Source organism: Brachionichthys hirsutus, chromosome 19 (assembly GCF_040956055.1).
Source record: "Brachionichthys hirsutus isolate HB-005 chromosome 19, CSIRO-AGI_Bhir_v1, whole genome shotgun sequence".
NCBI classification, from domain to species: Eukaryota; Metazoa; Chordata; class Actinopteri; order Lophiiformes; family Brachionichthyidae; genus Brachionichthys; species Brachionichthys hirsutus.
In genome coordinates, this window is record NC_090915.1 from 8,130,270 (window position 1) to 8,260,840 (window position 130,571).

Below are 130,571 nucleotides of genomic sequence, written 5' to 3' on the forward strand. Positions count from 1 at the left end.
CTTCGGTCGGGAGGAAATGCGGTGCGGCCGTGAATGCGGTGCGGCCCCCACCCTGCGGTGAAGAACCGCCTCTGAAGGGTCCGCCTCACCGCGACCGGTCATTCAGCCCCCCCCCCGACGATGATTCTGATCAATAGCAAAATCGAATAGATTGATCGTAAAAACCATACCTTTGATGATCCAGAAGAGATCCTGGATTCTGAAGTAATAATGACATTAATGTGAATAAAGTTGCCAAAAGGTTTGTTTTCATGGTTAAGGAACCTAAAAATAGAGATAAAATAAATAAGACCATTATTATTAGTGTAAATCACAAATATTGGGGGGGGGGCTGAGGTGCTTGGTGGAGGTCTGCACTCTTCTAGTAGTGAAATTTTAAAACAATAATTTTAGTTGTCAAGTCGCAAAACAAATTTCATCATCAGGGAAGATTAGAACGAACCGCTGCCCGTTGGTGAAATGACCAAGCAGGTATTTAAATACAGCTCCAGCGTACTTTATTTTTATTTTCACTCCTGGTACAGTATAAGATATACTGACCCCAGCCTGAGACTGTAAATGAATGATACAAGTCAAGATAAGGAAATAGAACGAGCTTTGACCTGCACCTGAAGTAAAACTTCAGGTGCAGGTCGGCTCAGCTCGGCTCAGCTCGGCTCAGCTCGGCTCAGCTCGGCTCAGATAAGAACACGCCCGGCCCGTAACGCCACCATTCTGTGTCCTTTGTTGGGTAAACGGAATAAGTTATGCAAGCAGAGAGCACTGGGGGGGGGGGGGGGGGGTTCTAAGTAAAACTGAAATGGAAATTACCAAATTACCAAATACCCTTTCTTGCCAAGACTTTTTAAAAGTGGTACGAGATGGCCCGACCTGACCGACTTTCTGTTCCTCGCTAAGATTGCGACATTTTTTTGCGTCAATGTGTCATTGTCACAAAATGAACATTTTATAGGAAGTATTTATTTGTTCCCATTATGGAATCAGAGGCAACACTACAAATAGGAACAAACTTACGAAGCGTGTAATATTCAGTGTATTTTATACGAGACAGCGTTCCCGTAGATCAGAGAGTACGACCGTCACCGTGGAAACGTAACAGAATTTATGACTGCACAATCGATGTAGGCGATAACGCGGCTAATGTACGTACACATTATAACTGTTTTCCATTTGAGTAGATGGAATAACATCATTCTCATTTAATCCAGATCATACCCACCAATCAAATCTCACAATGAAAATGGGAAGAAAACATCCGTTTGAAAGAGCAGCGCCTCCAGTTACAAGCTGAGATCAAATGTATCTTCCTGTGACAAAGTAAATCAGGCTCAACCCCCCCCCCCCCCCCCCCCCCCCCCTCTCCTTGGTGTGAAGAAACCGTCTCCCAACTGTATTTTTACGCATTACTTCCGGTCTTTTTGTTCAGTCGTCAAGTTCCAACCCAAAGTGGCTGTAGAGATCTCGAGTGGTGGCCCCCCTCAGTGCAGCTGCAAGACAGAGCAGAGTGTGGGGTTCAGGGCCCCCCCCCACCCCCAGCAGCAGATTACAGCATCGACTCCCTCTAGTGATCGTGACACAACCTTGCATTGAGGAACTCATTGGTGATACAAAGAACTCTAAATATGTGAAAATAAGAACATTTTAAAGTCAAATGAAAAAAAAATATTTGAGAGATATGACAATGACCTTAAACCCCACTGGCAGACAAAGGGGACAGACAAAGGGGACAGTTGTCTCTGGGGGGGTACTGTAGGACATCTCCTGTTTCATTCAACAGCCTGCCCACCCATCTCCTCCCTCTCAGAATAACAGCATACAACACGGCTCAGTGTTTAAGTGTAAATGCGTGTGTGTGTGTGTGTGTGTGTGTGTGTGTGTGATTGAGAGAATGTGAGAAAGAAAGCGCGCAAAGGGGGGCAGGGAGGATGTTAGAACGTGTTTGTGTTTGACGGCTTGTGAATGTGGACTGTGCAGATGTGCCTGTATGACAGGCAGAGACAATATGCGTGTGTGTGTGTGTGTGCGTGCGTGTGTGTTTGTGAATGACTGTCATTGTGTCAAAGGCAAACACCACCTCTCATTATCGTCCCGGTTCCCCATTGTGCTGCACAGGGATTTAAAGAGATAGGAAGCCTTCAAACAATAGAAAATGAGAGTGACACGATGACATTCTCTTTAGCTCCGCGCACAAACCCAGACGTGCAGATGTAGGTGAAAAGTCACTGAGCATAACGCGACTCGGCTGTGACTCACCAAAAACCGGCCCCAGCGGCGTGACACGTTTGAACCTCGCCACACGTCCTCAGCCTCAGTTACAAACGCCCATAAACAGACCTCCACGCACCAGGTCCTCATAATGCTGGACTCTATGCAGTGATATCACTAGAGCTGAAGGTTGGTCTGAGAATAAAGTTCTTCCTGATATTGAAAGTGCCGCTGACGTTTATTTTTAACTCTTCGAGTGCCAGCCATTATCAGTTTTCGCTCATTTTGCCCGATTTTCCAAGCCCCACGGAATAATACTTTACGACGACTATGGACACACCAAACCCGCCAAATGAAAGATTAAAGTTGCTTCTTTGATCAGGGGGGATAAAAAAGTGTGTTCCTACCATCTTTCGTTCCGGAGTTATTGTCAGGGTTGGGAGTGAATGTTTGGATTGTAAAAAAACGTCTTTAAAAGTCCATGCCAGATGGAATCTGATCGCAGTGTTGATCAATAGAAACCAGAATATAACTTTTAGTGACTTGTTTATTCAAGTTGAGGTGGGAATATTAGTCTCATCTAACTGGACTCAACCATTACCGGTTCATTGTTCTGTTACGTTTCGTCTACATGTAATCAGTGGCGCGCAAATACCGTCCAAAGTCAAATAAAGTCCATCAGAGAGAGACAGAAGAGTTTCTGCTGCACTCTGTTGGCTGAATGTAGAACAAGTTGAACATCCGACCATCTCAATCAATGCATATCTTTTATTGGGACACTAAATTCCCAATAAAAAGTCTAAAGGCACTCTCCCCAGCACATTTAAAGCTTTGAGACAAAGTGCACACAGATTGAGCAAGAGATGAACCTGTAGCCATACATTTAAAAACCAGCCCATCTACATTCATCCTTCATTTTGATCACACCCTTGTAGAGAAACGCAGTATGTATGACTCACGCAGCCTGTCCGGGGCTCACGCCACATAGCGAGGCACAGACAGTCATTCAACGCATTCTGCTTTGTTGTCATCTTGCAGCGCCATCTTTCTTTCTCCAAAGAGAAGATCCTGCAAAAAGTTCTAAGCAGCTCCGCAGCCACAACTAGCCTCAATCCGTCTTGGACACAAAAAAGTCCATTGCTAATATTGTAAGACGGAATTGCACCACCATCAGACATGATTTATCATTCATGCTGTAAACATACTGTTGGTGTTTCAGTGGTCTAATAATAACCGATTTCCCACACCTCAGGAGAAATGTGACTCATTTGCATCGCCCGCATGCGACCGTCCACCAGAATTAGCACTTCTTAAGCTTAAAATAAATCAATGAGTGACTAACTTAAATCAAACCTAGAAGCAAAACTCTACCCATGAACTCAAATTGACGTCAACATTTAATGAAACATTAGAATGTAAAAGGTTACTTAGGCCTTATAAATTCTATAAGCCTGTAAGTCTAATCTAGATCCATGTGTGAGCATTTCTCTTACCAAGGCGACCCAAGAGTGACTGTCCAGTGTCTTTGAGGTCGTTGTATTCATGTAGCATATCGATATGAAGCTCCAGCTCCTCGACTCTGTATCCCCTGAGCGAAACACAAACACACCTGTGCAAAATGCTACATGTAAAGGATCATTCTCACGCACAGATGTAAGCATCTCAGAAAGACATGAGGCACGAAGGTCGACACACACAGCTGAACTCACTCAGCTTCAAGCTGTGCTATCTCTGCGTCCAGCCGCTCTCGTCTCCTCTCCAGCTCTGCAGCCTCCTCCTCCGGGCTAACTTTAGCACTCTGGAGTACTTGAAGCTGTGTGATACAGAACAGACAACCATGATGCTGATACTACATGGGTGTGTGTGTGTGTGTGTGTGTGTGTGTGTGTGTGTGTGTGTGTGTGTGTGTGTGTGTGTGTGTGCTTACAGGAGATTTGAAGTTGGAGTGCACCTTCTTAGAGAATGGAGTTCTAGACAGATGGGGAGGATTCACAGTTAACCAAAGTATTTAGTTTTGTATAATTTATATACATTATAAAGATGTCGTTTGGTTTTCGTTAACTTTTGACTAACCAATGACAAAACGCATGTCTGTGCGTAGAGGCAGCAATAATAGCAAGAGTGTAAAACCTACAACGAGATTTATGTAATCTACTGTGCATATTACGCAACTATCCCTTGTAAACATCATCAAAACAAAAGATTAATTAGTGGACGACCAATATTTCTCGTATTTTCCTTTCCATGGTAAATTTTTTTAACCGATTTTCCATTTGAAATACAGCACATGCAATCAAAATGACAGTTTATACACGTATATATCCGGTAGCTATTTTAGCGATTAAGCTAACTGCGTTACCTTTTCATGTCTCTCTTCTTCGCGTCCTTCCCCTCCGGTGTCCTGCTGATTTGTTCAAACACGGATGATGAGGCTGGACAGCTGTTTACACCGCTGTGGATCCCAGCAGATTGTTTTATGCTCATCCTCCCTCGAATGATGTGACTTAAACCAGCAACAGCACGAACAGACAGAAATTCTTAATTCGCGGGTGAAGGTAAACAGACTCTTCTTCTTCTTCTTCTATAAATGTCTGCAGGGAATTCAGTCGAAGAATACCGCCACCTGTTGTACCGGCATATGAATGACAGGGATTGACATATGATAGATAGATAGATGAGTTTACAGTTGGTTGTGTCACTTTATTGTTAAATAATTAAATCAACATTGCTGTAATATTTTTACATAGCAGTGGAACTTGTTGGATCAATCTCGGAACCAATGTCAGCAAGGAAAGCCTACTTTTATTATTGACCATGAATAACCTGGAGGGGGCGGTATTGATCCATTTATTGACGACATACTTTTCACACCATCATATACGTGTACATACAATAAATAATACAATAAAAAAAATATCAACAGAACACAACAGTAATGTTCTCATCACGGTATCAGTACTTCATTTGTACCTGTCTCCTAACAGATCAAATTATTAATTGTATTTTTGAGTCATCAAATGAGTTAAAATCACAACAATTCCTCACTGCTGGCCCCTGTTCCACTTTCTCTAGCTCTCTTCTCTGAAGGAGCCAGGCTTCCTGCTCTCAGTTCCCAGAGAGTTCCCGGCTGCTGGCAGGAGAATGCTGGGAATATCCGGAGAGGAAAGGGAAGTGACATCACAGCGGTGACCTTCCGTACCAGGCCATGTTACCTGGTGCTGGCTCAGGGATGCCAAACTAACGCAGACATACGTATACTGTACACAGAATTCCTGACACTACTGAAGATGAGCGTTCGCCCAGTGCCTTGGGCTGAAATAATGACCTACTGTACATGAGAATAAGGATTTGTGAGCTGCAAAGCAGCAAGGTTTAAAAAAGAATAAAGGGATAGGCATGAGAGATGTGGCAATTCAATCATCTACTGTCTACTAGTTAATTCTTTAGAAGCAAAGCCTGTAAAACATACAAACGTTTTTGTTTTTTTGTGCATAAACACAGACACACTAAGACACACACATACGTCAAATTAAATTACACACTGAAAGATGTGTCTCTGTAGAGTTGAATGGTAAGCGGTAGACACGGAAGTCAGTATGAGAGAGAAGGAAGTAAATGAAGCACGGAGAGGTAAAGACAAGAAAAAGGAGGTGCAGACGTCATTTAATGCAAAATCAGGACGGGAGGGGGGGAACTGGAGAGGGAGAGTGTGTGTGGTGGAGATGTCATTATGAAGGATGACAAAAGAAGAAGGGATTCTCTGGTCAGCTGCTGCTGCTGTCTATTGTCCTGCTGACAGGGGACACACACACAGATTACGCTCTCTTTCATTGTGCATTGGACATCACTTTCTTTCCCTCCCCAAGTTCAACTCTGATTATATGGCTGACCAACTGGCACCCCCGATATTTAAAGACCCTGTGAACCCCCCCCCCACCCCCATACGAAACCCCAGCTGTGTCACCCGAGCATGAAAATGCTTTTCTGAAAAGTAAGTCTGAGATCCAACAGATGTTTTCTCTAAAAGGAACTGATCCAGAAACGTGGTTCATATGTGGAAAGAGAGCTCTTAGAAGTAAGTTCAGTCAGGTAAGCTTGTGCCAAACACTATAAAGGGAAAAAATGCTTTTCATAATACATATATATAAACTTTATTACAGGCTATAGATATTCTTAACAGACACCAATACCAATGTTTCCATAGATATGATTGATATGTGACCGAGCTGCACCTGGGGTTTGTGAGCATCAATATAACACAGTTTCGGGACTCATCAAGTCGGGACATGAACTTAAACATCAGGTTCTTCAATCGGGCCTGTCGAGTGCTTAGTCCTGAGTCACAAAAGAGCTTTCTAGCACTGCTACTGCGTTTTGCTCCCTGCATGGTTGCATAAAAGACATAAAAGACGCAGCCAGATCAATGCCTTATGGTCTCCAAATCAATGACCAACAATCATGAACCGCCAACAAGTGTCGCCGCCTTGTCCCCACAGCCAGACCATTGTGAGACCAACGCAGGTTCATGTAGACACTATGGTGTGAGAGGTTTTCCTTCATGTAGAGCTGGTTAAAAATTTGGTTCAACCAAATTTGAATGACATTTATTTTGACTCAAACCCCTTCCCTCTGAATTTCAACCGTCCTGCAGTTTTTGCTTAATCCTGCTGCCAAACCAAACGGCCAAATTATTCTGACACACAGTATTTCAGGGGTTGGCGTCTGTGAGCTTGTGCAAAGTTATTCCACAATGCTGAATGTGATTCTGGAATAACTTGCTTCCATTGAGACACGATAAGCATTGTGGGAGTTTGAGTATTTGCAAAGCTATCATCCGTCACTTAATAAAAGTAAAGCTTAATAGACACCTCAGTTTGATTTGCATCTGATGTTTTCTTCTCCCATCTTCACACCAAACGCGCCGCAACGTCTCATCATGTGTCTCCTCCAGGCCTCAACTCCAATTCCAAAGAATCCCCACAGCTGTATGTGTGTGTGTGTGTGTGTGTGTGTGTGTGTGTGTGTGTGTGGTGGTAGGACAATAGCCAGTAAGGGGGGCTTGCTGAATGGGACCATTGAGTCTGCTCAGCCAAACAGAAAAGCATCTTCCATCTCACTTCAAAACCCAGTTTCACTCCGTACAACTAGGTTTTTATTCTCCTTAATTACGTTCTCTATCTCTCTCTGACACACACACACACACAAACAAACACATGCACACACACACAGTAAAGGTATGATTACATTAATCACAAAAATAACACAGGCAGTGTTAGATTACACCGCTCACAACAGCTGATCCTTATATAATATCCAGAACTGATGTGTGTGTGTGTTTATAAAAATCAAAAACATATCATTGTCTCGCCCAGAGGCCTGGGCGCTTGTGGGTTCTGCGCAGGATCTTAGTTGTCCCTGACGGCACTCTTCTGGGCGGAGATGCAGGACATTGTTCCTGATATCACCCAGCTTGGGGGTAACTGCCCCTCCTGCCCCGATCACTACTGGTGTGACCAGGTGTGTGTGGTCCATACGGAACTGCCCTACACTCTGTGAACATCATCAATCCAGTCATTGTGGCCCGAGTTGGACAACACAGGCCTAATTTCATCTTCATGGACCACAATGCTCCACCTCATCCGGGATGCGACGCCTCAGTCGATGATAAGTCGACTTGTGAAAGATTTTCTTTTTTGAAGTTCAATTCAGCAATTTTTGTATGTTTTTTTTAATATTATTAATAAATAATCCTTTTTTATTTTAATCAGTGCTGGGATCGATCCCGCGACTCGGATTTTGGATTCAGCAGAAAATAAATGAATGAACAAATGTATAGAAAATGTCATGTACAAAGTCATTTGCCTTATTGATGTTGGCCACAAAGTCATTTTCCTACAGGATTTGAGTTAGATTTTTTTTTTTTTTTACCTGATTCCAGTCAGTGTTGAGGCTGGTCAATTATAATAATATCTAATTACATGTTATGCTTTATTTTGTTCTCATTTTTGTGAGTTCTGCGAGTTGAAAATTATATTGTAGATGCAGTTCTGTGCATTTTTATATCCAGTGAAGTTCCTTTTATAATGTGGCGGGTCGAGTGAAAATATTCCAGTTCTTATCCAATGAATGCGGCTTCTGTCAAAAACAAAAAACACCGCAAGAAAGCAACAATGCAACAAGTGCATAAGGAGGTTAATTTCCAAAGCCATTTAACGACTATTGTCTTTGCTCTAATAGAAAACAGCCTTAATGCCTTTGACACTATACATGCATTACCGGCCTATTCACTGAAAGCTCTTTAACAAGAGGAATTATCGTAAGCAGCCTGTCAAGGGCAAAGACAAAGGCAGCGAGGCGAGCCTTGACAGGGATGAAGCGCCGTCAGAGTGCGGTATCACCAACAGTTTTTGTTACCATTCGGCTGGGCCATTTAAACTCGTTAGCCTAGATAAAGCCCTGCAGGCAGCCTGCTCCTTGTGCGTCCGGCACACTAAATCATTGTGTGGGAGGATAATCCGCACAGGGCCGTCGCTACACCCTATCCTGCACCGCAGAGTGGCAGGTACAGACGGACGGGTTGGTTGATCACCCCATCCAAATCAATAATCGACCATTTTCTGCTCTACATTTGTTATCAGTATACAGAAACACAACACAGCCTCCCTGGTGCTCCTCTTCCCACTGTGTGTTGGAATGACTGAAAGTTTAACATGGAGGAACAAAGGGTGCAGGAGTTGTAGTGCTGGAACTGGAACTGGAATGGGGGGGGGGGGGGGGTCGGTGAGGCTCCAGATGGACGTCCCACCCCTTGCATCCCTTCTGTATCCCCATGCAAACAGACAGATGTCAAATGGGACGTTCCTCCCCGGCGGGGCGCAGGGTCACACTGCACAGGGGTAAATAGCAGAACAGGAGGGACAGAGAAATGCCTTGCTGCTACCCCCCCCCCGTCACCATCCCCCTCACACACACACACACACACTCACAAAAACACGTCGGAAAAAAAGCTGCTGGCACAAACATGCCAACACACATTCATGAGGAATATAAATAAATGGAATGTAACCTTTTACAATTTCATTAATCACTGTGATTTAAAAATAGAAGTAGCTGCTGTATTATATATACCCATGAGAATTCTGAGGACATCAAGTTCAATGGCACCATCTTTTTATTGATTTTTTTCTTTTGGACAATCATTTGTATCTTTATGTGGCATTAGCCCATTTATTATTGATTGAAGTCTAATGCAATTATTTTAGAGTCTGTCAGGTCAAAAATGCAGACAATGTCATAGGTTCACCTCTTCTGGGTCACTCCAAGAGAAATTTCAACTTGAAAAAACACAAGCGAGAGTTTCTCTAAAGTTAAGTCTGTTTTTGAGCCTCATGAAAACCCAGGGGGGGAAAACGCTGTGATTAAACTACGAAACAAACTGCATCCCGCATGCAGAATGAATGAAAAATAAATAAAGCCGGCAACTATAACTTTAATTATTATTAGTATCTGCTGCAATTCTGTTGCACGCATTATTTTAAATAAATGTAGCTCATCAATTGATGGCATAAGAATATAATAATGATCGGTGTGTTTGTGTGGGTAGAGAATGGATCCTATGTGTCAACCACACATATCACTGTGTGTGGAGGCATGGGCTGCGATCCTAAACAGGGCAGGGGACGCACGCACACACACACACACACACACACAGTTCTCTGTGCTGAACCCTGAATGGTTATGCCTGTAGGGTAGGAGTAAGGATACTTTACATACTGCACTTACAGCTCCCTTTACCACCAGGATATAAAATACATTTGAATGAAAAAGAGTAGAACAGAGGGGTGGAAGGAGGGGCGAGAGGAGGGGAGGAGTGCTGGGCGACTCCTTTTGTGTAACAGGAGGTCTGTTGCTGCTCTGGCATGACTATGGAGATGGAGGAGCAGGGTCTCTCTCCCTGCACTCCCTCCCTCTGTTCCTTTACTATAGGTTGGCTGCTGCATCTCCCCTCCCTCCCTATTAGCATAGCAGCTGCCTGATACGGGGCATAGGGTGGGGAATGGCCAGGTTGCTCTGTGCATATGTGTGAGAGGGTGCTTGTCCAAGGGAGGGATGTTAGGGGTAGGATGGATGGATGGAGGGGGGGGGGTCCAGTCAATGGCGGTCCGTCTGGCCGGTGAATAGCGGCTAAAGCAGGCCCCCGCAATCTAGACAAAGGAGCTGGGAGGGAGGGAATGAGGTCCGGGGTGTGCAAAGGAGATATAGGGAGGAGGGAGGGTGGAATAATGAGGCAGTGAATGGACCGCCTTGTCACTACCGCCATGGAAAGAAGCACAGAATGAACTGGAAGAATGAAAGAAAAGTTCAAAAAGGAGCGCAGAGCAAGGAAAAGACCGGCCTGACCACCTGTCTCTCGCTCTCCTCTCTCACTTTATTTCTTTTACTCCCCTTCTTACTCACAGGCAGACCTCAGGGAGGGGCTTTTCACTTGATTGTTTTTAGCGACAGACATGTTTTTTGTCTTTTGGAAGAAAAAGAATTTGTTGTATCAGCAGGATTTAAAGCTCATTGTCACCCAGCAGCAGCGGCAGCGGCGACTCTGTGCTGATTTCACCCACGGCTCTTAAGTCCTGTTACTGTGGTTGAACTGATCCTAAGCTCCACCCTGAGACCAAGGCCACGGATAGAGTAACCACCGTCGTGCAACCCCGTGAAAGATTTCACACGATGAATCTGTGGAAAGTGTGCTGACGGCTTCGGAAATGAGGCGCAGGGTACATCTGTTGACTCTTTTACAGCTGTGTCTTGTAGTTTGGTTGATTTATGCCTCTTTTACATCCATAAAACCACAAACAAACACTGACAGTCATTTCACCTGAAGATGATGTCATCAGTGCTGCTGAGAAGAGAGCATTGTGGGAGGCACAGGAAAATGCCTTGCGTCACTACCCCGTCCTGTAGCTGCCATTTGCGGTTGCAGCGGCTGCCGTTTAGCAAAGTTCATATATGCGGCGTGGACTCATTTTACGATGGAATGAACTTTGAACTTTTACATTCGTGGAACAGTCAATCATTTTTATATATTATGTATAATTTTGACTTTGGAGTTGTACGATGACTCGATAAACCAGAGAGAAGATCAGAGTGATGTTGTTGTGTTTCCATGAAAAACTGTTCCAATAAAGAGGCAACTTGTCAAAATGAAACAACAGTAAGTAATTACCTGAGTCTGTGCGTAACTTCTGCCCTTCACACAGTTTTGGGTTCAGACAACACAACCTTCTGGATTCGAAAAAGCTGTTTGCCATTTGTTCACCAATAAACTGCACACTAGCAAAGTTCAAGATGAGCGGAAGAACACAGTTTTCCACATTCTGGATAAATAGAATGTGGAATAACACAAATAGTCAAGGACATTTTCATTCATATGTATTATGGAAAAGGACACAATGGGACCGGAATTTAACATGACTTTGACTCTGGAATGTGTGCTGATTCCTTTTAGGATGATGTCATATTTTAAGAAGGAATCCAGCTGCATTAAGTGACTTGTTAGCCATCGTTGTAATAGTTATGAAAAATATCCGAGGGGTCCATAAAGAAAACATCGATATCCAGCTCCAGGGTTCGACACAGCACCTGCTGCATCGAGTCGAGACAGGGTTAGATGCTCTCAGAAGCTGCTCCGAGTTCCTCCATGTCTTGAACTTTGCTCATATATTTTCAAATCCAATGTGTAAAAGCTGCTTTCAATACATTATCGGTCAGACAGCAGCCGTGTCATTACCAAAGCTCGGATTACATCAGAGTTAAAAGCTGAATGGAAGCTGTTACAAAAGGAGAAATTCAAAACCAATGAAATTGCATTTTGTTTATTTCACAAGAAGTCTGGTTAATCTCATGTTTAACGGACAGAGTGTAACCCTCCAAACGAGGGCTGTGAGCAGGGAGATGAATATTTGATGAGCCGATGAACAATGGCCAATTTGAATCACATGCACTTGATTGCAGCTGCTGAAATTTCATCCCTTCAGATATATTTTACTCAATTTATTGATAAAATATATCAAAGACAACAGATTCAGTAACACAAGAATGAAGGAAGTTAAACTTTAGGCCGTCAATCAACAAGTTTTCAGGACCTGATGAGATCCTTCCTAAAATTATTCTGATTGGATTGTTTACCAAAAATTCTTCCCTAAAATACCCTGAGTTGTCTTCCACACTAAAATAGGTTGGCGCATGCACCGGCCAGACTGAGATGAGCGAGGAGAGCCAAGGCACATGAAGGACCTTCATGTGTGGGGGGGGGGGGGGGGGGGGGGGGGCGAGCAGCCAGCAACATCCCTAGGAGGCCAGCCAGCTCAGTGGGCGAACAATAGGGAGCGCAGCTCAACAAAAACATCCTGAGAAGTGAGAGACGGGGCGGGAGAGAGGAAAGGATCAGCGGACGGCATGTCAGATAGCCTGTTCGGTCCACCGCGGTATGAAAGCACGCAGCCACTGGCGGCCTCATGAGCTCACTGTCCTGGAGTTTGGCAAAACAAATCGTTTGGCTTGGTGGGTGCACGGCGTTCAAGGTGAGTTCATGAATGGTTCAGCTGGAGCCAAGAAAACCAGGTTCAGAGCAAGAAATCATGGGCAGATGAAAAATAGTCGTTTCTTTCATCGGAACTCCTAAAACGCAACTGGTATCTAATTGACGTTTTTGGTTAACTGCAGGATCTAGTGAACGAACAGACCTGACATGGTGGTAACCGGGTCAACTCAGAACTAGAAAAGCACTCAGAGTCCAGACCTCTGCCAAGCAGCTCATTCCTCTCCTAAGTGGAGCTACACCGTCCACATGGTGATCTGGATCATCACCAAAAGGTTCTAAATGGTATCTTTATACACCAACCATGAAAAGTAAAAGTGATACAGATGTGATGTGTATTTATAACTGATTTTTTAATCCATAAATGTAGTTTTCAATGTTAAAATGTAATACTTTCATTTCATATAATCATTCTGGATCCGATCCGGATAACATTTGGTGGTCAGATAGAGGTGCCCACCCTACACGACTGTGAGAAATTCCATAATCAACAGACATATTGAGGGAAAAAATGTGAAGCTCCATTGACTGCAATCTTAATGGAAATCTCAAAGTGATCCAGAATCGATGATCTCTTCTGGACCATCACCAACGTTTAATCATCTGTTGCTGGTAACATCCCCAACATTTCCTAAAGATTTCATCACGATCCATCTGTATCCTTTTGAGGATTGCTAACAGTCAGACAAACAAGCCGACGCCGGTGTCACCGCAGGAAGTTGTGAGGACGAAATATTTCACAAGAAAAACCAAAGAAATATGACACAAATATGCAAACAACTTTCGCGAAAAAGAACTTTGAATGGTCTTCACAAGCAGCTATGAAGCTCATGGGAAGGCGTTTGTGAAAAGAATGAAAAAGAAAACGCAGGCTGTTAGCAGAGAGCTAAGTTGTGGTGCAAGGATTGGGCCTCGGCTGCGAGAAGGACAGCACAAGAGGAGTGTGAGTTGGAAAGTCTTTGAGCGTGTGGGGGTAACATTAAACCAGCTCTCCCACAACACACACAGGGGAGGGGTCCCTTCTTTAAACTGAACCTACCCACAATGCAGTGGGCTCTTTTATACCGACAGTGAAAGGATGAGGCCAGATGAATGACAAAAGGAGAGAATGAGGATCTGGGCTGGGCTCGGGCTGGAAGACCGGGGAGGGGGCGGAGAGGAGGGTTGGAGTGCATTTCCCAAACCTGAAGGGTGGGAGGAGAAGCCGGAGGGCGAGCTCTGGAGGAGAGGAGAAAGAAATGTATGCATACACAGAGGATTTGAGTTTAATGATTTCTTTACTCGCTTGTACACAAACGTACAAAAATAATACAGCACTCATTTCCACATGACGTCACGTCATCATCACAGTGTTACAAATGTTCAACAATAAAAGAATACGACACGATGGAACATCTGCATCACTCATGAAAATCCGGTTTCCTCTTGCTTGAAATGAAGCAAGATCAGAAACACAACTTGGTCCAAAAAGTCAGCACTTTTTTCTTAAAAAAAAAAAAAGTCTTCTCACTCGTGTACACCAAATCCGGCAGCCGGCTCCTTACGTCATAAATGTTATGACCCCGGAAAGCCAAACAACCACACAATCGTGCAATTATTTTTTTTTCATGTTACAATGATCTTACCATCAAATGTATTATTTCCCCTTTCAAATAAACAGGAAGACAGCACTTCAGAAAAGAAAGTGCTCCACAATATCATCAGCTTCGATATATATATATATATCCTTATGTATACTGTATATACATACACCCAATCACAGAGATACACACATCTTTGTTTATAAAAAAACCATAATGGTTTTCCCCCCCTACAAAGTAATGCATACATTAGGACATTATCACCTGGAGCGTATATTTATACAATAGTATTTTGTTTTGTTTGTATTTTTTTTCTATTCAGAAAAAAAAAATCAAATGTCGACATAAAAGCCAACTTCAACAAGTCATCAGTGCAATATTCAAACAAACAAACAAACAAACAAACAGAATCAAGAAAATAAACCATCAAGTTTAAGACAAGCGATGCAAATGTCATTTGTTGCCTGATACCAATCTATACCTTGATGTCGTGGAGTTATCGCTTCAGCTACTTTGTGGTCGTTCCGGGTCAGTCTGGATGACTGTTAACAACGCAGCGACGCAAGGGAGGAAGAGGAGGGTGGCATGAGAAGCACACAATTTCCCACACAATCACACGCATCGATTAAAACACACACTGCACTGAGCCGGTGCTGCTGTGAAGCTTCGATACAACTGTTGGCAATTTGAGCAGTAGGTTTTTAAAAAAAAAATACATATCATCATTAACAGAAGAAGAAAAAAAAAAAAAGCAGCATTGATACAAATGTTAGGGTGCCGTGACTTTCAAAATATGCAGCAGACAAATTTATGAAACCAAATTCTTTTTTTTTTTTTTTTTTGCGGCATCCTGCAGCAGTCATGTGTTCCTCGTCCAACAGTAATCGGGTCCTGCTCAGTAGTCGTAACTATTCCAAAGCCTTGGCTCCTGCCGTTATTCCGTACAAACACCGGCGGCGCGTTTCTGTGCAATAAAACTCTGCATTTAGAAGTCATGCAATACAATTCCATTTTGTAAGAAAGATAGAGAAATAAGCAACAGACCATACAGGCTGGATAGGACAGACAAACAGAGAGAGACTCCATTGCAGAGAAGGCTAAAAAAAAGAGAGAGAAAAAAAAAGACGCTTTGCTTGTCAGAATTTGTTTGGTTGTGTTGTAGAGCAAATTGACCCGAATTAGGATGCAGGAATGTGATCCATTGCATCTCCTGTATTGAAGTCCGTCATGTCTGGAAGGCTACATAGCAAATTATAAATAATATACTGCCACGTGGATGATCACAGACAAGTAGAGTGGTGAGAGAGAGAGCTGAACAACACGAGAATACTTTATAGTCGAGGTAGCTGGCAAAAGGCAACCAAGTAAAGTCACGTTGATGGGAAGGGAGAGGGTCCCTCGGGCACACCGGAGGGGGTTCTGCAGGTTGTGATGATGATGATGATGATGGTATGAGGTGGATAGGCAGTGGCAGGTCTACCTTCACATGGGACAGTTTATACTATACGATTCTGAAGCAGCTTGAGTCTAGCCCTTACCCTAACCCCCATACAGAACCACAACATGTCCAAAGAAAAAAAAAAAAAAGATCTTCTTAATGTACCTTCATAAATAAAATAAAATAAAAATAAACCTGCTTTCACAGTGATAGCTAGAATGTTAACAAAATACTGAATGTAGATTATAAAGTGAATTCCAAATGCCATTTTTTTTTTTATACAAAGCGAAAGCAGCGGGGTTTTTCTTTTTTTTCATAACACAGCAAACATTGCCAAAGTGTTCGCGCTGGCAGCATGGCACGATCTGCAGAGCGCATTCAGCGACTGCCTCTTCTCTTCTTATCAGAAACAGAAACAAAGTAAAGCTATTGTGTACAGTACTTCACAACAAGGATGGAGACGATTGTTGTTTCATAATTATTACACACCTGAAGCGTGCCGGACAGCCATAATGCCACTCTTTGAGTAAAAAAATAACCATGAATGAAAGAAAATCAGCCTCTCGTAGCCAACAGAGGGCAACCCTTCTTCTCTTTTTCACGCGTCTTCCCTTTCAGATATTCCAGCATGCAGCCATACAACATCAAGTGCCATACAAAATAACTTAAAATGGGTTTTTACAAGTGAACAATGAGGAGCAACAGGACAATCTGATGCTCCCCGACAAAGAAACTATTCGACTGTACTGAGGTGGGAGAGGGAAAAACTGGGCCATGTGCACTCTGGAGACCAAACGCACACATGTGACACGCACAGCCACTGCTTCCTTCTACAGTGGACGACACGATCTGGGTTACACATTCAAGAGGAAAGCTTTAGTACCAACAAACTCTTTTAGATTTGTGTCGTGCTCTACTCGCGAGTGCACAGAGGGCCCCGTTTGGTTTACAATGAGGGAAATGTGCAGGCCTATGTTCCTTTTATTTTCAATATATTTTGGCACAACTATGAAGATAATGGCAGTTTTTGTCTTTCTGGATTCCCCCCACGTGTTACAGTTTAATGTTCGTTTCCCATTCGATGACGTTCCATTTTTATTTGTATATATATTTTTTTGTTTACCTGACAGCAGAAACAGATCACCGGGCCCCAGAGGAGTACTTGGCCTTGGTGATGAGGTATAGCACAATGTCTTGGTGGCCCCCGAACGCGGCAATGTGTAAAGCGTTCCACCCTTCCCTGTTGGCCAGCCGAATATCTGCACCAAACTTCACCAGCAGCTTTACCAGCTCCAGGTTTCCGTCGATGATGGACTGGTGCAGGGCCGTTTGTCCTTCTGGCCCGAACGAGTTGACATTGAACTCGCAGTTTGTCATGTTCTGCAGCAAGGAGTGCAGCTCCTTGGTGTTTCCCTTCTTCACCGCCTCCTGGAAAACCCTCTGCGGCGCGGAGCAAGTCGACACATCCGCCTGGCTCATGGTTGCAGGGCGCTGGAGGGTGGGGAACCAGTAATCCTGGCTGGGCTCTAAAGCTAAGGTTCTCTGGTCTGGTGATAATGCCACAGTGAGACTGGAGTATAACCAGTTAAGAAGGCACTTTTTTAAAAAGTACTGAAACAGAAAAGGAGCACTATATATATATATATATATATCCAAAAAGGACAAGAGGGGGGTAAAAAAAAAAAAAAGCGCTTACATTTGTGGCCTCCTACAATCCCTAAATCATAAAAAGGGTGCTGTTATGGGATCCTGGGTGTCTGGATGCGGGTTTCCTTCGTAGCAGCTGCAGCCGAGAGAGACAACTCCGACTTCACCTGGGTGAAATGGATGTTTGCGCACTGCGTCCAAACGGCGGTCCCCGCCGCGCGTCCTGCCCCGCGTCCTGCTTATATGCCGCTCCTCATGAGGCCGGGGTGTCTGGGAAAGAAGAAAATACAAGAGAAGTCCGCATGAATCCCGATTCTCCAGCAACGGACTGCGAGAGGAGCCACATTCCGCCACATCCAAGTCAAAGTGGAGACCTCGTGCGCCCGTTTACGCATTGGAGCGCGGTCTTGGGTTTTGCCTTTAAACATGCATGGAAGCGTCATCCACTGTGGATTTGTGACTTACCTGTGACAAACGGACGGATCCGCAGCGACGAAACCGACACAAGTCCTCCGTGGCCCGGTGTGCGTCTCCCGCGGGGTCCGTGCGAGTCTCTGCCTTGCGCTGCGCTCTGAGGTAACATTTTACGCGTCCTTTATTTGCATGACAATGCCATCCCAAAGAATGAACTGTGCAGGAATGGGCGGAAACCCGGGGAGGTTATAGGCTGCCGGCTCGACTGGAGGGAGGGGTCGGGCTCCGGTAGGAAGGGGGGGGGGGGGGTTAAGGCGAAGCCAAGTGCCGCTGCAGAAACGCCATTCAAGCCGGTGCGCTCTGGGTCCGGGATGTAAAGGATCGTCTACTAAAGCGGCATCACCATCAAGCGTCTCCGCATGACAATGTAAATGGTGAATAAGCAGCGTTAGAGGTCTTTATTGTCATGCAGAGTTACTAAATAATGACTTTAGGCGCGCTGTTAAATGTGGATTTGACTCCGAGGTTCCCAAAAGCAGTTCTGTTCCATGTCGAGTCAATCTCACCGACATAAAACAATAAATACATTCCAAAGACGACTCGCGGATGATGCAAGAAATGAGTCAAAACGGAGTTTATAACGCGTCTTTTGAGGTATAAAAAATAAATAAAAAATACTGGACGTGTAAAACCTCAAGGGAACTCCGAACCAAATGGCAAGGGCAGTAAAACGCAAAGCCCAAACGGCCGTACCTGCGCCACATAAAACACCTCACGGGGAGATCATAGGAGGTCGTTTGAATCATAAAGTGCGGATTTGTTCCTGCCGGTTTGAAATGGCTCCACCGTGGGACTTCGCCCAACAAAGGCCGTGCGCGACTTCCTTTTTGCAAGTGAAAAGAGGTGACGCGGTGCGCGGATTGACACGCCGCTCAGTTTACCCCGCCGCCACCACCGTGGGAATTGGGTGCCTGCGCGCACGCGCGTGTGTGTGTGCGCGCGCGCGCGCGTGCGTGTGAAACAGAGACAGAGACTGGCAGAAACAGTTTGACAGAAAGAGCGCATGTGGAGACAGATGGATGGATTCAAGCACACATATGCGCAAACCTCACCGGGCTGTTGCAACGTTTGGTGCAAGCAGGCTGACTTCATCTCGTCTGCGTAACACTTGAGAAAACGTCCTCCACCCTGGTGGCTGGGTGGCTTTCGCGCTGTTCTCCTTTTCCCACACTCTGGACTGGACATTTGGCACACTGTCTGCTGCGTAAAAAGTGTGTCTGACTCAGCGAGGGAGAGACAGCAACCGGTCACAAACAGCTGAAAGAGCCGGGATATAGAGTTACAACACGTTATCACGCAAATCATTTGCATAAAACAACATTACAGGCCGATGCGTATCCGTTACACATTTGTGTTTCACAAAGTAAACATGGTGCCATCCTTGCATTTTTAGAATGTCCAATTATTACACGAAGATCTGTTATGAATGAACCTGTTTACGCGTGGATTGATCCGACCAGGTCCTTTTTGACCACTCCTAATATGGGTAGGAGTATAATATACTCCTATGTTCTTGACACTTCTAGAAGTTTGATTGATTGATTGATTTTTCTAACGGTGCTTTACGCATGCGCACACTGGTGCGATGAGGTCATTCATAACATCTAAACCATACAGGCACCAAATATAAGCATGGTTAACTGATTCTTTAAACTATGTTCAAAGGTATCCTACTTTAGGTTGACATGTAATCTGCAATACTTTAGATTATTGGAAACAGATTTGCTGCACAAAAAATGGGATTAATCTGCTTTGGACACTTTTTGGGTGCTCCCAGTGTGTTGATGTTTATCGTCCCTCTTGGCCTACAGCTGCAAATGATTCAAAGGCTGCAGCTCTAAGCGATAAACCGATCAGACCTTTTTGCTTAAGCTGCAGCGAAATTTGTAATAAATAAAAAAGTAAAAGTACAACTGTAATGGTACTTTCTTTTTTTTTTGGTATTTTTTCATTTTATTTTTCCAAATGTGTTTTTCTTTTTCTTATGGGGTTAGTGAATGGTGCAGAACATCTCTAGAAAATCAGAAACATCTGTCCGCTATCAGAGCTTTGGCTACAGTGCGTCTGGACACTTGGAAAACATTTGCAGAGACTGCAGGAGCCAAGTTTCACTGTCTGGATGAAATGAGCTTCTCCAAACTGCAGCGCCATTACTTGGTAATGCTGGCAACAATTGTGTTGGAAACATTCAACATCAAGTACAACTATGAGAATGTTGTGCATCATATCAGAACACAGAATAAATGTATAAATGCATATTCTTCAGGAGATGAAAAAGCAGTATCGAATACTTCACAACCTCTTAATTTACTCCAAAAAGCCGAATTATTAACAGTTGTGAAAGCGAATATTTTGTTTGCTGTGACGCGTTTCATCCGTGCGTAAAAGCGCATAAAATTCACCCAAGATCAGATCCAAAAACCTTTTTTACATCAGGATTTGTGCTGTTAAATTTCCTGACAGAAAATATTCACACAAAGAGTATGGTTCTTTTCTTGTGTGTTAATAAGCAATACGCAATATTTTTCTTCTTCCCGTTGACAAAGAGTCGGGCAAAACTAGGCAGATCCGTGAGCTGAGTCTTGTTTTGGCCCCTGCAACCAGAGGCCCCCGTCCTGGCACACAACTGTAGAGGAAAACGCACATGGAGTGTGATAGAAGTCGGAAAATGAATGTAAAAATGGCAAACGATGCAGAGAGAGAGAGAGCAAGAGAGCGAGAGAGAGAGAGAGATGACGTTTTACCAGGAGGGATGGCCTTCTGAATCCAATTCATTCCGGGCACCACGTGTCCTCCGAGCGTGGGAAAGAGGCGAGCTTTTCTTCCCAGCAAAGAAAGAGCAAGGATCAAATAACACGGTGCTGCAGCAGAAAGCTCCGCGCTCCACGCAGAGGAAGGGGCTTCGACCACCCGGACACGGACGGGACGAGACACACAGAGGGGCTTAGGGTGTTGGCTTCATTCACAGCAAATGAAAATACTTCAGAGTGTATTAGTGTTACTGTAGTTCTTATATTGACTGGTTTAAATAAAGCGCGCGGCATTATGCCAATATCATTTGTATTCCAGGATGTACACCTGAGAGGAAACGCGTCGTCATATTTAAACGTTATTAATAGACATTGTTTTCCATTTTTGTTAAATTTCCCAGGAGGAAAGACACATTTTCAAAGTAAAAAAACTTTAATGCTTTCAATTCGGTGGTGGGATAGAGACCCCCACCCTACACGACTGTGTCAAATTCCATAGGCATTGCTCAATAATCAACAGAGATATTGAGGAACACATTTTTGAAGCTTGATTGACGGCAACGCTATTGAAAACTTCAAAGTGATCCATAATCCAGGATCTCTTCTACCAAAATTGGTAACATTCTCAACCTTCCCTGAAAATCGAATCAAGATAAACTACTTTTTGAGTTATGTTGATAACAGTCAAACCAATGGCAGAAATTGCACAAGCCCAGCAAAGAGTTCTCTAACAACAATCCTTTACTGTCCATGTTGTATTTTCAGGTGTTCTTCTTTAAGGTAGCGACTAACTGTTGCTAGTTGCTTTCAAATCCCACGGAGGTGTTTGCAGGAACATGTTATCCACACGTTACACCCCTGTCCCGTCATCTCACACGTTCTCACGCAGACACTTGTGTAATAGCTTCGTTACAACCTCTGTTGCTGGTTCAAAGGCAGAAACCCAATGCTGTCTTTGTACTTTCAACACAGAATGGAAACCCATAGAGTTAGAAACGTTCCCACTTTGAACAGGCTGCGTAAAATGGGCTAAAGAAATGTGTTTATAGTATGACTTGAGAAATTGCTGTGGATTTTGGATGCATTTGATTTGATTGAAGTGCACATCTGAAATGAAATGAAATGCTTTTTTTTTTTTTTATGGGTATGGTTTCTTAGCTTTTATGAGTGTAAAACTCAGCCTTCCATTGTATTCCCAATAAAACACACTTATTCAGAAACACAAGAACATCATAAATGCAGAGTTTTCCAGAATGTAATTTTCTCCAATCGCACAAATCCAATATGTGATTGATGAGTAATTATAAAGGTGGAATATGTTTTTGGGTTGGTCTACGAGCTGTTTGCTCTTCAGCGTCTGGATAGAGAAGCCCCACAATGCTGGCGCTACACCTGACAGTCATCAGTGAAACTTTGATGACATCATAAGTCTGTCCCCTCCCACTCCTTAGATGTCCCCTGGTCGCTCCTCAAAATGAGAAACACAAGTGTTAAGAACCCCCATCTACCAAAAAAGGCACACATGTAGCATGTGTTGGACATATTCACCTAGTTTCATGAAAAATAGGTGAAATACAACATTTACATCATGCCCTGTACAAAAAAAAAGCGGAGAGTACAGACATCTGCCGAGCAGCTCATTCCCCTAATAACTGGATCTACACCGTCCACATGGTGATCTGGATTATCATCAAAAGGTTCTAGATTGTTCTTGGTATCTTTATGCACCAACCATGAAGAGAAAAAGTGAATCGGAGTCGATGATTTTTGAATCCGTAAATGTAGTTTTAATGTTAAAATGTATTATTTTTTCCTAACGTCATTCTGGATCAGATCCAGATGAAATTCGGTGGTGAGATAGAGCCCCCCCACCCTACATTACTGAGTCAAATTCCATAATCATTGGTCAATAATCAACTGAGATATTGAGGAACAAATCTTTAAGCTCCATTGACTGATTGATCCATAATCCAGGATCTCTTTTGGATCATCACCAAAATTAAATAATCTGTTTCTGGTAACATTCCCAACATTTCCTGAAAATTTAATCCAGATCTGTCCAGAACCTTGAGTTATCTTCCTAAAAGACAGACAGACAGACAGACAGACGCCGGTGATTACATCACCTCCGGCTCACCTCACCTCGGCGGAGGTAATAATGCTTCCTCCATGATACTTTGTAATTTGACTGACCTCTCTGTTTAAGCATCATGATCATAAAGATGGACAGATGGATGACCAGAGTGATGACCAGATGTCCCCATGATAAAATGTGGGAGCAGTAATAATTAGGACTTCTCACAGATTAAAATAAAGAACATTATTTATTAACACATTCAGATTACAGCTGAATTATTGAATGCTACACAAATGTAGACGGAACAAATTAAACTCCTAAAACATCAATGACTGTCATTATTTGACTACAGCTTTAAACCAAAATAAAAGCCTTCAAAACATTTGAAACCAAATGAGGAATAAAATTAACACTGATGCATCTACTAACTTCATGCACTTTACAGTTTGATAGTTCGGGTGTTTTTGAAAACCCACAAGTCAAAAGAGAGTGAGAGTTGGATCATGGGAATTGATGTTTGTTAAACAATCAACATTGCCAATGAAGAAAAATAATATATATCTTTTTTTTCTTCACAATATATTTCATTGCAAATTAAAAATCTTCTCACTCAATCTCTGACTCTTTTAAGGACCAAAACAGAAACATCATCACCTTAAACACAATTACAGATTTCTCGGTTTGTAGTTTGTACTATATCAGAACCGTTTGACATAGTACAAGTACCCGACTCAACAAAATATATAACAAAGGCACGTTTAAAAGACAAAACGCTACAGCTTTTATCCTTAAGGGTTAAATAAACAGTATTAATTCTTCAGCAGTCACTGGTGCTGAGCCTCCGTAATGGGTGCAGTTGATTCAGTGTCTGTTATGTGTAAGACCTCGTGAAACATTGAAAGGACACGGGTGAAGTGAGAGCCTTCCCAGAACACCTTGCCACATCTGGTGCAGACGTAGAAGAACGTTATCTTCGTCAGGAGGCCAGGGGGAACTGTGTGAAGCTGTATGGGTGCCCCCCCGGGAAAGGTCAGGGTGTCGGGGTCCAGACCTGAAAGGGGGGCCCATTGACACTGTAGGGCATACCTGGGAAGGTCAGAGGTCACACTATGGGTCATCTCCTCATCCTGTTGTGTGTGGTCAGAGTTGTCCCAATCCTGCAAAAAACCTGCAAACCAAAAGCTAAAATGTATTAATTTTATTCTTTAACAGTTGAAATGTTCAGGACAAAAGGTTCGAAATTGTTCTTGGCATCTTCATAGACCAACCATGAAAAGCAAAAGTGAATCGGAGATGAAGAGTATTTTTAACTGATTTTTTAATCCGAAAACGGGGTTATCAATATGAAAATTAAATATTATTCCATAAACATCGGTCAATAATCAACCAAGATATTGAGGAACACATTTCGAAGCTCCATCGACTGCAATGTAAACTCCGCCTCATCATGGTGGAGGTAATAATGCTTCCTCCATGATATTTTGTAGTTTGACTGACCTTTCTGTTCAAGCATCGTGGCCATCTCTTTTTTAGGCACCACCGTATACTCATTGCTGTTGCATGCCTAGACAAACAAAACAAAACAAAAATTTGTCAGTCATTAATAGAGTGAAGTGATGGATTATCTGTGCTGTTCTCTCTGAGATGGCAGAGGGGAATCTACACCAGAGTTCTGTATAAAGCGGAGACAGAAAGGCAGAATGGACATGTAACTTTCGGATTATGTTTTTGTTTTTTTTTGCTCGCAGAATGCTGGGTTTCTATTTAAAACGATGCATCATTGTGCCGCTGCGTTGGCGTCATGAGGTTGATCTGAACATTTTTGTCTTGGAAATGTGGTTCCCGTGTCTAATTTGCACTGGCTGTTTGCTTGCTTGTGTTGTAAGAACAAATGACACAGTCTTACGTTATGACAGGGAAAGAACAAAAGCATTCATTCCCCCCCCCCCTTTACTATTTGGGGGACACACCCTTAAAAGTCTGCCCACATGAGGTTCGTGTCAGAGCTGTGAACAAAGTCACACAGTGCAAAAGAGGGTGCTGGCAGCGTAACCACAAAGCCAGCGGCGACAGCGAAAGTCTGATGCGTGTGAGAAGTAGCGAGAACTGTAACCAAAAGGACACATCATGAAAAAAAAGAACTTATACAATGACACGGTTTGTTATATTTTCTCCCAGTTTTTGTTTCTCTTTTAAAAGCTTCGTTTGATCCTGCGGACACAAATCTGCTTCCATTTTTTCTTGTGCATTTCCACAATCTGAAAAGCAGGTTTGAGTGACATACCGACAAGAGTACAGTGGTATTTATGTGCTTAATTGTTAGCATACGTTAGCCACACCACCTTAACTACTAGTGAGCAGAGTTCACCTTGGAAGCCAAACAGGCAGTCTAACTAGTCCTTGGATGGGAGACGACCTGAGAAGCCCAGGTGCTGTGAGCTTTGGGTAGCACTGTTGCCTCACAGCAACAAGGTCACAGGTTCAAATCCAAATTGGGGCCTTTCTTTGAGGAGTTTGCATGTTCTCCCCGTGTCTTCGTGGGTTCTTTCTAGGTTCTCCGGCTTCCTCCCACCACGAAAAACATGCAAATTAGGTGGATTTGGTTATATTAAATTGCCCATATGTGTGAATGTGTGTGTGAATGATTGTCTGTCTGTGTGTGGTCCTGCGATGAACTGTCAGCTTGTCCAGGGTGTACCCCGCCTCTTGCCCTTAGACTGATAGGGATAGGCTCCAGCACGACCCGGTAAAGGACTAAGGGGTTAAGAAGATGAATGAATGAATGAAAAGTTGAAAAGAGTCTGGTCCATCCAAAAACCAGAATCATGGAACTTTAAAAATTGTGGTGTCGAAATCAAACCAATGACAAATGAACGTGAAGAACACGAAGAGCAAATACTCTATCACCATCTCATGTCCGTATCGCCCTGCCCTCCATGGTTAAGGTCTCCGAGGTGGGTCATTAGTGACCTCTTGTTCACCGGCCCCTAACACCCACACACTCATCTGAAAGCCATCTCAACAGCAAGTCAGTCCTAAAAGACTTGTCAACACACCTGAGCTCCACCCAGCAAACAACATTCCACTTAGAGGCGGGCTGTAAATATAACCACACTTGCAGACCTCACAAAGCAAAGTTTGCTTCAAGTCAGGAAAAGTTGAATGAATCCTGAACATCAGCAAAAAAGCACGCCCTCGCCTCTGCCTGTGCTTTCTCCTGCGGTCAAAACAGGAGAAAGCGGCTCGACAGTGGAGGTGTGGGAATTGCAGAGGTGTCATCTCTCGCATTGCCTGTGGGAATTAGGCTCCTCTCCGTCTCGGTTCACTCTTTTCTCCTCTCTATATTGTGCATTAACCACATGCATACAAGAGCACACAGTGCACAGACATAGCTCACACGTACGAGTGTGGCGGCAGCCAGGAAAACAGACATAGGTATTTGCTCAGCTCAAAGTTTCCCAGAGTCGAACAAGCCAGAACCTGCTCTGAACACCAAAAGCTAAACCTCGGGCTGACAAACACACCGGCTCACACATGCAACCTGGATGGAAATGATTTGTAATGAATCAAAAGACAGATAGATGCAGAGGTCCTACAGAGATCTATCAGAAAAATTAGCCTGCTTTAAAACGCTGAAAATATAACAAATGGAGTGTAAAGCAAGAGTTTTAGACATTTGTTCCACGTTTGTTCTGGTTTTGAGGGAGCCTTGGGTATTCTTACACTCCGTGTGGCCATGCCAAAGAAAGAATGCGCCTCGCTGTGACAACAAAGGCCATCTAAAGTGCGCTACTGTGTTTCAAAGGATGGAAGGTGGCGGAAAAAAAGAGGACAGAACGGGGATTGTGGATATGAGGTAGGAAAGAGAGGGAGGGGAAACGGGGAATGAGGCGGGTGGGAGAGTTTTCCTTAATGTTCTCAATCTCACACATACGCTGCATCCACTCGATAGGCAGCTCCCATGGGAAAATCCTGAACCAATCTCAAAAGGCGGTGCTTTTAGGGTCGTTGTAGGTCACATGACCAGAGCAGCCAATTGAGGACTAGCGATTTGATTCAAATTGCGATATGTCAGGTATGGGGCAGTGTGGGAAAAGCAGCGATGGGCAAGATGAGAGCAAAAATTACAGCTTGAATAAAAAAAAAGTGTTTTCCTTTTCAATGTGAGTTTCAAAGTTAAGGTTAAATATATATAATATCACTGTCAAAAGCTGCTGTGATCTAAAACACACACAGTCTAAGAAAATAATTTATTTTTATGTAGATTATAATACTCAATAGCTCCCAAAACGAGTCATAGTTTAACATAATCCCACATTTGGAATATTGAATCAATTTTCTGTTGGGCAATCCATGCAACTCTGTTGCCATTGTGAAAAGGCACTGATCTGTTTAAGCAAGATGGCAAACTGAACGAGGGAAAACCAACATAATCTGGCCAAGAAATGATGAGCAAGGGCTACGGCCATCAATTAGTCATCATTTCCTCTGCTTTCACACACCGTCCTAAATTCATCCCAGATGATTTGGGTAACCTCCAACAGTGATGGACAGCGATATGATAGAATCGCGTAGGATTTGTGCTGGTGGACGGGAATTGATGGACTTCATTTTGCTCTGGGCAGACTGGAGGCGATAGGAGCGCTACTTAGGACTGGCCCACAAAGAAAACGGACTTCGCTTTCAGAGTTAATCATTAAATGAAGTTATCTTTGAGTGGAAAATGAAGCCTGAAAACTGGCCCGCAGTGTGGAATGAAAGACCGGCCATCAAAGGGGTCCCAAAATTCTCTTCACTTTCAAAACACTTACTTCAGCATGATAAGGCGATCACGTTATCAACTGGAATCCATCTGTGTTTTTTAATCAAAGTCAAACACAAACAAATTCCAAATGAAAAACAAATTAGGGTTAAGCAGAGTTGAGATTAGGCAATAACTACATCCCCACAAACAGTTTGCAGCATTTTTTATGGATGTTTTCATGAATGCTAAGGTGGGGCATGGATCTGGCCACCTAATCAGAAATGTGCCAGACTTTTTAAAACAATCATGATTTCATGGATATAATTCCTGTACGTTTTAAGCAATGAGCTTCAGCTCATCACATTTTGTCAGTTATTCAAGCAAGCTGGTAGATTTTATTTTATTAATTCTTTTGTATATACAGTATCTAAACACCTGGAGAGGGGTCACTCTTCTGTTGCAGCAGAAACACCAGCGGCGACCTACTAAATGTACTTTCCCACAGTATCCTGAGGGTATCTGGCCAGCGTCTCCGCCTGACAGTCTGAGGTAATTACCAGCTCTGTTAACTAACCAGTACCACCTGACAGCGACCTGAACTTGGACCACAGCAGAGCCTGTCTGGGCTTGACATCACACACCTTCCTCTGACTCACACATGCACACCCATATACACTTGCACATACTTACTGAGCATGCATAAGCGTTAAGAACTCACATGCAGCTTTAACATGCAACCCGAACCCGTCCCCGACTCACATTTTCACTTTCACGGGTGCCACAAATTACAGTGGTCACTTTGTCTCCTTCCCGACTCTCCCGGAAATAATAATGATCCATTTGGATTGCACGAAATACGATGGCGAAAAGCCTGCTGCTCATTTTATTTTGTTCAGACATATCGAGTATGAAAACAACACGCTAAAAAATGGCTCAAACGTGATAAAAGTTGGAGGTTTTAGTAGAATTACCACAGTGGAAATGCCCCCTACGGGGTGACGGAGTGTAAACCTGCCCCGCCAGCATCCATTTCTCATGAAACCAATTCTCTCAATTGGTTTGTATTTTTTACAGGGTACTTGATGTTTTTAAAAAGCGTTTAGCCCAGTAAAGAAATCTATTCATGCGTTAATGATGAATAAATCAACTTAGGCCCAATACACTGCACACGGCACACATTTGATTCTGACTGCTCATCACGCAAGTTCTCCCATTCCATCAATGCATCCATTCAACATGATGATACATCAAACTGTTACTGCACCCACACGCTGCAAACTGACATTACACCCACTCAGTGTGACTCCATCAACCTAAACCACACACACACACACACACACACACACCCCATGGGAGAGCCACTGGCAGATTCTTCTTCTCAATGTTTATCGTTGCCAGCACATATTTTTGCATCCCCCCCCCCCCCCCCCCCGACCCCTCCCTCATCTTTTCCTAATGTAGAGGCATGCAGGGAATGTTATTGTAATGCAGAGTGATTCATCCAGGACTGTAAATATTGACAGTCATGGCGGTGATGGCTGCTGGTCTGTTCTCTCCCGACTTGTCTCCCATATGGCGTTTTGAAAGACAGTTGTCGGCATCGGTGTGGGACAGCAGCAGCATTTTACAAGCTATGCAATGCTTTGATGGTCAAATACTGCATCGACAAGTAATGATCAGCTCATTCATAGCTGATGTGGAATAGCTGCCAAAGATTATTGACTTTAGAAATTGTTATTGATATCAGGGGTAAAAAAAATATATTTTTTTAGTGCACCCAAAATCTCAGGAAAAATACAAACATAATAATCTGGTCCATCAGATGATGGGAAACGCAGTTGAAGATATCAATAATGCTTTAAGATGTTAAAATGACTTTATGGCCCAAGACATCAAGACAAATGTGTCTGCCAAAGTCACCATATTTATTATCACACACACACACACACACACACACACACACACACACACACACACACACACACACACTAGGAGAGTGAGATAAAGGCTAATAAAGAGGAAAAGGGTTCGGGGTTAAGTGGCAATAATGATGCAGAATAAGATGTGTGTGTGTGTGTGTGTGTGTCTGCTCAAACTCACTCTGGTAGGCTTGTTAATGTCAAAAGGAGATACAGGAGAGGAACACGAGTCACCGAGGTAGCTAAAAAAGGAAGTTGTTCACAAAGGCCGAGGGGGAAGACAGGATCGCGGTTGGAGGAGGGTGAGGGAAAAGTAGGTCGGAGGTGAAAGGTTGCGGTATTAGGGCAGAAGAGGGGAGGGGAAGTGGTGAAGGAGTTCACCTCTCGTGTGAAGGCTATATGGTAAAACCACAAGGACGATGGAGAGAGTTCTTGTGTCATACACCCTCTATAATCCCCCCCCCCCCCCCCAACCCCTCCACTGTCCCCTTCCCTCTCTCTGATCGAACCCAAGCAAATTCCCTCGAGCCAGGGGCAGTCCCTTTTCAGTCTCCAGTGACACAGTAATTAGAAGTGTGGGAACTGAATCCGTCCCTCATTCTGAGCCCCGTACTCCCTCCCGCGCTGGCCCTCACACCGACCCCCACCACCCACCCCTGCCCTTCCTCTCCATTTCCTTTGCCACCTCGCTTTTCGCACCGCACCTCATCACTCAATCTCAGGAAGTAGCTTCTTTCCACTTGAGATGAAGAAGATGTTGACATTCAAGACTGATATTGACCTACAGGTCTGCATCGTCCAACATGATGAACACGTGCAATTAGCATTTCTTTTTCACAATTAATAATCATTAATACTATGATATTAGTCATTTGATGATAATAAAGTTATTATGCCCACTAATATTCGATTCAATCAAATATCACAAGGAAAATCCATATGGGTCAGATTCACTGGGCCACCTGTGATGTTCATGGGAGCGACACATCACACACACTCACACACATACATCCCATACCCCCCCCCCCCCCCCCCCCCACCGTCATCCACCCACCCTGCTTCACCCCCCACTCGCTCCATAGCCAGAGTCCCCTATCTCTCAGAACAGAGCAACGCTGTCTGTCCCACTCCGTCAAACCCAGCGCCTCCAAACCCCCCCCCCCCCCCATTCGCTATCTCCACGGCGATAACCATGGGAACAGAAGCACTGTGGGAACGGCGGTCAGTTGACTAAAATAGACAGGAGGAAAATGGAGGGAAATAAAGAAAGGGTTCCCTCCATCCTCGAAGGCCCGTGTGAGTGTGTGCAGGACATCCATGGGATTATCCCAACAGAAAGGTACTCAAGCGCTCCGGTCACCTCTGGTCGCTACCGGCAACAAAAGGGGACGCTTGTTGTCTTGGGTTGCCACAGTAATTTATTAATGGTTTATGTTGGAGTTGGTGCAACATCCTGACGGTTGTCCTTTTAGCTCTCACGCTACATTAGACACACCTTCAGTAGTAGCGCTAGTAGCTAGTAGCATCCCCTTAGAAAGCAGCAGCACACACTCCTCGCCCAGTCACACCTACCAATACTTTTTCTTTAATTACTAATCCCACAGAAACGTTGTTCTATAAATTAAGATTATCATTTAAGTATTTGCAGATACAGGACTCTGTTTTTATTTTGCACGCAGCCTAACTGGTTCCTTTGGAAGTCAGTGATGTGATTCCGCCAACTATAAACACGCCACAGCTTTCTTCGTATATTAAGAATTTTTTTGGTACTTTGACGCTGCATTTGGTGAATAAGCAACGCTGCATGAGAATGCACAAAAATACACAGATGCATATTAAGGCGCTTGCCTAAAAGGCTAGGATGCAGTTCCTATGAGAAACATTACACACTGGTTTTCCTTGGCCCCTGATGGGAGGAGAAGGAAATGGGGACAGACGCAAGTTGTGCTTCATCATCATCATCGTCATCATCATCATTTTTTAACTTACCTCTGGTTTAATTTTCCATCCCTTTTATATCCAGTCTTTGCTCAAACTCCACCCCCCCACGAAACCCCCCCACACATCTATATTCAGCTAATCTCCATCTTCCCCCAAATGCTCCGTCTATTTTCATGTATAGTTTTTGCACTCGATTTGCTCTTTTCTTTTCTCATCTCAATCCATCCATCCATCCATCCATCCATCCATCCATCCATCCATCCACCCTCTCCATCCTCACGGCCCCTGTTTTGCTCTCACAAGGCCTTTCCCAGGCCAAGCAGCCTGACCTCTCCAGCTTTCTACCTCTTTGCTCCCTGGGGGTAGTGTGTGTGTGTGTGTGTGGGGGGGGGGGGGGGGGGGTGACAACTGAGACCATTCCCAACTCTCACTTTAATCTGACCCTGTTAGCCAGAGAGAAGAAAGAAGGAACCAAAAAGAGTTTCTCTGTGTGCGTGACTGCTGACATCCTGATACTATCACATCCCACAAATTGGTTGCTTTAGGAAGAACTGCAGGAAGACGTAATATAAAGCTTAGAGGCTGCGTAGGCTTCCCAAGGCCTACCCATACGAGCAGCACTGCATGAATGCAGCATTGAAGCAGACCTGGGCTCCAATTATCACAATGATAAAAACACAATCCGTGATACAGTTCATAGTTTCACACATATAGTAGGCGACAAGTAAGAAAAACAACAATACTTTGGGGCAGCAGCACAAAAAATGCTCAACGTACCATAGCAGAGTTCACAAACCGCAGACTTCAAGAGGGGCCATCATCCATCATCATGAGGTTTAAACGTAATTGTTGACAACTAATTTTCTAAAAATGCACGAAGGCAGGCACGCACACACACACACACAGCCCACAATGGACGAGCTAGTTTTTAGACACAGTTCCCCCCCAGGACACTGAGGGTGTGAAGGTGCAGACAAACCAACAAGCACTCGGGTCTAAGACAGATTCTTGTGGTACCTCATGGCGGCCGTGGCTCAGTTTTCAGAGCGGGCCGTCCAGTGACTGATAGGTCGGCCGTGGATTCAGTTGATTGATGAGAACCTACAAAGACACGTCCAGGCTTGATGTGTTCGGACCCTCAATCTGTCGGTGACCAGAATGAAATCTAGCAGGGCTCTGAGTCCAGTAACTCACAATTTGATTATACACAACCTTGATGTCACATTTACATGGACAGCCATAAAAAAGGTCAAAAGGGAGAGAGGAAGACACAGACATTTTCCAGACCTTACTCTTGTGTGACTCCTAATCTCCCCGACAACAGACCACACACATTCATCATGCAGACAGATAGCAATCATGTGCTGAAAAGTAGCTAAAATTATGCAGTTAATAACCTAACATTACCAAAATCACAGAAGGGAAGCAAACCCGATTTTGTCTTGAAAAACCTCCTTGTGTCGTGCAAAATGTTGTTACGAACACAAACCTGTCTATAATGAGGCATCCCTTTTGTCCCAAATACTGTTTTATAACTGTTATATATCTACCTGCAGGTCTTATTGTGGCATCTGAACTTGTGGAATAAAAGTCCCTGCACAATAATGAACCTCTCATTTAAAAAAACTAAAATCTAAATCTGGATGCTAGGATGCGATTTGGCTATGTAATTAATCTGGGGGGGGGGGGCTAAAGCACTTGAGACTAAATGTGGTCGGATGACGACTGGTGGGTAATAAGCAGGAAATAAAAGACAGGCTCCAAATTGGCCTGTTAATTAACTTTTGGAAGATGGACCAATCAAATCTTGGTACAAAAACCCTCAAAAGAAAAGCTAAAAAACAACAACATGGGTTTCTGCCGAAAGGAATCATTTGGGCTGATGAATGAGGCTTTGGCGCCGTAGAGCCGTGGTAATAGCGAAACATCTGAGCAATTTCTTCCTGACAGTTAATTGCAAAGTCGAAAAGAGTTCTTTCCAACCCGAGATACCTGCAGACATTTAGAAAGATCTATGACTCACCAAGCCCCAAAGACTGGGGATCGCGTTTCACCATCACAGGGAACCATCCTCATGCCGTGACCACAGACACAAAGACGGCCATACCAGAGGTCGATCGGCTTCTCAAAACACAATTGCGAGGTTGAGTTCTCACAACATTTTCCTAAAGTTACCTATCGAGTTCCGGAAAATAAAGTGAACGTCGGTGTTCATAACTACTTTCATATTCCTAATGAAGAAAAAGTCAACGCATTTCTCCATACACTCAGCGTCTTGGCACGCACCAGCTGTTTTCAGACGACCACACTGCACACATTTTATGCACTTTCAGAGGGTGTCTGACAGTTTTCTGAGTGGTAAACGCCGCCATTAGCTGACCCGAGCTTTGTTTTTTCGTTGCAAAGTATTCTGCCTCCCTTATGGGACTATTTAGACGCAGAGGGCAATCACTCACAGCAGCACAGTCTGGTTGTGTGGCTACTGTTCTCCATTAAACATGAGAAACTTCCTCTTTGTGTGTGTATGTTTCAGAGGAAGGCATCAGTAAGTGGTTCCCTCTCCCTGAGCGTTTGGGGGGGGGGAGTAGACCCTCTTGAGTGCCTCTTGGTTTCCCCACCTCCCTCCCCCCCATGAGGCAATAACGCAGTCAGACAGGAATACACACAAACACAATCATATACGTACACACACACACACACACACACACACACACACACACACACACACACACACACACACACACACACAGTGTGGTTTCTCCTCTGGAGGGGAACATAAACAGGGCTGTCTGTCTGCGAGCGGAGAGCGAGTTCTCATGACATCACCACCCAGCAGGAATGCACCGCTCTGCTCCGTCAAAACCCCTCCACTCGCCAGCGACTCACACACGCAGGCGCACATGCATAAAAAAAAACAAACATGTTGAACGATTTATGCATGTCCATGTATTCACAGAGACGTGCATATTCACAACGCACACTCACACCGCTTTCTGAGCCATTTTCTCACATCTGGCATTATCACTCTTTTGCAAGTGTTTTTCCATTTCTCACTGCTCACAGGCATCTTCTCCCCTCGCATCTCTTGCTTTTTCTTTTGTCGCTCTGTTTTGCTCATTCTTTGACATTAATTTCTCATCCTCTCATGCCTGCGTTGCCTGCGCAGCCTGCAGGGTCAGACCACACGCACACCGCCGAAACAGAGCAGGCGTTCCAGATAAATGAGAATGTAAGCATATACAACCACCTGAATGTAGCGGCATATCTGATATATCACCTATAACACACGCGTGTGTGTGTGTGTGTGTGTGTGTGTGTCGTGTGGGAAATTACGCACTACTTCATTGTATTGGTGTTTGGAGGAAAAGCTCCATTGAAGGTCTCGCTCCTTCCTTCTCACCTCTCTTCCTGCATCTCTTACGCTGAATCTCTTCCTGTCTCATCTTTCTTTTCAGAGCCCCCCCCCCCCCCCCCCCCCCGACTCCTTGTATGTTTTTCCCTCTTCTTTTTCCACTCTCTAGCGTCTCTCAACCTGTAACTGTAAATTTCCGGTGAAATCTGTCACTTCTCTTTTCTTCCTTCTCTGTCTCAGGCTTTTGGGGAAAGGAAACAGCTTGGCTTTCAGACAATGGAACACATCAAAAAGCAGCACCAGCCTCACCAGCTTCACCCCCCCCCCCGCGCCCCCCCCCACACACACACATACACACCAAGACAAACAGGACATTCCAGCTGCCGGCTGCACCGGATTCCTCGCCTTGGCTAATCTGAAACGGAGGAGAGTGAGACTGGAAGTGGAGTGGAGCGGGGAGGCAGGGTGAGAACCGTGGCTGGAGGAGAGAGCAGGGGAGATGGAGAGAGAGAGAGAAAGAGGGCAAGCAGAGGGTGAGAAAGACAGACGGCAAGGGAGGGAGAGAAAGAAATGTTGGGGTGCAAAAGAGGGGAAATTGGAACGAGGGGATTATCGATGGTGAGGTATGACTGGAAGGGATTTGTGAATTGTAAAATAATGCGATGCTCCCATGGTCGACCCTGGTGAAACGTTCTCAAGCTGGATAGTCGCATACAAAATGAAATATGGTTCAGTTCACCTGTTCTGTCAAACTCAAGTCTGTCATGTGGTGCATTCATTTGCACCCTATACTGTACACCAATTTTGGGTGGGTTCCCACCACAAGAAGTCCCTTAGTTCTACCTGATATCTTAAAATAGATGGGGATGCATTTTGACAATTGCACAAAGATTCATGTCTCAAACGATTATGGACCAAGGAGGGAAAGTCGGGGTTGGGGCTTTCATAATTCCAGCACTCTCTCTCAGACAACAGCCATCACCGACAAAGCTCCATCCCTGCATCATGTGCAGCCGCGACAAATCTTTTTCACAGACAGCAACGTGCTCGTAAATGTTCCCGTGATAGCTGTTGGTACTTTACGTGTCTCTAGGGTCACACTTTGCCAAGACAGACCACTCATAGACAGACAACACCAAAAACAATACCACCAATTACAGTTGGTAACCAGAAGGGCGGCTAACAGAATGTCGTTAAATTAAACCTATAATCTCGATGGCAAATGAAGATGTGAGCCAAAATGTCTGTCCTGAGAATTCTGTTGAAATACGCAAAACAAACAAGAAAACATACAAAAATAACTAATGTATCTTCTGGACCCATTCCAAAATTTAACAGGACCATTGTTGGCACATTCACCACTCCTAAAAACCCGTCAAGCAGTTTATCAGTAAATGAGCCGTGCTTCACAACAATAAAGGACGGGCATGACATTCACACTTTTGCTTTGTCGAAATGTGCGTTTGCTAAATCGAATATTTTGCTTCAGTGAAATGCAAAAAACATTCCTATCGAGGGCCAACACGGGCGTCGGGTTAGCGTTATGAAAGAATTGGGGTGTGCATAGCTGTAGACTCTCAAACTAGACACTATAGAATCACACACACCGTCACAGACACATACGCCCCAAAGATTACGGAAAGGTTCAAGTAGTGTTTGTGTAATTCTGCTAACAGACAAACAAAAGTAAAAAAAAGAAAAAGACAGTATTATGCGGTTTGAGGTTCTCATATACAAACTAAACCATCTCAGGGAACGCTAGCTTCTCGACTTTAAAACCCACAGACACACACGTGCACGCACGGAGAAACACACACGCAAATGCAAACATGGGTGCCATTGTGTTGCTACGCTATCCTGGGGCCATCTAGACTGTGGGAAAAACGTGCAAGCAGGATTTCTTGAAGAGTAGAAACTTGGTGATTGACAGCCCATGTTCCTTCTTATCTTTCTATGTGTGTGTGACTCTTCTTATGAACTATGTGCCTGCTCAGACAGCTGTAAAAATCAGCTTCAGAATGAGACAGTCACGAAAGACACCGCCAAGAAACAACCAACAGTTCTGTTCAGTTTCCTGAAATTACAAATTGTATCATTGAAACCATGCATCCCAGATGTGCTTCCTGTTACAGCCTGGGTTTGATGGCAATCTTAATTGGAGATACTATAGATTACACCCCCCCCCCCCGCCATCTTTAAATTATTTATTCATGAAGATCAGTGTGCATCAGAAACATCAAACAGCGAGACTGTCATGTTTCTGGAGAAAACACAAAACTACATTTCATTCCAGAATGAAATCTTTCCACACCAGAGTATTTCATGGAAAGATTCATATCTGTGGTTTGTGTCTTGGTCATCCATTCACAACAAGACTGTGTGCTGGAACGACAACAGTCACCGTTTCTGAGTGGACTCTCCTACCGATGGACGGGGTGCCGTGTCGCCCCTCCAGAGACAAGGGCTGGACACACACACACACACACACAAGCTGCCCATCAGTGCACCCATTAACCTTCATGTGTGGATGAGCGAGTGACCTTTTTGATACATGAGCCTCACACTCTCCCATTATGAGTGGGAAGTCACTTTTAGTACTTTCTCAAACGTGCACGTGTAACACGAGACGCAAGCCCCTCACCACAGACAGGGGGAAATATTTGGGATGGTTTCGCTTGGAATGTCTTGGCGTTCCTGTGGAATGCCCCCCCCCTTCCTTTCCTCGCCTCTTCTTGTCACCCCCCTCTCATCGCCTGACTTCTGGTTTTTTTTTTTTGGGGGGGGGGCACAGCCACACCACTGATCCAAGAGAAAACTGAAACAAGCGGCCGGGCTAACGGCTTGTGCATGTGAGGATGTTGTTTTCACACATGCAAACATCCTCACACTGACTACGTATCCCTCGTTCACACACACACACATGCACACACATGCACACAAATACACACGGAGCCAGTGAAGGATAATTTTAAGCATGTCTCAACCGCTCACATTCCTCTTGTTTCTCAGCCCACGGCTTTCTCTGTAGATCAAAGGACAGACGAGGCTGCCTATTGCCTCGCCCTCCGCCACCCCTCCCTCAATGCCAGCCACCTTTCTCTTGTCACTCTCTCTTCCGCTCACATCCCCCCCCCCCAAAAAAAATCTAATCTCCGATCATTTCTCACATAATCTGTTGTCTTTTTTTTTGACTTTCTCCTCATGCCCAACTAAATCGGTGCCTCTCTTTGGCTGTCTGTGCCGTTCTCTTTTTCCTCTCTCTTTCTACCTCCCTCCCTCACCCTTTTCCTCTCCCCGAAGCCCTCATCTCTCCCACCCCTCCCCTTGCGGCGTGGCAGTTCCTGTTGCTCTTGTTTTCACTTCCCCAGCAGTCTGGTGCGTGGGAACCAGCGTTTCTGCTGCGTTCATGCCTGCAGACTGTGAATGTGTGCATCTGTGAGTGAGTCTGCGTGCTCTTCCGTGCTGCTCGTGCGCACACATTTGTGTGCGTGCATGTGTCAATATTGGTTTCAGGTTTGGAGTCTGCCTGTTACTGCATGAGGAACTATTTGGTTTCGTGTCTACATCTCCAAAAATAAATGCCATCGAAACATGAATAGAAATGGAATATTTTGACTGCACAACGAAAGCGTGCATGCTTATAAATATGCGTTGGTGTACAGGTGTGCGTGGAAAATGCAGATACAGTGGGCATCAGCTGTAAGGATAGGATCCAGAAACTGTAATGCCCCAGCTCCGCCCTCTTACCCAGTCCACACACAGGGAGTTCACGCATATGAAACCTTTCTGCTGCGGTTATAAAGTTATAAATAAATCATTAACAGCTTGCTCACTTCTAGTATCTTTCAATTGTGTCAAAATGATGTGACAAATGGCAGGGTTGTACACGCCCAAGAATCCGGAGAGCGAATATGCATCATGATGCAAGCGTTATAATACGCATTCCAATACAACCGAGTGTGCTTTGTATATAAATACTGGTTCTTAGGCCTGTGCTGTCACATGTCTGTGATTAATGACAATTTCACACATTTAATTAGTATATTTAAAGGAATTGACTTGTGTTAGAATAAAGAATTTTCTGACAAATTAGCTCTCGGGATTAGAACATATATATCTCCACTTAGTTTACGGTGGATTGACACCACTACTTTATAAAGAACTCGACTCTTTCCCTTACGGACATCACAAAAACAGAAACGTCAGTTTCCTGGTCTCAGATTGTTCCGGAGCTGCAGAAAAAGACACGAACCGACAAAGGCCTTCAACCAGCTCCCTCTGTGGCGACGAGCGTCCACGTTGGACCGAGTCATTCACCGAGACAAACAATAGCCCTTTCCACGCACACAATCTCTACATGCAAGTACACAAAGCTGTGGTTGATTATCCTCTACTATGTGCTATTTTTACTTCTCTTTTCTCATGACATTCACCGGTGGGGTGTGCGTGCACGAGGGGGGGAACACACAAAGGGAGAGGAGAAACCAACCCATTCATTGATAACCAGAGGGCTTTACAATCAGATAACAAAGGGGTTAACTTCGCCTGGATAGGCAGCAGAGAGGGGCTCAGGGTAACTCATGTACCCTACCCCCCCCCCCCCCCCCCACCACCACACACACTGATGAACTGATATTAATAATATGGTATTTTATAGCCCGAATACATGAAGAAGAGCACTTGAATAGACTCGTCGTCATTGTTGCTGATTAATGATCCTTTGGGGAATCACAGGCCGATTGGATCATGGTGATTCATTCCTAAATTCTGAATTAGACTAAGGCAGAGATCATTCTGGTCTGGCTGAGGTTGTAAATTATCACCCAAATGCTGTGTTTTACCAGGCTTGCCGTCTGAGCTGATGGGGAAAGATCAGAGGCAGGCTTGTCTCCACTGGCATGTAACACTTAAGAGACATTTGGCATTCCTGTCGCCACAATATCAAAGCGACTGCTGTCAAGTGTGATAACAGGAAAGATAGTCGAGTCGCCATTTGGCCACTGACAGATTTATTTTGTTGTTGTTGTTCAATGTCTGTTTGCTATATCATTTCATCATCGGGACAGGAGGTAGCAATCGAGGTGGTCCGCTGAGACAAACACACTCAGTGGTGTATCTCTACCACACACACACACACACACACACACACACACAAGGAGCCAGCCAGAACACCCACGGTTAGAAACCTCTCTGACAGACACGCAGGTTTGCCACCCATTGAGAAACGTATAGGTCAGGCACCATAAATCTGCAGCGAACAATCTGAAGAACAAACATTTTTCAGGCTCCACAAACATGGTCAGGCTGGAATTGGAAGAAGGACGTGTAAGTAAGTGAGCGATATTTCTGTAGTTTAGTCAAGAAGAATACAACATTCAAAAGTACAAATTTAAATATAACCATTTTTCTCCTCTATAACGGAGTTCTGTCTAAATTACCATCTAACTGCTTGTGTGACTCTGTACGTTTTTCTTCTTCTTAGAATTCCAAATATTGAATTCTTCTCACAGATACATTTCGCTAACAGTCTACTTTTCATTCCTTCCATTTTCCGGGTCCGGGTTTTGGTCGTAACTTAGACGTCCTTCTCAGTTACACCCTCGAGGTGCCCCTGGGGTCCCAGATGTACTCCTAGGCCATAAGGGGGGGGTAACTAATCCATTTCAGCCCCTTCTGGTTCACCCCCAGGTATGGACATGCCCAGAGCACCCCCACAGGGAGGCAACAAGGAGGGGGTACTGATTACATACCGCAACAGTAGCAACTGGCCATTCTTCAGCTTTGCACATTTTTCTATCACCATAATCATCAATAGTATATTAGTAGGGAAAAAAAACTGAACTCATGCAAAGATGAAGGCCCTACTCGTTTACATTAGAACATTAAAAGGCAGATTTTATTTTTACTTACCTGGCAGCGGCTGAAAATATCATTCGGAGTTGGCTGGACATTGAAGTGTCTGAGGACTTGGACAGCCTGGTCTCTGGCCTTCTCTGAACAGTCCAGGGACAGACAGCGGCCCTCGCCCACCTGGGACCGCAGCTACTTGTGGAGAAAAAGGCAGCATGTGGACACGCCCAATGCATCACGATTCCGTGGGGTGGATTCACGTTAGATTGTACTCACGCTTTGGAACGGTTGTCCACAGGTGAGTATGACACGACCTTCTGCTTGTGCTAACTGACCCAACAAATATTCAACAGAACAAAACAGAACAAAAGGTGGGAATCATCAACATGCACATATCAAGTTTTATAAAACATGCAGTATTCTGCAGGTAAGGCTGCGGGTTTATTTCTTTCTTTTTGTCAGATAAAAAGATACGGTTTGTTCCACCTTGTCGATGGTAACTAGTAATACTGGTATATGTTTTTTTGTTTCGCACTTATTTTAACTTACGACGCTGGGTTCAAACCATATTTCCTATCAAACTGGTCTGATCAATCATTTTGGATCTTCTTTCTTTTAAGACCCCCCACCCCCCATGAGCTTATTTTGCATGCGTTTATTGTGTGTGTATGAAAAGATGAAATCTTCATCTTTGGCAGCTAACTAACCTTTGCAGCTACTCTGTGGTCATCAGTGCTCTCCAGCATGAGCACGTCAACTCCTAAACAGCGAAGGTATCTCCCAAGTCCTTGCAGCATGCTGTCACATACCACCCGCAACTGCTGGGGGGCCAGAGGCGGGGCATCTTCTGAGGGCTTCTCGCCACACAGGAGGCCTTTCTCTGTGTCAGAGCGCGGATAACTGACCCTTTGAGCCCTCTGACATTCCTAAATGGACAGAGACAATAATGTGATACTTAACCAATCCCCAGAGGGGGGTTCTTTTCACTTGCAGCTAAGTTCACAGAGGTCAAAGCACTGGGTTAGCTATACGACTGCACCCTGGAGCAAATAGGAGCTGCTGAAGTGTCTGAGTCGAATGCATACCGGCCCTCCCTTCAGTTGCGATACTGAAAATGAGGTTCTTCAGACGACAACCTTCTCGGAGGATCTTGGAGGTAATTAAACAACTAAAGTTTGCTAAATGTATCAGCACAATAGTTATTAGAATGTGAAATGAGTGAGCTCTAAATCAGACATGAAGTCACAATCACAAAACGCACCTTGGTGTTCCTCAAGTTTATTCATAATTAACTTTCTCATATCCTAGCCCAAAAAGCATTTGTCATCAAACATCACTGAAACGTTCCGGAAACTTGACTTTTTACCTCTTTGACTTGGGCCTGGTCCATTTGCGCAGCCTGATTATCCTTCTTCTTCTCGTCTCCGTTATTCTCCAAATGGCTTTTAGCAATGCTGTGCAGGTTAGCTGGTAGGCCAAAACGTGCCGAGTCTCTGGAGAGCACAGAGTACACATCCAGCAAGCAGTAGGCATCTGCGACTGGAGGCGCGTTAGGAAACAAGAGAGGGGAGGCAATTATTGGCTGGACGTTTGTTATGACACAATAATCTTTGACATTTGATAATGAAAAGAACAAGGGCTGTTTGGGCCTATTATCTTACCTGCATATCTAATTTGGCTGCCGCGCAGTGGTCGTCTCTCCCAGTTGGACATCTGCTCAGACTTGTCCAGTGGCTTTCCTAGGACTTGTTGTACCAACAGGCTGAGACCTTTCTCTGCAGAGTCCTCCCCTACGAGCACCCCTTTGGGTCTGTCCTGAGGCCTTTTGATCTTACTACGCTGCATCTACAGAAAGCAATGTAGAAATGAATGGCAGTGATGAAGATGTTTCCACTATACCCGTTTTTATTGTTACAATTACAGCATCTTAACTTCACAATATCCCTTTTAGGACCAACAAAACACATTTTTTAACATTTGAACTTTTCGGCTCATCTAATGTCCTGCCACACATCCTCTTTAAACTGGACATTCCTGGTGTGTATTTCTTGGGCTCCTCCAATCCTGCAACATGCAGCCTACGCCAGCAGATGGTGAAGAGACGTCACCACTCACAGTGCCATGCTGCCATTTCCACATTCCTATCAGATCAGCTACATAAACCTCAAACAAACCGCCGGCACACTGCTGCAGCATGAACACGAGTTATGACCAAAGAGAAACACACACGCAACAATTGTCACTGTGTTAAAAACGTATTTTTCTTAAAATACTATAAAGCACTACTTTGATCATCTAATAGAATGTCATTTGTAAGACTTTATGTGAACGACGGGACATTTTACCTTCTGGTGTACATTAAGAAGATCAAAAGTCCCCTCCAGCTTCAATGGCTCCTCTATAAACTGGTGCCAGGTAGCCAAGACACATTTGTTATCCCCTGACATACCATAACCTGAACGGGTAGAGAAGAGAAACGTTACAGACAGAAGAACAGAGAAGCAACTCAGAATTTGCCAGGACTGTTTCTTACCCAATTTAAGAACATTTTTCCTGGAGAACAAGCTCCTGATGAATCTAATCGTCTCTGGGTGATAACAGAATTCATTTGCACAAAGGTCTAATAGGAAAACCTGATTTAAAACCGCAAGCTGTATCAGGGCAACTCTCTGAGACGAGTTACAGCCAAATGTGGGCTGCCATTCCATGTCAACTCCGACTACAGCCTCGTCCTAAAAAAAGAAGCAAGACAGCGCTTAACAGGAAACACTTCCCCGTGATCAATTTAGATGAGAGATTCAAAACTTAATCAAGAATGTACTCGTCTTTACCTTCAGCACGATGCTTTCACATCTCTGTAGGGCTTCCAGTGTGTCGACAAAGTGAACTTTGTCTCTGGCTAGTGGCACCTGGTAGAACTTCTCACAGTGAGATGGCGATGGCGTCCACTCAGTTAGTGCCGAATCACTCGCAGGTATTTGTCTGGGAAGAAACGACAAACGTGTGTTAAATGAGCGCGAGGAATAATTAAGACACATAAATCACCCAGAATGAAAGCGCATAGCGTGCAAACATTGAAACACAGGTAACATGTAGTTGCTGCAACTCTTTCCTCTCCTCAGCCCGTTATACCACATGTTGCCACACAGGATGTGTTTGTCACTCACAGTAGATGAGGAGGTAGACTCTGCTGCCGGTCCCAGACCCCAAAGGGAAGTCGATACCTGGGGATGTTGTACCTCGCCGACCACTGAGCGGTCGTTACGAGGCTACAGTACTTCACCAACATGTTCACTAAATGAATCTGCAGCTCGAGGTCATCTGCTACTACAGACTGTAAATACATAATAATGCACCCGAAAGATTCATACACATTGCACTCTCTTACTGATATGAAGGAATATAAATAAGCATCTCTACGGGATCAGATGCACAGACACTTGCATCACCTACCTGTACATGGTCACGCCAGTTCTCCTCCGTCATGCTTCTCTAGAGCAAACCAGGAGACAAAATGTCCACTATTAATAAATTATGCAAGAAAGCAACTCATTTATCAAGTGAAATTATCTTCACGTATCCCAGAACTTCTTTCAGCACTTCCGGGTTCCCACCAAATGATTAAGGCCATGAGATATAATTATGATAGGGACATTGTGGTGCAATTAGTGTGTCGATTCACTCAAAGGAACAAAACAACAACAACGTTTAATTCCCTATATGTGTTCAAATATGTTCCTGAGCACTTCATCCTAGATTTAGTGTCAGAGTTAAAGAAAGTCCCTCAATATGTCACTCACCTCCACAAACCTCGCGTACATGAGGAAACGCAAAGTGTCCAATCTCCTTTTGTGCAGCGCATTGGGACACAGTCCTGAGTCAAAAAGACACGGTAACAATCACTTCCGTCTGAGGTACGTCCCCAACCCGAACATAAATCAACCACAGACCTGCCCGGTCACACACCTTGATCAATATTAAACTTCTCCATCAACCGGAAGACTTGTTTGGTGAGAAACTTGGGATTGATGTGGTCCTTAGACACCTTCGGCAGAGACAGAAGAGGGAACGTCCTGTGGAAACACGAACCAGATGAGAGTGTCCAATGCCGAACTGCACGACACACGTGCCGCTAGGTCACACGTTCACACACGAGCCGTACTTTCTTATGTCCAGCACGCTGAAGGAGGGGTGGCACCACGAGTCTAGCAGTGTCACCAGCTGTTTTTCTAGATGGCTGTGGCCTGTAACGTACGACTCTGCCAATGCAACCTTATTCTGCAAGATCAGCGGCACGCACATCTGCAGAGAATCGGAGATGATCCTATTGGCCAGCGGTTACAAATAAAGGTCACACAGAAACATCTGCTGCGATTGTTTCATCTCACCTCCTTCACATCCAGCTCTTTCTGTAACTGCAGCTTGATGCTGAGCCCCGCTGCCTGTGGAAAAACGTGACGTGAGAACTCAAACAGAAAATCTATTCGACTTTGGCTAAACATCGAATGAAGCACGCACCTCCTTGTAGCAGTGCAGAGCCTGCAGCCTCTCTATGTGTCGTCGGAGCACAGCTGGATCCAGAGAGGTCAGTTGGTAGATGTTTATGAGGCCGTCTGTAAAATTGGACTGGGTATCCACTAACAAACTGAGGGCCTGCTTTTGGAGTGCCGCTGCCTGCTGCTCTGTTAGGGAGTTCAGGGTCACCTGGCAGAGAGACACAAGGAACCAAAAACAGGATTACAAACATGGAAAGAATGAACAGAGGAGTCTGGAACTATCAGAACTGATCTCACACGAACGGGTTGCTGCACATATTGTATAGAGGGAGGTGTGTTTTCTTGACCAGCTTGTTGCGATGGCAATCTTATGTTTTTCATGAGCTAGTTATCATCACAAAATGCAAACCTGATTGGCGTATGAGCTATCAAGTAAAATGCTTATAATCATCGGGTGCAGGTGGAGCATAAAATGTAAAGGATGGGAATATAATGTAATGTTTGCCGGATCTTGTCTACCTGTGGATGTTGCTTCATCCACGTTTGGAATTCCTTGACAATGTGTTGGCCGAGGGTGTGGCTCCGACCCTTCTGCTTGCCAGGAACACACTCCAGGATGGTTAGTAGGGAAACCAGGGGCTCAGACAACTTAGAAAATCGAGAGAGAGAGAGGGGGGGGGGGGGGGGTACTTTACATATTAAGGACTAAAAGCCAGATATATTAAATTTGACAGTTTATCAGATAATCTTACTTTCGGAAAGGTTTATTAAAAACCCGAACATTAATGCGCATCATTGGAATTCCAGACACAACCTCTTCTGCCATTTGGTCTTGTTAAACCTTTGACTGGAACCACATGACACAGTCTGAGGAGGGAGAATTAGCTCGTCCCATCCTCGTACATGTTTTTTTTTTCTTTTGCATTTTATTACATTTAGTCAAAATCGCTGATAAAATGAGGTAAGAGACAAGTGAGCTGCAAACAATCTGACAGGAAGTCGCTGGGGAAGGCAAGCAGCCCGCGTGCCTCCCTAGCGCCGGCAGAAACAGCGACTACGTCTCTCACCTAAGGAATGCAAACTCTGGCGTTAGAAAGCAGAGGAAGAAAATAATATCTGTGTGAGAAAGCGCTTCGCGCCGTTTCTTAATTTGCAAAACAGATGTCAATATCCTCCTCACACAGATCTCAAGTTCATTCAGTGCAAAGCAAATTCCTTCCTTCCTACAGGCAGACGCTCTGGTTTCCTCATTAACACACTGATATACATACTGATATACACACTGATATACACACTGATATACACACTGATATACACACTGATATACACACTGATATACACACTGATATACACACTGATATACACACTGATATACACACTGATATACACACTGATATACATACTGATATACACACTGATATACACACACGCATAATTTATTCACATAAATATCACAGCAATTTATTTCTTGTGTTGCCTTCGTTGAGAGTACTCCTTAAAGACTCAATCTCTCTACCTTTCTAAACAGTCAAATGCTCCCACACAAACACGCACACGCACACACACACACACAGAAACACACACACACGATATTACATGTGTGGAATTGATACACACTGTGAAAATGACTCTCACCATCTGCAGATCTTTCCAGTTCCATAGCTCAAAGAGTTTGTCTCTCAGCACAACAGGGTCAAGACCTGTGGGGATATAACACGCACGCACGCACGCACGCACGCGCACACGCGCACACACACACACACACACACACACACACACACACACACACACACACACACACACACACACACACACACACACACACACACACACACACACACACACACACACACACACACACACACACACACACACACACACACACACACACACACACACACACACACACACACACACACACACACACACACACACACACACACACACACACACACACACACACACACACACACACACACACACACACACACACACACACACACACACACACACACACACACACACACACACACACACACACACACACACACACACACACACACACACACACACACACACACACACACACACACACACACACACACACACACACACACACACACACACACACACACACACACACACACACACACACACACACACACACACACACACACACACACAAGGTGGGGTTTCTCTCCGAGTTGTGACCTCTATCAACCTGTCAAGGAATCAAACCCGTTTGCCTTTTAAGTTGTTTTTCTCCTTTTACCATATGTGGCGGCTCGCTGCTCTTTGTCTCTTCCAGTGCAGTGAAACTTTCTTGTGTGGAAAGATTGAACTGTAAACTTTATTGTGTTTGAGATTTGACTTTGATGGATGGAATTCATAATAAAAAATGATGTACAGAATTTGATTCAGTCAAATTTACAGTATTCTGAAAACTGCACTGCTGATTTGCTGTCGATATTAAGCGACGCTCATGCTACGAAAAGATCTGATTTTCTGCCTTTTACGCCGAGCTAAAATAAAAGACAATAGGTGATGTAATGTACTCAAATATATTTGGAATAGTAACCGTTTGTTTAACAGGCATGGCAGAGCAGCCAGAATATCGGATTAACGGCTCGGAGCCTGGCTGGGTCGGAGAGAAACCTGGCATGAGAGCTGCATTCCAGCTCAAACTGCAGCCAGAATACTCCGGAGATGACTCTCTGGGTGCAATTTGTTATTTTTATTCTGGAAAGCCAGAGCGGGCAAAGGGCCTGAAAACAAGAGCACATGTAAGCATGCATGTGTGCTCCATATTTCGTGTCTGATGGTCTTGCAGCGTGTTCCACTCGGCCTCATTCTCTGTCACCAATGCTGTGTGGGCTCCACCATACCTGCCCCCCCCCTCTACCTCCCTTGCTCCTTCCCAGGGCTAGTTTTCCTGCTCCCCTCTCCCTCCCCGCAGCCGCCTCTCTTGATTTCGTCTCGGATTTCCCCAGGAAAGGACTATGCGATGGTCATGGTGTAAAAAAATACAACCTTCCTGATGCGCAGCCTGGGAAAGAAGCCCAAATGGCCTCCCTCGCCGTCTGTGCCGGACCATTTCTTTACTGCGTCCCGCCTAGACTAACCGGTCGTCTTTTAAATATGAACTTTACCTGACATGGTTCAGTGTTTTCATTTTAAAGGAGGCATTACATTCCAGACATTTACTGGTTTTAAATAATGTTCCAGTTATTACTAAAATGTGACTCCATTTATTTAGAAGTTGCTGGGGGAAATGCACGCAGTGTACCCTTGAAAAGGAATAAACTGATGTACGGTAAAGCAGGGAAGACTTCAAATTAAACTCGTCCGTCTCAGCATCTCAACATTATCCCACGGCTTTGACAGGAACACAACAACATGCGATAGAAAACTGCAAAACTAGACCTGTGTTATAGAAAATCCTTAAACATCGCTGTGGTCATAAGAGGTTCTTGCAGCTACATGGTGTTCTCCTCTGCTCTTCACAGTTCTCCGATGTTCCACACCTCGCTCCAGCCGACCCCCCACCCCACCCCACCCCACCCCACCCCAAAAAAAACAAGCATTCATGCGCAGAAACCAACGCAAACCGAAACTGCTAAGCCACGCACTTCGTCTGACTGATATTTTGTGAGAAGAGAGGAGAGGAATGTATAGTATGCAATTGAATTAATGGCAGAGCTGAGGCTCACTTACTACAACAGCTCTCTCTCTCTCTCCCTCTCTCTCTCTCTCTCTCACACACACCCCTCTGGGTGGAGATTTGTTTCTACATTAGTTGACATTAGATCATTTAAAATGTGATGAGAGGATATCAGAAAATTAGAAAGCGATTAAAGCCAGAGGCGGGTCTAACTGCTGGTTGCCGGGCAGCTGCCAAAATGAAGGAAACTGAAAGATCATGTGTCCAAAAGGATCATTCGTTCTTTCTACAGCCACGGCAGCAGCTTCAGCGCGACTTGGCAGAGGTTCTTCTGCATGTGACTCGACCCTGCTGGAAGGATGCCACAACATTCTTCTACAAGCACTTCTCTGTTTATTTATTTTTTTGTTATAGGTGCAAGGAAAAGAAGCTTTGAAAAGGTGCTATTACAAAATCTTGAAAATGAGTAGAATGCAAGCACTTGCAGAACTTTTTTTTTCATGTTAATTACTTCTCCAGAACTGACTCTCTGCCACTTGGACTTGGTTTCTATCCAAATGGGGTCTGGTAGATTCCTACAGGCTCTACAATGACCAGGACGCTGATATCATTGCAGACTCCCTGAGCTCCTTGTGTTCAGCAAATTAGGGTTGCTAAGAGATATGTGATCTAACTATAAAGCATGATGCATCCGTTTGTCTGTATATCTTCTATACCTCTTATCAGATCTATGACTATGTCGTTCACTAGCCATACAAACACAGAGGTTCAAGGTATCCGGGTATTATTTCCTTCTACGCTTTAGTATACATTTTCAGTGCAGATATTCGTCCACATATGTGTTGCTTCTGTAGCCAACATTGGAATATAATGACTCTGTTTTTTGTAAAACCGTAATACACACCTGCTGCCTCAGGAGTTCTACGGCTCATGTCTGTCCACAGGATGGTCGCTCTATGGATGGCATGCAGAACAACACAAGGCTGTAAATAGGACATCTCCACCTCAAATAATCAGTCCGACATTTCCAATTCCAACTAATTATATTCCACATATAGTAAAACAGGAAGATAATTGTTTTTAAACTTATCGTCTATCGCCATCTAGTGGTACTACAGCGCACTACACTTCCGTGTTGCTCTAGCTCACGGTTCCCGTGAGCAAACATTAGCTTAGGATTCTTATTCTGGTCATTCCTGTAGTATGTTGGTCTTGAGAGACACCTACGTGTTAAAACTATGTTTATTTTATGTCAGAGTCGTTCGCTGCTGACTCGCGTTAGGCTTGATCGACATCCAGATCTAAGTTGTCATGTTTGGCTAAGAGTCACAGGCGATTTTGTTTTGTAGAGTCATGTTAAAAAATTAAATACGCAACTATAACAACTTAATTTGACGTTTTCGATGTAAATTGACTCACCGTGAGCTATCCGCTCGCAGTTAGCTAACTTCCGAAGGGCTGTGGGCGGCGACAATCGAAGATGGTTCAATTTCTATGGACTTGAAGGAGGTCCTGGCGATCGAGAATCAAAGACTATGACAAAACCTTAACCGAAATACTAATTTGAAACAGTTTTTGATATTTGTTTGAACTATGGCCTTTGTAATAAACACGCTTTTGGTGAAGCTGTCCGTAAATCTCAACAATGGGCAAAAAAAAATCCAAATCTTACCCTTTTACTCCAACTTCGTTTAAAATGAAGGCTTGTTATTGTAGGGTGGAAGTGCACTACCGCCACCCACTGGTCAAGGAACGCAATTCAGATAATATTTACCCTCCCAAACAAATTTGGACTGGAGAGCGTGATATAAAATCTCAATTAAAATTGCATACTAAAACTGAAAATAAATTTCTTATTTATTACAACATTTTAATATTTCAATATTTTAATTGTAATGTATATTTTATTACGACGTTTCACAGGAACGCTACATACCGGATCACGTGGCCAATGTTGTTGACTGTGAGATGACGTCACAGTCCTTAAAATGGCGCTGCCCTTGTCCGTACAGCCAGACTTGCTTTTGCTAATGCAGTTAAACGCGCAGTCCTCCATCTGACGAGTCAGTCTGGCATTTAGATGAAACGCAACTGGTCGACAGCTGATAAAAGAGAGCGACGCTGTTCCTGTTAGCTACAGCAACAGCTAGCATTAGCTAGCGGTGTCCCGTAGAAGGGCTAGCCACCTAGCTGCTTCGCAGTGATGGAGTGGCTTTGCAAAGGTACCAAAATGTACTCCGATGAAGAGCCTGGTGGTGAATCTTCTTCAACGTCAAGGAGCTTCAGCTGCATTTATCCTAACCAGCAGGTAATTCGTTCAACGCTTTCTACCACGTAGATAAATCAATAAAAATAAGACAAAAGCTGTTTTTTAAAGCATGTTAGCTAGCTGTTTGGGTTCCTTGGAAGTTTGTTCATTCCAAGTTAAAGAAATGTACAGTTGCGCTGTTGTTATTCAGGCGGTTTCCCCACCTCTTCCTCTGGTAATAGGATAAATATGAATAATCCTATCGTCATCAATGTCCTACTAGAAAAGGCGTTTGGCCGTTTGGGTCGCCATGGCTGGGATGGAAACAAACATGCTATGTTTAGCCCTTTGGCCCCACCCTGTATCAAATGCAGCGTGGTTGAGGGGGCAACTGGTCCTGTCTGCAGGAGCCCCTCGTTACTGGGGGGCTGCTAATATATCGCAACTGGTCTTAACTTAGGCGGACTGCACAAACTTTGACTTTCTATGCCATCAGTCTATGAATGTTCTCTCAGTGTATAAAGTTCAGCTGATTAGCAAATACACTCTCTTTCGAGGGATGTTGTTTATGAGCTTTTGCCATTACAGTCACACTTGCTGAATATTTACTCTTAATGTGACATGACTCCTCATGCACTAATCTCGCCTTCTTTCATTGGTCTCCCGCCAGCCTTCGTCGCCGCAGTGCGCCATGGAGTCCCTGTGCCAGAGCCAGCAGCGCCGTGTGAAGGCCTCCATCGTGTCAAACTGGGGACTGGCTGAAGCGCAGGATCAGCTGTCTTCTCTCGGCGTCCACAGCTCAGAATCCTTGGAGCAAGAACGTGCACGGACTCTGGCGTGCCCATCGGAACTCACACACACGGAGGAGGAGTGGCGCCGCAAGGAGAGCCTGCTGGGACGTCAGGAACCCAGCAGCAGTCCGGTGCTCGGAGCTTCTGGAAGTTGGGATGTTTTCGATAAGGTGGGATTTCATTATTTTATGCGAGCGGCGGAGACGTAACTGAGATATAGGAGAACTAAAAGCAAACAAAGTCTTAACAGGAAGGAACATTATGCTGATGTTTACAAAGTTTGACAGTTTGTACCTGGTGTGTATTTGCCGTTAAGTAACACTAATAACACGATTATAATTGCTGTTTTTCTCTCCCCACAGAGCATCATTAATGTCCAAAGTCAAGCAGCAGAAATGGATCAGGACAAGCGCTCGACATTTGCTCAGAAGTATGAGAAGGAGCTCAGGCATTTCGGTAGGTGAGATGATAAATCGGGGGGGGGGGGGGGGGGGGGCATTGTGTAGTTTGTTTCACATATAGAATCCTTGTTAAATACTAATAAAATGTTCCAGTCTCAGACACAATACTCGTATTCACTTGTGTTCTCTAAATGTCTTTAATGAACATCGTTGCTTTACTACAAAACGATTTACAGCGGCGAACCACACACGCGTCACGGCCCTTCCTTTTCTGTCTTCAGAATGCGTTCACTAACGTTCGTCAATGTGGCAGGTATGTTGCGGAGATGGAACGACAGCCAGCGGTTCCTCGCAGACTTGCCGCAGCTCATCTGTGAGGAAACGGCCCACTTCTTAATTCTGTGGTGCATGAGACTACAGCAAGACGGGGTAACGCACGGAACATTTCAAATACCTACACCGACGCTCAAACGGTCCTGCTAACAGCTGGTGTCTCTGTCGTAGAGCCTTGGTGGCAGCGGGGGGGGCGTGTTTCATTCGGGTGGGTGGGCTAATTCAGTCCTCTCAGCTTGTCAAACCTGAAAAGGCAGGGTGGAAGTGCAGCCACGCGCCTGAACTTGTGCACTTGTACCATAAGTCAAATGATGAATTATGATTCATTAGCACCAACAACGTGTCCGTTCAGGTTCGAGTGTACCAGGAGCTTATGGCGGCGAGTCGGGCTGCGCAACAGCGAGATTGTGACACTGAAGCAGCTAAATGGAATTCATTGTGTTTATCAGGACGAGCTTCGTCATGCGTTGAATGCGATGCGTTCCTCAGGGCAAACCAGGACTATTACACGTCCTCATTTAATTTGTTTGCCCCGTATTCGGTTCCTAATATTCACAATCAAGATTTGAAGCTGATTTTTCGCGACTGCTGTGTTACCCAAAGCAAAGGTGTTGGACGTCTGGCATTCAGCGTGGTTCAAACGGCTAACGTCTCTCATCTGACTGCTGGGTCAAAGGTGACCTGATGGTCTATATTGGTTTTATTTTTATTTGTATTGCGAAAATTGTACTGTTAAATGTCGATGATTTATGTACGAAGGACTTTCAACGGAAACAAGACCACAAGGGCTTTTTTGAAATGCTCCTCTTAGACAGGATGTTTGACTTTATTCGTACTGTAATACATGCTACTGTGTGACTGTACTTGTACGCTAACATTCTATCTAATAAATATATTCATATTCATCTTTGTACCCCAGCGATGTGCAACATTCACGGAAACGTTGATAAACTCAACGTTTGTTTTCCTAAGGTTGGTGTCAGAGCCTTTAAGAGGTGATAGAGACACACGCCTAAGAGACGGACAGACCCGCAGAGATGCTGAGAGACGTGATTTCTTTGTGCGCTGTCCTTGCAGAAAGAAGCGTTGATGGAGCAGGTGGCGCACCAAGCTGTCGTCATGCAGTTCATCCTGGAGATGGCGTCGAACTCCCAGAGGGATCCTCGGGAGTGCTTCCGACAGTTCTTCCACAAAGCCAAAGTAAGACACGTGAATACAGCAGTACATGTCCTCTAATCTGTCTCGTATGAGCGTCCACACGTCTTACAGTGCAGGTTTGTGCAGGTCTCGGTGTCTTACGGCTGCTTTGTGACTGAAATGTCACTGTTTTGTCACGTTTTCCTAAAATTGTAGCTTTTGTTGTTGCGTAGGACGGACAAGACCTTTACCTAGAAGTCTTCCACACGGAGCTCGAGGCCTTCAAACACAGAGTGAAAGAGTACACAGTCCACAGTAGAGGTGAATCGGTCCGCTGTGTCGAACAGCAGAGCGCAGACACAAACTACAGACTCGACCCGAAGGAAGCCTCCTTACTGCCAGTAAGAACTCATTCTCTGTTTGCTGTTGCCTAAGACAACTGAGAGGGGGCGCCACTGAGCCGGTGTGTTCCTTTCCTCTGGGATCGAGAGCACACAAAGATGTTTTAAGTGAGCGCCAGACCAGAGTAAATTGTGTGCAGGCTGCATCTTTGCTCTCATTTGGAGCTCCACACAGTCTAACCATGACTCAGTCAAATCTTCTCACTGCTTGTGTGACATCACAAAATCAAACGCTATAACCTCGCAGCAGAACAAAGAATAAGACATTAAATTGTATTTAAACACTGCCTTGGAACTGTTCTAGGGAGCATTTCAGGGTTCAGATCTGTTTGGCTTTCTCTGACGGCTCCTCTGAAGGATTTCATGGATGCTATTCCTGCCTGTTGCTCCCCTCATGAGGCATAAATGTTATTGTTAGCAAACACATTGTCGTCGTAAGGGAAGCCCCTCGGCATGTAGAGTGTGAAAGTCTGGAAATCTGACCTCTTTTTGGGGTCAAAGCCTTTTGTGTAAGCGAGAGAGAACGAGCCCCCCCCCCCGTTAGCCACACGGCTTCACTAGCTGCCAAACGCGTCCACTCCGAGAGAAGAAAAACTCCTCCTCCACTCCCACAGGAGAACGTTAGCCGACCAGGAATGCATGTTGGAATTTAAATTTGGCACTCGTTCAGGTCCCGCTGGCCTTCCTCAGCCTCAGTTTGAGTGTTTGCAGGAATAAGCTCAGAGGAAGAGTGAACTCTCATTCCTGGATTGGCGATTGGTGTTTTAGAGGCAGACGGATAACATTATAATCCTTTAACCGGGCCACTGGAGCTTTATCTCCAGGGTCGCTCTCCGGTTTGATTAGATGGAGACGACAATCCTGACGTAAATGATTTCTGATCACGAGCGGACCCTCCTGTTTTTCCTCTCCTTCCATCAGGCGGCTGGTTATCCCACGCAGCGTTGCACAAGCACACGGAGGTGGACAAAGGACGACGTCACGGAAACGGATGACATGCGAATGATGGAGACTTCGTAGGGACTGAGTGATTGGTCGTTGGGGTTGCTTCCGTCTCCATTGTCTCCTCATTTCGGGACTACTTGAATTTTTACTCTTCTTTTCCCAACCAGACTGACAAACGCCTTTCGTGGAGCAGGAGTATCCAGAGAAGGCGTCGATCTTTCATGCTGCGATTTTGATTGAATGGGGGAAATAAAAGCTAACCCAACTTGTTGACGAGCAATTTTATGTTGTCAAAATGTGTTTGGCCTCTTGTTAAATTGCTAAACCCTGGATTTCTAGATGGAGTTCTGACATCCTCCAAGCTGGACTTCCATTAAAGAGAAATATCCTTTAAACGAAGGGCAAGACTAAAGGAAGCAAAGAATATTGAAACAATATTTGGGCAAAAGTCACCAAATCTGGTGCCTGAGTTCTGGTCAGTAGGACCCATCGGAGGAGAATCGTTACAGCCGGAGGATGTCGTGTCGATAGGGAAGGGTGACTGACGGATCAACGGGGAGCGTTTCTCGTATTGTCAACCAGTCGTCTGCTGTACGGGCTTGATGAGTAAGTGAAAGAAAACGACCTGATAACTGCTCTACAGGTCTGTTATAAATTAAATGCTATAAAACACAAGCTGGATTTCAATCATGATGAAAATAAATCTGAACGTGATGGGAACAGTTCATCTGAAGGCGAGACAGGAATAAAACAAATGTCTTAACCCGAGTTTGGATTTGTCCTCTTTAGTTGTCCTTCCTTTATATTTGGACATGCGTGGCCTCACGCTAAAGAGCGTGTTAAACGGTCTGATGTCTGAATCCGCAGTCGATCCAGAGGGCTGTCGTTGGATTTGTGTTTACAGCAGGCTTTAACTTGGGCTGGAATGAAACGTAGCTTTAAAAAGGTTTGATTAAAAGATCTTGGATCACATTTGACCTACAAGTTTAGGTTTTTTTTTTTGTTCCCTAACCTTAACCCCCCCCCCCCCCCCCCCAAAGTCCTTGTTCAGGCCTGGTATTAACATCCATGCAGCACGGACGGCTTTAAATCCATGTTTGATCCTTGACCACGTTCCCATTCAGCTGAGAGAATTTCACAGGCCACCCTTTAGTGCTGCCGACTGAAAAGTAAAGTGCAGACTGGATGAAATACTTTCTTGGATGATATATTTAATGCAAAATTCAATTGTATTCAATTGTATTTATATAGCACCAGATCAGAACCGAAATTTATCACAAGCAGGGAAAGATGGAGCCCAACTTGTCCAACAAGAGAAAGCACTTTTGTGATGATCGGGTTGAGCGACCCGATCAACCACCTGCGTTTCATATGTTAAAGTTGCCAAGAAAACTACTGATTACATATATATATATTTTATTTCCAAGATACCAACTTAAAGAGGAACTCACAAGCAAACGCGAAGCCGGGGTTTCAAACTGTGATTTTGTGACTAATCAAACAAACCGAGTCTTCACTGCAAGACAGACTCGGTAGTAAAATTCCAAACTTTAATAAAAAGACTCGACATTAACAAGATACCGTCTGGGATTAGAGCTAATTTTGTTAGCGGCTACATTGGGATCCTCTTAGAATGGTGGCACCAATTAATAGCAACTGTCTTCTTTAATTTTTGTTGCACACGATCATCTCAAGGGTAAGAGGTAAGAAAAAAAAAGCTGCTTAGGGGTCATAAAATGAGCAACAAGAACCATGAGAATTAAAACAAGACCATTTTATTACAGCTGTTATGTAAATGCTCTGTTTTTTGTAGTCGTGTGATCTGAGATATTCTGCATGGACATTGGAGTGATTTTATTTTTCACACACAGGTTTAATCTCAGCGTAGATTTAGTTTCACCAGCTGTTATCATAACCGACGCCAGACCTTCTACTAAAACATGAAAATTCCCTCAGGAGTGTCAGATTTTTAATGTGGTTCATAATAAATATTCAGGCCAATCATCCGATGACCATGAGGAGACGTGCATTTAAGTATTCAAGTGTGCACGGAAGCATTCGCTCTGGGTGAATGCTGTAATCTACAGTACCGGTACATGGAAAGGCACCGTAGCAAGACGAAGTACGAAAACACAGATTCACCGTGAACGTTGTTTTTTTTTTCTCTCTAAAGATTTGTTGGCAACGAGGAATGTCAGGTTTAAATGGAAACTCAAACTTCATTGTGTGTTGTCAGTTTATATTCTACATTAGTCTCCCTGTGATTCGTACAGGTATTTACAATCTACATTCAGTGGGCCTCCTGTTACATTCTCAAAAGCTGCGAGAGGCACTTCGCAGAGTACAAAAGTAAATTTACAAGAAACTGGAACGAGTGCCTTTGGTTCAGCGACACGGCCCGAATCTATAAAAAATATCCCGTGTGTCGCTGCCACCAGCCGAGATCACACATCGCGACTGCGATTTAAAAACCCAACAGCCGCATTTCGTGTACCCTAAAATATTTTAGATGATTCAGTGTCTTCAGGCTTCGTAAAGGCACCTTGTGGAATAAAAGGTTTTAAAACAACATTTTGTAGCAGGGCCACATTAGTGCAATACGCTAAAAACAATCATTTAAGTCTTGCTATGGCGCCTTCATTTTGATTATTCAAAATATATTATTTACGCACTTGGCTCTCCTCTTTTTTCACAAGAACTGAACGTCTGCTCAACCAATGGGAGCTTCCCCTGGTTTAAGTTTACCAGGGGAAGCTCACCCATTGGGTGAGCTTCCCCTGGTAAACATAAACCCTTCTCGGGTCTTTCCGTTCGGCCTTTCTATGCTCTTTTCTGGCCGCCTGATGGGAGTTTGCTGTGGAGGAACGCTTCGACATGCGGCCAGATTTTGTTGGTTTCCGTGCCGGAGAACGTCTGCAGCACACCTTTGCTCCTGGAGGAGAAAAGAAAGACGGGATTGAGCGTTAACTCCCGCTAGAGGGCAAATTGACATGCATAATGTTAAATAGATTTAAAAAAAACCATGGGATCTGTTTTTCATCTAAGAAATAGAACACCTGCATATTTCAGGTAGAGCCAGATGCAGATATTTGTTTCCCCTCTTCTAGTTATCATCTCATCGCACACATTTTATTTTTCTAAACATCATTATCTCTGGTTTGCAGGAACGCAGAGTGATAATCTTCCTGCTTAATTATTTCCAGAGACTAGCACTTATGATGCGTGCACTTTCTTACAGGGTCCACGGGACAACTGTTATCTATAAGAGCTTTGTGCCTCGGTTTTATTCATTCTGGTAAAAGTTTATCAGCGGGGGGGATATATATATATATATATATTTTAAATAATCTTAAATTCCTTTAAATACTGTGATCAACATAACATGGAAGTTTGCACTTTTAATCGTGCCCGTTAAATATGTTTAAGGGTTGTTTTCCCTCATTCATGCTACTTTGAAAAGACTGAAGGAAGCAAAAGGCCAAATGTCAAAGATCAGCGTTCGGTTCATTTGGCTGTAAACTTTCAACTCCAGCATTCTGAGCAATCGATGCGTTTTCCTTTCGAGACTTTCTGTGCATTTAAAGTAGGTGGAGAAACATTTTCTTTCCTACCTGTAGAACTCTAAGACCGGCTCTGTCTGGGTTTCGTAAGCTTTTAGTCTACGGGTGACGGTCTCTGGAGTGTCATCGTCCCTCTGGACCAGAGGTTCCCCTGTCACATCATCAAGGCCCTGGTGAAAACACATCAATGAGTGTTGATGAGCTCATCGGTATAAACTACACATTGACCAGGAGCGTTCACACACATCACTCCTCCACTGGGCTGAGCATTTGGAACAGATTCTTCCTCCTAGCTTCGTGGTAATCAATTACTTTAGGTCTCACTTTTTAATTTAATGGTCTCTTCCCAATCACACCAAACCCTTGGACCTACTTGCATGGGATTTTTCATCGGCTTACTTTCTCCTGCCTGCTGAACATCATGGTTAAACATCACAGTGTTGCTAAAGTAATGCTTGAAGCGCTGCAGCTTCCAAACACAGACAGTCTGTAGATGGAGAAACACGTAGCGACTTAAAAACCTTGTCTTAAAACCAGTGAGAACCAAAAAAAAGGGTAAAATGCACATGGACATTTGTGTTTTTGTGCATTTCTGTCTGATCATTGTGTGCATAGAAAGATGGACGGAGCTTAACGGGATAAAATGAAGGGATGAAATCGCAGATGGTAAAAGATGACAACTGCTGTCAAATACACAACTTCAACCTTTTCTTTCTTGTATTCCGTCACGTGTTTGAATCATTCGAGGTGATCTTGAAAATAAATAAAAAAAACAGAGGGGAAAAGCAAATACCGAGCAGCTGCCGTTTGCCTCGGGTCCAGAGGAAAACACTCACAGCAGGCCCACTCAAGGACTCCTCCGTTTCAAAATGCGGTTGAACAGGAACTCACCGGGACTTTAGGTGGGTTGAAATCTATGTTGTAAACTCTACCACTCGGAAGGTGAGTCCAGCGAGACGTCAGCCTCTGTTGGATGGTTTGGAAAGGTACATCGAGGTTAATGACTGTGTCCAAGCGGTAGGCCTCATCCAGAGACTCTGCCTGGTCCACTGTACGAGGGAAACCTGGTGGAGCCGGAGCGATGAATAAATGATGAAGAGCTGCACCAGAGACAGTCAGCGTTTTACCAATGGGAAGAACTTTACCATCAAGCAGCCAGGCGCTCTGATCCAGGGCTCTCAGGTCACTGAGGATGAGACGAGACATGATGTCATCCGGCGCCAGCCGACCCTGATCTATGCAGGACTTCATCAACAGACCTAGTTCTGACACACAGACAAAAAAAAAAACAGAGTTAGAGAAAATATTTAATTTAAATAATGAAATATTAGCGACACTGCATGGCCAAAAGTCTAACTGGATGACAGCATATTCACCTGGAGAACTTATTGTTGTTGAATTAACATCACAGTTTTTTGTTTTAAAAAAAAAATAGAGTGCATGCCAAGCACATAAAAATATAAAAAATATACATAATGTGAGGGGGAAGATAATTCAAATCTATCATCTGGGTTTCGGAGGTCATGGTTGTTTTTCTTTCCTTCGCTTCCATTTTATCTGGTCGGATTCCAGCTGAGGAAAGGAATTTCCTGACGAGCCTTTTAGGTTTATACTTAGATTAGTTTATTTACACTGCTGTGCTGTTAGAGAGCAAAAAAGATAGAGCCGAAATAAAAAGAGTTTCACAAAGAAAGGAGAATATTCAGACAAATATAGAAACAGGGTCGCTTCCTTTGCCTTTACTAATAAATGACACAGATCGCATATTCATTTATCGGCCTGAAAAATTCACCTCAAGTACTTAAAATGCAAATATGAACATTGTTGCACTGCCACTCGTTCAGCAAGGCAAGTATTGGATAACTGACAACTTTATGATCTGAGTTTATCTGCAAAGCTCACATCCCCAAAAAATATTAAAACTGTTCATTTTAAAAATTGTAAAAACACTTTTGTGGAAGGAAGCAGCTCCAAGGTCAGCTTGAGAACATTTGCACAGAGAAAGTCGATACAAGACCTGCTTTGACTGCAATAATGGGATTGAGTAGTTCAACGGAGGAGCTTCAAGTGTGTCCATATTGCAGACTCTAACGCGTGTGTGGGTGAATAAAGGTTGTGTGCTTGAAGCCACACTTCTACTGAGTGTCTCAAAAGCTAAAGCACTTCCTAACTGTAAATAGGCTGCAGTCCGTCTTATCTTTACAACTCCCTTTATCTTCACCCAAGGTGATATTGAGGAAAGGTGGGCCCCTCCCTGCACGGTTCAGGTAAGGTTGAGTTAAAATGTTTCCAGTACAAACATAAAAACAAGCAGCTCTAACGCGTTGCTATCCGCTGAGACCTCGGCAGAAAGAACACATCTTGGTCAGAGAAAGAAAAACAGCTTTTTTTCCCCCCATTAACTCAATTCCATGCTTAAAAACTACAGTAGTTTGAGGAGGGAGCTGCCATCTCTCTACACAACAACACATTTGACCAGAACAAACACACAGAAGGCCTTTTCACTACACCTTTATTTACCAATATAGAACCCCCCCCCCCCCCCCCACACACACACACAAATCAACCCCTTTCTGGGGTTTCTTCCATTTCTGTGCAGAAAACACACAGAAAATCAGATTACAAATAATACAAATAATCCATTAAAACACACGAAAGACTTAAAATGTGAACCGGACCTCGCTGCCCACCAGCGGATCCGTTTCCGTCGCCCCAACAGAGCTGCGATCGACCGCCTCCTTCTACCGGAGGGACTTCTTCCGCACCTCCTCGAAGCTCGACGCGTAATTTACGCACGCTGGGCTCTTTTTTTTTTTTTTTTTAGCCTTTACGCGCACCTGCTATGCAGGAGTTCATAACTTCACGACGTTAAAACGCATTCCCGAAGCGCCTTTCACCGGATAAGACAGAAACTATTTAACAACAGGACGTTTGAAGGCTCCAATCTTCTTCTCTTACCGGTTTTGGCGTTGATGTTCGCTCTCAAAATGTCCCCACTTGAAATGTGCTTCAGCCCAAAACTTTTGCCGATGCGCCCAGACACGGTTCCTTTCCCCGAGCCGGGCGGGCCCATAATAACAGCGCGGAAGATCCTATGCAGAGCCATGAGTGCTTGTTAAGCCCGACTTTGTTGCTGCGGTCTGGGTTTGTCACGTTGGTCCCATGAAGCAACTCCCGGGACGCAGAGCCAAGACGGGAGGGGGGGGTCACGTCGGGACTTTCTTCCGCAAGAAGTGCGCAGCTTTCTCCAGAGTGGGCGCGTCTTCTGCAGACAGCCGCTATATTTATTGGGCCTGATTTGAATTCGGCACGACGCTGCAGAAGCAGTCGGAAGAGGAAGAGGAAGAGGAAGGAGGTGGGGGTGGGGGTGGGGGTGGGGGTGGGGGGGGGGATGAAGGGAGAAACGAGCCTCTTGTTGCAGCGTGTTGACAAGCGTCCTCGAAAATGTCACTGTCGATTGTTTACTGGAGAGGCATCCGCGGTTACGTCATTGGTTTAAGACGCTTGTCGGGACGGGAAGCGTGGTTAATCCCGTTTGAGCCTCAACCAATGGCATGTTTCCGGAGTATTTTAGATGAGAAACGTCGTCATTGTTTCGGAAGAAAATAACCTCTGAGGTATAATGAGTTAATTTTATTTAATACGACATATTGTGAGAGCGGCGGTGGGATTATATTTAGTTAAATTAAAGAGGCGGAATAATAATAATAATAATAATAATAATAATCCCAATTTGGTGGTAAACTATTTTTTTTTTTTTACAATTTCGTCATTCGTTCCTTCGAGATATAACAGTAGAACTATTATTGATGATCTAGCGTAACCTAGTGGTCGAACATGAGTGGTGTAGCAAGAATTAGCGTTTTTGACCCTCCGGACATGCCGTAGCGAGGCGTTCAGTCTTCCTGGGTAAATACACGTGGATTTCCACTGGCGACCGACGGAAACAACAATAACATGGCCAGCAACGGGATGGTGTACGACGGCTGCGGCTTCTTCAGGCAGCGGCTGGTTTTATCCACGCTCAGTGGGAAGCGTGTTAAAATAAAAAGCATAAGATCGAAAGATGACAACCCCGGAGTCCGCGGTGAGTCGCGGCTTCGCTGCGCGTGTGGCGTCGCAGTTAGCTCGGGAGCTAACACGCTAGCTGTTACGCAGTTGGGAGCGTGGACTCTCACCCACTGATAGAGGGAGGGACACGCTGGGACAGGATTATAAATGCGAGTTAAATATCATTTTAAATGTTTTTACAAAGTTAGGTCGCTGTTTCTGTGCAGGATTACATTTTGTTCAAATGCGAGCAGGGATTATCTGTAGTTAATTTGAGGAGATACTCAACGCACTTGTTTTGTTAATCCGCAGGAATACTAGAATGCATCAAACACTAATCTGTTTGTAAACATGATTTAAAAGTACGTGTGTACTTGGCTAATTTATGAAAACTTCGATTACAAATGTATCTTTTGGTGAAAGTTTTGAGTTTCTTAACTGCTTGTTGCTCTTCTCCTTGTATCCAGATTTTGAGGCGAGCTTCATCAGACTTCTAGATAAAGTGACTAATGGTTCTAGAATAGAGATCAATCAAACAGGTGAGTGCGCTGTTTGCGTTATCTGACACGCAGACCGGGATTATAAGTAAAATATTACCTGAAGTTACTTCCTATTTGTGTAATAGTACTTTAACTTATTATAGAAGTCAATAAACATTATTTGGAATATATTTAATGTTGTTTTACATTTGACATAAATTTCAATTTCAAATGCAGTGATGCAGAGTAGTAGCATAACACATAATATAATTTTAAGGCCTTCCATTACGTTCCTTGACTCCGCCTGTGTTTGTTTTTTTACCAGGTACTGTGTTATTCTACCAGCCCGGCTTGTTATCTGGGGGGTCTGTTGAACACGACTGCAACGCCCAGCGCTCAATCGGCTACTATCTGGAGGCGCTACTCATGTTGGCTCCCTTCATGAAGACCTCGCTCAAGGCCACGCTGAGGGGAGTAACGAACGATCCCACCGACCCAACGGTGAGGACACGCGCGCGTCTGTCTGCGTGCGTCTGTCTGCGCGCGTCTGTCTGCGCGCGTCTGTCTGCGCGCGTCTGTCTGTCAGCAACGTAACTCAAAAAGTTACGGATGGGTATTCATGAAGGTTTCAGCGAATGTTACCAGGAAGAGATGATTACATTTTGGGGATGATCCAGAAGAGATCCTGGTTTCTGGATCACTTTTAAACTTTTGCTAACGCCGCAGTAAATGGAGCGACATTGTGAGTGGTGTAGAGCAAATTCACAAGTTTGATCAGCCTGTAGTCTTGAGTTTTCCCAGTTTGATTTTAGGTATGATTCTGAATCCAAGTCCTCGATCAGGCAATGATTTTGTATTCCTTCAATTGTTTTTACGTTATTTTGCTCTCAATGAATTACACTACGGAATAAATCATGTTTTTCCAACTAGGAATAAAATGTGTGATTTAAGTGTTTACATTTTTTGAGCGTTGTATATCTTTTTGAGTGGCTCTACAGCAGAAATAGAAATGTCCGATGTTTGGTCTACATGACGGCGTTGTTTCTTCAGCCTGGTTGGAGCGGTCCAATCGCAGCCACGGCAACGTCCTTTTTTGCCTCTTGAGTCGAGCGACCCTGTTCAGTCTCGAATGTCAACAAAGCACAAACGGGAAAGCGGTAGAAGTGGATAAATTAGGAGAGGTGCTGCCATGGAAACAGCGAATAGCGTCACTGTTTGTTGTTGCTATGATCATTTATATTACCGGCATCCTCTGCAAGTGAGTTTCAGTTTTGAACCCTCGGAGCCGTCTCCCACAGGTCGACCTGCTGAAGTCCACCGCGCTCCCTGTGATGAAGAAATTTGGCATCGATGGGGAAGGTTTTGATCTCAAGGTGAGATCACAAGAAGTGGACTGGAAACAAGTGACATAAGTAATCTCACATTGGGATATAAACGACTTGCCCTGCTCTGTTGCTGCTCCCTCAGGTGGTGAAGAGGGGGATGGCACCCGGTGGGGGAGGAGAAGTCATCTTCACGTGTCCTGTCAGCAGGACCATCAGGCCACTTCAGCTGATTGACCCTGGAAAGATCAAGAGGATCAGAGGAGTGGCGTATCCTCCTCGGGCTCGCGCTCGCTCGTTTTTTCCTCCATATTTAACGAAACTCAAGAGATGCACATTATTTGCATCCTCCAGATTGAGCCTTAGTGACTTCTGCATATTAGGGCTGTATCTATTGAGTCCTTTCATCACTTTACTGAGTGTAAAATATTTGAAATATCAGAAATGTTCCTATTTATTATACTTGAGTCCAAAATGAAAGCTTCAAATCTCTTATTTTTTCTGACAAGCTGATATCCTGAGATGCAAAAAGATATTTGGTTGGAGAAAGAAAAGTGGATCTTTTCATTGATAAACCACGATAAAATAATTCATCTTTACTATAGTCACTGAAAAAGAAATTTTTGAGCACAGTTAATTGATTTATCTTTTATTAAATCTTCCTCTCTCCTTTCAGAAATGTCAGAAACTAAACATCATTGCTTAGTTTGCACTCTTCAGCTTCAACTGGATCTATTTCGGGTTGTTTTTTTTTTCCCCTATTGATTATTAGTGATCCGTTTTCTCACCACGCAGCAAGGCCACCATCTCAATGTCACTGTTGTACGAATCGTCGAAAGTCCTTTACAGTTGAAACTCAGATATTCGGTGCGAGTTTCTCCTCAGATGGCCAACAGGGTCGTGGAGTCAGCCAGGGGCGTCCTCAACAACTTCCTCCCAGACATTTACATCTATACCGACCACATGAAAGGAGCCAACTCTGGCAGGTGAGTGGCTCAGGATTAGTGGGATTACAGCTCCGTCAGAAAACCCAGGAGTCATTTCTACCAGTCTGAGGAAAACACCGATCAGGCTGGCGGCAACTCCCAGCATCCAATTAAACTGTTCCAGACATCTTGTGTCTGTGAAATGTCACAGTAGATCTGTGTTGAATAAAAATCAACTGGATTTGTAGGAATAGCTTGAAGATGTTTCACGTCTCTCATCAGATTAAACGGGATTAAAAATGACAATAATCTGGATGGTGATAATCTGTAATATTTGGGGTTCTTTGACCGCCGGAGGAAGTTTGATTTTGCTGTCCTCCTTGGTGAGCATCACGATCATTAAAATGTAAGAACCTCTATAAGATGAATAGGCACGTTTATAATAGCTGTTTATGTTAATAACCCTTTGTGTTCAGAGAAACATAATTATTCATGTCGGTTAACCGCAGGTCTCCAGGTTTCGGTCTGACCTTGGTGGCGGAGACTCTGAACGGCTCCTTCCTCAGTGCTGAGATGTCGTCCACGCCGCAGGGACAGGGAGAACCCGCAGTACCGGAGAACCTCGGCCGGAACTGTGCCAAACTGCTTTTGGAGGAGATCTATCGGGTAGGTGCCGCACGGACGCTTAAAGCTGCGTCTCGTGTAGTTTGACGTCACAGCGTGTCTCTTCCGAGGTTCACATTTATGCTTTAACATGAAATTGTTTTTGAAAAAGTAGACTTCCAGGATGAGATTTGGCGACTTCACAAATGTGTCGGTATGGATGAGGCCTTCAAGTTCATCGTGTGACGGTTCGGTCGTGTTTTTCTTCATACGTGCTTGATAACTGATGCATGTTTGAATGGAGCCTGAAAAACTCGCGTTCATTAACGTTAATGGTCTTGTTTTTCTACCTCCGTTAATTCAAATTTACTTTAATTGAATTTTGCTTCTAGACAGAACTCTGCTGTCACTGATAATGTATAAAGGCATAAGTAACTTAACCCCGTCATGCAGGAAAAGGCCCCTCTTCATCAGAATTCATCCGATTAGATCCGGAGAGTCTGTGACATCAGTTTGTTACGCGCATGCTTCTGCCTCTCATCGGAGCCATGTGAGTCCAGTTAGCTGCACGAAGAAGTGCTGATTAACTCGGAAACAGGAAGCACTGCTGCATTCGTCCACTTACCAGCGAAGGGTGGGCAGCTAACGAATATCCAGCTGCCTCGAATCTTGGTGGACTAAAACATTTGCTCCTTTTTGCCAGAGATAGCTGGTAAAATGGGGAGAGCAGTTAACTAATAATTTTAATACCGAACTGGGACGACCTGGGACACAAGAGGAAGGATAACAGCAAAAGTAAAGGATTCTCATTTTTGAAAGGAAGATACAAATTTTGCCGGATTCATATTTAAAGGGAATGAACGTTCTGTGTGTGTGTGTGTGTGTGTGTGTGTGTTTGTTTGTTTTATGGTTAATCAGTAAAGTTTTCTTGTGGTACACCAAAGCAACTCGATGGGCAGTTTGATTTTAGAAGCAACGTTAACACCGAACAGCAGCTGGTTGAAGTAAGTGGTGCCAATCGTAAAATGTTTTACTTGTCGGATATAATCTGAGTTACTGCGTGTGGATCCGTATCGGTGCCTTCTCTTTGTGTGATTGTACTCTGAGCTCCAAGTAAACCTTTAAACCGTAGTAGCGGTTCTACTTCATCGTATTTTAGTGTTTTCTGAGTGTGTTTTGTTCTTTCAGTGGGTGTTTCTGTTCACTCAAAAGAATTTACGGGAGTTTTCCAGTCGGTTTGTGGCTGCTTGGCTCTGGGGAGAGCGTAACTGTCTCCCCTGTGAAAGGAGGAGCCTGAATTTACATGTCAGAATGGGCTGGTAAAGTGAAAGTAGCTGCTCGCTTGAAAATGTCATCCTGAACATAAAAGGTTGAGAAGCAGAGCGTGCTCTGCAGATGTTTTTGCTGCTTGAGCTTCTGTGGACCGGAACAGCAGCTCGGAAGGTAAGGCGCTCCGAAGCTCTGCCGTGTTTACAGGCCGTTTAGTACACGGCCGGGATGTCGGCTGCACTTCAGGTTAATGCGTTAAAGTTTTACCATGAATTTAAATGGTTGGACTGGCGGAAAGGAGCCATTTTTAAACTCCTGATTGGACTGTTCTTGGGTGTGTCCGGTCTCGCAGGGCGCTCCTCACGCAGCCGGCTGCAGAGCACATAGCTTGTTAGCGAGTCATCTTGATGGCATGTGATCGCGTCGTCAGCAGAGAGGGATCCTCTGTCCTCGCATTCCTGCGTTGAATTCAAAATGGGGAGGATGAGGACTAGCGGGACCGAAGACTGACGCATGTTTCAAAAATGTTTTCTACTGGTGCCTTTTTTTTTGTTTCCAGTTTAGATCGGGGAAAAACAGATTCACAATTTTGTCAATATTGACGTGACCTTTGTCCTAAATTGGCGTATAGAGCTAAAAAAAAACAAAACGTGCAGCTTCCTATCAGCGCTCGACCCGAGGTAATCAATCCCATCACCGGGTTTGGCGAGTCCTTTTCAAACATCTCCGCCTCCATGACGTCTTCTGCGTGTTTTTGTCGCTGAAACATGTCGCCCTCTCTCCTTATCGGTTTTAGGGTGGCTGCGTCGATTCATCCAATCAAAGCCTGGCGCTGCTCTTGATGACCCTTGGCCAGCAGGACGTGTCAAAGGTTCTTCTTGGACCTCTCTCTCCGTACACGTAAGTCACCGTCATTCAGTAATAGACTCTCTAGGAGCTTCCTGTCCCGCTGAGCGTCAGACGTCGTTAATCAGATGCACTTTGTCCACATTGGGACCGACATTTTGTTACTGTGTTACTTGTCCGCTCAAAGTTCTCTTCCCATTGTAAGCATGAAATACTGGGCAAATAAACATCAAATAAATGTGCCGCTTTTGTTGACTTAAGCCTGTTCATTTTGACAGACAAATACAGAGTTGAACAAGGTGACCTGAAACCGCTCGATTGCTTTTGGCTTGTTTTTCTAATGCAGGCAAAAACATTCCCGGTTTAATTTCAGTGACTTTTGTTTTTCTCCTTTTCAATTCTTCACACGCTTTTGAGCGCAATGTCATTTAGGAGCTATCCGTCTATTGGGCTAGTGTCAGATCATCCAATTAAAGTGCGATGCATTGGAGGAACGTTCCGAAATCTAAGTGCATTTAAACTATCAATTTGTTTTAAACAAATAAACTTTTGAAATTGTTTGTCGCCAGTGGGGAGAAGAAAGACAGACAATTGAACGCAAAGTTGGGACGAGGAGGAAACTATGAACTGTCCATTTTCAGTTATCATGGTACCGGTGCTGTGTCCGTCTCAAGTACAGTACTATGATAACTGAAGATTGGCTGTGCCATCGCAATACACTCCTCCCTCCGGTCATGCTGGTGGTTCCGTCACGTTGGCTTAAAGAAGAGGTTTTGTTTGTCCAAGCACTATACACTTATCTGTTAACATATTTCTAACGTGACTAACTTTCTCCCCCCCTTCCCACTTTCCGGCTGTGGCTGTAGGATCCAGTTCCTCAGACACATTAGAGATTTCTTCCAGGTCATGTTCAAGATTGAAACTCAGAAGCCTCCAGAAGACGGAAGGAAAGGAGGAGACAAAGTCCTGATGACCTGTGTGGGCGTCGGCTACAGCAACAAAAACAAGACACTCAAATAAAACCGTTTTTTTTTTTTAACATGAGTCATTTTTATTTCCTCACAGTGCGGGTTTGATACGTGGAAGTGTGCATGCTGATATAAGAAATGATTTAGGAATGTGCAGCTATTCTTATGGAATACAAAAATTCAGTCTTTAACATTTGACTGACTCGTTAGTCTTCGTCGGTCTGTGGCGCTGGTGTTGGACATTATAGATGGGAAAACAATCATGAAGACTAAATGCAGGTTCAGCAACCAGTCATCCTCTTCATCAGCTTCGGATCTCGGAGCTCCACTTGGTTATTCGTCTTGGCCACACAGACGCTTGAGGGTCTCTCCATAATTGCCTGATACTTCAGACTAAAGAAAGGAAAGCGGGATAATTATATAAAAAATTTTTTTAAATGGCATCTTAAAAAGTGGGGTAGACTCCGTCCAGTATCATGTTGCGCGTGCGTCCAAGCATTTAAAAAGGTGTTCTGACCTCTAACTGAGAATAGAGGGAATTTCCAAACAGCTTCCTGTATTCTGCTCTGATATCCAGCAAGTCGACCTCCGAGCGGCTCACGAGGATCCTGGTCAGGACGGACTCTGTGGTTCCTGCGCCCTGGAAGCCAGAAAGACCGACTTCATCACTTGTTCACTCACCTTTTTCCTGCGGTAGTGACTTCTAATCTGAGCCCGTTGGCACATTTGGTCAAAGCAATAAAACATTGGCTTAACATTCCTTTCCGCACCACTGGTGCCCAATAGAATTACATGATGCGGCTGGAAAAGAACAGCGGATCCTCGCAATGCGTATGTTTTGTCCTGGGAGCTGCTGCGTTTGTGGCGCTTACTGCATAGCTCACCTTCATGCTTTTGAATAGTCTCTCAGCAAGGTATGCAGGAGTGCTCTTCACGCATTTAACTAGAAAGAAAACGATTCCATGTCTTAGTTAGAAGTTCGAGACGTGTTGTGGTTGCCGTACCCTGCGTCGATGAGAAGAGGCAACATTAATGAAGACCGTTTGAAAACTTGTTTTCCTCACCAACAGCCACAAGCAGCTCCTCCAGGCTTCCAGACATTTCACCCTCGATGCTCTCCTGCAGAGTCTTCTTGCTAATGTTCTTGTACTCTATCAGAGCTGCAAGAAAACAACAGATCTGATTATCGATACTCCTACTATTGGCACCCAGGGGATTATTGTTCCCTGGATTTATTAATCTAGCACCATAATTGAGATACGACAGTTCCTGTCTAATTATGCATAAATCCCTGCAAAGCTCTATGATAAGCGATGGTGAACTAGTGCTCTGCAATACGTTATACACCCATGTACAGTCAGAACTACAAACATGGCTGTACTGATCTAAAGGAAAGGATTGGTTGTGCCCACTCTGACGAAGCTGGGGAATACTCCTGTGGCACAGGATGTCAACAAACTTGTCCTCATCGGTCCCCCACTTCTTCTCTCCTGCTTCGTACAGGGCCTGGGAGGAACGAGAGCGAGTCGGGAACATCCGGTCGATGCAACACAAGAGTAGTAGATGGCGCTTCAGAATCAGGTCGACTCGGCCATACCTTCGCATCTGCTTTTGCCTTTGCAGCATCCACTTTGGTGCCGTCGTCTCTCTTGCCCTGCGAGGACGACCAGAGGAACATTGTTAGAAACACAACACATCAAAGGCATTTGCATTTACACACCGAGCCTTTTTTTGAAAGGCAAATACTCCCACAGTATGAAAATCCTCCCAAAGACGCACAACACTAGTAGAAAGCCAAGGCGGGTTTCATTTGCTTGGAATGTGGCTTTCACCCTTTTTGTACCTCAGCCAAGGTGAGCAGTGCTTTGCCGTATTGTCCAGACACCTCAGACTGCAGATCATGAATAATTGATTTTCCAGTTTCTTTAATTAAAAGAGCACAACAGACAATATTTTAGTATGAGGTAAAAAAAAAAAAAAAAAGAACGAATTCTCAAAACTGCTGTGGATACCAACCTGCGAGATACGCTTCAGACATGGCCTGAATCTGTCTCTTTGATCTTGAGGCAAAGATTTCAGTCAGCGTGGACTCTGTGGTCCCGGCACCCTGAATGCAACACAGAAAATGTTCAGTATTCAGTATAAACGCCGTCAGAAATACACAACTACCAACTGTGAGGCTCTGTTCTCTACTACTACTGTACTTTCTTCTTGTCCCCTGAGGGGTCGCCACAGCAAACCGCCCTTCTCCACTTCACCCTGTCCTTTGCTTCGTCCTCCCCAACACCAGCCACTCTCATGTCCTCCCTCACTACGTCCATGTATCTCCCCCTGGGTCGACCTCTAGCCCTGTTCGATCTTCAGCATCCTTCTACAGGTATAATCACTGAGGTCCTGTTCTCACACCGCAATATAACGTCCATCTAGAAAACCGGATCAATGGATTGGAAAATAAATCCATCTAAATAAAACAAAAAAGCAGTGTAGAAGACAGATATGGTGGACACTGAATGCATGTGTGTCTGCTGGCCCGTGTGGTGAGTGTGGGTATAGCCTGGGGGTGGGTGTACCGGTGGGTGTGCCTGTGGGTGTGTGCGCATGGGCGTGTGTGAGGCTTTAAAGGCGCGCACACACCTGGAACACGGAGGCTAGGGGAGAGGCAGTTGGGAGGCCGTAATTTTTGCTGACCGCTTTACACGCATTTGTACACTTTGGCTTTATTTGATGGTTTATTTTCATCCATCCATCATTCATCCGTGCAATATACTTTTTGGACTTTGTCTATCGCCAGTACCGCCGCGCTTGGGCCTCAATAAATCCACCTGAGAACGCATCCTGGATTCCGCGTCTTTGTACAAACATTTGAGCGCGTCGGACAACTACGCAGGACCCAACGCACCCCTCAGCGGCTAAACCAGGGCAGGAAGCCGCAACAAGCAGCCTTGCTGAATTTGTGCAGGTGAGACAAGCGCATCAGTGGGCCAATAAAGATTTGGTGACCGTCCACACAATCCGACCTTGATGGCTGCGATGACTTCGTGACAGTCGTGGACTCCTGGAGGCTTCACCAAGGCGACCAGCAAGTCCTCAAAGTCTCCATGGGTGTCGCCCTCGAGATCGTCTACGAGAGTCTGACGAAAGAAGGATCACAACACACGACTTTTATCTCATTTGTATTCGGTAATGTTTGTTTATAATGTTGGGAAACCTTTAACGTACTCGTCCCACGGCCTTCTCATAGGCCCGAGCGATGAGCTGACGCTGAGCGTTGCTTCTCTGGGTCAGCACCTCAATGAGAGCTTTTTCCGTCGTGCCTATGAAAACGAGGACAACGCGTGATCGGCTTATGTAGCCGCAGACTTGGCAACCACAGACTGCATAAAGAACGGACACAATCGACCTCCGTGCATCACTAATACTGGTCGTCGTGGGAAACGGGACCTACCGATGCCTTCTATGGCCTTCTTCAGCGCAGCCACATCCTCCTCCACTTTGAAGTTTGGCTTGTCCTTCACCGTTCCCCTCACGTTGGACTAACAAACACACAAACGTGAGAGTCTCACACACGGCAGTGAATTTAACAAACTATGTTATACATGAGAAATCGCCTGCTACAATTAAATCAGCAGCCTTTATTTAGGACTTACTGTGACTGTGAGGGAGGAGGGGGAGTCCAAGAGAAGGTCCAGGTCGTTCTACAGGAGAGGGCAAACAAATAGGCTTTAATTTTCAACCTTTATTCACCATACTTTAAAACTAAAATGTAATTCAAACTATATCCTGGAACTACTCACCCAAACAGACATTGTTGCGGTCTTGTGGGAAGTGTTAGACTAGGGTGGAGACAAAGTTTGACCACATGAGAATCCAGTTCTACTAGATCATCCCCGTAAATGTATCCTTATTATTATTAATCCACAATGTCCACTCATTTGTCGGTTAAAGTTGTGCCTAACTAATCAGCTGGAGCCCGAAACCAGAAACCTGCGCAACAGCGCGTAAAAACACAACCCAACAAGGTCGGTCAAGGACGTCTGCGCGCGTAAAAACCGAGATCAAACATCACATAATCATAGTTTTGGATCTCACCTGAGCGAGGGAAAAACGATTGATGTCAGGCGAGCGAGTTCAGATTCAGAAGGCAAATTCGCCACACCCTTCAGAGAAAGCGGGACGTCAGCAGAGGAAGTGGAATCGTGGAGACTCCTCCTTTTGTAAACAGTTCGCTGCTCCATCACACGCGTAAAAGTGCCCACTAATCCCTTCTGGACTGATGTCAGGTGCAGAATAAAAATACATAAAACTTTTGACGTAGGCAATTCTCGAAAATGCCCACTTTGCGCATTTTATAATCGCTCAGTTTACAGTCGAGTTTGCGCACAGGGCAGGGTCGATATGAGTCAATTTTTGCGATTGTGCAAGTTTTGCGCAATCGTTCGCGTCTCTTTATTCAGTCAGAACGTCCTTAATTCATTCAGACGTGCATTATAAATGATCGACAAGTTAATATCCGCAACATCCTGATCTGGAAATGGTTGTAAATTGTCAATAAATTAACTGCTGTAAATTAATTACTGTAATAAAGCTTGCATTTAATTTAATTGTGGGTATTTTCAACCCACAACCTGGAAAAAAGAAGAAACGACTGTACTTATTAAAATGTGACAAATTTAAGCACCTAAACAAGCCCAGCTGATTCTCGGTTTTTCATTCCTCCGACTTTAAATTATTTTTGTTATTGACCCCGCCCTCTCTGACGCTTCCTGTGGTTTTCACGGTAAATCTTTTTCTCCCGATTTAAGTCTGGAAGGTATTGTTTTCACTTCGGATGGACTAGCCATTGACGCCTGTTACATGGTGAGAATGAAAGAATAAACACAGCCTTTATATGTGCTATATATAATCACACACACAAAAAGCAAAATAAAGGCTGCTCAATTTCATAATTCAAACTTTTCTCGGACTTCCGTGAAGGGAGAAGTCGCCTGTCAGTTCACGCTCTGGGTAAATTTAACCCTCGGACCTTCTCGTTCTTTTGACAGCTCGGCACTCGACGTTATGGTGAATGAGGCGCTACTCGGCTACGTGTCACCGAAAATTGTAACTATATTCTAGCAAGTTTACACAATTAGCACATTTTAGATAAAGATGAGGTTACACACATTCTGGTCTTCATTTGCTTGTTAAGATATTTTTTTTACTGAGCTGCACCGCTGACGTCGAACTCTCAACTTGCTAGCAGTTGTTCATTGATGCTAAGCTTTAATTAGCTAGCTGCCTTCCATTGTTTACATTGATACGATCCAGCTGACGATGGATCGACCACACAGCGGCCACACTGAATACAGCCGAGTGGAGCTGGGGGGCAGCTAACGATCATCTCCACAGGGACCCCAGAGAATGAGGACTCCAGCGGGAGACAGCTGTGTCTGCTGGACTGTCTGACTTTGTGTAGGAGTTCTGTTTGTCCATCTCCATTGTTAACCCATCGAAGGAAAGGATAAATATGAGGAAACTCGGAAACAACCTGCACCAGGAAGTGGCCCGCAGTTCTGACAGCAGGATGGCGCTGAAGACGCTGCTGCTCGTCAGCCTTCTCGGATGCGTGAGATGTCAAGAGAACCAGAGCATGACACCAGAGGAGAAGAACGTTATCAGGTGAAGCTTTTGTTACGCCTAAAGTACTATATATTAACGTCTTTAACCTTTGCTTTCCTTTGCAGGGATCAGGTTATTGAAATGTTCGATCATGCTTATGGCAGTTATATGGTAAGATGTGTGTTTTTTTTTTTTTTTGATTATCACTACATTTATATCTGCAATGTGGGAAAGCTAAGACAAGCTGAAGAGACATTTTCAAAGTAGTGATATACATTTCTGTTTGATCTTTTATGCCTCTACTTTGAATTGAATTAGTTTCTGCACATTGTAATTGTTAAATGAAGCCTGAAGACAAATACTGTTTTGTTTTTTTTATTGCAGAAATATGCCTATCCAGCAGATGAGCTTATGCCTCTAAGCTGCAAGGGGAGGGTCCGCGGTGAGGAGCCGCATAGGGGGGACATTGATGACTCACTGGGGAAGTACGTTTATGATCAGAAAACAAATCAAGTATTTCCGATTATCATGGTTATATTATGAAGCAGACAAAAATCATTGCATCTGTCTGCTATGTTCTCCGAGTCTTCCTTCAAAGAGCTGCTTTTTTATTATTAACTCTCATGTTTCTGTTTCTAATAACAGGACCACATAAAATTATCCAATTATTGTAATTTGAAATGGCAAGAATACATTTTTATGGGAGCAAAGGTGTAACATTTGTGGCTTTGGCACAAAGACAATATATTTTATAATCACATTGTCTTTTTTTTTTATTGTAGTTTTAATAATCAGAAGACAAAGAGACATTTATTTTTTGTAATACTCCTTTTTCAAACATGTAATTGAACAACGTAGACGTCTGCATCCAGCTTAAAATGTATACATTTTTCTAACACACATGCTGCATGGTTTAATTTCTCTGCAAACACAACAGGACGTTCAAATCGAACCGGTCGAAGCCGGACTCTGCTGTGTGAGAGGCTCTCATCATGTCTTCTTTCGTTCGTGCAGGTTCTCTCTCACATTGATTGACACCCTAGATACCTTGGTGGTGAGTACCGTACTTCTGTTTCTCTTCAGTGCACCAATAGTTTGATGTGCTTGATTTTGTTTTCCTCACTGAAAGAAGATTCGTTTGTTTGTTCGTGTGTGGGGGAAAAAACAGGTTTTAAACAAGCTTGAAGAATTTGAGGATGCAGTGAGGAAGGCTGTGATGGACGTACGTCTGGACAACGATGTGGTCGTGTCTGTGTTCGAGACGAACATTCGAGTTTTAGGGTATGATGCTGTGATTTATTTACTTGAATTCTGTGTCTGTATATAAATGTGTGCCCCATTAAGTGCGTCTTCCTGCCTCTACGTCTATGCAGAGGCCTTCTGGGAGCACATGTGATGGCTGACCTGCTGCGTCAGCGTGGGGAAAGGATGCAGTGGTACCGCGATGAGCTCCTACACATGGCCAAAGAACTGGGACATCGCCTACTGCCTGCCTTCAACACCACAAGTGGCCTTCCCTACCCTAAGGTGTCACTAACGAACTATATATTACTTATTTAGTAAGCGACAAAATAGAGTTTAAGCTGATTGTAGTGACTCATTTAATGTTCTTCTTTTTTTTTTTTAGGTGAACCTGCGGTATGGAGTCCTAAACCCACTTTCACGCACAGGCACGGAATCGAACACCTGCACGGCGTGCGCAGGGACGATGATCCTGGAGTTTGCTGCCCTCAGCAGATTGTCGGGAGAGTCTGTGTTTGAGGTGCGTCCTCCTGCTGCCTCACTTTTTACGTGTTCATATGCTGTATATTATTTATCTGGAAATTGTATCCGTTGTGGAGCGATGAAACCGTGTCATGAATAATTTATTTAGTTTATATTTATATGTTCACGATGACCCTGCAGGAAAATGCAAGGAAGGCGCTGGATGTTTTGTGGGAGAGGAGACAGAGAGGAAGTGACCTGGTGGGAACTGTCATCAATATCCATAATGAAGAATGGGTCCGGAGGGGTGAGGCACTCTGAATACATGCAGTCCAATTTAAAGTTTGCCGTCCGGAGCCCACTGGGCTGCAAATTTGTGTTTAAAAATAAGACAGAGCTGGGTTTAAACAATCATGAACCATGTTGTTGTAACAAACTTACTTGTGTGTTTTCAGACAGCGGTGTCGGTGCCGGTATCGACTCGTACTATGAGTATCTGATGAAAGCTTACATACTTCTAGGAGACGATGTTTTTCTGGACAGATTCAACGTAGTAAGTCGTCTGTTACTGGATGTCTATATCGAAGCGTCGGTGTTTACATCATCGGTGGCTCGCTCCCGACCGTGCTGTTTATAGTTTAACTTCAGCGTCCACATATTTTCTTTTAGTTAACACTCATGTATTTTTTCCGTGGTGTTTCTCTCCGACAGCACTACAGCGCCATTATGAAGTACATCAGTCAGCCTCCCCTGCTGGTCAATGTGCACATGCACAACCCCACCGTGAGTGTGCGCAGCTGGATGGACTCTCTTCTGGCATTCTTCCCTGGCTTACAGGTCCGTGATACGTCACAATATCACCCTCCATTAATCTCATGTATCCCCATTAGAAGATACCAGAAGCTGTTGGACTCGTTTTTACCGAGCGGCACTGCTTTTGTCCCCCCACACAGGTTTTGAGAGGAGATCTGAAACCAGCTATTGAGACTCATGAAATGCTTTACCAAGTCACCAAACAGCACAAATTTCTCCCAGAGGTAAAGAATCTCTGCAGTCTTTTACTCCGTCTCCACTGCATGGCGCTTGTTCGACTCAAATTGAGTCTGTTTGCGTTTCCATTAGGTAAAAACTAACCAGTACTAAGTACTACACATTCTAACATGAAGCAGTTCTCAGTGCAACTTTGTTCTGCTTCAGAACAAAACCTGAATGTATGTCATCCTAGCAGCTCCTTTTAAGTTACAGTGTGAATTCTACGTGTGTGCACCAGCTTTAAATATTTTAAATAAAATCCAGCGCCACTGACGTACTTTTCTGTCTTTGCTTAATGCCGCTGCAGGCGTTCACTACAGAGTTTCGAGTCCATTGGGGTCAACACCTGCTCAGGCCAGAGTTCGCAGAAAGCACTTACTACCTCTACAAGGTGAAAACCCGAAAGACAGAAACAATTAGCCTATTTCTGCCAATGTGAAGCTGCCGGCCCGTTAAATGTGGGCTCATTCATCACTCAGCACCATGATCGCACTCTAAACACAAAGCATATTTACAGCAAAGTCAACGATCCATGTGGGATGTGTAGCAGAGCTGTTATGTTGATCTCTGCAGGCCACTGGCGACCCTTACTACCTCAGAGTGGGACAGTCCATCGTGGAGAAGCTGAATGCCTACGCCAGGGTGCCTTGCGGGTTTGCTGCTGTGCAAGATGTTCGTACAGGAACGCACGAAGATAGGTACATAGAATAGTTACTGTTAAGACACATGTTTACACTCACTTTAAGAGTTTTAGGAAGAGACGCCTTTGAGGGTGACGTCTGCTAAACTCTTCTTGGTGAAGATTCAAACGTTGGAATGGAACTTATTACCTCTCAAAATATACTCTACGAATGTGCCATAACATATTTTCCTCTGTTCATGTATTTTTGTGTGTACAGGATGGACTCATTCTTTCTAGCTGAGATGTTTAAATACCTCTATCTGCTATTTTCGGAGGAGAGCGAGCTTCCCATCGACATCGACGACTACGTTTTCACCACGGAGGCTCACCTTCTCCCTGTATCTCTGTCCACTACCAAGCCTCCGTGTCAAGGCAATAATACGGTAAGAGCTCAACTTAATGTAATAACTAAGTCTTCTTTATGGCCGTAATCTATATTGTATATTGTTATGCAAAAATGCAGTATTTTGGCGTTCTTTGTGGTACATTCTACAGAGCCCTACATGACTTTTACCTGAAATGGTAACGCCGTCTTTCGAATGTGAATCGTCATCAGAATGTAGGCGCTAAAATGTCAACGATTGTTTCTGCACTTTAGGAGACTTTTCCTGCTTTTCAAGATGAAGATCTGTTCACACACTCCTGCCCCAGCATGGAGACGCTGTTCCCAGATAACCCTTCATTTGCTAAAACCATCCGGGATGGCTACAAGTACCTCACTGGAGTGGGGCGAGCCTTTCATCCCTTGCCTTTCAGGTAGAAGGGGCGGAACGGTGCTTGTGATTCTAGAGCGGAATCCCGAGTGAAGCGTGTCGAGTTTTAACTTGGGTCTGTTTGTACTTTACAGGGAATTTGAACTACCGCTCCATGATAATAGCATGGAGCCTGTAGAGTTCCTGAAAAGCATGGGCATTTCTCTTACACAACTGAATGAGGCCATGGAAGGCAGCAGTCACAAGGTATTTTCATTTGAGTCCCCTCGTGAACTAGTTCTGCCGTAGCTTCGCTTGTCACATTTTTATCTGTGCATATAAACCTCCAAAATGATAGGCCCCAACACTGTCATAAATAAAAAGACATCTCTGTAAAATTTAGTTTGGTTCAAATCTATAAAATTGCAGTTGTCGAAAAGAACAAAGGTTATTATTTGATTTTAATGCTTTAAGCATTTTTGTGCTGCACAATGCAATGCAGGTTTTTCTCAGATAATTTAGTACTTTAGTCTCTCAAACAAGCAATCCTTAAGTTGCAGCTATTTTAAAATAACAACCGTGAAGATATTTATGTTTGGTTGAATGGCCAAATTCAGAAAGTCATTGTCCCCTCAATAATTTCCTTGTTAGCAAAACATTTTTAACACAATTGTTAAAAGAAGCCTTTCAGATATTTTCATGATTTCTTTCATGCTTATCTGAAGTGGCAATAACATAAATTGCTCTCCCAAGTTACTGACAAGTGAGCTGTAGTAACAAAGATGATCTGGATTCATATGGTTGTAAAACGTGTCTTGATTTGAGACCTAATTATGTTCATGCGGTTTTAATGAAGCTTTCATTAAAACCATTGGTCCATGCATTTTTATGATGTGGGAATTCTCCATTGGAGCCAAACGGGTAAATCATAGGAGCTAAAGTTAAATCAATTCTGTCTCTCAAACACAAATTATACATCCACAGGGTCTTAAACTGAGAGTAATCAAAATCAAATGCAAACTGATTTCATCCTCCAATCAGCCACGTTTCTCTCAGTTCTGTTTCCTTAAGCAGGAAGTATGCCTCATCTGGTGCTGCGAGGTGTCAGACAGTGAGGGAAATGTGATCATCAAAGCGAATGACTTATCAAAGTCAGTAAGACTTCTTAAATGGCTTGAAAGCACCGGCTTAATAGGAATGTTTATGAATTGAAAATTATGTCAGAATCACACTCTGCATTAAATGGGACAAGATGCCTGAAGATTCCTTGCAACAAGTTTCCTTTCATATTTCCCGTTTTATTCATATGGATCCCTGCAGGAGCGTAAAGGAGTGTACCGGCTAAAACTTGTGGCAGAGGTAAACCAGATGCCGGAAGAGCAGGAGGTGTTTCCGCATGTGGTCCAGCTCATATCCCCCCCGTTTCTGGGCAGGACGGTCCTCACGGCGGGGCCTGCAAAATTTGGAATGGATCTCACCAAGCAGGAGCATGGGGTGAGACATTTATGCTTCCCGTCCCAGCTTTCATATCTCTATAGGAAACTCAATGACCTACAGTAACTTAACACTTGTGCTGCAGGTGAAGGGGAGCATCGTGAAAGCATCCCCCTATACCGCATGTGGGCCAATGGATAATACAGCAGAGCTGAAAGGCCACATCGCCATGGCGCTGCGCGGCGACTGCATGTTTGCTGCAAAGGCTCGCCGACTGCAGGAGGCAGGAGCCGCCGGAGTCATCTTTATAGGTGAAGACTGAAACGGCTCAAAGCGAAATACATGGAGCTTAGAATACAAGCCAAAAATAAAACTAGATTCGATGATTACATTTATTGAATTTATTCCCAGACCACCGTGAGGGAAGCAGCAGTGAGGAGACTCCCCTTTTTCAGATGGTTGGAGATGGAGAGTCCACCGCAGACATCACGCTGCCTTTGGTCTTCCTGTTCAGCCGTGAAGGTGGAGTGCTCACCGCCGCGCTGCAGGAATACCGGAATGTGGATGTGCTGCTGCTGCCCAAGGAGAGGCAGCTGGGACGTGGCGAGGACCAGAACACTGGTAGTGTTCTTTTATTAAACCAATCGCATTAAAGGCCAGAACCACTAATATGTATAACGTCCGGCCAATTTATCTTATTTGCTTCTCAGCTTCTAACTTGGCGTGAGTGAGTCCTGGAAATGATGTATTGTGCTGGATTTCAACATGCAAACTTTAAACTGACTATTCAAAAGTGACAACTGTCGAATGAAATCTCACTTATTATTGTGTTTTCATTGACCGTAATTACGCAGATAATCCAGAAAAAACAATTGGCATGAACATCAAACTGCGCCTGACGGAGGAGGGGCCGCTGGAGGAAGGAGGCGCCGGCGGATCCATTTTGGAGTTTGTCTTCGAGAAAGACGACGAGCTTGGAGGGCAGCAGCCGAGTGCAGAGGTGCCACAGAATGACAGAACTGAACCGTGCTCCTCAGGCTCATCTCAAAGCCAGAACTCTGACGGTGGACCGGACTCCAACCCTTAACCGCTGCTGATCCCAAGGCAGCCGAGTTTCCTGACACTGATGCTTTGTCAGGTTCTGAATAACACGTGCCTCAGAGCCCCTCACTGCCCTTCGTGGAGATTCAATGACCAAGCCTGCATGTTTTCAACCGAGGAGGGCAGGTCCAGCGGGGCGTTGCCCCGTCTCCCGTCTCGCCTCGACGGTGTGGCGCAGGTCTCCGAGCAATTAGGGGGTGCGTGAGACTAAAGGCTGACAGCTGTAGGCGAAGATAGCCAGGCAGGTGGCGCCCACATCTACGCTGCAGTGTTGCTAATGTTAGCATACACACGGTGCTTTTCAGTTTTCTAACACACCCCTTCTTTGCCACCATGGAGGTTTTTTTTTCTTCTTCTTTAATAAGCTGTCTAAAGCACCTTGAGAAGATGAGGAGAGGAGGCTTCCCCCACATCATTGGTGGGCGGAGTACGAAGGCAGTTTAGCGTAATAATGAATAGCAACCCTTGATCATACAACCCCCACACATCGAGTCGACACTGATGCTAACTTCTGTTGCACTTTTGCTCTGAAAATGGAAACGGTACTGTTAGGTCTTTATGAAACACACTTTTTAATATCGACTACAGATTTCATTTCACTACTATAGAATATTTAGTAACCGTAGATGCATTGTTACCTGGTTAGGGGGGGGGAGTTAACCACGCTAACTTCTCAGTGACACAGTAGAAGCTGATGAAGGAGAAGACCTGGGGCCAATTTGGAGTGTTTCTTTTATTGTGTAATTTTCAGGGAATTTTAAGAGTGAATGCGGTTTGCGCTGTTGAACCATTTAATGAAATATCTGTGTGCAGGCGGGTTTTAAATATCGAGTGTGTGTGTGTGTGTGTGTGTCATCTAGTCACAGCTGAAACACCATGCAGTGAATTAACAATTGAATGTGTTTGTTCCAACTGATATGTAGCCAGCTTATAGTTAAAATCTAAATGATCTATGTCATCGTTAAAAGAAAACTGCCCAAAGTTGTTTTTCTTACAGCTGAATACTTTGTGTTACTCTGGTCTAAATGCTGCATCAAAAGTTTGACACAGTCACAGACTTCTTTGCACTTTAAACGCAAAATAAAAAAAAACGTGTATAGTGTAGTGATATCTGATGCAATCCCTGTGAAATACTTCCAAACTGAAAAAACCCAGCTGATTTTGTGTGTACACTTTCTCCAAAGTATGATTGTAACGGTCGTAACTTGTATTTCTTAGATCGTCTGGCTGAAACAAAACTGCTGCTGATCAGACCACACAGACTAAATCCCACTGGTGGCGTTCTTAGCTTTCATTTAATGGAAGATTTCAGAAAGATGTAGAACTTTTGCATTTCTTCACTCACTCGATTCTCACCAATTATTTGTCATTTTTGTCTTTTGTGGTTGTGAAATGTGAGCTGTTCACGAAGGAAAAAAGAACACTGTGCCAGATTTATTTTTTATTTTAAATTTGCTTTTTTGCTTTTATGTTGCTTAGTTTATTTCAACTTCTAATCCCAGAGCCCTGGGATACCTCAGGGCTGTGTACTAGGTTGTTTGAGAAAAGGACCACGGATGAGTCTGTCCTATTTCATTTACGTCCAGCTGTTTGGGTTTTTTTGACTTGAAAGAGAAACTAAAAGAGATGCGACAGGCTCCTCTTTTCTGTCTCACATCTTGAGGCAGCCTCATTAAAATATGAAATCACAATTTAACCAGTTTTACATTTTGTCCTCCCCTCTGTATTACAGATCTATAACCTTATCTGTATCTTTGTACTGCATCTTCTACATTTTCAACAATTCACTCAAAAATATAAATTCATTCAACATGCATGTGAGCAATAAATGAATTAAAATGAAGAAGCACGTAAAATAAATTACACCTTGATTTGAGCTCCACTGATATGTCTTCCTACTCAACATCTATCAATTAACCTGCTAAAGGATTGCATTCAAGATTATTGAAGAAGACGAATATTTTTCAGAGGGCTCTGAGAATTCACGAAAAAAATAAAACTTCAATTTTCCAGAGAGTTTTGTTTTACTGTATGTCCAAGTGTGTGTGTGTGTGAGTAATATTGGCAAGGGTCAAGTTCAGTGTCGATAAACTGACCAAGAGAAGCATGGCATTGGAAATGGGCCCCAAGGCCCCATTCTGGCAGTTTGCAATACGTCTGCTCTTATTTTAGTGCTAAATACCAAAATAAAGTGCGAGAGTCCTCTTCAACACAGAAAGCAAAGTACATTACACCCATCCTCAGATTACTACAACTGGAGTAAACCAGCATCTCGGTGTACTCATGTAGATCAAGTTCTATCATACTTGTTTGCTGCAGCGTTATGTAAATTCACTTTTATCACACTTACTCTATCTACTCTATTTACACTCCTAGTGTAATCTCTTATTTTGTCTTTTGCATGCAATTTTACAATATTCTAGTGTCTTCTGTTCCTCTCATGCTTATATTTATTGACATTTTAACAGGTAAAACACTGAATATGCTTGTCTGAAGGATCCTATATCAACTAGCCTTGCTTCTATTGCATATTTTCGTATTCTGGAGGGAGAAGCCGGAGTGTTGCTGACCTTCTCTGACTGTAACCTTGGGGAGAAGTTATTTAAAAAATACAGGCCTTCAGCAGAAAAGCCTATTCTATTCCCAGGGGAATGATCTGACCTCATAATTCCAAAGGGCTGCGGCTTTTATCAAGACCCAACCACACTGACCCGCTCTCCATCCTTAATATTCTGCAAGGACTTTAATGGGAACCTAAAATGAAGTGATGAAGAAAGAACAGCATGACTGGAGACTCTCACGTTGTCCCTGTTCTCATTGGATCAGATTAATCCACAGCCTCTCCTATTTAAAAGGACGTTAATAAGCCATCCAGATGTAATTGGGACGTGAACACAGAACCATTTCAATCACGTGAAGCCCTGGAGATGCAGCTTCACTCTTCAAAAGATTTAGTTTGTGTAGGAGTGACAATTGAGATTCACGAGGGGAGATGTAAAGTGATTTATGGATATTATGATATTTTACCTCTGGGCAGGGAAACTGTACACTCACTTATTGTAAACAAATTAAAAATGATCTGCCTTGATTTTGCTCTCTGATTAAAAACATCAATATTATCTGTCTCCTCTGCTTATCACTTCCTCTCCATGTCCCTTCCACTTAACTGAACACACACACATCCACTACAGTAATGATGCAGCAGTGTTTTAAAATGAGTATCTGCTCAAAAGCCATTATTAGAAATAGGGAGGGATGTTGTCCCTGGAAGGAGTTCATGGAACAGCTCATTAACATTGTGGATATTTGCAGAACTACACACAGGCAGGAACTGAGGCCTTCCTTATCTTAATAGTGTCTCATCTGATAGGATCAGCTCTTATCTTCATAGCTGGACTTTTAATGGGACCCGCTCTGCTACTAATTGCCTTTATTGATCCCTGTGGGGTGAAAATCCAACAGAAACATTCATGGAGCAGCATTGCGGGATCTGATAGGGATGGGAATGGAGCAAACAAACTACAGTGGGAAAATACGTTCCGTTCTTTTAACCATTACTGTTCACAATCAGGGATACTAATCAGAGATGAACCATAAATCAATTTGTAGCTATACCTGCAGAATGTGGAAGAGTGACACATGATCATGGAGTAACCAGCGTCTGATTCTCTTGTGGCACTGGTGCTCTTTAGGGCAGTGAGTCAAGAAAATCTGCTATAAAAAATGGTGTCTCTACCTGATGCCTCCTTCACAAAGACAGAAAGAATTGCATTGGTGGCGGGAGGAACCCGGAGAATCTGGAGAGAGCCCACGCAGACACTGAGAGAACATGCCAACTCCTCACAGAAAGGCCCCAAGTTGGATTTGAACCTGTGACAGTCTTGCTGCGAGGCAACAGCACCACCCGCTGCGCCACCTTGCTGCCCCTCGCAAGTAAATAAACAGCAAATTCTTCTAAACTCCAGTCAGTTTGGGGACACGTTGGTGCTTAAAGTCATTCTATGATGGAATACACGACACAAATCATTGTGTCAAAGTTAATGGTTTATGATCTTATCCTTGAGAGAAAATACAATTAATGCACCTGGCGCTGCATCCTTCTTATCTTCATGTGTCCATTTAAAGCTCAGCCCAGTCGAGAATACTGTCTCCCATGTTGGTTTCACATCTGAGAACTTCTGTGGTTTAGCCTTCATGTTTTTCCTTAAGGCTGAATCCATCATACTTTTACAAGACTAATGCAACAGCGTCAATATCCTCTGAAATATTTAACCAGGCGTTCCACCTTCCAGATGCTAGTGTGAAGTCTCTCCCGAGTTCCCCGTCTGCTAACCTTGGCTTCTGTCAGAGCGCCTGGAGGTAACGCTGTTGAATATAAAGCATGGACGACTGGCTGCTCACCATGCCGGAATACATTTCAAGTCAGAGGCTGTGAAGAAGTAGTAAAAAAATACTCTCTGAAACACCTTCACATTTAGGCTTTCTGAAGTATGAATGCTTTGAAGGTCTAATTTTCACTTATATTTATTATCTTTAGCTATAGAACTCCAAATGACCAATTAATCATCTCAGTGTTTACCTGCCTTTCACACATTGGCCTGTTGAGACAGTCATTAAAATGACACCTGCTAGTGAATCTTTTCCTTCCACTTCTGCCCCCAACTCCCTCCTTGACCTTTCAGGCGTTTATCTGTCTGTCTGTTTGTCTGTTAAAATTCTGAATGTTACCTGGGACAGTTGGCTAAACGTTGGTGATGATCTAGAAGAGATCCTGGATTCATTTTTACATTGGAGTCAATGGAGCCTCTAAATGTGTTCCTCAATATCTTGGTTGACGATTGATGTTTTTGGAATTTGACACAGTCATGTAGGGTGGGATCTCTATCTCACCACCGAACTTCATCCTGATCGGATCCAGATAGCAGATATTGAGATTTTTGTAGAAATCGTGGTACACTTGCGCTTGGGCCTGCTGTGCATTTAATATGGGAGATAGAGATTTCTAACAAGCGGCGTCTTATAGCTGAGTCCACATCGGAGCATTTCAACGGATTTGTTCTATCTTTAATACCTGAGGAGACAGATCCAGATTAAATCAGGGTAAAGTTTCACATCAAAACCATTTCGATTTTGGACACTTTCAATAATATCTCTCTGTTTTGATGTCATTCTGAATTATGTTCCAGCTTCTAGAAAAATGAAGAGCAACAACTTTTTGGTTTTTTTTGTGATAAAAATAATAATAATAAATTAAGTTCTTCCAACAGCGCTCTCTTTGCAATCAGTCTACAATTTCAAATATAAATGTCTGTTGGGTCTGGGCATACGTCAGACTAATAAGCACGCATTACTCCATGTAAACAGAACATGATTGCACCTCATGCTGTCATTCTGAGTATACTCATTCCACACAAGAGAATGAAATGTAGTCGGTTTCAAAGGAACAGCAAAGTGATATAATCCAAGTGCAGCTCACCATGAACAGATGCCATCACGTTTTCATGGAAATCCAAATATCACATGGAGAAAATGCTTTTATCTAAATGTAGCGTGGCAATTTAATGGTCCCAACTGACTTAAAGCTGCCAAACCCAGAGGAGGATCGCAGGTAGGGAAATGAAGACATTTGATCTATCCTGGAATGGTTCGCAAGCGAAGGCCTGAAGAAAAGTGTGAAAACTACTATTCCCTATGAGGATATAGCAGGAGTAAGAGACAGAGATTGAAATGTTACATTTGTGTTACCGTTTCTATTCTGGTTTTGTTGCATCATTGAAATTCACAAGGTTAATGCAAATCATGAGAAATGAATCACATTGGCAGTAGACCAGAGACTGGAAATAAAAAACTTAAAAAAAAACCCATCCGGGTTAATATTGTATTAAAATATATATTTTTTCATACTTAGCTTAAATTTCTCTAGCGGTGACATTGGATTGAGTATTTGAGCGCTTATCCACAGATTAACTGTCTGGAACCTTAAATATTGGCCATCATTTTAGAGGATAGGGAATAAAATCCCAGAGGCCGTCCTGAACTTAAAATCCAATTACGAAAGGAGCCATCACTACTACCCAATGCACACGCTGGACAGCTTCTCTACTAAAAAATAGATGAGGATAATCCAATTAAACAATTTTTTTTTAAAAACCAGCATCATTGTAGCCTTAACCATGCATGAAAGATGTTCTTCTCTCAGGATTAGCCAAATGATTGAGACATGAGTTCAAGCGTTCCTTGGTCAAAGCTAAGATAAAAGGATACTGACAAGGAACAGCTGGTGCATACGAATCCACCCCATCTCTGAGAGGTGACATCACAACAAGAAGTAGAAAAGTGAATGTCAGAGCTGCGACTGCACAGGACCGATGGCATCTAAAGTTATCGATGACATAAGAAGAGAATGGCATTTTCCTTCATGAAACGAGTCAAAGGTAATAGAAGAGGAATCTGTGAACAGACTCATCTCTGAAAGTATTAACTGGTTGAACACTAGATGGCAGTTTGACACAGTTTTAGAGCGACAGATGAAAATCGTTTGGTAACAATCAACTAATTGCTATGTGCTGATGCTGAATCTGCCCACCTCCCCTTAGACTTCTATCAGGGTTTATCCCATCATCATCCGATTTCCATTTTCCAAACCCCCTTTTAAAAAGCTTATTAAACCCCAGTCACTTTTTAAAGTGTGCATTTGTGTAAGTGTGAGAATGAATCTTAGGTAACATGTGCTCTTATCAGGTGCTGATCAGGTGAGATGTGTAACAGGTGAGTCTCGTTCCGTTCAACGATGCCTCCGCAGCCGTGCAGGAGCAGAAATTAACCTGCAGCAAAAGTCACCATAGCAACCCTCACAAATAGGGTTTGAATTTCATATTTATTCCTGTCCTCATTCTAGATCAGATCCAGAAGACATTTTGCATGATAGTGCATATCGGACCCCTTTATGACTGTTATTTGTGGCGAGTGAAATTAATAGCCTACATTTCTTTTTGTTAACAAGATCCACATTCTGGATCCGATCTGGATGAAATTTGGCGGGGAGATAGAGATCCCCATCCTACACGACTGTGTCAAATTCCATAAACATCGGTCAATAATCAACCGAGATATTGAGAAAGAAATTCTGAAGCTCCATTGACTGCAGTGTCAAGTGAACCAGAATCCAGGATCTCTTCTGGACCACCACCAAATTTTATCAATCAACTGTTCCTAGGAACAGTCCCAACATTTCCAACATGAAGATCCGTCTGTAACTTTTTGAGTTATGCTGCTCACAGACAAACACATAAACCAACGGCGGTGAAAACATAGCCTCCTCGACGGAGGTAATAAACGTGTTCCCAGCTCTGTCATTAATGTTCATATATACAGTTCAATTTTTGTTCTTAGCTCACACGTCTGCCATCTCTGTCTGTACATGGAATAACCTTAAAACTGGACCTGCAAATCAAATACAGGGTTGCTATGGTTTTCTGAACTAACCTGCATTCATTTAAACAACCAGAACCCACTGTTACTGCAATTTATAACATATACTGTACACCAAATGTAATCATTTGTATCACCACATTCTTTTCTGAACTGTTTTACCATATGTAATCATTTAATATATCAGGGAGACTTTAGAGCTAAATGCCTTTATCGTGAAACTTTGACATGATGGCTGCGTTCTCCTATGGGCTGTTCTGTTATCTGTTACATATCACATGGCGTCCGTACTAGAGAATACAAATACACTCCTTAAAGAACTGTTGAATATTTTTTTTTTACCACAGCAACCCAATCCTACTATTTTATTTTCATTTGCAAGTTTTTATTTTTTTTTATTTATTGCATGAAATGCTGCTTTTAGAAACTTGTGCTTTAGGTAGGTGTTCAACATCCAGGACTGTCAAACCAGAATTCAGGGTTCATCCCAACCATGCTTCAGTTTAATTTACATATTCAACAGACTGAGAGCAATTTAACAGGCGTTGGCTGTGACTCTGCTTGATCCGAGCACACACTCGCCTCCAGAATTCAATACGCTGTAAGCATTGACGGCAGCGATCCAATCCACAGTGCTGTTATTCTAAGTGAGCATAATTACAGGCTGTGAACCCTTTCATGAAAGTTGTTCTCAAAATGATTTTTCTGCCTGCTGCTTCCTCCCCATCAAAAACACACAGAGATAAAGAAATAATTAGATTTTTCCTGCATGTACAAAACAACCTCTGAGACTAAGACAAAACTCCATCTCTGTCTCTACACTAAAAGGCAGTTGTTTATGAGTAAGGAAGCTTTTATGTTTTCCGGGAGAAGATGTAGCTGCCCAGCTGTATTAAGTTCCAACGTAATTTCATCAAAGCTTAAAGCAGAGTGAAAAAAGAATGGATACTAAAGAGAAAAGCATCACACACATTTTCCAGCGTAGAGGTTTTTAATCACACACAACCCAATATTAAAGCAACTATTCCGCACACACATGCAGCCCCCCCCTTCAAACTGCAAGCGAGCTGGCAACCAACACTGAGCACAGAAAATAAAATACAAGAAGGTCAGCACACACAGGAGTGGGAAAAAAAAAGCATAATCTGGCAAGGAGTCAGCAGGAAGCAGAAGCTATGTAGCAGAGTCTGATGAGGGGGGGGCAGGTGTGTCTCGTTTCCCTTTCAGTCAGCTCGCTCACAGGTGTGTTCAGGTTGGAAACACAGAACAGAAAATGTCTTTATGTTAGACACAGATCAAAATAAAGGTAAATCGAGTGAAGTAACTTAAAAATATGTGAATGTATCCTTTATTTAACTCAAAGAATACAAGACTACATCAACGACTCCATTTCGACTTCAGACCAAGGGTAATTTCAATTATTATTTAGGATTTTAATGTCTGCCAACATTATTTTTCAAAGCAGGCTGATTAATTTTTTTCTTTCTCCTTGTATACAGTATATTTATGCAATAAATGATGCTTGAAGGGCAGACTCTTGCTAACACGCAAGAAGAAGGAGACTAATTCTAACAGGCAACTTTTATGTCACAGATATACATATGATTAAAACATTATTTTTTTTTTAATCTCTACAGCTAAATCTCACAGCTGGACTTAATGAACATTTGTCTGAGTCCCTCTCATAGTTTTGTCCAAAGCCCTGGTGCATCGCTGAACTGGTAAACAGCTAATTACAGGCAGAGAGACAAAATTCAGTAGCCTGCTCAAGTGTGACATAGACTTCAAATTAGACCTAATTACTGCATAATGAGCTTAATTCTGTTGAATACAGAACCCTTACCATCACACTGACTTAATTTACATTTTAATTACAAATCAATATGGAGTATTTGCATGTTAAAAAGAACTGAGAAGTTCCCAGGTTGTTTTTAGGCCCTAGCTAAAACGTCTCATTTACATATACTTTATTATCATATTGAAACTAATAACATAACATGGTGTTCAACTTTGCTGCAGAATAATTCAGTTGGGATTTCTTTGTATTTATCTTTCGGATTTTATGGACTAAATTAAGATCATTACTGATGACAGATGCTATTGAATTAGAGAGTTTAAATGTAATCAATTTTTTTTTCCCACTCCTACTTGTTTGTTTGTCTGATTAAAGGCGACCTGATAGATTGCCATAAAATCTGGTGTGATGGCTTTTGGGGGTGAACTAGATAAAAAGATGGATCTGCCAATAGAACCGAGGTAATTATAAGAGAAACGTTTATCTTCTAAAGTGATATTCACCTGTGAATGGACTTTTGTATATGCACCTAAACTGCACCTCGTCTTTTTTTTCCCATTTCCAGAGCGGATCCCCAGCATCTCCTGTGAACTATGTTGGGGAAATCCATCTGAAATCAAATCTCCAATCATACAATATTTTTGAGTTACAGCAAAAGCTTTCTCAAATCTATGAGCTTAGCGCCTGTGATGACAGAAATGTGACCATCTGCAGATAAAAAATAACTAACAGCAATAACTTTAGTTTCAGGGACAGTCTTTAAACCTGATTTGTGACATCCAAGCTGCCCTGCAGCAAGGAACGCTCTCCTGTCTTTCTCTTAAATCAAAGGAAAAACCCTGCCAACTACACACTTGTTTATTTATGCACCCCATAGCCTTTGGTGCTATAGGGTTGAAGCCAGCAATAGAAAACACAACAGATGCTGTGAGGCACGTCTGTTAACAAGCCGGCCAAGAAGCTCGATCCTCCTCTGCTTTTGTCCCGTTTGGTTTCACGTAGAGGGGAACATTTGTTCAGCGACTGCTGCGACTGGCATAATGGAGATTTGGAGTAGATGATGCTCTCCATTTGGACAAATGAAAAACGAATGGTTGCAAAGTAACAAATAAGTTTGTGTGAGAGTGTATCCCAACTCTTTGGAGTGTGTGTGGCATACGACAGCTTCCGCCACAGCTCCTAGCGGCATCTGATTAATTGTGTCCTACAATCAGGAGACTAGTCTTTTATTTTTAATGCAATTTAATAATAACAACAACATAATGGATTGCACTTTCACTTTACTTTTTGACTGCTTGAATTCTTCCTCGAGTCCAGGCACTAAAAGAATTGGTCAACACATTTTTTAGAAATGAATGTTCCAGGAAGCCATCTGACAGGCTTGATGCATCAGCAGGGGGGGAGGAGTCTGAGTACCGGGCTGTGATGAATGACTTTGTCACATGGTGTGAGCCGAATGTGTCAAAGACGAAGGAACTGGTGGCGGACTTCTGGGGGACAACGCCTCCTGTTTCCATCCAGGGGGTCAACGTGGACTCAGTGGAGGACTATAAATATATGGAAGTACACAATAAACTGGACTGGGCTCGGAACACTGACTCCAGACTCTATTTCCCGAGGAGGCTCAGGTCCTCCAACATCTGCCGGACGATGCTGAGGATGTTTTATGAGTCTGTGGTCTCTCGTCCATCCTGTTTGCTGTCGTGTGCTGGGGCAGCAGACTGAGTTTCGCAGACTCAAAGAGACTCAATAAAAGAATCCGTAAAGCTGGCATGGGGTTGTGGGGGTGAAGCTGGACTCCTTAGAGACAGTGGTGGAGAGAAGGATGCTTCAGACACTACGAAGCATCCAGGACAACACCCCCCCACCCCCTCCATCAGCTCCTGGTACAACAAGGGAGCACGCGGACAATGAGACTGAGACCTCCAGCCTTAAAAACTGAACAACATAGACGGTCATTTGTTCCTGTGTCATTTAATTTATACAATACATCATCGTAAACTTCTATTACTTTTAAGTATTTGTATGTACTGTATTATTGTTTTCTTTATCTATCACTGCAATTATTCTCATTCTTTGTTGAGTGGAGCAATGTTGCTGATATAATTTCCCTATGGGACTATTAAAGTATTCTGATTCTGACTGCAGAAAGTTAGTTTGCCAGACTTACTAAAAAAGAAAAATACAAGGCAGTTATCTTGTAACTCATCAAAATTGTGATCAGTTAAAATGTATAAGCCAATCTGAGGTGGCTTATCTGAACTGAGTGGTCACTAAGCCCCCTTGGTGTTACTATTGTTATCATGTATATCAAGGTTTTGTTCTGATACAGCATATACCTAGTTCATAATTATGATGGTAGCAAATTATTATTATTATTTTTAAAGTAACACAAAGGACGGCTTATAATTCGCCCAGAGCTGGGAGCATTATCATTGATTTGTGAAGCCCTTATCGCTCACCTTTGTGCATGTCCTGCAGGGATTGCTTGACATGACAGTAAACCCCTCAATGGCACAAATCCATCATGTTTGAACATGTTTAACCTTCAATGATACTACAATCTTTGACGTTAAATTTTTGGCGAATGGTTCATGCATCATTCCCCACATACGCCAATGGAAGCTGAGAATAGCCACTGGCGCAAACATTTTCAGGCCAGCAAAGCTTGGCCTGCCATGTGTCAAGTGGTTCAAGATAACTTACAAGAAACTTTTACAGAATTGACAGGTGAATAAGTAATAAATTAAGTACTTCATGATGGTTTTCAGCCAGCAAAGGGATAAAAAAGACAGAAACAGAGTTCACTGTTAAAAAAAAGTGAACAGATTTGCTGCTGTTTTATAATAATGAACAGCATTTACAACATTTTGCGTGATTCTTCAGTCCAGATTCTCCCCTTCCTGTGGTTATAGTAAAACAGTGAAAGAGAAAAGAGAACGAAAAAAAGGGAGCAGGAGGCGCAGCAGCACCTCGGAGAGAATCGGGATGCTCAGTCTGGTCTCATGCCTCATCCTGACAACTGCGTGAATGCATGAAGTCAGAGGCGTCTGGGTCAAATCAGATTCAGGTGGGAATGGATATTAAAATTCATGAGCTGTGCACCATTACAATATAATATATAAAATGATTATTGAAGCTGCTTCTACTATTATTCAATTCATTGCACTCTATTGCCAGTTACTTTTTACAAGTGCCTTCAAAGGTCTGTATGGAAACATACATTATTAAGCATTTAAATAAATATACTCTTCTAAAACAGTCGGGAAAACCTTCCTTTAAAGCTTCCAAAAGTCATTCCATAGAGTGTGCGTATGTCACGGTCAACTATTGCAAAGCTAATGGAGTTTTTTCTCCTGATAAATGAATAAGTTTAGTCAAAATAATATTTTGCACATAGACACAATAGCGCATTATAGTATTCACATCCCTAACACAGACTGTTATTTTCCTGCAGTCATTGTCTGCGGCTGCCGATGGAAATATTGGTTGTTTTCATCAGATGGTTCTTTTTCAACATTTATATAATTGCTGCATTTTATGTTACCACTAGAGGATACTGTTGTAAAGCAAGTAGCAGTTAAGACACTGCATAGAGGTGACGATGACCCAAAATCAATGGACAAATGGACCCACGATGCCGAACCAAAATCAGCGGTTTAATTCATCTTTTACACAATTCCAAATTTTTCTAGATCATCCATCAGCTGTTTGGAGCCACTCTAGTCACAAGCACAACTTCGGAGAGTCGAGGATTTCCAATCTTCTGACATTTAAATTTTTGTTCAATAGTTAAGCAAGAATCCTTGTGTAAAATAGCAATAAATTCTGCATAATTCAGGTACCTACACTCAAGCAATTCAGGTTTCGCTCTCTTTTCATAATAATATTGCTTTTAATATATAAAATGACCTGGCGGTTTGCAAGTTTACTTGATTTATATGAAGAACTTACTTATTTAATAACACAAATAAAATACTGAAATACTGTAAACTAAATTATAATTAACTCTTAACATTGAAGACCCGATTTATGTATTCAAGGATAAACTCTGATTCACCTTTACTTTTCATGGTTGATGTATAAAGATACCAAGAACAGTCTATAACATTTTGGTGATGATCCAGATCACCATGTGGACGCTGTAAATCTAATTAGGAGCTCTCTGAGTGCTTTTCTAGTACATTATGCGATGAGCTTTATCCTGTTTGTTCTTTCTAACTGGTAATTGATGGGCGGTGCTTGCTTTCCAGCTGACTCGGATCACCTGGGCCAATATATTCTTGCTCGTCCTTCAGTTCAGTCGAGACTCGCCACCATTTTAGATGCAGTTCTGTGTTCCACACCTTTTTCGTTACAGCGATCATTCCGGACTCTTTTGTTCTATTTTTGCTTTTGTATATAGTTTGTAAATAATTTTCCAATAATGAAATACTTTATCAATGAAGTCTGGCATCTCTACATTTTTATTTTTCATGGCTCTGATCTGGTCGTGACAATTATATCTTATTATAGTACTATTATATTAAATTGGACTGTATCTTATGTGAACTAAAACATGCAAATTAACTTTTTTCAGATGTTATTGATTATATAATTAGCAACGTTGTGAGAGGAAACAAATGAACATTGTGCTGCAATGATTAACAAGAGTATCTGCGGACTTATCAGCCTCCGAGTGACAGGAGCCTCAATTAACCCCTGTCCTTGTGTTTTTCCTCTGTGGTGTCATGTATTAAAGCAAGCAGAGCTGACACTGGTGTCGGCTACAAGGGATGAGAGTGTGATTGTGTCTCCGAGTACTTATTTCACATCTTTTGCAGTCTAAAGAGAAAGAGAGTTATGATAAGATCGCATGCATATACGCTCCCGGGGAGAGAACGGAGCCCGTCTTGACAGATCATCACAGGTTTATCCTTTTTACTTCATTGTTGCAGAAGAAACAACTAATCACTTCTCCAAGAACACATAAAAGGCAATGCTATAAATATATTAGGTTATCATAGGGGTCGGCACTATGTGTGCAGAGGAGGATGACACTTGCACAGAGAAGAAATGTGCCTTTAATGTGGACAGCCGTGTTACCTCTTGTGCACTAAAGGAGATACTGCTGCACTTAATGGGACTTTTTGTTGTTGTCCTGTGCGTCAACATTCAACAACATGGTCCCATGTGCAGACACAAGCAAGAGACACGGGAAATACAGTTCAGAATCTAAAAAACCATGTGGTTTCATCCTCTGGAGAACATGAATGTCTGCACAAAATTACTGTAAAGTGTCATCGAGTAGAAAATGTCAGTATGGATTAAAGAGGTGGACAGATCACTTGTCAGGCTGAAAATACTCCTCGGTGATTGGTTGTCAAACAGAATAAAACTTACTGCTGATTGATTACCAATGATTACTACCACTAAGATGAATACCTTGACCTTCACAGCGTCTCCCTCTGTATCACATTTAACAACTGACATTTTGTGGTGTAAAGTATCATGGTCTGGACTCATGCAGAAAGAGATATCACCATTAATAATCTGTCAGTGTTATTGGAAAGGCACTGCATTATTAATGTGGATTTAATTCCCTTCTGACAAGGGAAGGTGAAGGCTTTCTTACACCTGCAAATCACACTCACGTCACGTTGTACTTTAATTTGTAAATCAAATAAGGTCCATCCAACTTAAATCCCAACTGGACCACAGCATTTAATTGCCCTCAATTACAAAGCAGTCAAGCGTGTCAGAATATGCCATCGCCTGGACATCACTGACCTTGGCTTGATTGCCATACAAGAGTAGGACAGGGCATATAAATAGAACCATAATCTATGAACCTTATTTTGATGTGTTATATCTCTAGAACACAATCAATGTAGCCATTTCTGGCATCGGTTTTTATTTTAATTTTATATTTGTTAGCCCTCATTCCAGGCAAAGCAGCAGCAAAGGTTGAATAATGATATTCAGTCAGCAGTCAAATGAGCAGATCTGTCCGTTGGCTGGTTGTGTATTATTTGTTTGTGCATTCATATTGTCTTGTTTCCTTATGTTGCATCCAGCAGCACCCCCGGCCATCCTCTTCTATGTGCAATGTCCCATTTGTCCAAGCATCCCAAACACTGAATTAGTCACAGCCGCTGTGTGGATGCACAGCTGCTCCACTGTTGTTTTATCTATGCTTCCAAAGACAAGACAGAACACAGGTAAGCCATAAAAGGAAGTTCATCTGTCTTTTACCTGAGCTGGCCTCGGATGTCTTTCATCCCCTCTAGAGCTGCAGCTCAAGTCCGCTCCCAATACTGTGAATATATCGGATATGATGTGGGAAATTTATACTAGAAATTTGCCTTCTTTCGCTTTTTTGAACCTGGGATGTTTACTCCCATCTGGTCCCAAATGCATGAAAAATATAAACAAAGTCACATTTGCATGACGGCACCAGAACGAACCTGAAACTCATTTCAATTTTCATTCTTGTTGCCTATAAATTATAACACCAAATGATGTTCATTATGGGATTTGCACATTGAGAAGGGACCATAATGCAATGTACTGGTCCAGTATTAGGCAGAAATTAAGGAAACTTGAGTAAAAAAAAGATATGGAGGTGGAATGTTGAACCCGAAAGACTCCGGAAAGAATGCGGGACAGTCTGAAGAGGCCTCCTTCCTCTTGGTAGCAGCAGGAAGGAGGATAAACAGCAAAGAGAATCGTTGCTTGGCAGCTGTGGGAGAGAGCGTATGTAAAGAATATAGAGGAACAGAGATCAGGATCCAGCTGAGTGTTTAAGAAGTGGAGAGACGGGGGAAGCAGTGAGAATAAATATGCTTTTTCTCTGTCATTCTGTCACCATCTCTTCTCTGAAGTGTGGGTATGAGGCCGTGGGGAAGGCAGTGAGGAGGAGAGGGGGACAGAGGTTGCCTGTGGTGTGCAGTAATGAGATAAAAAAAAAAAAAAGTTCTGAATATTATTTTGATCTTCTTCTGGTAGTATGTGGTGTGAAAACCTAGTATGGCTTCAGGCTGTTGACATGCACCTGACACAAACAAGAGCTGTGTCGTGATCTGAAGACAGGACAAAACAAAAATGGGCAAGCGTGCCAGGTGATGGTATTGGCATGTTCATGAAACTACACGTTTCAAAAGGATTAACCTGCATTATCTGCAGTCTGATCCTTTTATAATGTGCATATAATATGACTTCATAGCTTTCCCCCTCACATCTCATGTCATTAATCTGTTTTGTAAGTCAAATATTTAAAATCTCAACTCATATCTTGCCTCATTATGCTAGCGTTTCCAATTTTAGCCATGTTGTGATTGAGATTAAGGTCTGTCCATGCCATCACGGATTGAGTTTTTCTGTCTGCGACTACATCTCTGTCCTGTGTCTTTCTAGTTCTTCCTCAAAAAGGCAAATTTTTAGGAAACTAAGCATTATCCACTTTAAAGTGTTAAAACTTTGGGGTTACTGGCACATCCGTGGCGACTATTGTGTTGTAAATGAACAAGAATACACCAATGAACTTCATATTTGCATGTGGCTGATCACTGAAAATATACCGTGAGTAGGTTTACAATGCAAAGGAATCTGTTATAAAGTAGCCGTTGGAGTAATTACTCTCTAACTTCTGAGCTTTCATGTATCTTTGAAATAATCCCAACAGTCCTCAAATGTTCATGTTCAATATCCGTTCATCTCCGACCTTGTTAAATCACTAAAGTATTACTTTAATGCGCTTCAGGGCCTTCCCAGTAGCAATGGAGCAATTAAGATAAAAGTCTAACGATAAGCTTGCACACTTTAAATTGGAGCTTTTCAACATTATTATACTGACACTGCAAAAACGGTGCATTGTTAAACATATTCAAATTACGCTTCCCAAGGCAACTGGCACTGCACAAACTGTTTAGGCTGGAGACTGGGACAAGATGTTTCCTGAACTATTGGCACTGCGTTTCAAGCTCATCCATTCCACTGAGACCCGTGAAAGAAAGGGGGGACAGAGCTGTTTCTCTGTCCCACATCAACTGGCCTACTTAATGAGGATATAAAGGAGGAGAGAAAGAATGAAGATGAGGGATGAAACTCACACTGGCATTCAAACTGCAATGGATTGTTCCTAAGAGATCTCTCCTCATGTTGTATAAACTGAGGGATTTGTGCAAAACAAACCAACAGATGTGAAAGAATAGATAACATGTAACATAGCTTACTTTAAAATGTTAATATGCTTTGAGGCAATTTAATATCCAGTTTTTCTAAGGAAACCCCAAAGCATGTGGAAAAACAATGTCCTCACAAACCAAAGGAAATGCAGATGTTTAGTGAGCTGATGATTACTATGGTCAAACATTATTTCCATGTTAGCTGTAGGGGCCAAGTTACTATAATATATGTTAAAGGATAGAAAACAATCTTTGTAATTTTGGGTTGGAAGTTTATCTTTAATTTAGAGATTATTACTTTGGTTTAATCATAAAAGTGTTAATCATAAATCTTAAATCTGTTAAGGCAATCTGATTTACTCTATGTGGCTTTTTTGTTGTTGTTAAAAGCAGTATGATATTGCTGTCAGGCATGTTACTGTCCCTTTAGAGAGAGAGTTCTTAATTGCTCATGAGTGTGAAGGTAGGGCAGAATGTTTGGGATCTTGAAGGAACTGAGCCACACGGTTTATTTACCGTATTATAGTTCAATAAGTAGGAAGACTTTACTGTGAATGATCCAGTAAAGTTGTTGAACAGACTGTGGAATAAAGGAGCCTGATTTTCAATTATACTTTGGAGCGCTGTGGGAGTGTTCTGCTTCATTTGGACACAAACGAGAAAACCAACAAAGCCTGATCCTCATTACTAGTCGATCCAGTTGGATTTCTCTCCAAATGTCTGTGTGATGCTGAGTTCAAAGCCCATTCATTGGAGAATGTTCGAATGTACGAAGTTCAGTTCGTGCATGTATGCAATCGATCAGTCATCCCTTCTGCGCTCCTCTTTGTCATGGCTTAATTTATTTCATTTCAAGAGGCAGCTGACAGCCGGTTACTGCACTGACCCAGTTGTGCAGAAAACGCACTGGACATCTCCCTCGGAGTAGTAAAAACAAGGAATCAGCCAACGTCTGGTCACAATCCTGCTTTTCTAAAGGTTAATGGCAAATAATTGAAACAGACCTAAAATCATATTTCATCACCCAGGCCAGCTTTCCATCAAGGATCACTCAATACAGCGGAGAATGTCCTGTTTAAAAGGCAATTTTCCTGTTGCGTCAAGAACTAGATCGTTATTGGCATTTGTGTTTAAACAGATGGTCCTGCCTGATTTAAAGTTAGAAATTGTGGACTTCACAGGACTCCAACGGACCTCTCTGGGTTTATATTTTCATTTTTATTTTTTTGCATGGTCAGTTCCAAGCCATTGGCAGCAGAACATGAGCGTAGTTGCCTCTCCTGGGCGCATCTGAAGGTGGTTGTTGGAGGCCAAACACAGTGGTATCTGGTGGTAGCAAGTTGAGAGGCACGTGTCAGTATATGTGGCAGGAGTAAACCAAGGAAAGAGCAGGCATGAAGAAATAGCTTTCAATCAGTTCTGGGATCAGCTAACCCCTGCAGACACAAGGGTGATATACTGCTAAGGCATTTTTGTTTCTGACAGCACAGAGCCAGAAAAAAGAGAGGCAGTACCCAGTGCAGCCTCTGCTCCTTTCCACGTGTTTCTTTGTGCTGTGGTAAGAACTTAAGGGCTTTGAGTGCTCCAGTGACAACAAAGGGATAATACATAATCTGTGTTGAGCTGAGTACAGCAGGTGAGAAGGCAAGAAAGGAAGGAGAAGAAACATAAACAAATGTATCTGCTGGGTTTTTGCCTCGGATGTATAGACATAATGGAAAACATGGAGCATATGTTGTTGTTTTTTACAAGTAATAAAATGCTGGTGGACCAGCTGGGGTCTCACACGCATGCTGTTGGCTTTATACTGTTCTTTGTCTGCATTAGAAACAACAAATGACGTGAAAGATTAAAGATTAAGGATTTAAATCAGGTCATCTACATCTCAGTAATAAAATAAAATAAACTCTAGCCTCGCAAAGACACTTCATATACCCTTGCGTCCTGGTGCAGTTGTCATGGTTATGATGGATTAAAATATGGTTCATGTTTGTTCACGTTACATAGGATAAGGAGTGTTCAATTATTTTTCTTATCAACCTTTATTTATCAGTTATAATTATACCATTGCAGAAGTTATGTTTCAAGCCCTGATTTTGTCCTTTAATTTCTGTGTCGAATCTGTGATGCTGTGTCTTTAATTTCTGTGTCGAATCTGTGATGCTGTGTCTTTAATTTCTGTGGCGAATCAGCAAATGGATGTACTGCACAGTGATCGAGTGCGCGGTCAGTTTGACGAATACATTGAATGAAAGTAAACGTGTCGGAGTTTTCATTCACGCGATTCTCACTCTATTTTCCCCGGTAGCGGGGCGCAACACAGTGCTGTGCATTTCATCACATTGAAGAGACACCATGGCGTACAATGTCATTGGTGTCTAAAGTGTAATTACATTCTCACTGCAAAATCTCTTCTCATACCCTGAGGAACAACGTTTCTTGATTTTCGGTCGGGTTGCTCGGGTCTGATGCATCTCACCACTCGTCAGTTACCTTCGCAGTAAATGGGAGCGAACCGCCATTTGCTTTGGAGACTCCAGCCTTAATCCACAGTGATTCCACAGGCTCAGAAGGAAAACAACAACATAATTAGGAAACAGTAACAAGAAATGTGTTTCTTTCTGCACCCCTGTGAGACACACATAGTCTCTGTACTTGTTGTTTTTGGACGAACCAAATCAAAAAGTGACTATTGAAAGTATGTAGCCTGGAATGGGCCATCTATTAGGTCATGCTATGGATAGATCCTCTCACCCATTGCAATCTGAGATCCAGTAACTTCTGCGACCTGCAAGGTGGAAAAGCGGCGGCAGATGAGACGGTTGTCTCGTCGACAAGAAAATGGATGGATGGATAAATTAAATAAAAGCACTGCAGTTCGGTCTCTCAAATGTTACAGAAAGGTTAGGCTGTCATGGACAACTTTTCCATTCTTCTATAAAGTCCATATTTTCATCCTAAATAGTTGTCATGCCTATTTTTCAGAAAGTTACCGGCTCTGAGGAGTTCCTTCATCCCGGTATTAGAGCAGGCACACAGCCAATTAATGGATCAAGCAGATCATGTCTAGCCCATCTATCTGTTAATACTTTAGGGCTAGGTGTATTATGGGTAATAAAGAAAGTGCCCTCTGCCCTCATGACTATTACTGGAAAATCCTCCCACTGGCCGCTCATCAACCTCATGAAGTGAACATAATTACACACTGTCTGAATACTTCATTATACCCACCTCCATCACAGAATACATCAAATGATATTACTCGTTGGAGAACGCCTCTCGTCGTCTCAGGCACAGGGAGTCTTTCTGGATGCTTCATCTCACTCTGGTTGATGGATTAGTAATGCAGACCCTAAGACCTGGTGGCAGGTCAGAGTAATCAATCGCCATCTCTGAAGTGTGTGTAGCAGCCAGAGCAACTGGCAACCATAACTCATGACTGGAGCAGTCAAAGGGGAAACTGGGATTTGGTTTACGGCATCCCGACACGGCGATAATTACTCACGCCACCCCTTAATGTACTGGGAGTGCCGACGTTTGACGGATAGTCATTATCTCATTTGTGCTGTCATATTATTATTTATTTTTCTTTTGTCCATTTTCTCAGTATTATGCATTCTCATTTTTCTTTATGGAGGCCGTTCATGAGCCACCTCATGCGTTTGTCGATTTCCTCCTCATCTTTATTTCTGGTGGGTCCAGTGGTCCAGTTTTTGGGTTTTATTTCAGTCGTTCAGGTTTTACTGGACTCCTGGACTAGGGTCGAGATAGAGATGGCCATATGTGGGCTTGATGGCGGGGGCTCCCCTGCTTCTGTTCATTTTGGCTGGCCCACCAGTCGCTAGGTAACGCAGGAGGAGGTCAGCCCCCGCTCTGAGTTTCAAAGATGCTTTTGGTTCTAAGTTGTAAAGTTTTATCCCATAGGAGCTAAACCAACAGATCACATTGCTCTATTCTTCTTACATCTCTCTAATAAGCAGGACATGTCATCATCAATCAAGTGCATCCAAAAATGAAAGCTCTTCAGAAGTGTGACCTTCTCAGATGCAGTCCTTTTCACCCAATCACTGGCAGTGATTGTGTGCTGAGAACTGGCACCACTTGAAAGTTTGGGAGCCCATCCTATTAGTATGAACTTGCACCACATCCTATTATTATGTCGATCACACAGCAACTCTTCTCGTCCGGGGCATCATAAATGTGCGAAAACATCAGGGCAGACATTTCACTTCACACTAGTGGTCTGTGGATACTGAGGGAAACAGCAATATCCACATCAGCTGTCAAGTGTGCAGGTTCCCATGCAAATGGCTGCAAATAGGAACGGCGTCTCAATAAATATCTGTGGAATGCCTACAAGTGAAAATTTTGTTTTCCTATGTGGAACCTAAGCAGTTATTGTAGTTTGAATCAGGGGTGGCCAAACCGGGAACAAATGGTGGGGAGTTCTTCCAGCCTCAGATCGATTTTTTTCTCCAGTAGGGTCTAATAAAATCAGCTTTGATCTGACAACGACTGAAAACTGAGTCACAGTGTTACTGTGATCCGACCGTTTAGGTCTCCTTCAATAAAAACACATTTAACCCTTCACACTCCACTCACGTGTGCTACATGGCAGTGCACGATCGGAGTCGCATGGCAAATTCTACATTCCCATCCTACCTCTAGTTCAACGTTTAAAACTCATCACATCCTTATCACCTCTTAACCATTTTGAATGACAGGCCATTCATCCATATATTCACCAACCCAGAGGCTCCAATGATTCCAACCCCTCCCATAATCTGACTCGGAAAGCGGCTATATCTATTTCTCAGGCTGGTGAGTTCTCAAAGGAAGATTTGCTCGAGGGCCAATGGGATAGTTCAGGCTTTGGAAAATCCATTCTGGGTTATTTATATTATTCCTTTGAGTGTGCTCCAATAACAAAAAGATGCAGATGGGAGGTGCCAACACACGTCGCTTTCTTTTTGAGGACCGTTCAGCAGTTATCTAGTTTTCTCTTTGGTTTAATTTAAGGGATGGATGCATGAGCCACAGTCCTGCAGGGATATTGCGATGACCTTAGCGCTTACCGTCTCACAGTACGACTATGTCCTTAAACTGCTTTGTTTGAAGCAATTTGAGACAGAATTTCAAACTTCATTTGCATATTTTACAGGGTGGCACTAAAATAATGCATTGTCATTTATAAAATTTTACTACGTACTTGACATAAAGTGGGGCTGATCTCTCTGTCAGTGAGAACATTAATAAGGAGAGACCTGAGTATTGATTCAGAGACTTCGCAGCGGGCCTTAAAGTGCCACAATTATTTCTTGGTCCTCACTTTCAACCTCATTTATGAATTTCAATGTGCACTTGACAATATGCTCACGCACCCTCTGTGCAGCGGAGAGAGACTGAAAAGGAAAGTGGGCTGCAGACAGAGAGGCTGACGACTGAGCATGAAAGGATGCTAGACACAGCAGAATGAGTTTGGCAGAACGCAAATATCCCATAAGGATAGAAAAATAAAAACACCTAGCGGGCTCAAACCGAGGGCCAGTGGCCTTTTATAATATTTTATGGCACATAGCAGATATTAAAGTCCCCCTGGGCTGGAATGCTCTGTTAAATAGATCTAAAGCACTCTGTCCTCTATTTCCGGTCATATTGGGAGACACTACTAAAATGTGTGAGCAAAAAACTGTTAAACTCTGCAAGCTACACTGATCAAATTGGTTATGGATCAGGGAGCAGAAGGGTGTAGGCATAAATACAAATATCACAGCTTCTGGCTTTCCAGGCTTATTAGAAACTATTAAAAGGCATTTTGTAGTCTTTCTTCTTAATGTCATCGCCCCTCACCCCCCAGAGAAAAGACTCATTTTTATAAATGAAGCTCCAATCACAGGCCTGATGCTTCCCTAATGAAAAGAAAATTAAATGTTAGCAAATGAGAAAATATTGACAATTACACACACGCGCGCACACACCTACACACACACAAATATTTTAAACATGGCTATATTCATTTAGTAATTTAGGTTGCTGGAAATTGTAAGTTGCAGGTGCAAACCCGCAATAAATTTCGATCAATAATTCAGTTGTCTCCGAAAAGCAAGATAAACATGGCACTGCCACTCGTTATCAACACCTTGACTTAAAATTTGTTTTCGATTGTAGGAAAATGTTTTTCACAGCGAAGCAGACTGAGGACTTTCTTCATGTAAAGATAATGAAGCAAAAGCCAATCTTTGTCTTTGTCCTTCCTCAAAAATCAGAGATAAGGAAAGATTTGGTGTCTTTGTGCACAAATGCAGACCAACCTTGAGTGAGTAAAGGCTCAAAAATCTGATTTAATTCCATCTCTGGCCGATCTTTCAGTGCCTCGTTCAAAGTCTCTTTGGCATCATACTCGGATTCCTTTCAGCCCAAGAGGTAAAAAAACCAGAAGAAAAACAAAAACCAGAAATCAATTCTGCTCTTGGATAACACAAAATCCTATTTGTACTGAACAAGAAAGAACAAGAAAATCCATTCAATTACCCTGAAGGACAGACTCCTAAGTGAAGACATCCGATCAATAATGTAACTACCAAAAATCATTTGGACTGGTGAAATACCTAGGTTAAAATATTGGCTGCTTAATCTCCAGGCTTGCGCTGGCGCTGCAATTTTGTCGCTCGTGACTGATGAGAGTGCTGCTCGTCCAGATTTACACAGCCGTCCTGATATAGGACGCTTGATTAAGATGGTGTTTGAGTCCAGGGTGAGGCGGAATGATCACTGGGAGCTGTGCCATGAGCGAGTGGAGTAGAGTGGGTGCACTTGACAAAATTAAAAAGCAGAGTCCAGGCTTTAGCTATTATAGAAATGATTCTCAGCAAGTGAGGAAAAGCGGGAATGGCGAGATGTCCATAGCATTTTAAGAGCTTTAACACTGAGCCTCATATAAAGGAACAAAGATTTAGGGGGGGGGGGGGGCAATCAGCAAAAAGCAGGAATGGATGCGGAGAACTTTTAGTGTTTATGCCTCATTCTGTGTTCCTCATTTTCTTCCACTTTTTCCGCATCAAAAGAGTTGCTGGAGCCTATCCCAGCTTGCTAGAGGTGGGGTACACCCCGAATGTGTCACCATCGCATTACGGGGCCACACAGAGACAGACAGCCAGTCACGTGGGAACAAATACACCAAGGACAATTTGGAGTAAACCATCTTCCAGAGACCAGCTTCTTTATATCAATGCAGTATCGTGAGAGTACAGGCTGCACACACACACATACCAGCATCAGAAATGGTCATGTTATGTCTTCTTTTTTTTGTGGTATTGATCTTATATCCATCAGGCTAATCTGATCTAATTCACACTTTTAGGCTATCTCCTGTAATTCAGGGTGAGATCATTAGATTGTTTCATTAGTCCAACAGCCAAGAGAACTGGATTCTGCACAATTGTTTGTTCAATTAGACCAAGAACCATCTTCAGATTTATTTTTTCATCAAGATCCATCTAGCACTTGTTCCCTAATCCCGCTAACAAACAAACAAACAAACAAACGGCGTCAAAAACATAAACTATTCAGCGGTTTTATAAGTCAAGAGGTTCCCCAGCATTTTCAACAACATTTTCTGATCTAATCTTTATCCTCTTGTTAAATAACAACACAAAGCCAGTCCCCTGTGTGAAGGCTGCCACATCCTGAGGAATGGGGCTTTTCAGCCGTCCCTGAGCCTGTGTGAGCGGAACACTCTTTATCTGTCAGTACAAGCGGTTATAATCTAATTTATAATCATATTTTCTTTGAGAACATTGTTGAATCACTGTTTTTTTATGTCTAAATAACTGTCAAATGTCCAGAGTTCTGTCAACAATACCGGCTGTGCCAAGAACTCGAAGGATGATGATTACGCATTTATTTTTTGAAGCTTGAAAACTATAGCTGACGTGTAAATGGTGGTTTCATCAGTTCATGTCAGAAACAAAACCAGCTTCAATGCTGAAGGAGAGGTAGCTCTGATTCTTCTCCAGTTGTCCTGTGGGTGGACTAAGGGGACACACAAAATCTGTTTTCAGGAGCAATTCAGATTATACTCCGCAGGTTCCCTGCCATTAACACGTGACATTCATCACCAACATTTACTCTCTTAGAGTGGTTTTCATCTAAATGAGGTGCTGCCATTTAAAACAAAGAAACCTAGCGTTTTATTTAATTTATGAAGAACCCTGAATTAAAAAGTACCAACCATTAATTACCAATCAAAAATATGATCCTAAAATATAGTAGAGCAAACATGTTATAGTAAGATCATTTGCACAATTTATATGCATTATTGTGGATTATGCAATTCCTCCAATGATAATGAGATGTTAGCCTTTCTCCAGATGATAGATTAATTTTGTAATTATGGATTCTGAAAACGTGCTTCTTTGTAAATCCATATTGTTATAGCCCAGCCTGTTGCGTCCCGTAGGGCATAATGAACAGAGAAGAGGACAAAAAATGCAGAGACAGAGCCAGAGAACAGATCAGAGCCTTTAATAATGCAAAACAAAAAACCCCACTCAGTCTAAAAAGCAGCACTGAGGGGCAGGTAATGGGAGGATGTATAACCGGTGTGCCCGCTCCCCTCTGCCGATCGGTTCTCTGCCACGCCCGGAGAGAGAGAAGAATGAATGAATGAACAGAAATGATCAAACTAAGGAAAAACCCCAAACCCCAACACAGCCATGATTAAACAATTCAATGTGCTTTTGTCATTTTTCCCCTCAAGCATGTTTCATCTATAATCTTGCACTCCAGCTGATACATTTGTGATGGATCACAAAAGCTGCAGACAGAAAAACTTTAAATCATGATACGTGCCTCTGCTGCCAGGCCAGCCTCATGCTCTGTCCAAAAATCAATAAGCAACTTGAAAATGATGCATCAACATTCAGCAGCCGTAGCAACAAGGTGAGAGTCTCTGGTGAGACACATCCTGAATTTGCACAAGTTCAGTCATGCATATTGCTCAACATCAGTTTCACCCATCCCCTAAGAATCTAATCAGCTGTTCCACAGCCGAAACCTGTCAGCAACATATTGAAATGCAGTCTCTGCAAATACAGCTGCTGGCATTTCTTTTTTGTGCTTGACCAAGAAGGATATGAAAATAGTTATGGAAACAAACAACAGCACTATTATAACTTTCTTAAAATGTGATACATTTGTGCATATATATGTGGATCCATTTGTTTCAAAAACAAACTCTGCTTTGGTTCTGTTGCCCTTTTGACTCTGTCAGCAGAGAGCAAGTTGCCGAGTTGTTGGAGACCCACAGAGTAAACCTAAACCTGAAAGCTGCTCCTATTGATTTTACAGGTGGGGCGGCTGCACTTGCTCTTTTTGCAATGGTTTCCAGTTTGAATGGAGAACTGCGCTGTGCCCAGAGGACTTGTTTTTTTGTGCGAAGTGTGGCTGGAATAATGATGCACCTGCAGGTCTAAAGTTTAATTTTCTGGATTTTTGATCAATTCAATATGACCACATGGCGTCACGACACGGACATTAATCACCAGGACAGCACAGCAGTAATGCTCATAATGATCCCCAGATGTAACCCTTTGGGTGTCCATAACTTTTACTCTCACAGGAGCAGAACTGACTGGGAATGAATTGGTTTCAGTCATGCCAGCACCTCAGGGAAGGCTTATCAGTTGCCAGAATGGACTGTGGGACTGATTTATTTTCCATCAAATGTAACCTGAGAGATCTGTACATGTGCATGAACCATGTGCTCTAACACAGACAGATAAATAATATTGGTATTTGTTTTACTTTGAATCTTTGAATTTATTTTCAAAGGTTGTAAAACCTGCACCTCTGATCTCACTACTGGTCATTTGAACTTCTTCATCTTCAGCTTGTGTTGTGGCTAATCTCAGTTTTTACAGGAACAAATAAACAACATCCTTGGGGACACTGCCTCAATACACTTCAAAACATCATAAACCTTATATTGTGCACTTATAATAACTATTAAATGCACATTGGTTAAAGTTGTGGTCTCATTAATTGCTTCTGTCCTTCATGTTCAAGCTTTTTCTTTAAAAAAGAAAAATCGAATTCCTTGTCTTTGAATCCAGGGTTCTTGATCTCTGTGCCGGAGCAGTTCTTCTCCACTCATGCAGAGCGGACTTGCATGAGTCACCTGTTGATAAACCTGGGATTGTCTGTTGAAAGAAGCTTTCTTTTCTTGGAGGTCATCCGCTCCTCTTCTGGCTCTCTAGTTGGACTTTTAGTAGCTTTCCAAAACATTTGTTTTTCACTCATTTTCGCTAGTTTACGGATTTATTATTTTGAGTAACGTATCACTTGACCAAGAAGAGGGCAGCACTTAGAGACTGTGGATGATCAGTCTCACTGCCTTGGGTAAAACCTTTGAGAGATCTTCTTTATCCTTTATACACTACATAAAGATTGATTTATTGTTATTACAACTGTGCTTCACTGAATTCTGGTAGTGGCAGCAGAAGAATAAATGTCAGTCAAATTGCCATTTATGTTACTTTGCACTGGTACAGAGAGTAATAGAAGCCTAAATTACAAAAGGAAAACCTACCACCTGAAGCTATGCCATGAGAACATTTCCAGATATCAACATATAATCTATGATATGATACCATATTATGTAAACAGCATGATATAATGCAAAATGTAAACACAACATGGATTTTTCTTCCTATGCAAATCAATCCAGATTTATGAAACGTATTTCAGCCAAGCCTGTAGAAAGTTTTGCTTTCATGAGCCTTTCCTCAACTTTTGCAACTGTGATCTACAACTTTAACATCTCACCGAACACCCAAGCCATCAGCAACCTCAGAGTTCTATAGCTGGAATAAATAATGCATCGTGTTTTGCTTTACCGACTTCTCTGCAGCTCATTATAAGAAGGCTTAAAGGGAAACCGGTCCAAGGGTAACGGTGAGACAAGCGAGATGGACAGATGAAAGGGAGGGAAAGACAAAGATAAAGATTGACAGAAGTACTGGTAATCGGAGTGGCTCGCCTGAAGTAGCTAGTGAAGTAGGGACAAATTATGATTTAAGTGCAGTATTGGCTGCTGTTCCGAGCTGGTCTTGCTGTTCTGAGCTGCCTCTCCATAAACCTAAATATTTAAATTGCTAACACCTGCTAAATACAACTCTCCAAACATTTCTTAAATCAGCATCTCTCATTCCATTACAGCATCTGTTGAATTCCAACTCAAGCACACCTCATTCTATTTAATGAGATACTGATTAGGTGATCACCTGAACCAAATTAAATTTAACGAGGAAAAGTATTTATATAAGAAAAAACCCACTGCTGTGGTTCTCATTATCGCCTTGCAATAGGACCAACTAGATGGAACAAAACTACAATCAAAGTACCTCAAAAGTAATTGAAATAAAACAAAACATTAGCCAGAAGAGTTGAAAATAAAGAGATTGTGTGAGGAAAAGATTCAATTCTGGCTCGACTGGCAGAGAGATGCAGTGAGTTGCCACTCAGCAACCACAGGAAGAAACCTACAGAAAGAATGACAAATGGCAGCTGAGGTGAAAGTGCACAACTTCAGCCCTGCCCTTAATAGTAATAATTAATACTGGAGTAGAGCTATCTTCCCGGATGAGTTTTCAGCTTCGCCCGGAAACCAGGTCGTCTAATGCTTAGATGGAGACCTGGGGAGCCTAAAAGCCACAGTGTTTTGCATCCACTGCAGAATTTGGTGGTGGATTGGTGATTATCTAGGGGTGCATCTTCAGCAAGGCTGGAAATGGGCAGAGTTTTCTTTGTGAGGGACGTATGAATCAAGACACGTTTTTTCTTTCTTGTTTTTTTTCTAAAGACTCTCAGATGAGTCCACGCATCGACTTTTAGAAGGCAGATGTCATATTTTTAAGCAGTATATCTTTGAATTTTACGTTTGTAAATTGTGTTTTTTGTTTGAACAATATTATACACTCCTACTTTAAAAACAGGTGGCAAGGAGAAGAAAACAATAATGGATGCACGTGTTTCATCAAGTAAGAGGTACATTCACTGCTTTTGTTCGACCTCAAGAATTCAGTCTGCATCGGAAAAATGCTGTATATAAACAAAAAGATTATAAAAGCTCTACAGGGAACTAAAATGTAACTTTACAAATAATGAATAGGGCAATGAAAGTCTGTCATGTCCTGTGACACATTTAAAAGCACTTAGGCTGCGCCGTGCTGTAAACACGGCACTGACCATAGTGCTGACCACGGCGCTGTCCGTGGAGCTGAACACAGCGCTGTCTGTGGTGCTGAACACAGCGCTGTCTGTGGTGCTGAAGACGGTGCTGTCCATGGTTCTGAACACGGTGCTGTCCATGGTTCTGAACACGGTGCTGTCTGTGGTGCTGAACACGGTGCTGTCTGTGGTTCTGAACACGGTGCTGTCCGTGGTTCTGAACACGGCGCTGTCTGTGGTGCTGTCCGTGGAAGGTGGGGCCTCTCCCCAGCCAATCTTACACACTAGGACAGTTCTGTATTCTTTTCACTGTCAGAAGTTATTTTCATTTGCCATGCGGACATTAAAGCGATTTAAGATAAAAGTGCGACTCTGGTGGGACACGAACCCACAACCTTTGAATCACTTCTTTTTTTTCTCTTTTTCCTTTTTTATGTTTTAACCAAAAGGACGAGGCTCCATATCACACAGCCACGTAAATCATGGTGTGGATGGACAGATCAAAAACCCTGCCGTTACCAGCCCAATCTCCAGAAGTGCTTTTGGTGCCTCATCACGGACTGCTTCAATGAGGCTGAAGTTGGTGAATCTTTGAAGACTGGGTGGCGATGGGAGGTGGAGGGCAAAACATCGTGAACGAACTAGATGAATGGAGAGTCACATTTAAGAAAGCAGCAGCAATATGTCACTGTGACACTGGGTGGATGTGACCAAGAGCTGATCACCCAAATTACAGCCCAGCTCCCGATGGCAGGAAAATGAGTATAGCCTGAGTGATAAATGGTTCGTCTTCCTCACTGCTCATCACTCCCACCAACAGAAAAAGATGAAAGCGCTCCTTGATGGTTTTTGATCTGATCAATTTATTTGTCAAGAAAGGAAGAAACGATAAGGTCCGTGGCCTCCTTGAAAAAAAAAAAAGCTTCTTATGAATATTGATTTATTGAACGCAGATTTAAGTCGAAACGTCAACAGTGACCTACCTGAAGTACGGCTTCATCATCATCATCATCATCATCATCATCACAACTTCATGAGAATCTGTCTGTCTGAATTTGTTTTCAAGAGACAAGCTGGATGTTTAATACTAAAGGGAATTCATACCTCTAAAAACAAATGAACTCTTCTGCTATATAAAGGCTCTAGGAATTAATGCTTTTCTGTGATGTGCCTGTGCGGCTGAAAGTCCAGCAGACAGGCTATACAGGCTGTCAGCCAATGAATGCATCAAACTGCAATGATGCATCACGCAGTCGTGTTTATCAGACAGTGCCGCTAGCTAAAACCTGCCAATGTCAAAAGAAGAATTCCGTTCTGTCAGTAGATTCGTATGAAAACACCCCTGATGCATGTTGTTATAGAAAATACCCCCAAAAAGACAGTTAAGAACTTCTAATTTTAAAATGTCTTTATCAAAAAGGTATTTGCTTTATGTGACTTTATAGATTTAAATGAAACTCTGGGAACTCATGAGGAATATTCAAACCCATGCTGGTTGGTCTGTGATGTACTGTATGCTGCTCAACCATCATTTCTCATCAACTAATCATTATGGAGATGTTGTAAAAACAGTTTTTTGCAGTTTACTTCTGTTTAATTAGCCAATTATTGTAACACTTTATGTTGTATTAAGTACTTCGGGACTTGTGTATCCATCCATCCATCTTCCACCGCTTATCCGGGGCTGGGTCGTGGAGGCGACAGTCTCAATAGGGATTTCCAGACTTTCCTCTCCCCAGCCACCTCTTTCAGCACTTCAGGGGCAATTCCACAACTGAGAATACTATTAATAATACTAATAATTTACTCATAATATCCTTATACTTGTGTATATCCATTACTAGTTCAGCATTTTTAGACTATTTCGACTGTTCTAACTTTATGTGCACTTTGGCGATTACTCTAAGTACTAAATTTACACCTGCATTTTTATTTTTTTAGATTAAAACAGTAGATAAATTGGCAAAATAAATTGGATAATTTCCATTTCCCCCTGGCTGCAGAAGTGCCTCTATTTAGGAATAATTGTTCAGGGTCTTTTACATCATTTGCATTACTTACCGTCATGCATAAGTGGAAATCCGCTGTTACTAATGCATGCCATTAATATTTGTGTCAATACCCGATGAGTTACACACATACGCAGACAATTTCCAATTAGTTGACAGCATTGCATTAAACCGCTGGGATCAGGTGAAGGTTGAAGCACAAATTAGTTTGAATAGATATAAATGTGATTCATTTTCTCCATCTTTTTCTAAAGTGAACATTTTGTCTTCCTCCACATATTTATGTCATGCAGTAAAGGACACTTTGACCACTACAGAAATACAAAATGAATCACTTTACTAAAATATATTGTATTTGAAAACACATGGTGTGCTGCAAAGATGAAGGACTGAATTCTGATGGCAAATTAAGTTTATTCCAGTTGGTGTCATTTCTGCTACATGCAGGATTTGGATGTGCCCGTTTCAAGTATACCGTATACTGTTCCACAAAACTGTGAACATGATCACAGTGAAGCTCCTTATCACAATCTGTCTCTAGTCCCTCATGAGAAGGTTATGGTATCATGGTCTTTTGTGGCACAAATAATACAAAGATAAAGAAACAATTCTATTTGGTTTCTAACCTCTGTATGTCATGAATTATTTAATGTGGAACTGCAAGTCGCTCAGCAGACAGGAATAAAAAATCAGTGCTCAGGAGAGTTCCGTCTGAAAAGAAATTTGACTTCCCCTCAAAATGAAATGCTTGCTTAGAGAGGGAATGCGGGATGAGAGGTGGCTGAAGGAACTCATGATTTTCAGGGAGTAATTTAACAGAAAGTTAATTTAGCATAAATGTTTTTTTTATTTTAGGTTAAATAAGAAAGGGCTGGAAGGAACAATAAAACTTGAATCAACAGAAAACGTTGTATTAAATATATAAAGGAAGACGCCTGCTTCCTTTAAGCGTGTTTGTTGGCATATTTCCGATTAGGAAATGTGTCCAAAATGTCAAAGTGAAATTTAAAATTGCCAGTTGAGAGGAATAACTTTCTCCCTTCCCTTTGTTGTTCATTTACTTTGCTTCGGACGCCAGCCAGTCCTCTTTTCTTTTGTTAGAGTGTGTGTTTTTTTTGTTCTAGGCAGTGCATTTTTGTTGACTGTTTTGACGCCTGCCCACCATAGCTCGTCATCAGACATTTGTGTTTTTGTTTTGATGTTCAGTTCATTGAGAGATTGTTATTCTCATTTTACTTTTATTAAACTCTTCTTACTGTTCCCCGCGCCTCTGTCTCTGCATCTTGGGATCCACACTCAACACCTATAGCCTTGACAGCCTTGACATTATTTGTTCTCTTCTTTTGCTTCGATTAAACAGTTGGAAAACATATGGCTTCAGTGATTCTCAGATCTTTTAAAACTGGTTCTTATCTGGTCTTTACTTGATGTTAATCTTTAATTTTATTCATTACATTTGTCAATGAGAATTTTGGTTTTGTGTCATGATTTAATATATATATATATATATATATATATATATATATATATGAGAGAGAGAGAGAGAGACCTCATATGGAAGAATGAGAGTGGGCGGTTTAGTGTGGAATAAAGACCTTCTTTGATCAAGCCTAAAGCATCTCTACAGCATGCATCATTAACCGGTGGCCCCCAGGCTACATCAGAGGACCACCAAAGCTTTGCATTTGACCTGTAGAATATTAATGAATTAAAAAAACTGCACACATCTAACACAGCTCAATAGTGTAGGAGACCGAGTCTGTCCTGGGAATGACTGACAATTAACTTGCCAATTCCTGGCAATAATTAAAAAAATAAAAACTCTGTGATTCATGTCTGCATCTTCAATGCACTGCGTTCTAGGATGACGATCAATTATTCATCATGGGTCACATCCATCGCATGCCCACCCCTCGTCACTCCCACTTCATCTCTCACATCGGTATCTCGTTTGACATACAGTGTGATTGCTGTCTGCTTTGATGTAAACGGTCTTTAATGACTATTAGATAGCCCTATTGGAGTTTCCCATTCAAATGATGACAAACACCATTTACTGTCTGTGAATGGCCTCCAACATCCCGAGGTTTAAGAACAGTCGTTTCACTCCTTTGTTGCTTAGATGCTAAATGGCAAATTATAGATGATTCTAACCACTCAAATATTTAGAACACAAATTCTACAACCACATGGCTGAAAACCCTCTGAGGCAGTGCTGCATTGTTTTCTGTTAAGTCCCCCCAGGCAGAAGAAAACCTTTTGCCACCACGACTATAAATACTATTATTACCTCCACCAAGGAGGGTTTTTTTTTTGACAGCATTTGTCTACAGGATTACAGAAAAACTGCTGGGAGGATCTTGATGAAAACAAATCTCAAAATTGGTCTTGGACTAACTTTGATCCCATAAAATGTTGAGAGTGATCCGGATACCTGTCTGGATACAAAAAAAAAAAAGAAAATCCAGATTTGGACTTGTAATGGAGGCTTTTTCAAAAAATAAAATAGCAAATGTGAACAAGCTGAACAATCAGAGATTGCAGACCCTCGCCTCCAAGCGCCCTATCTCGCAATGTTAAAGAATCCTTAAAAAAATTCTAGAATCTGGATCCAGATCCGGATCAACGCCATTCTCGGGGAGGACCGAACCACGGACAGAACCTTGCTTGTGTAAAAATCTCAAGTGGATTGGGTTTCTAGTTTATGAGTTATGCGCGAGGACAGACAAACAGACAGACAGACAGACAGACAAACAGACCCAATTGCAAAACCCTTGCCTCCCCTTCGGCGATGGTAAAAAGTGATCCAGAATCTGCATATGTACCAGCATCTGTCTAAAAAACAAACAACATCAAATGATCATATCATCTCCTCCAGCTCTCATAGGAGGAGGTAATGACAGCACACTTATACATATTAAATATCTGCTAAGTACCATACAAGTCAAATGTTACGGCCTCATTGATCACAGCAGGAAGCATTTTCCCTGTTGAATACCGTAGCTCAAATGAAATGATTGTTCTGTACGTGTTTTGTATGTATACTACACAGTATTTAGTCTTCATATTCTTATGTGATTGACCGTGATTTATTTCTACCATAAGCAGATGATAAACTCACCAACACAGTCTAGAATGCTCAAATGTTGCAGATATGTAAGGCTTGACTGTAATATAAATGTCAAACTCAAACATACAAATGTCATTTTCTCTATTTTCAATCATTTGTCCCAAGTCCGGAAAGAAAAAGAAGATGTGACCTGATCCTTACTGGAAGGAAGGAATTGACTGGATAATGAACACGAAGTTGGGCAAGGCTGATCTATTTTATGGACAGATCCAATAGTCATATTTCACCTGAGCGCTAACAAGCACAGGGCACCAGAGACCTATATTTTTTTTTTTACACCAGGTACGTGTTCTTCAGAACTTTTAATAACCTTAAAGACACTATTTCAGTGGCGGTCATGGTCCGTTGGGCAGGTACTCTCTAATGGCTCATTTTCATCCCACCTCACGGTGACATCTTAGATCTGCTCATGTTTATCGCTCCCCCCCCCACTGACCGCCTCTGTCTCTATTAAGGTGCAGGTGAATGACATTGGACTTTATAATTCTATTTTTTATTATGTAAATGCTGGATGCAACATTTACTCCTTTATGTTGCGGTAAATGAGTTTGCACCGCTTGAATTTTACATTACATAGGTCAGAGAAATACTGAATTGATTTCTACAGTCAAGGACAAGGACAGAGTCCACCTCATAGCACCACAGAACATTCTCATGCTTTGTTCACAGAACCAAAAGAAATGGCCCTGAGGGGAGAGAAAGGATGGCACAAATGAATTAAGTACATAACAAAATAGAAGCCCGCATGCCAGTGAAGACGAGGCTTCTCATGACTGTAATTAGCTGAAGAAGACGTTGTGTGTCTGATTGGCATGGCTGCTTACAAGTGAAACAGTTTCTTGACCAGGCTCCCAACAGACTCTCATTAATACAGTAACATAAATCATTAAATACAGTTGGATTGTCAGACGGATTGAAAGTAAAATAACAAAAATAACATTTCCAAACAATCATTTGTCAGTGGCCGTTTGCCATCACTTGTTGTCCAATTGTGTAACTGGCAAGCAGTAAACAAGACTTCACCGTGCCAAGAGAAGGCATTCGTGCCAGACATGTCCTTCGGTAAGGAAGCAATGGAGGACATATGGTGACAGAAAAGATGAGGGGCCCACTGACGAGTGAAGAAGCCGTCCTGCTTTGGTGTGGATGAATCGCTTGGCTCGGATCAAACCAAATCGCTCTCTGCAGGCTCGTGGAAAAGCCCCAATCAGAGAACAGAGCAGATCGTACTCATCACCCTGAAGCGATCTACCAAGAAAGGCAGCGCAAACATGAGAGAAGCGTTTTCACTCTGCAGTCCACTTCTGTTGGAAAGCTGTCTCCTTTGTTTCTCGTTTTTCATTTTTGTGCCATTCCATTTATTTATATGTCTTTTTTACGGACAAACAGTGTTGAGCTCAGACTGGTAAGTTCTGACCAATTATCTGCCTGAAAGTTTTTGGTATTCATCATCCGTCCAATTAGTGGCCAGAAACAGGGTGAAATAGGGAAGGATAAAAAGGTTCCACTATGAGTACTAATGAGCGGTGGCTGGCGGGGAAAAATAATGACTTCTGTGATGATTATTTACTTCTTTCAATTTTATTGTGGCAGTTAGGATAAACATGATGCAAGATGCACTTCAATTCCTTTAAAAGAGCATGCAAAAAAGATGAAGAAATGTTGCTTTTATTATCTCTTTTACATGATTTTGCTAAGAGGGGCCTCCAAAAAGTCACATTCTGTCTTGTATTGTGTGCCGATGGTAATGTTGCTGTATGTGTAGCCGTGTTTTGTTCAAAATCTCAGACGACTGCGACCCCATCATGAAAATGAGCTCTAACGCATTCGCACGGCGCTCACTCGGAGAGCACAAAGCACCTCGGCAAAGCAGATAGTCACGGATGAGATCGGAACGATACATTTCTCGCTCCTATCATATTTACTCTGCAAGATGGGATACGCAAATCGATGCAGCAGTCAGTCAATTCACGTGTCCAATCCAAATCAGAAGCACGTTCTGATTTGGATTACTTTGCTGATGTGCCTCGACAATTGGACTTTACAGACATGTAAAGCAAGAAGATAAATCAAATGTGTAATATTGTTGTGCCTGAGTTCCTCTTTCTAACTGTTCTAACTTCTCCATTCCATTTCCTGGTCAACAAAAACAAAGGGTATCTTTATTGTCAGTAACAATGGCCTTCAAGGGGTATTGTTCTGAATCTGCAACCAAATATTAGCTCTGTGGTGGTGTAACCGGTGCAGTTTGTCCATGTGTGTTCTGTAACAGTTGAAAAAAGCAAAAGATGAAACATTCATACATTTTGTAATATGACCACATTCCTTGTGCACACACAGAGACATGCTATTTTTTTTTATTGAATCTACACATCGTTCTGCAATTTAAATTTTATGCACATATTACTTTAATATAAATATATTGGAATGATTTATATATCACGTTAGAAATTAATGCAACCTGGAAGCAGCCAGTTTTACTGCTGAGGCCAGCAGTTTTTGAACAAAGAGCTAGAAAAACATTAAACATTAGAAAAGGTTCAGTGTCCCCCCCTCACATAATTCCTGTGGGATTAGACAAGATCTGTTGCATTAAAATGTGACATTATAAACCCGCCTCAGTCATCTTTCTGTTTGAGCCGCGTTAAATATATCTACTCACCTTCCTTTTATATATTCTCGTCTGTCATTGGCACTTTTCTTTCCACCTTATATTTCCACTTAATGTCATCTCTGTCATGAATGGACTGGAGCTGATATCCTCCCAGCAGTCCTGTTATCGCAACATTTTCAGAGTTGTACCTTGAAATGTAAGACGTTCGTGGCGGGTTGCCCGGTTGCCGTCACCTTTGGGTTACAGATAGAAATCTCAGAGGCGGCACATGTGACCATCAACATGAAAGGAGAAGACTTGTTTAACTGACTTTACTTCAGACTAATGTCAGAGATAATATATTCACCCTGAGCTGACATCAGGATGACAAATGAGCCCCATCTTCGACTTCTAAGGACTGAAGGAGGTCTGCAGTTACTCAGTCAATCATCTGTACTGTGATTTTTCTACTTTTAGATTTGCGAGACTACTTATTGGTATATGCTCTTATAACTCATTGTGTAAACAGTTGTTTGTTGTCGTCACTCCAAGTGCTTTAAATTATACTCGGATCAATTGTAAAGAAAATATTTTTGTAATTCTGTTAAGTAGTGTATTCATTTAGATCAGTGCTGACTGTTTAACAACATAAAACAAAAATCATGCAACAATCTGTTTTTAATTTTAAATTTAATTCCATATTCAATGATAATACTTTCATATGCAAACTAAATATTTTACCAAAGCCAATAAAAGGCAATCGATTGATGACTGAAGGGATCAGTTATGTGAAATGTAATCAATTAAAAATTTCGTTTCGTGTGGCCATGTGGCAAACCTTCAGAAATACTTCATTTATTCACTTGATGAGAACAGAGAATGAGAATGAGTCTGAAGGAGCGTGAAGTATTTTGCCAATTTTAAATGTTAAATAATTCAACCCCTTTAATTAAGTCAGGAATTTCCAACTGAATAAAATGTAATTATGCACTTTTTAATTACACACACACACACAACAAAATGACACTCTCTGTCCACACAGATCACTGGCAGGGGAGAGAAAATTCCCTCATCACAAGTATAAGCACTGGCTTAGGTATTTACAATTATTGTAGCTTCATTACCAAATTGTATTATGAGAGAAAAAAATAACACACTCTGCATTTTTATGTGGAAACATCAACATCCAAAACATGAGAAAACTTAATGGATGGGAGAAATAAGATGGATGAGAGGAAAATATGATTCTCTCAGGCCAGCAGACAGCAGCCTGCCAAATCCTGATCACCATCTCTTTTCCTCTTGGGGATTGATTCAAAGCTTTTTTTTTTTTTTTACTGGAATATATATTTATACTTTAGTTCAGATTCACCACCCAACTGCCAGCTCCGTGTCTCTTTCCCCGGAGTGAATGCTGATGCTGTTCCCAGGTGTCTCGGCTGAGCACGGCTCATTGCAGTCTCTTTCAGGGTGCCAAGCATTTTCCAGAGGAGGCTGTCAGCCGCTTTCTAATTTGTCACATGCTAAATCATGCCTGATCAACACTGATTAAAGTGCCTTTGTTGTATTTCACATTCTCTAAGCAGTTTTAGTAGGATGTAATGGGATGGTAGGATGCGTTTGATATCTATGGATCAGCAGTAGTGATGATATATTTATTATGATGGGATTTATCAGATATAAATTGAGGTCTAAATTTTACATTTTAAGAATTTGCCAGGGAAGATTTCCCTCTGCGGTAAAACATCTGACATTCAGACTGAATTTGAGAATTACATTTAAAGGAACAATAAATATGTTCCTGCTTCACTGGTTCATAACATCAGAGGGGATTTAGTGCTTTTGGAAAATGTTCAACATCCTAGAATTAATTGAATTCAAAAATGAGCAAATACACAGCAGCACATTCTCTCCTCTTTAACACTTGGCATCCACCCTGGATTAAAACCTCTGGAGCTCGCAAGTCATTTACTTAAGAGTTGAAACAAAACTTTTAACCTTCTTGAGCCTGTGTCCCAGTGGAATTTCATTTCACACCTGACAGAGTCGGTGAGCCTGTCCAGCGTACAGTCTTTATCTATAAGATCCCTCTGTGGGAGTCAGAGCGCTGAAACTCTGACAATGAATATGAGCGAGGATGAGCCTGGGGGGACGCTGAACTCAATGCCTCATGGTCCAGGACTATAAGGTGCTCCCTGAAGCCTGTTGGAAGTAATGGAAGGATTTCTTTCTCCATCACAAAGTTTTTTTTTTAAAGGGCAAAATGGCCAAGAGATTCTAAATCCAAAGCATCAGATTTGAGAAGTTCAGTCTCATTTGTTGTTAGTTGTGAACCTTGTGATAACAGATGCAGCACACATTTAATATGTTGGTGTCTCATGTTTGATAGAGTATAACAAACCGATCGATCTCAGTAAGATCAAATTCTATTTTGATTTTTCTCACAAAAGCTCCTGATTGAACTGAGACAGTCTCAAAACTTAATTCTCACTAATGTCTAAAACTATAAATTCCAGATAGAGCGATACCTCTACATATAATTTTAGTTTGTCTCTTAACTCAGCTCGTGTGCTAATAATACTAATCACAATTTAAAATAAATGAAAATAATGAAAATAACAAAATGCAACACGGGCGATGCTTCCGGAACGGGCTGAACGCGTGAACTGAGCGAGTAAGCTTGCCGGAGCTGCCACCTACCTGTGTGTAAAGTATCTGGAGGAAGCATATGGAGGATGGAGAAGGGATATGTCAACTCTGTGGGAATGGATGGATGGCAAACTGCTGTGTAATTAAGGATTCAAAGTTCACTCATTACTCACTGTGATAAACGGGCCTCGTCGGGAGGACAAGCTGCTGAGACACAGAAACATCTCGGAAGCAGATCATTTTTACGCCCCTGCCAAAGCGGGCACGTCGGGTTCCCCTCGACGACATGGTTGTCCAGTAGCGTCTTTGTCTTTGGACTTTTGAGGCTTTCAAACTCATCTCTTTTTATATCACTCATCTCGCATCTTGATGTGATTTGGGATCCCTGCGCCTTTTTGTTCTTTAGGAAAGCGTATTTTTATACATAAACGTATTTTTCCAACCGACTGTTTCGCTGAAGATTGACGGATTGTATTGCATTTCTTTCAGTCCTATTGCACCTGTGAAAGTATGTTTATTTATTGCAGTAGACCTTGTTCTGTGTACTTGTAAAATTGACGCCTCCTTCTTACTCTGCATCTGCCTCACCCTTTTCCTCTTTCATCTTCATCATATCCTCCTCCCTTTCCTGATGATTCCCCTCAGTCCCGCCCCGTCTGCAGCTCCTGGAGTCTGTTGCTGTCTATTCAAGTAAATTATAGGCTAATTCAGAAGACCATTTAGCATGGGAGTCAAGATGTGCGCTCATTAGAATATCCAGTGCACACAATTCATCAAAATTAACGTCATATATGACACTGGAGTACCATAAGCACTTCTATTTATTGTTTTTCCTTCTCCCATGACACATACTCACTAGGAGACAAATCCTGTCCCAATTCCAATTCATGAGCGCCAATGACTTGACAGGAGGGACCTTGCTGTAATCACTAAGTAGTTTATTGTAAATTAGATGTAGTCTGGCTCTGACATCATGACACTCGCTTGCAGCTTGTAAGATGGACAATTGATGTCAGGCAGATTCATGCGTTAATATTTCAGCACTCTCTGTCCAACTAAAGCGTGGGGCCTCCTGTACATGAGAAAAAATAAAAATCAATACCTCGTCATAGTAAATATCTGCTTTTTGAGATTTGAAGCTGAGGCTTTGGTCTAATTGCATTACTTGACAACATTACCGTCGTTTCATGACTGTTGATGCAACTTTCTGTCAGCGCTGTCATTTTCCCTTCGGCGCTCCATTAACATTTTTGATTGACCCTCTCACCGGCAAATCTGTCGTGTTGATGCAACCTCTTCGTTTCCTGACATAAGGCCATTTCGAGCAGCACCTAAGAAATCTAGATTTTTTCCTCAGAAATATGGATTTGGCTGATGCATGATGCGTGGTATATGGTGCATGGACGTGTGTGATTTCACAATCATTGCACAGTTTTCAAAATTGTATTTTTTCCCATTTTATGTTGTGTTCTTGATGCCTGCCAAAGATATAACACAAGGTGTAAAAAGGTCCTATAAAACATGCTCCAGCAGGATAAAGCAGCATCTGTAGACAAAGGTTAGCGCTAGCCACGTAGCTGAGATTGTTGAACCCATGATCAGATTTCTAGCTATGTTGGTACAGTTGTAGGAACAGCATTGTCGGCGTGTTGTCGGTCTGCTGGTGTTCTAGTTTGATGAATGGATTATGACATTTTCTGTGCAGTCTCTGGATTTTTCCACTGAATTGAGACATTTCATCTCTCTAAGCGCATAATAAAGAACACAACATCATTAAATCAACATTTATTTTTAGAGTGCTCTCTAGAAATGTGTCTGGCCTCAGAACTCGTCACAGATCTCAAACAAAGAGATTCCACATTTCAGTCCGCCATCATTCCCACTGTCTGTCAGTGAGGGAGCTGCACGAGCTGCACAGCAGGGAGTCAGACCTAGAATCGAGCTGTAAATGTCTGCTGCCAGACAGCGTGTCCAGCCACAAATCACTGCTCATTAATTATTTCCCAGCTTGCATCTGTTTCTTATTTTCCCTAATGTGATCTAATATATAAAACTAACCTTACATCTCTTGTTTTAAACTGTTTTATATCATCACTTCTTTTCGTGTTCCTGCTCTGCACTCTCATGTTGAAATCCAACTCCAGTCAAAAGTATAAGACGCTATTGAGTCACATTCTGACTTCTTGCACTCTTCAAGCCATATAGAAAGGCAATCCACATTGCCATTTTTTTTTTAAGATGAAAATTGATTCCCCCCAAGCTGACTGAGGCAATCATGGCTGTGGCGATTGCATGGCCGTGGCGACCGCTCAATCCTGCTGTGTGACCGCATCAGTGAGACATGCAAAGTCGCCTTTGGAGAGTCTGCCAATGCTGCATATTCACACGGTATCAAATGCACTCCAGCATCTGTACGCAAATGATGAATGGCATGCTGGAAGCATATTTCCTTTAAAAATGAGTGTATTGCAATGCTAACCAGAAATACAATCACCTTTGGAACTGCAGATCTAGGGATGACTCCCAGTCAGGGTCACCAGGCTAACACTACTTAAACTACACAAGCCTACATCAAAATCTGAGTCACAAAAGGGGTGGGGTTACAAGATGAAGAAAATAGTGGCCACACTAAATATACACAACAAACTTGGTAAAGAGGAAAGTCCATTGGCTCACAAAGGTGAGGGAGAGTGATGAGAGAGAGCTCCTGCATGGAAAAGAAATGCAAGAAGTTCCTGATATTTGTCTGTGTCCACATGAAATAAGGCGCAACACCAAAGTGTTGCAATCATTAAAGCAATAATTGTAGTCTTTGACAACAAATGTTAATCCACAGTAAACTGCACAGACAGAAATTAGAATCACCTTCATCCTCAGACCAGCCTTCAGGCCACTGACGATTCGATCCAAGTGATTATGGATGACATCAGTTTTTATTGTGTGAAATGGTACTAGCCATTTGATACTACTTTAAATGAAGGATGGTAATAGTATCCTACTTAACAGTCGTGTTTTATCTGTTTTGCAGTCAGATCTTTATTATCTGTTATATTGGAATATATGTTAGAATCAAAAGTTATGAGTGGACTATTTCACAGTAATCTATATTATTCAGACTCTAAAGGCTACTCTAAGTAGAGAATTGGGGCTGGGGGGTGTTTTGGTGTTTAAGAGGCTCCTACAAAAAAAATTAATAAAACAAAGATGTATTTGTAGCAGGCCATTGAAAGACATTTAAAGTGTAAGCAAACTTATGATCTAACTTTATAAAATGTATTAATGGCAGAAAACAATGAATGCTTTCTTATTGCGCCAGCAAGCTGTGATTCATCGACTGATCAGATGTCTGAGAGAGCCATGATGTTTATGTCCTTGTTAAGATCTTCTGCCTTAAAGCGCGGAGAGTAGGCATCCTATAAATTTTCACTCAAGTATTTTCAAGTACAGGCAACGGAGCGATGAAAAATCGTGTCTGTGACATTGTAAGTGTCTGTGATGGTCACAGGAAAGAGGATCTGCTTCCCTCATATGGCCAAGTGAAACTTTTGTATTTGTAGCATGATAATGTACGATCCGATTAGAGTTAATATTGTATATGCATATTTGCTCTGTTATGGTTTTTGAAACTTACCGCGCTCTTATTCAATCACTTCTACACCAGCTTCTACCGCTGTCACTTTTATCAAAAAACAGACTCGTCTGCAACACCCACAAGATTTTACATTCACATGAAAAGACAAAATCCGCAATGCAAATTGACTCAGAAAACATGGATAATAAAGCCACAGAGGAAATAAACCTGCCAAAATGGTAATCTTCAAACCCAATGCATACTAAGCAGCTGAGATAAGACTCTACTGATGTCATACACTAATGTCTGCCTCTGTGCTAATGAAAGTTCAGAATGAGCAACAGGATCCTAGAGATACCTGTAATAACCAGCACTCACTAATACAATTAGAGAGGTTGATTTAAATGCACGTCTTAAAGGGGATGGTTCAGATTTTAAGGACAGTCCTTGTGAAGAGAACCAGAATCAACACTCATTCAAAAACACAAATGTGACGGATGTCATTCAAATAAATCAGCATGCTCAGTTGATGCTATATTTCTAGATTTTTAAGCAAGGAATCGATATAATGCTTTTTTTCCCCGGTGGTCCTTTTGTGCCTGACTAAAACCCACTTTGCTCCCAGCCCACTCTGCAGCAGCACAACGGCTAAGCTTCCTTGCCGAAGCTCTGCTTTTTGTCTCCTTTTCCAAGCTGCCGTTTTATGAAGGCAATCCAAATTCAAAATATTCTGTGAGATATGATTTTCACTGCACACAAACCTCTCGCCTTGAAAACACATGAACGCATTAGCATGCCTGCCGTCTCTGGGCCAGTTTGTTGGCTGTAATAAAGCTTCCCTTCAAAGAACAGCAGTGCCCAAAGGTATATTTATCTATAAAGGTGAACAGTTAATTCAAAAATGCTCTATTTCCAGTGTGCATTTTCATTTGTGTGAGCAAACAAAGAATTCCTACGGATCTAATGTAATCACAGAATTGTACTTAATTTAATTATCTGTATTTGTCTGATTAAATACTGCAGTTTTCGTTATGTGTCAAATCAATTAATTTATGTGTGACAGCAGGAGCTGGTATTGTTTTGAACTTTAGTGGCTGGGTAGCTCCTTCGCATATACATTTAGATAGAAGATTATGCATTAAGAAAACATAGTTTTAAAAATACACAAAAGTTGAACAACCTTTATTACCTTTTTTCTTCCCATCAACCAGTCTCTCTTTTGAAGATCTCAGAGGAAGACTGGATGTGAGGCGTTCTCAAGCAGCCTATTAAGAGTCACTGGTTCCCGGCTGGTCATGTCACTAAGTTACTGAATGGAGCTGCAAAACTAATAGGAAATGATCAGACGCATGAACACGCACCTACGTACACGTGCAAAGCAATTACATTTTCAAACTCCCGATGTAAGTCAGATCTTGATGATTTCCTTTGCCAGCTAAGTTACACAAACTGAAAATGCATCACCCTCACCAAGAAAAGCAAACAAGCAACATAAAGCAAAGCCGGTGGCACGATGCCCCTTTTACACTTTTCATTGGGATATAGTATCTGAAGCAAGAGAAGATGAATCGCACAGATTTGTTTGATACCGAAGCCTCATCTTGACTCTCTTTACCATCGTCTTCCCGCACACTCGGTCTCTCTCGTGTTTATTTCTTCATGTTTATTCTCTTTATTCTCTGGCAGAGCGACTTCTTCCCCTCCTCTATACACTAAAGATGTAAGTAAACTCTCATCTGCATTAATGTCGATCATTGTTAATCAAATAATTCATATATTTTTAATGGGAGACATCCTTTTTTTTGTTCTAAAATCTCCGCCGACGTATTTTCATGAAATATAAAATATTTGGCTCATTCAAGGAGATTTGTCTAAAATATTTATGTAAAATAATGACATTTTACACAAGATCAGAGGGACACTTCCTAGTAAGAATTTAGCATCACTTGAAGAGAGAAGTGCACCCCTCATAAAATGATCTTCAAAAATGCCATGTCAAAAGTCGACGTGTTTTAATGTCTGTGTGTAACTCTTAGCCTGGATTAACACACAGATGGATGCTATTTAAATAGATATGTGAACCCACAGAAGACATAAGGTAAACATTCCTTTATAAAATTCAGTATAAAGTAATCCATATTGTTGCAACAGTAACCGTGTATTTAGAGACTGACACTGTTTTATCTCCACTGAGGATCTGCCTGTGTGGTATGTAATAGTCAATTTGTCACAGATGCCATCCCATTGTGCACATAACCTAAATTGGAAAAGCCAGGATTGACAGCAGATTGATTACTGTTTCATGAGACCATTACACCATGATGGATGCTGTTTGGTTGTGTGAAGCCAGATATTACAAAGATAAGACAAGTTCCAGATGTTGTGACATGTGACACGATCGCAGAGAGGCAGCGACAAAGTCTTTTCACCAGCATCTCAAATAGTCCAAGAAGTGGTGAGTCGGCTCCGTATTTAGGAATGAGGCACCCATAGAAGGTTGCTCAAGAAAAACCAGAATGGTGTAGAAAAAAAAACAATTCATGCTTATGAAAGGTGAAGCGCCATGGGGGAGCATCCACCTGAGATCATTGACAATGACAGCTGATCAGCCACTCGTTGAAATAAAGGTTTTATTTATTTTCTTCATTGTGTTTCTCCTTTTTATTTTGTTTTTTGTCTCTTCAGAGGGGTTTGCATCGCTGTGTGTGAGCGTAACCTCTAATCTGTTCATCGCCTCTTCTTCACTGGTGGAACAATGTGTCCTGACAGTTGACAACACCCTGTCCTACCCGGGGGGGGGGGCATAACAGGCTGTGACCGTTAGCCTGATTTAGAGGTCCAAGATAGCATCACATGTGGATAATGGAAGAAAGAATGGGAGTGAAAGAGATTGGAACAACAGAAGAAAAGAGAATACAAATTTTAAAAAACGATTGCAGTTCCAGCCTTCGGATCCATTGTCCTTGGGAATATCTGGCTCTAAATGGCTTCTTGGCACACATGCATAAAGGAATCGATGTAAGTACTGGCCAACATGGTGAAGACACTGAATCATACGTATAAAACACATGCAAAAACTTTCAAAGTTTTACTTTTTAATGCACAACAAAATCTACTTATTGAGATTTCCTTAAATTGCTTTAACGCAAGGTTTCAAGGGAGTCAAGCAATCAAATTTACCTGATGCTGAAGGTCTAGTTTTGTTGGATAATATCAGATTAAGAGAAATGGTAAAGTACATAATTTTTAAAATCAAAAAACTTTTTTCTGGTATTCCAGTTGTACTTGTCATCTCCTTTCTCCTGGTTCCCTTGGGGTTCCTTTAAGTTTAGAGATTTACCACAATCTCGTGCATTTAAATTTTTATCCTTTGTTTGTTTCTGGTTTTATTGCTTTTTTTTTGAGTTTCTGTATTTATTTGTTGGAAGAATATTTTTGTTTATTAATTATTATATAAGCACAGACTGTTCCCTGCGCCTCTGTCTCTGCAATCTGGGGTCCACACCATAGTCTAGGTCTAGTACTTGACATTGCATATCTCATTTCTCACATATGCTGATGACACCCAGATTTACTTTTAAACCTCACCAATACCGACGTGTAGGACACACATCAGAATTGACAGTGTTGAGACACATCCAATACTGGATGGCAAAAAAAATCATGACACTTTACATCCAGAAAATGATTTTCCCAATTCTCAGGCAAAAATGTTTGGAGCTCCAAATAAAAAATACAAAGCCCTGGGAAACTTCTGTCATTCTGGCTGATGAGAGATTTATTAATGACGATGATTAAGATGTTTTTAGACATTTTTAGTGCTCAATCAACAGCAACAATTTTGAGCAGACAGACATTGGATTAACATGAGGATAAGATCTCAGCGATTGGTTCATGTTAAACCTCTTGTGGTTCCCGCCATCAGTGCTTTGAAGTGATCTTCATCCATAATATTCAGGATTAGCCTTAAATTAACTTTGATCTTAAATCTTTGGTGATATTAAATGGCCTATAAACTTAACAATAAATACTTTTGCTTATTTTAAATATATAATGCTCTGTCTGGAATGCTTTTGTTGTTGTGTATTTTTTAAAATACATTCCCTATGGTATATGTTTTTTTGTTTGTTTCTGCAGAATAACGAGGGATACTATGATTAAAGCTAACCTGATTCTTAACAGTACCAACTGCTGTTGCTTGATTTTAACAATTAAAACATACCTCGGGAATTAACTGTTGCTTCATGTCTCTCTGTTTAGAAATAATCAGCAAAGCGATGCCAGACTTTTGCTGGCACACGATGACACAATATATGACACATTCCAAGATTAGTCCTCTGAGATGCTTATTTATTTCACACTTCAGTTGTGGAAGAGCTTTTAAAAAAAATATTTTTATGGGTTGCTTGATGGTAAGCCGGGTAGTTTCATGCCGGCCAAAGGTAATTTCCTAAATTAGCCTAAGCTAATTATTTTGTCGTGTTTGCAAGTGATCTGCTGGACTGTTTTGTCCAAATTTATGTCTTTGGCAATTGTTGGTCTTCAGCTTTGTGTTCTGCTTGACAGTCTCCTTGTAATCCAATGGGATACTGTCATGGGCAGAATAAGGCTATGTTGGCTCCTCTGTTTTCTTGTTCTGAATCTGGAGACACTGAGACCCTAGAAGGGTTCTACTTCTCTGCATGCCACCATATTAATTGGTCATTAACTGTTCTTAATAACAGTTGCAGTTTGCGCTGTTATATCAAAAATCGGTTGGGGAACAAGGATATGCTACTCCCATGTGCAAACAATCAGTTGTGCCATTTATATATACTATACACATATATATATATAAATATACTCTAACACATTCATACACCAAAATACAAAGTATTAAAGGCATCCTGTGCATTGCCGAAGCAGGAAACTATAGATGTATTATGCCCCCCCCCCCACACACACACAAAGAAGCAAATAGAGATGCAGGTAACGTTTATTTGCTGTTAATACAAGTCAAGCCAATAGTGACAGATGTTGTCACCCTTTTGCTTGTTAATTCTTCATTAGTATTTAATCCTAGTAATTTGTATGAGTTTGGCAAGTGAGCACGCAGCAGTTGCAATGGAAAATAGTAGCTGGGGTTTTCTAGCAGTTTAGGCAGCCTGAGTGCACTGGATGATCCACCACAAGCATTTCAGCCTGACATTGGCATGTATCTCTTGAATGAAAAGTGTATTCATGATGAAATTATTGAAGTTTAACATACTGAGCCACTGGCACAATCTCCTGCCACTTAAACCATTGGCAGGGATGCTACTGAGATACTTCATTTACACTCAAAAGATCAATCTCCTTCCGAGCCTATATAGTTCTTCTAACTGGCACTTCCTCAAAACGAATGAGTTACTAAACGGCAACATTCCAATTCTGCAGTTCTTTCTGTGTCTAATTTCACATTGGAAAGAAGATGGGAAGTTGCAGAACAGAATGTAGGCTGGAACAAAGTAGTCTATAATTGTGTCCTTCTGAAGATTTGTGATATTCTCAACTGCCACAGTGCTTGAGGAAGGAGCTGGTAAAAACCAGAGATGATGACAGTGCTTCTCACCAGTTTAAACTTCTGCCAGAACTCTTGGATTTCACACTTCCATACTTTTCTATCTCATCCAATGAATCCCAAAAGACAGAGCAGCTTACAAGACGGTGCTGTTCAGCAAAATGAGAAAACGTAAATATTGCATCTTAAAACACAACATGTGCAAATGTTG

General features: G+C 42.6%; 8 protein-coding genes across 11 annotated transcripts; 3 read left to right on the top strand and 5 right to left on the bottom strand.

The window, feature by feature from the left end:
• Positions 1-1,361: 1,361 nt before the first annotated feature.
• Positions 1,362-4,766, bottom strand: swi5 (SWI5 homologous recombination repair protein). Of its 2 annotated transcripts, none has more exons than XM_068753013.1 (5): positions 4,565-4,766; positions 4,133-4,175; positions 3,915-4,018; positions 3,699-3,793; positions 1,362-1,487 (listed from the first exon to the last, which is right to left on the bottom strand). In XM_068753013.1, exons 1-5 carry the CDS (start codon positions 4,687-4,689, stop codon positions 1,423-1,425), a joined length of 432 nt encoding a protein of 143 aa, XP_068609114.1. In that variant the 5' UTR covers positions 4,690-4,766; the 3' UTR covers positions 1,362-1,422. The 2 variants fall into 2 exon arrangements, with proteins under 2 accessions (XP_068609114.1, XP_068609113.1); XM_068753012.1 differs by having other exon boundaries at positions 3,699-3,814.
• Positions 4,767-16,957: 12,191 nt separating this feature from the next.
• nrarpa (NOTCH regulated ankyrin repeat protein a) lies at positions 16,958-17,302 on the bottom strand. The gene has a single exon (XM_068753358.1). It carries the CDS (start codon positions 17,294-17,296, stop codon positions 16,958-16,960), a length of 339 nt encoding a protein of 112 aa, XP_068609459.1. The 5' UTR covers positions 17,297-17,302.
• A 5,691-nt stretch (positions 17,303-22,993) lies between these two features.
• Positions 22,994-50,440, bottom strand: exd3 (exonuclease 3'-5' domain containing 3). Its single transcript, XM_068752865.1, has 22 exons — positions 50,401-50,440; positions 50,148-50,240; positions 49,633-49,682; positions 46,663-46,767; positions 45,587-45,726; positions 45,090-45,275; positions 44,960-45,013; positions 44,734-44,873; positions 44,538-44,644; positions 44,372-44,445; positions 44,025-44,063; positions 43,739-43,905; positions 43,403-43,553; positions 43,105-43,303; positions 42,917-43,026; positions 42,233-42,416; positions 41,938-42,110; positions 41,279-41,497; positions 40,848-40,901; positions 40,632-40,763; positions 24,263-24,329; positions 22,994-23,933 (listed from the first exon to the last, which is right to left on the bottom strand). The coding sequence occupies exons 3-22, from the start codon at positions 49,658-49,660 to the stop codon at positions 23,590-23,592; spliced, it is 2,673 nt and encodes an 890-aa protein (XP_068608966.1). The 5' UTR covers positions 49,661-49,682; positions 50,148-50,240; positions 50,401-50,440; the 3' UTR covers positions 22,994-23,589.
• Positions 50,441-50,715: 275 nt separating this feature from the next.
• cdc37l1 (cell division cycle 37-like 1) lies at positions 50,716-55,747 on the top strand. The gene is made up of 7 exons (XM_068752927.1): positions 50,716-51,036; positions 51,647-51,937; positions 52,130-52,223; positions 52,482-52,597; positions 53,579-53,701; positions 53,872-54,039; positions 54,961-55,747. The coding sequence occupies exons 1-7, from the start codon at positions 50,932-50,934 to the stop codon at positions 55,057-55,059; spliced, it is 996 nt and encodes a 331-aa protein (XP_068609028.1). The 5' UTR covers positions 50,716-50,931; the 3' UTR covers positions 55,060-55,747.
• A 996-nt stretch (positions 55,748-56,743) lies between these two features.
• On the bottom strand, positions 56,744-61,839 carry ak3 (adenylate kinase 3). Its single transcript, XM_068752564.1, has 5 exons — positions 61,503-61,839; positions 59,690-59,809; positions 59,436-59,608; positions 58,596-58,714; positions 56,744-57,916 (listed from the first exon to the last, which is right to left on the bottom strand). The coding sequence occupies exons 1-5, from the start codon at positions 61,648-61,650 to the stop codon at positions 57,805-57,807; spliced, it is 672 nt and encodes a 223-aa protein (XP_068608665.1). The 5' UTR covers positions 61,651-61,839; the 3' UTR covers positions 56,744-57,804.
• A 22-nt stretch (positions 61,840-61,861) lies between these two features.
• Positions 61,862-69,076, top strand: rcl1 (RNA terminal phosphate cyclase-like 1). Of its 3 annotated transcripts, none has more exons than XM_068752560.1 (9): positions 61,862-61,899; positions 63,062-63,133; positions 63,399-63,574; positions 64,372-64,446; positions 64,541-64,665; positions 65,256-65,381; positions 65,831-65,987; positions 67,990-68,093; positions 68,906-69,076. In XM_068752560.1, exons 3-9 carry the CDS (start codon positions 63,500-63,502, stop codon positions 69,057-69,059), a joined length of 816 nt encoding a protein of 271 aa, XP_068608661.1. In that variant the 5' UTR covers positions 61,862-61,899; positions 63,062-63,133; positions 63,399-63,499; the 3' UTR covers positions 69,060-69,076. The 3 variants fall into 3 exon arrangements, with proteins under 3 accessions (XP_068608661.1, XP_068608660.1, XP_068608662.1); XM_068752559.1 differs by lacking the exon at positions 61,862-61,899 and adding an exon at positions 62,092-62,631; XM_068752561.1 differs by lacking the exon at positions 61,862-61,899 and adding an exon at positions 62,747-62,764.
• LOC137908195 (annexin A3-like) lies at positions 69,072-73,198 on the bottom strand. The gene is made up of 14 exons (XM_068752563.1): positions 73,097-73,198; positions 72,802-72,840; positions 72,655-72,702; positions 72,453-72,540; positions 72,227-72,321; positions 72,025-72,138; positions 71,024-71,114; positions 70,851-70,930; positions 70,605-70,661; positions 70,420-70,513; positions 70,072-70,167; positions 69,892-69,950; positions 69,525-69,647; positions 69,072-69,400 (listed from the first exon to the last, which is right to left on the bottom strand). The coding sequence occupies exons 2-14, from the start codon at positions 72,811-72,813 to the stop codon at positions 69,341-69,343; spliced, it is 1,017 nt and encodes a 338-aa protein (XP_068608664.1). The 5' UTR covers positions 72,814-72,840; positions 73,097-73,198; the 3' UTR covers positions 69,072-69,340.
• Positions 73,199-74,513: 1,315 nt separating this feature from the next.
• On the top strand, positions 74,514-81,236 carry si:ch211-282j22.3 (ER degradation-enhancing alpha-mannosidase-like protein 3). Its single transcript, XM_068752830.1, has 20 exons — positions 74,514-74,665; positions 74,731-74,776; positions 74,990-75,090; positions 75,620-75,659; positions 75,774-75,886; positions 75,979-76,132; positions 76,233-76,367; positions 76,511-76,616; positions 76,765-76,862; positions 77,021-77,146; positions 77,263-77,346; positions 77,649-77,732; positions 77,915-78,039; positions 78,241-78,406; positions 78,622-78,779; positions 78,871-78,982; positions 80,036-80,209; positions 80,295-80,460; positions 80,561-80,752; positions 81,004-81,236. The coding sequence occupies exons 1-20, from the start codon at positions 74,514-74,516 to the stop codon at positions 81,234-81,236; spliced, it is 2,565 nt and encodes an 854-aa protein (XP_068608931.1).
• The last annotated feature ends 49,335 nt before the right edge of the window (positions 81,237-130,571 follow it).

What these genes read in the sequence shown, in the direction of transcription:
- rcl1 (XM_068752559.1), top strand. Translation starts at nt 62,502, where the DNA reads ATGGCCAGCAACGGGATGGTGTACGACGGCTGCGGCTTCTTCAGGCAG. An exon ending in GGGAAGGTTTTGATCTCAAG is followed by an intron (nt 64,447 to 64,540) that starts GTGAGATCACAA and finishes CTGCTCCCTCAG; the next exon opens with GTGGTGAAGAGGGGGATGGC. An exon ending in TTTTGGAGGAGATCTATCGG is followed by an intron (nt 65,988 to 67,989) that starts GTAGGTGCCGCA and finishes TATCGGTTTTAG; the next exon opens with GGTGGCTGCGTCGATTCATC.
- LOC137908195 (XM_068752563.1), bottom strand. An exon ending in CACTGCTCACCTTGGCTGAG is followed by an intron (nt 70,662 to 70,850) that starts GTACAAAAAGGG and finishes TCGTCCTCGCAG; the next exon opens with GGCAAGAGAGACGACGGCAC. An exon ending in GACTATTCAAAAGCATGAAG is followed by an intron (nt 69,648 to 69,891) that starts GTGAGCTATGCA and finishes TCTGGCTTCCAG; the next exon opens with GGCGCAGGAACCACAGAGTC.
- exd3 (XM_068752865.1), bottom strand. Translation starts at nt 49,660, where the DNA reads ATGAGCCGTAGAACTCCTGAGGCAGCAG. An exon ending in AAGAGCTGGATGTGAAGGAG is followed by an intron (nt 44,874 to 44,959) that starts GTGAGATGAAAC and finishes GATTCTCTGCAG; the next exon opens with ATGTGCGTGCCGCTGATCTT. An exon ending in CAGCCAAATTAGATATGCAG is followed by an intron (nt 42,111 to 42,232) that starts GTAAGATAATAG and finishes ACGCGCCTCCAG; the next exon opens with TCGCAGATGCCTACTGCTTG.
- swi5 (XM_068753012.1), bottom strand. Translation starts at nt 4,689, where the DNA reads ATGAGCATAAAACAATCTGCTGGGATCCACAGCGGTGTAAACAGCTGT. An exon ending in ATAGCACAGCTTGAAGCTGA is followed by an intron (nt 3,815 to 3,914) that starts GTGAGTTCAGCT and finishes CATTTTGCACAG; the next exon opens with GTGTGTTTGTGTTTCGCTCA. An exon ending in GTCACTCTTGGGTCGCCTTG is followed by an intron (nt 1,488 to 3,698) that starts GTAAGAGAAATG and finishes TCTGTCTTGCAG; the next exon opens with CTGCACTGAGGGGGGCCACC.
- cdc37l1 (XM_068752927.1), top strand. Translation starts at nt 50,932, where the DNA reads ATGGAGTGGCTTTGCAAAGGTACCAAAATGTACTCCGATGAAGAGCCT. An exon ending in GTTGGGATGTTTTCGATAAG is followed by an intron (nt 51,938 to 52,129) that starts GTGGGATTTCAT and finishes CTCTCCCCACAG; the next exon opens with AGCATCATTAATGTCCAAAG. An exon ending in GAAGGAGCTCAGGCATTTCG is followed by an intron (nt 52,224 to 52,481) that starts GTAGGTGAGATG and finishes TCAATGTGGCAG; the next exon opens with GTATGTTGCGGAGATGGAAC.
- nrarpa (XM_068753358.1), bottom strand. Translation starts at nt 17,296, where the DNA reads ATGAGCCAGGCGGATGTGTCGACTTGCTCCGCGCCGCAGAGGGTTTTC.
- ak3 (XM_068752564.1), bottom strand. Translation starts at nt 61,650, where the DNA reads ATGGCTCTGCATAGGATCTTCCGCGCTGTTATTATGGGCCCGCCCGGC. An exon ending in GAACATCAACGCCAAAACCG is followed by an intron (nt 59,810 to 61,502) that starts GTAAGAGAAGAA and finishes TCTGTGTGTCAG; the next exon opens with AACTAGGTCTGTTGATGAAG. An exon ending in TCAACCCACCTAAAGTCCCG is followed by an intron (nt 58,715 to 59,435) that starts GTGAGTTCCTGT and finishes TGTTTTCACCAG; the next exon opens with GGCCTTGATGATGTGACAGG.
- si:ch211-282j22.3 (XM_068752830.1), top strand. Translation starts at nt 74,514, where the DNA reads ATGAGGAAACTCGGAAACAACCTGCACCAGGAAGTGGCCCGCAGTTCT. An exon ending in ACGAACATTCGAGTTTTAGG is followed by an intron (nt 75,887 to 75,978) that starts GTATGATGCTGT and finishes ACGTCTATGCAG; the next exon opens with AGGCCTTCTGGGAGCACATG. An exon ending in TTTCATCCCTTGCCTTTCAG is followed by an intron (nt 78,780 to 78,870) that starts GTAGAAGGGGCG and finishes TGTACTTTACAG; the next exon opens with GGAATTTGAACTACCGCTCC.